Below are 121,063 nucleotides of genomic sequence, written 5' to 3'. Positions count from 1 at the left end.
TGTAACAGCTGTGAACATTATAGAGCAAGGCTACTGAAACGAAATATTTATATGGTAGTCCAAATGCCACTAAAGTTATGTTGTGACCCAAAAGCCACATCTGTTTTAGAAATATAGTAGTCTGCGAAATATTTACATTCGAAGGTAACATGTGCCAAAGTGATAACGCATTGAATGAAGTAGTTTTGGTCTTGATATTTATAAACACGAATTTTAATGAAATTACTTTTATTATAAATTTTAATGTTTGGGTTTCGTACCGACATTATTTTCAGGTAAATTTTTTGTACGATATTTTCTTTAATTTTTGTTTTTTAAATTTGTGGGTAATAACTGTAACGAACACAAAAAAAGAATTAACCAATTTGGAGCAGCCGTTCGGAAGCTATGCGCGTGCATACGTTTCAGCGATTCATTTATATTTAAATACATTTTTAAAAATAACAAAAGGTATGATTTGATTATACGTTTACGTACGTACGTACCCATATCTGTTACTGAAATACTTAATCAACGTCCACTATTTTTATAAAGTTCATAAAAATCTTTTTCGACATCTCTATGTAGAGAACTTTTTTGAAAAATGTGTTCTTTATCAATAGGTGTTGATATTTTATTAGTCAGAAAATTATACAATCAAATAAAGAATTTTGCTTTAGATAGTCAAGTAACGTGCTTCTGTAGTCACATGTGTTTAGAACAGCTTAAAACAGTCACATTACCCGTCATCCTGCTCTTTAAAACAATTCCCGGGACACGCTGTCAACTGATTATATGACTTGCACCGGTGGATATAAGGATAATTATTCATTGTGGTGACGTGAGGAAGAGGACAATTTGATATGGCCTCAAATCATTCCAATGCAATGGGGAAGGCTATCCTACGCGCCTAGATCCGGGCCACCTAACTCCGCGATTTATGTAACACATATCTGACATGCCTAGCTTCACTGCTTCAGTCACGGTCAGTGACTTGTTTTAATTGAAGTGTAAATTCAGGGTAAAAATTAAGATTTTTTTTAGAAAAACTTAATTTTAAATACAAGAACAAGTAAGTGTAAACTTCGCATCACCTAAACAAGACGAAGTTTATTTACTTAAATGTATTTATATGTTTTACTTTTTTCAATGAAGACATATTTCAATTATATAACAAAACATACAATAGATTTAAAACAAAAACTAAATAAGCTAATGCTTAAGACATTTATAACACAAACGTAATAATTTCATATCGACAAATAATAAAAAGTTTTCGGAATTATACACGTTCTTTAGGTATTAAATCAATTGAATAGAAAAATATTTTGCATCTACTATATTATTAATTAAAAACTTTGATTAAAATTAAATCATAATTTAATCAGATCTATTTTTAATCTATATCTATACAAATAAATAAAATTGAAAATCGGTTTTTCATATTAAAATAACCGCTTTTTACTTAATGCATATGGATTTATACACGGTACATATACCAAAATAACTTTTTACAATTATTTTCTGTTGTCTGACTGTCTGTTTGTTCCGCCTTATCTCTGAAACGGCTAGATTGATTTGACGGGACTTCCATGGGCAGATAGCTGATGTAATAAAGAGTAACTAACGCTACTTTTATTTAAGAAATGTATTTATTTTGTAGCTCTGCGAACTGGACAATATTTTTTTTAATTCCACGCGGACGAAGTCGCGGGAACAGTTAGTAATTAAATAAATTTGTAAACGTAGCTAATAAACACAATAGCAAAGAGCAATGATATAAAAATTTATAGGATAATTTTCAATTAGGCCATGTCAGTCACGTGACTATAATTATGTGCTTTATATATTTTCTCACCTAAAAGCTTTTTTGACTCCCTATTCTATAATTTCAACACCATAATTTTAGTAATACTCGTGGGTACACAAAGTGTCTACCTTATTAGACATGAAGGAAATTACACTCCCGTGACGAAGTGATGTAACTTGTCACGGAAAACGCAAATTTGACAAGGGACACATTAAAAGGCTATTTTATTAATTAACCGGTAATTAATTCCCTTCGTGCCTTATTAATCTGCTAATGTTAAAATTATATTTAGAGCTATAAAGACTAATTTAGTTTTACGAGGACCTACCCTAAAAAATATATACCCCAAACGTAAAGTAAATTACAATTTTTTGTTTATACGTATATCACTTGTTAGACTACTTAAAAAATTTCGCGTTACTCCTAAGAAAAGAAAGATCGTTAGGTGTGTGTAAAAATCAAACATTTTTAGGCAGTAGTTTTCATCATATTATTCAGTTTTCATTTCGTTTTATAGCCTACTAATTAATGCGATATATTAACTCATGGATTTTGTGGATTCGATCAACCAAACTGTGAATCTTAATTGTCTTAGTACAGATTATGCATTAAACATGTAAGAAAAGTTGGACATTACATCGTATAGAAAATATCTAAAGTGGTTTGTTAACTCCTCAAACACCGGAGGGTACACATCAAAAGGTGAAGGACTTGAGAATCAACTCGATTACATCCCTCTGAAAGCAGGCCGTTACAGCATCCCAAGTAAATTGTTTGCGCAAAAATATATTTTAAGGCAGTGTCTACACACAATTTTCTTCTCAAAGATTTTTCATAACACTCAAAATCAGATAGCTATCTTAGTTTCGGTACAATTTATAGGTATACGACGTGTAAATTTTTGTAGTGTTATATTAAATCTATATTTTAATACGTGAAGCAAAAACTTTGCACCTCTTTTTATGAAAATTGCATAGACGGAGGAGTATGAAATTTCGCAAACGTATAGTTTATATAGAAAAGGAATGCAGAATGCTATTTTTTTTATTATGCATAAAAAATACATTAAATTAATTAAAAAATCATTACACACACTGCCATGAATTTGACACACACATACATATTTACTCTTTTTAACCGACTTCCAAAAAAGGAGGAGGTTCTCAATTCGACTGTTTTTTTTTTTTTTTTTTTTATGTATGTTACATCAGAACTTTTGACCGGGTAGACCGATTTCGACAAATTTTGTTTTAATCGAAAGGTGGTGTGTGCCAATTGGTCCCATTTAAATTTATTTCAGATCTAACAACTACTTTTCGAGTTATATCTAATAATGCGTTTTTACTTGACGCTTTTTTCGTCGACCTACTTTGTATTATACCGCATAACTTTCTACTGGATGTACCGATTTTGATAATTCTTTTTTTGTTGGAAAGGGGATATCCCTAGTTTGGTACTGTAATAAGAAAACCAGGATCTGATGATGGGATCCCAGAGAAATCGAGGGAAACTCTCGAAAATCCGTAATAACTTTTTACTGGGTGTACCAATTTTGATAATTTTTAATTTAATCGAAAGCTGATGTTTATCATGTGGTCACATATAAATTTTATCGAGATCTGATAACTACTTTTTGAGTAATCTTTGATAACGCGTAGTTGCTTGACTATTTTTTCGTCGATCTACGTTGTATTACTTGTCGATGTAATTGAAGTCGGTTTTTTTTCGTTTGCGAGCAAACACAATTATATTCATTATTATAGTAGTATATACTCTTTTATTTATTATTATAGTAATATACAGTCTTTGACAACTTTTTAATAATGTTCAAACATATAATTCAAATTAATTGTGTTCGAATCTCGACCATTGGGTGACCATTAGTAATTATAAAATATTATTACCTGCGTTTAAACATTGACAGTAATAATGTTATTAACATGTGATCTTATATTTATAAACGAGCAATAGAGAACTATTTTTGACTTTAATTTTAAAACTTAAAAATAAATAAATAATGATCTTTAACATGTGTGTACATAATAAAGATAATTATGTGTGTGTGATATTATGATATGTCTGTTCCTAAGATAAGCAACTTAATGCTTATATTATATTCATATTTATTTATTTTTAAATATATAATATACAAATAAATAAATATGAATATGACACCCGGACAGAAGGAATAGCAAAAGTGGTAACTCCAAGTTTCCGACTGCGCAACGTAAACGTCTCCTTTCTAGGTTATGGTATTCGCATGTATAATAAAATCCCACAATTTTGGAATCGTCTCAACATAAATTTAAATTTTTTATTTTAAAAAAAAAAAGCTTATTATTCGGTGCAGGGTTACTTAGTTGATAAAGGTGTGTGGATTTAGTGACGCTATATTTCATGCAACATGTGTCTAATTTTGTACTAAAACACAGTTTATATATTTTTTTTCAAAATAGTAACTGCGGAATTTCTTTCTGATTCTTCTGTGCAGAATCTACATTCCGATCGGGGGTAGCTTTATTTTTACAAAAATAATAATTTATTTTTTAGGTTTTGATTTGTGAAATGACGATTCGAAAGTGCTCTTGGGGCCTATTTGAATAAAGCTGTTTTTGATTTTGATTTTGAATGCAGTATCGCTGAGAGTAGCACAAAACTGGTTTAAGCGTTTCCTGTCAAGAAATTTTGATGTTAAAAATGCATTTCGCTCTGATCGTCTAGTTACAGAAAAGAGTAGTTACGATATAGCTGAAAATCCGAGAATTCACCATAAAACGCTTTTTGACCTATTTGAAAAAGACAGACTAAACATAAAAGTTCGATATGTGCCACATAAACTCACTGAAAAAAAAACCTAATGGACCGTGTACTCGTTTGCGATTCTCTCTTAAAACGTAATGATATGAAACCATTTTTGAAGATATTGAGCACTGGTGACGAAAAGTAGATGACCGAGTGGATTACGATAAGAATTTACTAAAAAGATCGTACTCAAAGATCGGTCAAGCTGCACAGACTATCGCGAAACCCGGGTTGACACACAAATAAGTTGTTGTTGAGTGTATGGTAGGATTGGAAGGGCGCCATTTATTATAAGCTTTTAACGCTTGGCAAGGCCATCGATTCGGATTTCTACGGTCAATAATTGATAAGACTTGATGATGGTCAATGATGATGATGATGATGAAGTGATGAGGCAAGAAATTGAGAATAAGCGGCCAGAATGGATCAACAATAAAGGTGTGATCTTTCATCCCGACGAGGTCCGACCACATACGGCTTTACCTACTCAAGAAAAATTGAGAAAGTTTGCTTGGAAAGACTTAATGCATCCACCAATATATCCTTGATCTTGCACCCCCAGATTTCCATATTTCGACCTCCTCAGAATTTTTTAGGTAGTGTAAAGTTAACATCAAGAGAGGAATGTCAAAACTACATGTCGCCATTTTTTAATGAGAACTCTCAAAATCTGTCGCAACGGAATCCTGTCACTATATACGGGATGGCGACAAGTTATCGAACAAAATGGTAGATATATGTTATAATTATTGTAAATATTTTTTTTTTTTGTAAAATCGAACCTTGAATTTCTACATAAAATATGAAGAAACTTTTTCCCCAACCTAATATTTAATTTAAATATATCAATGATCTTTAAACAATGATACCCACCTATTTATCAAAATCTATTTCTGATAATGATTAATAATTATGTAATAGTTTAGTTTTTTATGCTTTCATACAATGATATTAAATAGAAAATCTTATTTCAAAGGATTAAAATTAAGTTTCCAACTTGAGAAACTCAAAGGATTAATATAAAACCCAAGACCACATCGTCTATTTCGAATGGTTCCAAAGTAAATATTTATGAAAAGCTCTAGTCTGTGAGGTCCCTTTTATGACTGTACTTTTAGGCAAAGCTTTAGCAGACCTTGGTCTGTAAAAGACTTTGGTTTGGAATTATAATAACGCGGTAGTGACAGTCGCGTTATTTTATTTTAGATTTTGTTTGTTTCCAAACAAGTGAGTATATCAACAGCAGAGTATTGATTCTGATTATCTTGTAAAAAAATTATAATAATATTCCTTCGTTTAATGTTTTTTATCTGGCTTTTCAGATATCTTTTTGTTTCAGCTAATTTCAAAGGGACTAATACTAAAAGATGACTTATTTCATGTAATATTAAATAACTTTTATTTTGAAAACAACTGGTTTCTGTGCATAAATTAACATCACTTACAAAAAAAAATTGTAAATTAAATTCCTCGTCCATAAAATTATAGTTCGCAGTGGACTTGCAATAAATTTTAAAGGAAACCTTTTAATAAAAGTATTTCGTTATCCATAATTATGATATATTATTTTAGTCCAAACACGACACATCGTAGCTTAATTTAAATGTAATACCGAATGTACAAATGTACCACTTCCCCAGAGACACTAAGAATTTCATGTAAATATTTAATGGTTTTTGGCGAGCTAATTTACACCTACATTTGCACAAAGCGACAGTACAACAAAAGCGCCTTAATAAAGGAAGAATAAAGCTATAATAAAACCTTACTCAAAATGGCTTCCTATTGAAACCACATTTCAGTGTTCTAGGAACTGGGGCACAGTGTGCGCTCGACATGGATAATATTAAAAAAAAGAGAAATAATTTAATTAGGTATTCTGTACTCCTCTTTAATTAGGAACTATTCTTGTCTCAATTAAAACTTTTAACAGACTTCGTATCCGATTTATAAAGATTTTTCAAAAATCAGTAAATAGATAATTTAATTTAAAATTAGTATTAAATATTATTAAAGTTAATAAGAATGTATTTTAAAAACTACACGTATAATATTATTTATTTAACGTGCTCCTGATTACGCGAAAGTTGGAAGTATTCCAAAATACAAGGAATATACTCGTATAAGAAAAAGCAAACAATTGCATTTACACGTTTTGCTCGTAGCCATCTGATATAAGGAAAAGACTAGAATACAAAGTGCAACCAACGTAAGACCGAAAGGAAAGTTAAAAATTAAATTCTTAGTAGTTAGCGCGGATGCACCTAGGCAATACGAAATTAAATTAAATGTACTAGAAAAGAAAATTAGTATTTTGCTAAACGTGTGTGCTTCGTGTCGTAACTTGATATATGAACAATCGGGGAAAAAATTATACGTTTTACAATTTCATAATAACGAATGTATGTATGTCTAAAAGTATTTATCATCTTCAGCATCTTTATTTCCGTATAGCCTGGTAGTTTTAGAGTTTCGGCGCCTTTTTTAGTTTTACTTTTCATTAAAACTTTCCAAACAAACGTCATCCGATACTATAATGTTACGCGAAAGTACATTCTTACTTTAGTACCGTATAAAATCGGCAAGCTGCCAGATGTTCATTCAGGAGTTTATAGCCAATTCTACATTGGCACTGGAAAAATGGACTTGACGTGAAATTTACTAGTAATAATAGTGACTTTGAGGCGCTTATTTATTTATTAATTTTATTACTACAAGTTTACTGTCGTCGTATAGTTGAAAAAAAGTGCGTGCGTACAAAGTACACATGACAAAAGGGAAACTTCTTTGGCAAACTAATTTTTAAGTCTTCTTTATATTTATACAAATCTAAAGCTTTAGACTTCCGTGCCAGCGCCAACGACAATAACGTTGCCGTTTCTTCAAAACGTTGCCGTTTCATCCGTAAAAATTTTACCCTCATGCGCCTAAAGAAGTTTCACTTCAAAAACTATTCGAATTAAAAACGGATCACTAAAACAATTGTGTATCAATATCTCTTCTAACTCTAATGGGTGGTTTAAGTTATAATTTGGGATATATTTTAATGTTTGCTACCCACACATGGATTCTGTAGCTTTAATAATTGAATTTGTTTTATATGTTAACACGCTTGTAGAGGGTCAATTTAATTTTTAATTCATCATTACAGCCTATACAGTCCACTGCTGGACATAGGCCTCCACAAGTTTACGCCAAAAATAACGTGAACTCATGTGTTTTGCCCATAGTCACCACGCTGGGCAGGCGGGTTGGTGACCGCAGTACTTACTGGCTTTGTCGCACCGAAGACGCTGCTGCCCGTCTTCGGCCTGTGTATTTCAAAGCCAGCAGTTGGATGGTTATCCCGCCATCGGTCGGTTTCTTAAGTTCCAAGGTGGTAGTGGAACCTTGTTATCCCTTAGTAGCCTCTTACGACACCCACGGGAAGAGAGGGGGTGGCTAAATTCTTTAGTGCCGTAGCCACACAGCATATACCAAAGAATAAGAAAAATTTATATCGTGACACGCGAATTCTATCATTGTATGAGTATTGAATTTTTAATTGACAATTGCAATTTAGCCCAAGTGAAATATGTTGTTTTTAATTACCTACATTAATTCTATAAATCCTCTTTATAGAATTTTGTTAATATCTTTCATTGCTACTTTCGTAATTAAATCTTATGTATAATTTTTAATTTTAAGCGACAGCCTTAACCCTAATACGCCGGTTAATTATTCATTGTCGTATTATCATTTAACCGATATTTCTAACAGATATAAACTGTAATATACATAATAGTTTCTTTTATCTTAAATTTTTTTATCAATTTAAAAATATACGTTTAGTTATATATTATTTCACTTATGTTTAAAATATACGTAATTCAGAAGATATCTTTAATTAAATTTATAAGGCATATTAAATACGTTTTGAGGTTAAACAAATGTTTTTTCTGTCATTGATAGCGAATACCGATGCGCACGCGTTGTGAAAGTATGATACGCGATGAGCATTATTTGTATTCGTTTATCATGAACAAGCTGTCATAGAAAATAGACTTGCCACCAACAAGAGATAATAATTTTTACAAAGAAATATTAGACATGTAATAGATAAATAAAATAGTTAACAGAAATACCGATCGAAATAATTTGTATAACATCGTTACGTTTCAAATCCTAACACGATTTGTTTTTAAGAAGCAATTCATAACGCTTATTGCTATTTATACAATAATAATACTGTAACAGAAGTGCACATAATACCTAATTATACACGAAATGTAGTACAAATTAGATGTTTAATAGATAGTGCAATCTTTGCTCACACGGTGCCGTAACAATGGCAGGGAAAGTGTTTTGTACTCCTTTGAAGTTTTAAATTTGAATCAGTCTTATTTGTTTGAAATTATATATAGTAACTTTTTGCTTGATAACATATTTTCTACAATTTAATTTAATTGTTCTGATACTACAATATCTGTAAACGAATTAGTTAGGTTTGCCAAAATTAACAATAACACTAACGGACAAGTATTTTTTCCTGTTATTCAAAACTTTCATACATATATTTGACATAAATGAAACTGGCTCATTTGGCGACCGACAAACACAAAGTTTCTGGCAGGTATTAACGCTTCTACGGCGTATCCCGGTGGCCTATTTGCTTCAAGAGCTCTCACCTACACTCGTAGTAGTTGGTGCACGGGAAACGTTGCGGGCCTATTAACATCGGCGTAGTACGCACCCATTTTATAAAATTAGCCCAGTTAAATTAATTTAGCGCCTTCAATTTCATCAAAAACTGTCAAGATTAGAAGTTTAATAATAATTATATGCAGCTATTAATAATTGGAATATAAATGAACATTGCAAATTTCATATATGAAATGCATTCAACAAAATTTAAATAGATTTGAGAGATAAACGAAGACCGCTATGATATGTGACAATAGAGAATAATAGTTGTCAACCGCAGGCATTACTTGCACCGCTTTATGCGTCGGGTTGTGATAGCGGACAGCGAGGGATGCTGCGCGCTACAGCCTCCGTCACGGGCGTAGTATGAACAAAGCGTCCCGCCCTTCCCGCTTCCGACCGGTGAAAATTCCCAACACAATAAATTAAACTCGCACTATGATTCTCGATGGAGTCAAAACGAATGCTCAGAATATAAAATGTTGTTTATATAATATATTTACTGTGAGATTATGTATTGCTATATAGTACGTGGGAGCGTATGTCGTACATGTGAAGTCGACAGCGCGGCTAGCGAGATACTGGCAGCCTCCGAGCGAGGGGGCGGGGGGCTGCGCGAAGTACGCTTTCATTAAGGACAATCGTAGCACGTAGCTACGGTCGCCGCCCCGCGCCGCCCGGCTCGCTAAGCTCAGCTTCGAGCCCCCGGGGCTATTCGGAGCACTAATGTACATCTAAAGCCTCGGTTCGTTTGTACTACATTTACTTTCATACAATATAGTACATAAATCGATGACATTATAAACTTTTAATGGTGTATTGACTTGATACGCTGAGTGATTCTTTCGTTGTTCCTAACATTTGGTACAAAACATTGATATAAACATTAACTCTGTCACAACTCCGAGTAATGAATAAGTATGTAACTAATTATGTTTATGTTTTTTTCTTTTACGTATAAACGACTTTTATTGTAAATCAACGTGTTATAAAGTCTCTCAAACACACACCAGCTGCACAATTATATCAAATCCTATTTTTTTCAATGTATACGTTTATAAAAATGGTTTTTACAAGATAATATTAAAAAATTAGAGACGTTTAGGTAAAAGCAATAATTAACATCGGCAAAATTTTATTTATAAATATTTGAAATCTTACACATAAATTAACGTTGAAATTTAAACGTAAATTGACTAATTTGATAATATTGAAACCTAATTCTAAATTCTATTTGCGGTCAACAACCAGCTTTGCTACCTTTTAAAGAATAAAAAAGTTAAGCTACACAAGTAACGGTCACACGCTTATCTACAACAACAACTAGTCCTGAAATCATTTCAGGAACGGTAACACGTTTTTAATGTATTATTTTTAAACTGTATAAAAACGATGTAAACGTACAAACAATTAGTAAATAATTGAAAATAAATAATTAAATACATGTTTAAATGTGTTTTGTACACAGTAGAATTCACTGATAGGGACTCTAAAAAGACAATTTTTATACTTAATAAGCGAAATACACAGACTGGCCCTTCTTCTTATCCTAAATTTGTCTCGATCAAAGAACATTACTAAAGTATTCTAATATCACATTGTATCTCACCTTGCTAATTCTAATAAAGCCACATACACTTCAAAACTCGGTCTGCATAGAAAGATAACAAGCGCATATAACGTCAACATGCCTAATCCACCGCAAATATCTCCATCATATTATTTCACTATTCGTGATGCGCTGCGAAGTTTCATTAGTAAACAGAGGGTCCCAAACTTTTACGCAATTTAAGCAACTTTTCGCTAAATAACATCTAATATATAAAATTCTCGTGTCATGGTGTTAAACATTGAACTCCTCCGAAACGGCTCGACCGATTTTAATAAAATTTTGTGGGCATATCGGGTAGGTCTGAGAATCGGCCAACATCTATTTTTCATACCCCTAAGTTATAAGGGGGGGGGGGATTAAGCGGGTTAATAACATATATGGCAAACAAACGTTTGCGGGGTCAGCTAGTATACCTATATAATTCTTCTGGACGTAGTTACAGATTATTTACATCCGGAACTCTAAATCGACATCGGAAAATTGTTATAATTCTGTTCTAAACTTATTGATTTCTATTATATTTCAAAAAAAAGTCTTATATTATAATAAAATAAATTCAAGTTAATAAAACGGGAATCGAAGGAATAACCCCTTGAGCAGATCGCTAAATCACTGCAAATCGCACCAATGGACAAATCAACAGAAAAACAAATCCCAAGTACGTAAGCGATAAGTTTAAAATACCTATCTAAAAAATCATTATTTATTTAAATAAATAGTATATAATTTTGGCGATGTTATTATAAACATCCAAAGTCCACTTTTGAAATATATAATAACGAAGACGTCATTTAAATAAATAAACACGAGTTGTTTTTTTTTTGTTTGTGTGGAAGAGATCACTCTTTTAGCGATAAGGCCGCATTTTGTACTTGTTTATATTTTCCTTTCGATATAAAAATTGTCTCTGTTATTGTACAATAAAGAGTATTTGTTAACCGACTTCAAAAAAGGAGGAAGTTACTCAATTCGACCGTATATATTACTGAAGTCGGTTTTTTTTCGTTTGCCAGCAAACACAATTATTGCGGTACACGACAACATAATGATTAAATTGTTTTCGTTTGCGAGCAAACATAATTATATTGTTTTGTATTGTTATCAAAAACCTTTCTCTGTTATGCGAAGAAATTTTTTAATTAGTTTGTTTTATTACTTATGTACAATTGTAGATACATATATTACTTATTAACACACTTAAATAGAAAATGTAGGTATAACATAATACCTATTCATATAATAAAATGGTAGGAAAGTCAAAACTGTACACTGAATATTTTTTTTAAAGAATACTTGGGGTGTGATCTACAATCGATACCGAAGCCAAAAATATAGTTTTTTGAATTTTTGTCTGTTTGTCTGTATGTATGTCCGGGATAAATTCAAAAAGTACTGCATGGATTTACTTCAAATTTGGCACGAATATTATTAAGAAGTCGGGTCAACGTATAGGATACATATTATCACGCTATCATCACCTACGGGGAACGAGCAGTGAACCTTTATTTCTTCAATGCAATTGTTGTTATTATGTTAATAACCATGCTATAAGCTAGTTTCACACTATAAATAAAGACGTTCTGAAGTATATTTAGTAAAAGCATTGCAACCGTGCGAAGCCGGGGCGGGTCACTAGTAAATAAATATGTAACTAATATTTAAAAGTAAAAATAATAACATAAAAGCAATTAAACAGACAACTTTAAACTAATTACTTAAGCGTAGCCATAATAGCTACGTACTTATATAAAATACGATTCATCCGTGGGGAACTGGTGACCGAGTAAGTTTTATTATGGTAATTAAAAACTATACGTACATTATGAATTGAAAAAGACAACAATATAATAACTCAATGTTATAATAACACAAACTACCTATATAACAATAACATTTGATTGAGATTTTTTAATCTTTAGACAAGTTGGCGCAGGTATCACAAAAACTTATTGTTAGAGATGTGCTAGCAGGTTCGACCTACATTATATGACAAACCTTTTGTCATACAGACGTCAGTGTTAGTCTGAACATTTGTAATTATATTGTGTACTAGCTGTGCCTGCGACTTCGTCCGCGTGGAATTTAACAAAAAAGTTATTGTTCAGTTCGTAGAGTTATAAAATAAACACATTTCTAAAATAAAAGTAGCTTAAGTTACTCTTTAAAACATCGGCTATCTGCCAGTGAAAGTCCCGTCAAAATTGGTCCAGCCATTTCAGATATTGGGGGGCGTTCATAAAATACGTGAGATGTTTAAGGGGGGGAGGGGGTCGAGTCAAATCTCATCTAACCTTACGTTGGAGAGAGGGAAGCAAATATCATGCATTTTTTTCTGATTGAAACAAAAAAAAAAATAATATTTTGGTCCATTTAATCCAGATTGTACAAGCTTAGATCATTCACTAATTCGTTCGAAAGAAAATAATTTCATTCATACTTCGACGTTATACATCTATTGAATGTCTGATATGTTTGTTGATTGTGTCTAATTACTAGTCTTAACTAGTAGTAAATAAAAGCACGAAGCATTATTTTTTCTTTTTACAATAACAGTCCAACGCGTTTACGTAAGAAACCCACATTTTGAAAAATCTCACGTGAGATTGGGGGTTGGGGGAGGGGCTTGAAAAAAAATTATGTGGTGTCATGGGACACCAGGTAGGAACGAAGTTCTTTCGGATAGTATAGAAGCAACACAATTTGAAAAAAAATGTTGAAATATATATATATTTTCTAGTTACTGTTTTTTTTTTTTTTTAATTTTGTGGATTGGTTTTTAATTAAGTACATAAAAGTGTTAAGGAAATTTAGTACTTTAGAAGATAACAAATACCGTAAAATAAAATAAATCAAACAAAATAATCATAATAATAATAATTCAAACTATAGTGTAATAAAAAAACATATGGCTTTATTTTTGTCGACAGTATAAAATTACATAAATAATTTAAAAAAACGTTTACTAGTAATATTTTAGTTTTACAAACGTCATATTATACAGTCGTGTGACTGATATTACGTCCTTTCCGTTATATATTTTTCTTACGATTTTAATATCACATTTATTTCAGTTCGCTCGCCCAGCCAAATGCCTAAGCCTGCCGTAAGGAACTTCGTTCCAATAAAATCTTACGACATCTCACCGGGAAGGACAGAAAATTTTAAAAAACACCTCACGTAATTTATGGACGCCCCCTTAGCCGGAACAAACAGACAGACAGACAGACAAAATTGTAAAAATATGTTATTTTGGTATATGTACCGTGTATACATCCATATGCATTTAGTCAAAAGCGGTTCTTTTAATATTACAGACACTCCAATTTTATTTATTTGTATAGATGTTAATGAACCCCGATACAGGATTTACATACTTTTGGGGATCATTGATTGAGAAAGAATTATTTATTATACTACTGTAGGACACAGTAGGAATTATCTTACTCAAAGTTTTGAGTAGGTATAACCCGATTGTGGAAGTGCTTACTTCAACCTTACACAAGATCACAACTAAATAACACTGCTTTCAAGTGGTTTTGTGTAAGTTGTGTTCCTTCGGTGAGTAAGATAACCTTAAAGATACTAGGCTATGTCGGGACTTAAGTCTACTCCATGTATCTCAGGCTCCAGTTACTATTAAGCGGACCATACGTTTGTACATGAAACATTTTTGAATATCATATCAAAAATTGACCGCTCCAGCAGGGATCGAACCCGCGTCTCCGACTGACCATGTCGGCGCTCTAGCCAATTAAGCTATGGAACGATGTACCCGCTAGATCGAAACTTTTGATATGATGATTGTTATATTCGGTTTAAGCGAACCGTGGTGCCGTCTATAGACAGTTATTTACAGAAACCCGTAACTATTTAAAGTTTCATATTACAATGAAAATCTTTGACAGGAGACGACACCGTGCTATTTTTAATATGTACGAATTTATTTTTGTGTTACCCACACATTAGGAATTCTAAACATTTTTTCTTCATTCTAAACAACACACCAACCATCAGAGTGGACCTGTGAGCGTATGTGTGTTGGCACGGAGGTGTGGAGGTTTGTGTGGCGCTGAGACGGCGCGGTGATGTGGGGGTCGGTTCTTCCTTCCCCCACGAGGAGGACGGGGTGGGTGGGTTCGCTCGCCCGCCCTAAAGCGTGCGAAAGCGCGCTCTGGTGCCGAAGCCGCGGTCAGCCTGTGTATGGGGGCCGTGGCCACCCTGGCCTTTGTCGACTCCGGTTGGCACTGTCCGCCCCGAGCTAGACCTGGTGCGCCCGGGCTAGGTTCGGCGTCCTTGGGGCGCGGTGCCGTAGGTCAGGGTGGGCGGGTGGGGTCTTTACTAACCGCCCGGGGTTGCCAGCTGGCGATGGGTCAGGGGAATCGTTGCCCCCATTGCACGGTCCCAAGTCGAGGAGGGCGCGCTTCGTGTTCGAGCACGCCTTTCGAGGTACTATGCACCACAGGGCAAGCGCCGGTGGGGTTTGCGGAAGCATGCTATAGCGTCCCCGCGACCCCGCCACATAGGTGCCTAGGCGGACACACGTGTAAATTATAAGTCCAGTCATAAGTTATATTATATTACAATAATTTAGAATGTCTTTGAATACCACTTTTATCGTTTGACTTTTGTGCGCTACAATTACCGAACTGCCCGCAGAGCTCGACCTCTATCAGGCTTCATAGAACTTCATAGAACCATACGAAAAACAGCCTTCCCTTAGGTCTATTTCAGCAATTTTTAGGTAATTTCAGTAATATTTATTATTTAATATCCAATCAAATTTCCAAAAATAACATTTCATGTTTCTAAATTTTTACTGCATAATAATTCCATTAACCCATTGCCTTCAAAAACTTTTTTTTTCAATTCATCCACCAAATTCGACTGTAGGTAGGAGATGTTAGAAAGATAGTAAAAAAAATAATATAATAAAATCTTTAATTGGTTTCTCATTATTGTACCACTTCCATTGAGACCACGGCGTCGGAGCCCATCACAAGTTCAGTTGTAAAGATCAAAAAATAATATGTAGCTAGGAACCAAAGACTCAGATGCAGAACTGCAGCTTCATCTAATCTAAGCCCTTGTCTTATCAAATGGGGAACGGTAGTGTTCCTTTGATACAAAACTATTTCATTCAACATCATTTGATACACTACCAAATCACACACGATTCTTTGAGGGGACGCCAACACAAATACTTCTCACAGGTTTTCCCAAATATATTTGGGAAATATTAGCGAATATGACACCGACATGAAAATGTAATGATTATCTCATCCACCCCCCTTGCTTGAGGACGATCCTGTGCCAAAAAACCTTGCAAAATTTGATTAAATAATGGTTTTGCTTCAATTTTTTTTTTTTTGGCTGCCTGTCATGCGCCTTTCACTTTATCCCTATTTCGCGACCAGCTGTAATGCGACATGCAATAGATGAACCAAAAATTTTGTGGCGATAGAATAAAAGTTTCACTTTAACATAAAATATGTTTATCGTTGGCATAATTTAAAAATGAAAAAATATATTATTAAAAATACATTTATTCAATATTGTAGCATGTAAATTAATAATATGTATTAAATATTTATTTTTTAAACTTTTAAGTTTTTCTTATTCTTATTTTTCTTGAATTTGTTTGATCCATTACTCGTTTTTGTATCCAAATTTTTGTTTTTGCCATTTAGTTGTCCAACTTGCTTCTTCTTCTTTTTGTTTTTGAGTTTTTTGGCAGCCATCATTTCGATTTTTTCTGTTATTTTCTCTTCATTCTTATTAACATTTGTATCTGTATTTTTCATAACTTGCTTATTCTTCTTTTTGTTTTTATTTTTATTTTTTCCTGGACTTTTATTTTCTACAATATCAGTAGATTTATTTAGAGACTCTTTGTTGCCTGAATTTGATACTTTTGGTTGTTGTGCAGACTTTTCTGTTTCTGCTTTTACTTTTTCTTGTTCCCCACTTATACTTTGTTGTTTAGAATTTATACTACTTTCTGAATTTTGACCACCTGCATTTTTGTTCTTTTTATTTTTCTTTTTATTCTTTCCTGGGCTCTTATTCTCTACATTGTCGCTATTTTTATTAATTGCGTCTTTTTTATCCGAATTTGATACTTTAGGTTGCTGTGTGCTATTCTCTGATTTTGCTACAACTTTTTCTTGACCTTTACTTACATTTATACTTTTTGATTGGGAAATACCACTATTTTCTGAATTTTGACCAACCGCATTTTTGTTCTTTTTATTTTTGCGCTTTTTCTTTTTATTTTGAACATTTGTTACTTGTGTAATTTGTTGTGAAACTTTTGTACTTTCATTTATTGCCTTACTTTCATTTGCTGGGATAGCTCTGAAATAAAATGAAAAAGTAAAATATTTGAAAAATAATTATTTTTAACCACAGAAATATGCATGATAAAATAACAAACGTACCCATTCACAGGTTTCGTGAATTTACTCTTCTTATTTTGTGGTTCCACTTTACTCACTTCTGCTGGCCTTTTTACTGGAGCTTTTTTTGTTGAATCTTTTTCCTCTTGTGTTGCATCACCATTTTGTTGAATCTCTTCCCCTTCCTTAACCTCTTCATCATCTTCATCTTTAAAAGGCTCAGGCTGACAAAAAAGGGATACATTATTGCAAGCTCACTATTTCTTAACATACAAATAAATAAACTTATTAGTTAATTTGTTTTATTATATTATTAGCAACCTCTCAATGGCAAATTTAAATAAGTTTTAAAACATGATTTATTGATTTTTAAAGCTATTTTATTTATACCTTTAAATAACACTCTTTTGCTAAATAATTACTGGGTAAATATTAAATATACTTACAATGACATTAGAAAACTTCTTTAATTTTGCTACAAAGAAACCATCCATATTATGTGTGTGTGGGTAGAATCTTCTAGTTAACTTCAGAGAAGGGTGGAATCTGTGATGTCTGTACTTCACAAAACCCTCAGTACCAAAATCAAGACCAGTTGGAACTAATTTTACATTTCGTCTCTTCAAAGCGTAATTAACTACCCACTCATTTTCTTCAGGTAATATAGAACAGGTAGAATAAACAATATAACCACCTGTACTTGACTTTGCATTGCAACAATCTATTGCAGCTAATAGTAGTTGCCTTTGTAAATTGAAACACCTCTGAATATCCTTTTGATCCTTACTCGTTTTCACACTAGGATCTTTTGCAATTACACCAGTACCAGTGCATGGGGCATCAACTAGAACTCTGTCAAAACCTTTAATAACTTCTGGGAATGTTCTACCATCATAATTACATATAACTGCATTGACTACACCTAGTCTGTGGAAGTTACCAACAATAGCTTTTGTTCTTTCTTTATTTGCATCGTTAGCAAAAAGTGATCCTGTATTTTTCATAATGGCAGCAATGTGTGATGCTTTACCACCTGGTGCAGCGCACATATCTAAAATCCTTTCATTTTCTTGTGGAGCTAATGCCATGACAGGCAGAAAACTAGATGCTCCCTGTAAAATATAATGGCCAGCCAAATATTCAGGTGTAGCACCAATTGGAACCGTTGAACTGTAGATCACAAGTCCCACTTTACTCCATTTGCCTACTGGATCTAAATTGACTCCCCTATTTATAAGCGCTTGAGCTAAATCACGTCTTCTAGTCTTAAGACTGTTTGTCCTTATTGTTAATGGCCGAGCTACTTCACTAGCTTCTAGGAATTCAACTAACTCTTGAACTGGAAATATTTGCATTAGCACTTCCATCAAGAATTCATTGTAACTGTAGTACACACATAAATCTTTCAACAACAAATCAGTGTATTCACAACGAGACCTGCCTTCTTCTTTCAACCGGTTGAAATCATTTAAAACCGAAACAACATCTTTTATCCTTTGGTGAATATCTTGTAGACTAGTTGGGTTTTGTAATTCTTCTTCACTAGGAAAAGCAAATACATCCTGTTTAGCAATATTCAGTTGTAGCTCTTGATCTGCTAACTTTTTGTCAAGTCTCTGTTTCCGTTTTAATTTAATATTTGCTTTCTCAATTGGTAACATATCATCATCTCCCTCATCATCATTATCATCATCATCTTTCTCACTAGAATCTGAGTGGTAAGTAATTTTGTTAGAAACACTTGTATCTTCCTCGTCATCTTGTTCTTGTTCATCATCTGTATCATTGAATAGATCATCAAGTTTGCCCACCTGCAAAAGCAATTTTATGGTTAAATAAAATAGATTAATTTGTATAAAGATAATGATATGAGTATGTCTAATGAGTATATACAATGAGTTATAGCCTATATTTAAAAATTAAACTCAAACTGGACAATGACAAAATGGATAGAGATCAAACCAGCAAGCCTTAGGAGACATTCTGAGACACTTATATTTCCGGATTTACAATGTATCAGAGAATCAAGCCAAAATTCTAGTCTATAATGTGAAAAAAATCCCTCAGACTAGCAATTGGAAACCCTACATTTGGTGTTCAATTACCACTCTCACACTCAACTCATACCTATTTATTTCAAACTAGTTTACTTAAAACACATGAGTTGAAACACAAAAATAGCGCGAACTTGGGGAGGCCTATGTCCAACAGTGGACTGTAATAGACTGAAACGATGAAGTGAGCTAAACCAATTTTTTTTTAACCATGCAAGTAAAACTAAGAGGGAAATTACCTTATACATTTCTTTGCCTGACTTCAGTGCAGACTTTTCTACTTCATCGTTATCATCATCACCATCATCAGAATCTTGGTCCTGTTCTTTTTCCGCATCAGACATGTTGTCTTCTGCATCTGACATATTTTCATCAGAACCCTCATCACTTTCATTTACACTGTCTGATTTTGATTCTTGAATCATTTTCTTGCCTTTTTGTTTCAATGTTAGCCATTCTTTATTATCATCTGTAAAACCTAAAGAAACAATTAAACTTCTTAACATCTATCATAAAATGTTTTTTATATAGCTATCATTAAGTTATAAATAAAACAGAAAGTAGTAATACTAATAAATAATAGAACAAAATTTGCAAACAATTTTTTTTATCAACACATCATTTCCTTTATTTTGTGTACCTCTTTCACCATCTGAATTTCAAATTACCTTTAGCATTTTCATCTCCTGAAATTTCATCATCAGATTCATCAATAGTCTTCTCCTGTTGTTTGGCAATATTTTTCTTTGCTTCTTTCAAGGCTTTCTTCTTTTCTATGATTTCCTTCTTCTTTTTAGCCCTACGGGCTGCTCTTTGTTTCTGTCTATGACTTAACTTTTTCTCTTCCTTGTCATCATCAACTAAAAACATAACACATATAAATATTCAAATTTTACTTCAAATATGAATAACAAAATTCTGTCAAATTTGTATGAACCGCTTATATATAATTAATGGGTGATATAGATACTGTCATAGATAAATAGTGCCAGTCAAGTTGAATGTAGAGCAGAACCCAATTTCGATTAACAACAATTAAAGTTTAAATTATGTTATAAAATTATTCTACAATTCAAATTTTAAAAGTATTACTTTACTTTCAACATTAATCAATAGCCTGCTACTTAGTTTATAATTTTTTTTATTTTTTATAATCCAAGAAATAGGCAGAACTAGGTATTTATTTTAATTTGTTATAACAGACCAAAAAATAAGAATTTATTTCTACCATTTTTTTTTAACCCCTTACTGCATGATTTTTTATTTCTTAGTAAAAAAAATATATATGGTAGAAAATATGAAATAAAAAGACACGTGTTTCAGCGTTTTAAATTTATTGAAAAAAAAATAAGAAAAATAACAGTTTTCCAGTTTGGTACGTATTTGGCACAATGAGCATAAATCACTAATAATTGTAATTTCAACTTATAAAATTCCTAATTAAAAATCGCAACAAAAATCATATTTTATGTTGTATGAAATCGCAAAAAACAATTTCTTTTGTCGTTAAGACATAGGCTGACTTTACATTTTTGGCACTCGACATGTGACCTGCCATTACAATCTGGTACCTTACAGCGCTGTCTAGTAGTCCAGATGGGCAAATGGTCTATTTTATCTAGCCTTACATCCATAGAGGGCATAATAGCAACATGCCCTCTTAGTTTTTTTGCTTCAATAGCATATTCCAGCTCATAAGACGGCCTCCCACGTCTGGCACTGGTTGTTGGCTTATTAACTTGGCATAAACCTTCAGCTACAGCGATTTTAAAATCTGCTAAGGGCAGATATGGTTCTGTTTCATCCAGCCCACGTCTATAAAGCAACCACGCATTGACTGTAACCATATCTATCATATGGAAAAATATGCGATGGTAAAACTTCTTGGACCTAATTTGGATCCTATAGTACCCAAGAAGAGCGTCCAACAAGTCCACGCTACCCATATGCCTGTTATAAGTCATCACTGCCTTTGGACATGGTAAATTTTGGTATGCTTTTTCTTTTTTATTAAAGCGACGAACCTCTGATGCCGGTGTGCTGCCAACGTACGTTGAAGCCAGGTTTACAACTCTATTGTCATACCAGGTTACGATTGAAATATCAGTATTATCCACAGTGGTTAATTTTTCAATAGTTGCACCTCTGCCCAATTTTTTCAAATCCTTTTCCGCTGGGACCTTGTAGCCCGGAATACGGTTGGCTTTGATTGTGCCTAAAGGTAAAATCGCCTTTTTATTTAAGTAAATCAAAAGCGGCAATGATGTGTACCAGTTATCAAAAAATAGCTTGTAGTTAGCTCCTTCAGGTATCGTTCTTGAAAGACGAACTACAACATCACTAGAAGTACTAATTTTCGGTAAATTACTGTCAGACTCTACACAACCTTGAGCTCCAGTATAAATTTCGAAATCGTAACTAAATCCGGAGCTGCCGCTAAGCACAAAGTTTTTGTAGCCCCATTTGTGAGGTTTTTTGGGGTTGTATTGTCGCATAGATGACCGACTCTTGGTTGGTATTATTTGTTCATCAACAGCCATGTATTCTTCTTTGGGAATTGTCAAAAACCTCTGCCTTAAGTGGTTCAAAAACGGTTGAATTTTATGGAGAGGGTTATGTCCTGTCTGGCCTTTTGGTATTTGCAAAGCATTATCATTAAAATGAATAAAGCGTTTAATTTCTTCGAAACGATTACAGGACATTACTGTACTGATCTTCGGGTGCCCCAGGTTCTCATTCCAATAACATCTCGTTGACGGTAATTGTATTATTGACATGTAAAGACATATGCCAACAAATTGTTCCAGCTCTTTTACAGAAATATTACTAATTCTTTCAGGTCGTTTTTCAGCAGCATATTTGTTAGTTTCTTCATAAATATATTTAAAAATATCATCAGTAAAAAAATATTTAAAGATTTGAAAGGGTGTCTCCAAAGCTCTAATATCTGCAGGCAAAGCCACATCTCCAGTAAACTGCAATTCGGACTCAGCTCTTTCTAAAAATCCATCCCTCCATCGCGGTCTTTCAGCCCTAGAAGCCCTCGTTGAAGATGAGGCCAATTGAGACAAAAGTATGTTATCGTCTGGATCAGAGTCAGATTCATCAGATTCTGGTATTAGTAGGGGTGGCAGGTGATGGCCTCTGTTCCTCCGAAGTTCGTCATCTGATAAATCTTCGTCCATGCTATCATCTGGGAAATCCTTAATTATTGTATGTATACTTCCGTAAAATCGACATCGGTCCATGTTATCAATCTTTCTGTAACGATATTTACACAAAAAGTCAACTAGATTTCTCTGAACTGTATAGTAACTATTATTCGATAATCTAATAAACACTTGTCGAAAGTGCATAATGGTTCAAATAAGGTACAATAGAATAAGAATATTTTTGCATATTGTGACAAATTTGATCCATACCATTAACACTACACAAATATTACTATGTCTACATAAAACAATAAAACTTACCTTATAAATATTTTTTATATGTTATTCTTTCGTATAATAAATAGTTTTTTGCAATAACACGAAGTTTTACATTTATTTTATAATTTTGAAGTTAGAGAACACACGTCGAAGCAGTCACAGCTTGATCGCCAAGTTTAGTTAACGATTTAATTCAAACAATTGCTAGTAGATGGCATTGATTTGTATATTACGAATAGTTAATGTAACCTATTTGACAAGCTATGCACAAAACGACAGAAAATATCGAATTTTCAAAAATATTACTGAAATTATGGTTTGGTACAAATATGGTACGCAATGCGGTAAAGGGTTAACATACTACAGTTGTATAGTTAATATTTGATTTGTTCTATGTGCATTATATGTTCAAATTTTGAAATGATTGTTATTTAAACTTCACCAATCTGTCTCTTTCATGTATATTCCACTCTACGTGAGATAGACAAAATTAAAATGAAGTCATGAAACCAAATAAATAAATGAGCAGTAAATTTTATGTGTATCATTTTTCAAATGTATCAACTAAATTCTTTATCAACTATACACTGTAAAAATTTCGTAAGATAGCGTTGTTAAGAATAATTGTTAAAAAAACACACGTGCGTTTATTTGCAAGTTACAAATTCGCAGTGGATTATGAACATATATGAACACGTTAATAACGCTTTATTGCAAAACTCAATTTAAAGATAACTTAAATTATGTATAACTTATTTATATACAAATTCGATAACTTACTGAGCCCCTTTTTGAACACAGGATCAGGTTGTTTCTTGGATTTTCTTCCAGGTCCCTTCTTAACTTTTTTTGTTTCATCAAACTTTGCTTTACGACCCATTTGTAAGTTTTAGGTCACTTATAATATTTACTGAACTTCGACAATACTAATAAAAGACAATTTTAATATAACCACATATAAACACGTGTGGCACCCTTAATTTGGCAATCAGCGGCACATTGACGGAATCAAGGCGCAATGTCAGTATTGTCATTTGTCAGGACGAATTTCGTCATAATTTCGTCTAAAAAAGCTAAAACTCAGTGTTAGTAACAAAAAATAAGAAAATTAAAAAATAAACGCAAAAAGAGCAAAAATTAATATTTATCACTTTTTAAATACAATTTATAGTCTATCGTTCATATAATATATATTATAAAACAATAAAAAATGTATGTTGTGTGTTAAATTTTACACATACTTTGTACTTATATAATTATTATTACGCGTCTATTGCAAAAAGTAATTTCGAACTCCAAATGAGAAACAAACTATTTACATTGTTTAACGCTTTTTAAGGTTTTTTACTTTTAAGACTTAGGTATATACTATATATTTTTATATAGACTAGCGCTTGACTGCAATCTCACCTGATGGTAAGTGAAGATACAGCCTATGATGGTGCGCGCTTGCCTAGAAGATGCCTATTCATTCTTGATAAAAAAATACCTAAGTTATAGTTTATTAGAAAAAAGGAAGCCAGACGGGCATCCCAAATTTTTGCGGTGTATATTAGGAACAAGCAAGCAAAGAGCTTAGTGCGAGATCGTGGGATTTCAACCACGTGGCGGTGCAATTACCTTGCGGTTCAGTGGTAGAAAGGTGATGGTAAATGTATATGGTATATATGGTATGGTGATATTTGATATGACTGATTATGACCAATTTAATATTTTATCAGTTTGCAGTCAACAGATTGTAAATCAATATTTTTGCAAGGGGACATCCATTAACTATATAGGCTCAGATTGGTCAGAGGGGTCCAATGAAATATCACCAAATCTCATTCCAGCCGCAGATAATCGAAAATCTCACATCAACTTCAAAAAATATAAAATATTACAGATATTTAAAAAAATGATATTGAGTGTTCTTTTTGCCCGCTAATATAAATCTCATGGCTATTAAAATTATTTAGTTTTTACTTGAATTTAATTTAATTTATATAAAATAACTATAGAATATCATTACTACATAGTATAAAACAAAGTCGCTTTCTCTGTCCCTGCACATGTATGTACGCTTAAATCTTTAAAACTACGTAACGGATTTTGATGCGGTTCTTTTTAATAGATAGATTGATTCAAGAGGAAGGTTTATATGTATAATAACATCCATTAAATAGAGGAGAAATACTGTTATTTTTGAGTTTTCTAATGTTATGTCGTAAATAATAATTATTTTTTTTCGCTTAAATTGCAAACGCAGGCTGAACCTTACGAGATTTATCAAAATAATGTATTAAGTATTGTACACATTGAAAAGGTCTACAGAAAACTCCGCGATGGTATATACCTATCTCTTATGGATATCCCACAATAACATTTTTTTGTCATTTACTTTTTACGACAAATAATGGCTAGTTTTCGAAGCGATTTTAACCAATACAGCATTAATCCTTATCCAATTAAATACCTTAAATATATTTTTTATTTAATATAGATCTATATGGCCCTTTACAGCATATGATTTAAATGTGTCAGCAATAGCACTGTCGTACGCAATTAGTAAGGAATTTATAAACAACAGATGCACATCGTTCGATATTCAACTACCCTCACTTATTATATCACTCGAGTTATTCTGACGTGTATAAAACGAACAGTGCAACCGCCGCTAAGGCAGTCTTGGCTCTGGCTTGGCACGATACACTTGTTGTATCCTGCTAGTAGCTTAACTTAGACTCGTTCGGTAATTAATTTGTGCAAACGAATTAATTGTTATCTATTACGATTAATTTGGCTAGGCGAGGCGTATAACTCGAGCAGTGAAGGTGAGCGTTGATGCGCATCTCAAAGGAGATCTCCTTAAAACTACACCTGGGTCGCAAGTCCTAGGCACTGCTCTGAGTTACTCCCTCCGCCACACGATAGACTCGATCGGAACTCCGAAAAGTGTGCACGCATACACGTGTTCGGTGTACGTTACAATTTTGTTATAATCTTTATAAGTACTACCTACATAATATTGTAAAGAGTGCGAGTGTAACCTACGCCCGCGCCCTGCAAATATAGAAAACGAGCTTCCAACAGTCGAAAGACTTCATCAGAAGTGGGATAAGATCCACCCCCACTTTCAAAATTTAACTAATTTAGTTAGTTACATTGAACGAAGAAGTGTCTCTCTTCGCTTCCGGTATGGAAGCTATTTCAGAAAATAGCTGAAGTTATAGGCCCACCCCCTGACGATACATCTGTTTTTAGCTAGTGTGCTAGTTGCAATATTAGGTGGTGATTAGTGGGTACATCGATCATCATTTTATTTTCTTTTATTAGTAGGTACATCGGTATTTTAGTTCTTTCCGTTCGTTCTGTTGTATTCTTATCGGTTAGTAAGCTGGTTAAGGGGGCCATGTACGCCCGGGGCACGTTATGTTAGGAAGGGATGAAAGGGCCTAGCACGTCCGACCCACGGTTAGTAAGCTGGTTGAAGGGGCCACGTACGCCCGGGCCATGCTATGTTAGGAAGGGATGAAGGGGCCCAGTACGCCCGACCCGCTAGTGCATTACAGTCTCAGCGTTTTGGTCAGGAATAGCCGAACAGTTATTAATGTCACTCGTTACAGTTGTATAGGTCGGGAGGAGTAACGCCGAGTTGGCGGATGCACGACATGGACGCACGAGGTCGTGCGATTGTCAGGGTTGGCCGTGTCAGCAATAGCACTGTCGTACGCAATTAGTAAGGAATTTATAAACAACAGATGCACATCGTTCGATATTCAACTACCCTCACTTATTATATCACTCGAGTTATTCTGACGTGTATAAAACGAACAGTGCAACCGCCGCTAAGGCAGTCTTGGCTCTGGCTTGGCACGATACACTTGTTGTATCCTGCTAGTAGCTTAACCTAGACTCGTTCAATAATTAATTTGTGCAAACGAATTAATTGTTATCTATTACGATTAATTTGGCTAGGCGAGGCGTATAACTCGAGCAGTGAAGGTGAGCGTTGATGCGCATCTCAAAGGAGATCTCCTTAAACCTACACCTGGGTCGCAAGTCCTAGGCACTGCTCTGAGTTACTCCCTCCGCCACACAATAGACTCGATCGGAACGCTGAAGAGCGCGCACGCACCCACGTGTTCGGTGAACGTTACAATTTTGTTATAATCTTTCTAAGTACTACCTACATAATATTGTAAAGAGTGCGAGTATAACCTACGCCCGCGTCCTGCAAATATAGAAAAGCAGCTTCCAACAGTCGAAAGACTTCAAATGAATATTTTCGAAGATATTACAGATTTAAAAATCGCAGTACGTAGCGTTTGCGGCGGTTCCGGCCGGCTTTTACTCTAAGTTAACGCGTGCGGGCCACGGGCAGTAATGAATAAATCAAAACTACTGGATCGATTTTAATCATTTTTTCAGTGAATGACATAGGCTATAATTATATTTTATACCCGTGCGAAGCCGGAGCGGGTCGCTAGTTTAATAATAATATAGAATATTTAATAAATTTAATTTATATAAAATAACTAAAATATTTACTTATTTATATGTTTTTTTTTTTCTTTAATAATTATATAAGTCAATCATATCGTAGTTTTTTATCTATTTATTATTGATTTTTCCTCCTTAATTTGTACCCACTTCTAACCGCTGCTACTGTATCGTGTCCAGTACCCAAAGGTTATCTGGAAGAAATCGCTATTTAGCGATAAGATCACCTTTGTACATCTTGTATTGTATCTTTCTTTATATATGTCTGTATTTTGGTGTACATTAAGAATAAATAAATAAAAATATAGAATACTTGAACAGTTCACTATTTTTCGTCAATCTCTATTATATTCAGCGTCATTTTCCTTACGTGGGACGATTCGCCATAATGGATGCCCACCAAGTAGATGGTGAAACATAACATGCGCATGGTATTTATTATTTTTAAAATATTGACTGCGGCGTACTTGCTTTATACTTAATAACGTCGGTGCATTATTTCAAGACATTTTTTTAAAATTAGTTGGCTGATTATTATTTTTTAAATAATTAATAGTTGTTTTAAATTATTCATTTGAATAATTCAACTTAATACATATAATGAATTACAACTGTACATTATTTACTAAACCCATGGTTCGTCTGTTCTTGATTACCTATGCTACTTTTTACTCTTTGGAGTAGGCTACTCAAATTTTAAATATAGCTGGCAACATTGTAGCATTGTTTTGTTGTTTATATCTGAATTAAAGGTTATATATTTTTTAAAACATTGTATTTTTATTAGGACATAATTATTAATTAGTTTGCAATTGTGATCTAAAAGTCAAGTAATAAACATTTAAATAGGTTTCTTAATTTTTACAAAATGCCTACATGGAACCAAATTCAGTCTCAATTGAGAAACCCAAATAATCCTGTCGTATTTTTCGATATCACCGTAGGAACAACTGTAAGTAAATAGTTGTTAAAGTAGAATTTCATGGTTAATTGAATACTTTACATGGTTAATTAAATTTTGTTGATATTTAAAACTATCTCTTTAAATTATAGGAAATAGGACGAATGATTTTTGAATTATTTGCTGATGTAGTGCCAAAAACTAGTGAAAATTTTAGAGAATTTTGCACCGGTGAATATCGGAGAGATGGTGTACCACTAGGATATAAAGGTGCTACATTTCACAGAGTAATAAAAGACTTTATGATCCAAGGTGGAGACTTTGTTAATGTAAGTAAAACGCATTATTTTTCTTTAAAATAAAAAGTACACTGATTTTCTACATAAAGCATTTTATGTAAGCACAATGTATGTAAAAAATAAAAATTTACAGTATGATATCAAGGTAATGAGTAGTTAATACTATAATTATTCACAACTAGCTTTCTACCCTGGTTTTGCACACAAATATAAATATATTTTCAGGGTGATGGCACTGGGGTAATGAGTATTTATGGAGGAAGCACTTTTGCAGACGAAAATTTTGCACTTAAACATGATTCACCAGGATTATTGTCAATGGCTAACAGTGGCAAAGACACTAATGGATGCCAATTCTTTATCACATGCGCTAAGTGTAACTTCTTAGACAATAAACATGTGGTGTTTGGAAGGGTAATTGATGGCTTACTGGTAATGAGAAAAATTGAAAATGTACCTACAGGTCCGAATAATAAACCCAAAATACCAGTAACTATCTCTCAATGTGGACAAATGTGAAGTGTTGATAATGTTAAAGTATAACTTACTTTGTAAGTTCAGTACAAACGTTTTATTTCATTTAAAGTTTTTGTTTTTGTATTCTGTTTGTTAATAACAGTTGTTATTAAAGTTGTATTTGAAGAAAAAATGAAAAAAGTTATAATTACAGACAATAATGCAGTATGAAATATCTTTATATTTCTGACGTACCAATTGTTAAATTTTATAGTTAATATGAAGCTGTGCTTCAAATTACAAATTAACATAAACATTTCCCATGGTAACAATATACAATAAATAATTTAATAACAATTAATTACACATTTCACTAGATAACGTGTCTTATGCCCTGTCAACTTTTTGCTGGACTACCATTTTGAAGAAGATTTGTAGGTGGCATTGTGGCAGGGCCATTTCTCTTCCCTACTTCCTGTATAAAAGCTCCTTCCATCTGACGTGCAACTTGGTCAAAAAATAAATTCGACAAATTTGAATGAAACGCTGAGCGAAATTCAAATGTTATTTGAAAATCGACAACACAAGACTGTTGTTCTCTTTTTAATCCTGGACTAAATCTCCATAACGTCAGCAGGTGATGAAAAAGTTTACCATCTTTACACTCTGCTCTAACCATGTATGGTTTTACAAGTGTTACATTTGAAGTATAACTTTCATTTATGGGTGGAAACCCAACAATAAGATCTGCTTTAAGGTAGTCAGGCTTCTTTTCTAAAACAATAGATTGTTTACACCAAGGGACAAATTTGTAATAATTTTCCACATCAGACACTACTTCATACATTTGTTCCATTGTGTATCTGAAAATAAATTAGAACTTTATATATGATATGGCAGTTAGTTATAGAACCACTGAGCTGTCAAAAATGAATGAGCAATTATGTTAATACTGTTTTACACCTTCAAATATGTCATATCATATTTAGTATGTGTTAATTTTATGTGATATTGGTTTAATTCACACAAGGAAACTCATGAATTTATTGATTATGTGTGTGTTAATATATATACACATATATAAAATATAATGATTACACATGTTTGAACAAACAATGTACTGTGCAACACTATGTGCACAACTGTGCAATGTTCAAATATGACTGTGTAATCATTAAATTTTATGTTCAGAGTTTTCTTATGATCCCTGTCAAAGATTTTTATAAAACATATTTACATGGCAAATTTTGATGTACTCATGTGTAACTTGTGTAAACTTATATTTAAGTAAAAATTTGTTCAACAATAATTTTGTAAGTATTCTTTAAATCAGCTAATCACATGTAATAAAAATAAAGCCCTTCTATCTACTAGTATTAACTTTATATAGATATAAAATAAATGATCTTTAAATGCAAATATTATCTTACCCAACTAACTGTCTACCACAATATTCTCGTCTCCGACTAGATTTAGGAAAATTAAAAAATGTTCGCTTTTGATGTTGCGATAAATGACAATGACACTGGACTTTATTTACGTAATGACCCTGAAAACTGAAAAAAGGTTAAAATTTAACAATTAATAACAATATTTAAAAACAATAACATATAACATCATTTTATCATATTTACCTGTTTATTTTAGGGACAAAACTTATTATTTTCGATGCGACTAAATAATGTTTCGACAAATTCATTTTGATCGTCACTATATTATCTTTACTTTTAGCTTTTAATCATTTTATTATATTTAAAATACTTTATTACCATAAAGGTAATTTAAGATAACAATCGCATATTAATTGATTTTGTGGTCTCAACAATTCAACTAAATAAACCATGAATGGACATAGCTTTATAACTTATAAGTCAATTTGCAATCGCGAACCACATTTGTGATTTGCGAAAGGTAGTTTGACACTGAAGTTGAATTGACATAACTGACATTTAAGACTTAACAGTGACTAGTGTTGCAAGGCTTATACGATAGTCTAGTTTGCATCGCGGTTACACTTTTTACGTGTATTTGGATATTCTGGATCTATGTGTTATTGTGTTATTCTGGATCTCCAAGTATTTATATAAGCATCAAGATACATTTAAATAAGTTCAGTAGTTTTCTTAAAAGAGTAATAAGCATTCATCCATCTTCACAAACCAGTGCATTATAATGTTGTAAAACTAATTCCTTCATTTTGTAAATATTTTTTTTGCCTTTTGATGCATGTCTTATCCTTTTTGCCATTCTTATGTAAATATATCTAGTAGCTGTTCTAACATATTGTATCTGCACATAGATTATCAAAATAGTTTGGCTATATTGGTTGTATTTTAAATTTTTAAGCGTTTGTGTTGTTTTAAGCTTAGGGTTAAATAAAAAATAGCCACTATTCCTACCGTCTTACATTTTCAATTGAGGATGTAACTTCAACCGCACTGATTATTTTCTATGGACTTCAACTAGAAAGAAATAATCTTGTTTGTGTATCGTCATCGGTCCTCGATAAGTCTATTAAGTTGAAATTAAATCTGACGTTTGAAGTGGGTCAAAATAAAGTCCAAAGAAGTCTGTTATAACATACAAACAAACAGCTAATAATAATTGCATTTGATCGCAAACGAAAACAAAACCGACTTCCATTACATCGACGAGTAATACAACGTAGATCGACGAAAAAAATAGTCAAGTAACTACGCGTTATCAAAGATTACTCAAAAAGTAGGTATCAGATCTCGATAAAATTTATATGTGACCACATGATAAACATCAGCTTTTGATTAAATTAAAAATTATCAAAATCGGTACACCCAGTAAAAATTTAATGCGGATTTTTGAGAGTTTCCCTCGATTTCTCTAGGACCCCATCACCAGATCCTGGTTTCCTTATCATGGTACCAAACTAGGGATATCCACTTTCCAAAAAAAAAGAATTATCAAAATCGGTACATCCAATAGAAAGTTATGCGGTATAATACAACGTAGGTCGACGAAAAAAGCGTCAAGTAAAAACGCATTATTAGATATAACTCGAAAAGTAGTTGTTAGATCTAACAATGATACACACCACCTTTCGATTAAAAGAAAATTTGTCGAAATCGCTCCACCTAGTCAAAAGTTCTGAAGTAACATACATAAATAATTGTGTTTGCTCGCAAACGAAAAAAAAAACCGACTTCGATTACATCGACAAGTAATACAACGTAGATCGACGAAAAAATAGTCAAGCAACTACGCGTTATCAAAGATTACTCAAAAAGTATTTATCAGATCTCGATAAAATTTATATGTGACCACATGATAAACATCAGCTTTCGATTAAATTAAAAATTATCAAAATCGGTACACCCAGTAGTGTTATTTATATAAGTTATTGCGGATTTTCGAGAGTTTCTCTCGATTTCTCTGGGATCTCATCATCAGATCCTGGTTTCCTTATCACGGTACCAAACTAGGGATATCCCCTTTCCGACAAAAAAAGAATTATCAAAATCGGTACATCCAGTAGAAAGTTATGCGGTATAATACAACGTAGGTCGACGAAAAAAGCGTCAAGTAAAAACGCATTATTAGATATAACTCGAAAAGTAGTTGTTAGATCTCAAATAAATTTAAATGGGACCAATTGGCACACACAACCTTTCGATTAAAACAAAATTTGTCGAAATCGGTCTACCCGGTCAAAAGTTCTGATGTAACATACATAAAAAAAAATACAGTCGAATTGAGAACCTCCTCCTTTTTTGGAAGTCGGTTAAAAAAACCGAGAACAGAGAGAGAGGTATAGCTGAAGGTTTTTTTAGTTACATAAAAAAAAACATAAAAAGAAATTGGCATGTTTTGGGCAGGTAATAGTCGACAACGAAATGCTGTTTTGGTCAATAATTATCTAAATTATGTGGTGCCATGGGACACCAGGTAGGAACGAAGTCCCTTCGGATAGTAATAGTATAGAAGCAACACAATTTGAAGAAAAAAAAAATGTTGTATTTTATATATATTTTCAATTTCTTGATTTTTTATTAATTTTGTTGATTGGTTTTTAATTAAGTACGTAAAAGTACTTAGGAAATGTAGTATTTTAGAAAATAACAAATACCGTAAAATAAAATAAATCAAACAAAATAATAATAATAATAATTCAAAATATTAAGTGAAATAAAAAAACATGTCTATTTATTTTTGTCGACAGTATAAAATTACATAAATAATTTAAAAAAAAAACTTACTAGCAATATTTTAGTTCTAAAAACGTCATATTAAACAGTCGTGTGACTGATATTACGTCACTTCCGTTATATATTTTTCTTACGTTTTTAGTACCACATTTTTTTCAGGTCGGTCGCCCAGTCAAATTTCAAGGCTGCCGTAAGGAACTTCGTTCCAAAACAAATGACTGTACGTAAATAAACACGAACGAAGCAAGAGCCCTAGCGCGATTTATGGTGTGGTGATATCGAAATTCGATATCGAATAGGTCAAATGACGTCAAAGGTGAATTAAAAACCACACTTAATAATTAAGTTATTAGTTAATTTCAATAATTTATTTATAAGTCATTTTTTGATGGAATTTCAAAAATTCTTAAGGTGATCGATTAGTTTTGATCTACATTTTAATACCATTACATTAAATATAGTATTAAAAACATCATTAAAGTTTTTCATTGGACAAACTGCATCAGACGAGGCTCTATGATGTACCTTTAAGGCTTTGACTATACCTTTGATGGGGATAAACGTATAGGTAATACATTCATTCATTCATTCATTCAAGTTAATGGCTTCTAACAGTGCCAAACTAGCACAGACAATTTCGCTAATGTTACGTAGAATGGAGAAGACACGAAGGAGATTAATCGGTGCGGTTGAGAATACGGCATCAATAGACTATTGTTTAAGTATAGTTCGCGTCATGTAAAAAGAACGCTGGCCTTGAAGCTGCGCAGAAGCGATTTATCGGTCTATTTGGTGGTACGGGGTAGGGGGACGGGAGTGTTTATCACTGTCGCATGCTTGCCGGTGTGCTATTGGTTGACAGCGGTTGACAGTTCGACGTCGACTCAAATTATTATCGCGCACAAAAGTTTTAAATTACAAAATTCTCCATTTACTATTTATTTCACTAAAAAACAATTATCAATTTATCATTTTAAACACATAAAAACCATTAAGATACGAATATCGAGAGTACAGATAATTATTATTTTTGAATACGACATTTCAATAACTAAAAAATTTGTTATTGCTTTAGTTTAAAAAAAAATTGTGATTTTGTAAAGTGATAATTATTATACTTATTTAGTCCGAATTATTCTCACTTGTATTTCTAGTATTTTTTAATGTACCTACCAATAACCATTATACGAAGCCGCGAGTGAAAGCCTAATTAAAAAATAAAACAGTAGTACTTGTGCGCGAGTATACCCATGCGCAAACGCACCCCCTCCAGTTTCTTTCAGCGTTCTTTTTACATGACGCGAACTATAATATAAATGATACCAAAAACTAATTTCATGTCACATGTCACTTAAATCTTGTATGTGTCACTGTCAAGTGTCAACTAATGAAGTTATCTCCATGGAATTTATAGTATTTTCAAGTCTATTGTTTCAGGTTGTGGTTTAACAACATAATTATGCCTGATTTTTTTTTCTGTCTGCAATAATCAATCTGTAGCTTACAATCTTAACCCAAAAAGCTTATATTTGTATAAGCTTCTTGTCTCAACTACACTGATCGTTCTCCTTCGTGTCTTTTCTATCCCACGTGACACTGGCGAAATCGACAGTGCCTTCCAAAGAGTATAACTACTACTGAAACGGAACTACTGAAAGCCATTAATCTAAAGAATAATATTATAATAGTTAAAAAGGCTATCTAAAGAAAAAGGCTATCTAAAGAAAAAGGCTATCTACTAACTGAATAGTTAAGTGTTATCCTATAACAATTTTTACTATTTCATTTTTATTTAATTGAGTACCTTTCAAAGTGTCTTGATAAAACTTCCAAATGAGCGAGTTAGACACTTTTATCGACTATTATAAGGTATTGCAATGTGAAAGAAATTCTACTGACGATGTACTGAAGAAAAGTTATCAACGTCTCGCTCTAATATACCATCCTGATAAAATAGAAGGCTATGACCACGATGAAAACTTTCATCGAATTCAACGCGCTTGGTCAGTTTTACGCGATCCTCAGAAACGAAGACAATATGACGCTATGCTTAGTTGTTATGAAAGCAGTGACTTTTTACTATACAATACAGTTACGTTGGCAGAGATGAACTTTGATTCTACTGATGGTGTTTATACATATGTGTGCAGGTGTAGTGGAGTGTATTGCTTAGCGGCTAGTGAACTTATCTCACCAAAAGTGATAATAAATTGCAACGAATGTTCATTTTCGATACTTGTCAATATACCTGAAGACAAATTCAGATGAAATTGTTTGAACGCAATAATTTAAATTTTGATGTCTCCTGGGGGGATTGGGGATTGGGTCGGCAACGCGCTTGCGATGCTTCTGGTGTTGCAGGCGTCTATAAGCTACGGTAATAACTTACCATCAGGTGAGCCGTACGCTTGTTTGCCGACCAAGTGACATAAAAAAAAATGTAATAGGAATATAAGGATATTTTAATGTTATAAGATTATATTTATGATACAATCATATAGTTATTATCTAAATACATAAATCTATGTATATTTAGTTATATTTCATTATAAAACTGATTCATTGTTTGTTGATAAATAAAAAGTTCAGATTCAAAAAATTGACATTAACATTGATTTATCATTATCATCATCGGTTCAGCCTATTGCAGTTCACTGCAAGCTGGACATAGGCCTCCCCTAGTTCACGCTGAACATCCCCGATTTACACAACCTTCATCCAGCTTACACAGCCAATCTTACGTAGATTATCGGTCCAACGGGCCGGAGGACATCCCACACTGCCTTTGCGAATACGTGGTCTCTACTCCAGGACAAGTCTGCTGGAACGGCCTTCAGTCCTGCGACACAAGTGACCAGCCCACTGCCACTAAATTGCTAATTTTGTGGGCTATGTTTGTTACTTTCGTTATTTTGCGAATAGTCTCATTTCTAATCCTATCTTTGAGAGAAACCCCAAGCATAGCCCGTTTTATTGCACGTTGAGCGATTTTAAACTTGTGGACTAGTCGTTTCGTTAGTGTCCACGTCTCAGCACCATATTTATTTCCAATTATGCCTTTCACTGGCATAATGTTTGATAATTTTAATAATTAGTGATATTGTTAAATAAATATAAAATATTTAAATTTTTAAATTTGAAAGTATGAGTGTGCAACGAAGGGCACACTCATTTTTCTTGTAAAAGCTTACAGCACATTTTCTTGATAGTTGTAGCTAATTTGAATTTTTTTTAAGTTGAAATTCTTTTGAAAACATTTTATAATCAAAATAGTCAAGGAATATATTTGGTAAAGGAAAAGGAAGTGAAATTAAGTGAAGAAATTGATTAATTCCATTTATTTTATAGTTAGGCTAGAACATACATGTATAATCATGATGAAGTAAATTTATCATAATTATAGTTAACGTGAGGATGACTAATTTTAAATGTAACGTAAAATTTTGTACAGCAATTCAATCATAACTTAAAAGGTACAATATAATTTTGATACCATAATATTATGAGAAAATAAATAATTACACTGAATGTCAATATATAAGAAGAAATTAATATTTCATTTATAATTATGTAAAAGATCTAAGCTATCACATATGTAAATAATAATTTTATAAGGACTTTTGTATTTTACAAAATACTTTGTGGCAAGAAACTAAAATAGAATATATCAATAAATTCATTTTTTAAATTCTATAGAGAGTGAAGAGAGAGTGAGAGTTACAAAATCTTAATTAGCCAAAGTAAAGACATTAAAGCAATTTGCCATACTAATGTATACTTTAATTCTTCTTGTTACCACCTCTTGCAATGTTCTTGTAACATCACAGGGTAGTAATTATTAGTCACATTGTATATGTAAAAATTTTTACATGCACTCTTTGAGATTACTTAATTTAAATTACCAATTAATGGTATATTAGAGACCACAAACAATATTGAAGTGGCATACATTAAATATTTACATGGTTGTGCACATTTTTGTACTTTAAAATAAGATTCACATAAATATGCGAATGGGTAGAATTAAGCCGGTTTCCACATTAAGAAAAACACTTATACTATGAAAGTCGCACCGCTGTCTGATCACAAACTTAGCAGTATTCGTCGAAAGCAAAATTTAAAACTACGCACAAAATACAGACGTATCTTTAGTAGTCTCAATATCGAAACTAAATGGCAGGATTCACTGAAGATCAGATACGTTATACAATGACAAACAGCGTCGCAAGCAACTTGTGTTCATAAATTATTAGCATGTGGAAATGCAGCTAAAACAGTTTATTGTTACACACTCTGTAAGCACGTCCAGTATTTACTCAACAACACATTTTATATTAACCATCAACAAAGTCTCACTTTATTCACACATCTGTCCATGAAATTTTTTTTCCTCTTTGTTTGCGTCGTAGCATCTAAGGGTGCGGATAGTGACATTCGCGCGTGTTCAAATGAATCCATAGGATGGTCGCAGACAGGACATTTCTTATCTTCGAGATTTTCTTGAACATCTTTAGTCTCTAAATTGTCACTACATTCAGATAGTCTTTCGGGAAGGCTGTATAAAGTTTTGACAGGCGAATTTGTTTTCGAGCTGCTGCTACTATTTGATGATTGATCAAAACTTTGTGATTTTGCTGAAGCTCTTTCTACTGATGACTGTCGACTTCTACGTGGTCTGCAAACAGGAAAAAAATATATGTAATCATTTATAAACTTGACTAGTCGCAGCTGACTAGCAACTAGCTGCTATTCTGGAGCGGCCCGACTCGCGAAATACCTCGACCATAGAAAAGATCACGGTTAAATAATACTGCTTTCATTGTTGTGCCCTGTGGTGATTAAGGGGGCCAGAGCTCTTACTGGTATTGGAGGTAGGGTCGGCAACCCATCGTGCGCTGGTGTCTATAAGCTACGGTAATCGCTTACCTATCTGTTACCATCAGGTGAGCCGTAGGCTTGTATGTCGACCTAGGTGTATAAAAAAGCAAAAAAGAGAAATCACTATTTAGCTAAACATACCTTACTGGTGGCAGAGTGTGTAACGTTTCTAGTCAATCTGTTTTATCACTACCTCTACTTTCGCTAGAGTGCATGCGTTGGTAGTTAGGTGGACCGCGACCTATCGCAGCCGTACCGGGCGTCTGTACGTCACGATTTCTCAATGCACCTTCCATTCTGTTAGCCAAGTTGGATTTACCACGAAGGAAACTAAAACAAAAAAAAGGAAATTTGAAATGATGTGTCTTCCACGGCATTTATATATTAATATTATTGATTGGAACTACTGATTTGAATTGAAAATTCTTCTTTGTTGGATAGCGTATTTACCGAGGCAATATAGGCTAGATAGTATTTTAGTGTGTATTTTACTCAAATTTATACAAATGAAACCACGGGGCACAACTACTTCTTGATAAATCTATCGCTTTTAAGATATAATATACCTTTCCAGTTTCTCAACACACGCATCTTGATAGTCATGTATCCACCGCACGCCGTTGAAATGGCACACTGCGCGCATATCTTCTGGCAATTCTTCAGGCTCTGGCCATTCAAAGTTGTCGATAATTGGCACAATATTGCATTGTGATTGCAACGCTGCCACTATCTCCTATAAATAATAAAAAAAGCAATTTTAATTATTATTAATTACTTAAAAAGTCTAATAAATATAAATCACACTAAATGTCCATTTTAGGCAAGGAAGGAATATTTTATTTATAAAAGTATAAAAAAGGCTTAGTAAAAAAATAAAATAAAGTATAATAAAGGCTTACCCTATGAACCCAGTCTTTTTGTTCTGTGTCTTGCTTGCATCTTTCAAGGGCATTTGGTGTAAGAACCAACAAAAAGTGCTTAGCTTGTCGTATGCTTCGAAGTAAGTTGTTATCGAATTTCCCGGCTTCCAACCTTTCTACGTCGATGAATACCGTAAAACCTCTCACTTGAAGATGAACTTTCAACAAACTCGCTAGTTGAGAACCATTTGACCTTCTATAGCTCACGAACACGTCTAACTTCTTTTCCATATTTTCTTCGCCTTTACTAAGTAAATTGCTCTCGTACGCTGTAAAATAGTAATTTTTTACTGTTTTTACATCATATTATTTTTAGAAACAAAATTTATGAGTAGTTTCGTGTGTAGGAATTTTATACGTGTGTCATAATACTAAAGTCAACGTAAACAAAGCTTGCTTTCTTAGAACAAGAATTTTTCGAAATGATTTATGGAGGGGGATTCGGTGCAAAAATAGTTGTACTCACCTCGTATTGCATTTAAAATTCGAAGTCTATGTATGCTGTTGCCTATCCGACATTCAACTTCTAATTGCTCATCACTTAAACCTCTAATAGATTCTTTATCGACACCAGCGTTTAACATTGAGTATGTGTAAATGGTGTACTCTGGACCAATGCCTTGTAGAAATTCGTTTAAGCTGCCCGTGTCCCGTGAACTGTAGTCTGCCATTTTCTTTAATTGTTGAAGTTCTCTGGTGAATCTGCAAAATTATAAAAATCATAATGTGATGTTGTAAAATAATTTGTATAAAACTGAATAACAATGAGATTTAATTTGAACAATATTTAACTACCTTTTACGTTTGATTCCATTATGTAATCCTATGTCTTCTTTGAGATTATCCTCTGTTATTTGTAGTAACAAGTCTCCATCAACTCTGCTTTCATAGAAGTTGTTCGCATATTCTGAAAAACCTATCTGCTTTACCCATTCTCGAACATCTTCTATTGACCAAAGAGGAACTTGTTGTGACAGTTTGTGAGGCACTTCCTCACCTATTAGCCTTAATGCTTGTGCAGCATATTTTGATGCTACCGCATTCGGACAGCTAGCACATTTTTTCAATGATTCTACAGCCCCTATTTCTCTAAAGATTTCAGTGTTACCTTGCTGTTTCTTAATTCCGGCTTCCATGCAAAAGTGGAATGCAGCTAGATTTCTAGCTTCTTCTCTCTTAGAGCTTAGGACAGGCACTAACCTTTGAAGCCAGTTTTTACTTTGGCCATGAGCATGTGCCAAATTAGATCTTGCAAATTCAGATGGATTGTGTGTTGTAACGAATGGTTCTACCAGATCTAGAGTACCCGATTTTAGGACAGCAGCTTCTATTTCCTTGTTTGCTACTAAAACAGCAATAGCTAAACATGCATAGTACTTAATATTGTCGTCGTTGTGGAAAGCTAGAGGGAACAACCACATTGGAACTGATCTCTTTATCATTGCTTCTTGATTCTCTGCGCCACCATATAATGAAAGATTAGCAAGCGCTGTGGCACAATGACGAAGAGTTTCTATATCATTCTTTCTGCATTCAAATAAAACAGCGTCTAAACCTCCTAGTTTAATAACATCACTACAAGTGCCTTCGCTGTGTTTGAACAAGTGTTCTAAAATTCCAGTACCAATTCTTGAGTGGTCTACAGAGTGTGCATGTTTTGTACACACGCAAGCAATATTTACGACTTTTTCTAGTCCATATTCTACAACATGATCTCTATTTTCGGTCGTAAGACACTGTTCAAGTAGTTTTGCTGAACAAAATTGTAAGTCAGGGTTATTTGATTCTATACAGTTAGCCATCAATATATCTAGTCCACCAGACGTTCGTAAAGTGTTGCATAAGGAGTAGCCCAACTCGTGTCCATACGTAGGTACTGCCCATGCTCTCCTTATCATTTCATTTAATTTGTTAAAATGTGAGCACGCATTTTTTAAATCTATTTGATTGTTTTTAATTGCAGTTATAAATGCATTCATTCGATGAGAATATTTCTGTATAGCTGATTCAACATCTTTCTGATTTGAATTTGTATCTAATTTGTCTAAGTCTTCAAACGTTAAATTCGAAAGGTCTTCATCGCCGGGTTTAACTGTTCCGTTCAATAATTGACTCATCTGAAATGCGTGTAAAGTACGGTTTGAATTTTATTAACAGTGATATCGCGAGATCACACCTACGTCACAGCAAATAATAGTTAACGTATATTTGCAACATAGCATATTTATATCCACAACCAATATCAAACTCAAATAATAATACCTAAATATTTTAAGATGAAAAGTCTATGAATTAATAAAGATTCTATGTAATACAATAATTATGTCAATTTTACAAAGATACGGAAGTATCACTCACCTGTGACGATAGTAAAGTTGATTTTGTTGTCAGGTTTTTACTCGAAATTGTCATATTAGAATGTGCCACACTAGAGTGTTCCTTGTGACTGAACATGCCACTTGAGGTTACAGTTTGTCGTGCTTGTGATGAAGCCATAGCTTTTTTTTCAGCACTAAATGCTTCCGTTTGTAAACGTGAACTTGATGAAGACATGTTGTTCGCTTCTTGTGCTAACACTTCTCCGGCTTGTAGAGAACGCTTTTCCTAAAAACACACCAGTTTTTTTACATACAGAAACGAACACTGTTATACTAAAAGTCAAAATAAAATCTGGAAAGATCTTAATGTGTGTCATCATTCTTATCACTAAATCACTTTTATTTTGGCACATTTACACTGATATGCTAAACAAATGTTTGATAATTACAGGAATTATTAGGCGTAAGTTCGGCTTGAGACGTTTTTTTGAAGACATGGTTTTAAAATTATAATTTAAATTCTGAAATCGGACGCAGTCGATATTCGCTCGTCTCGAGATTAAAACTACTTATACATTCAAAAGTATTGCGCGTCATGGCTCGGATTGTGAGCTGATTCGTTACTATTGGATATAGGCCAATCGCACGGCACTCGTGGGCTTTCGATGTAATTTTAAAGTTTGTGTATAGACGTCACGCTTAAGAAGGTCGATGAGTAAAATATTCCGGGGAAACGGGCTCTCACCGAAGGATAAAACTGCTTCGAGGGAAAGCGTGCAAGGACACCTCTGTGTACTGGCCACGGGGCCGAACCCCCACCAGAAGACATTCCGCTTCTAAATTTAAAGCAGTCTATTCGTGTAACCAAACGCGCATGCGCAATAATTAACTTCCGCGTATGCTCTCACGCACGACGGTCAAACGTTAACTGAGACAAGCATGGTGTAGTAAACATGAAGCGCTCGCAGATAAATGAGCTCACCGCTCTCGGCGATCCTCCACGCCGCAGCATCCTCGCTGTCCAAGCCACTAAACGTACGGCCATAGTCACTTGACATTGAAAGAGTCGATAGGAATTGCGTTTTTATAATTATTTATCATCGTGTGTTATCAAGGCAAGGAACCGAAATCGACTGAGCTTTGCAGCGCTTTGGTGAAACGTCACCTTAGAGTATCGATCGAGTTCAGCTAGACGAGGTCGCGTCCTTCGGACGCGCCTTATTGGCGGCAGAACGAATACACGCCGGAAGCACGTATTATTTTGTGAAAATAAAAGTGATTAACAAACATAAGTATTTTACTGCAACAGGTTATATAGAGACATATTCATAACTGAGAAAGAAAACCCTGCTAAAATATGGAAATTTCTTAAATCTATTGGAGTTCGCAAACCAATCAAGTACTTATAATATTGATTATTATCAACTAAACAAACATTTCCCACTACCCACATTTTTAACGGCATCATTAAGGCAAAAACTTTTAAAGAATTGACTGCTAAATCACTCCTCGATTTTCTTCAATAAGAAAATTGTATACTTTATGGCAATCAAGATTTATTATTAAAACACATTGCCTGATACCTAAAAGGTCTTGCAATTGCAATGTTTAAGAGAAAATTGTTTGATCTGCTGTTGCAGAAAATGTATGACGATGTTGATAACTTTTTATTACACGGAATTTAGAATACTAATTTAATGACTTTAAAGATAATTAATTAAACGTGTTAACTAGATATATAATAAAACTTTCAATAATTGTAATATTAATAGATAATTTTAGTGATTAAATTATATTTAGTTTTGCCGCTAAACGCTGTTAAAAATAGGTTGGTGGTAGAAGGGTGAACATTTTTGGTTGTATTTATTTTTCAATGCCAATTAAAATAAAAAAGAAATAAAAAATTTTGCCAAATAAATTAAATTAAATGGTTTGTGGATAGCCACCACCACCCTTATAACTTATGGATTTAAAAACACTACGACCGATCGTTAGACCTAACAAATATGCACAAAAATTATCATAAGAATCAGTCAAGTCGTTTCTGAGGAGTTTGGCCCCTAACACTCACAGTGTTACGACACGAGAATATTGTATATTAGAAGATGTATAACTAATTCAATAATAATCTATTGTTAATTATATTCAATTCATTATATTATACCTTATTAATATTTAATATTTGCACACCGTAAGGTAAAATATGTTTAGATTATACTACTTAATGTTAACTTTGTACAACTACAATACCACGTTCTTCCAAATAAATGATGATTATTATTATTATTATTATTCTACGTTTCCTTTTAGTCTATTTATTGATTGTGACTAAGAAGAAAAGCTAGCCACAGACTCTGATGCTGTTGGTTCTGATGGCATTAGTCGTAAGATGATCTTCAGTATTATCGATATTGTAATTTTTGTAATCACCCACATTTTTAACCAATTCATCGTTCGTTGTGTATATCCTGGCTCCTGGAAGTAATACCAATCCCAGAAAACTACATCCTCCATCATATGGCGACTATTGTCCTATATCTGTCTTACATTTTCTATTTTAAGTTCTTAAGCGGCTTGTCTGTAACAATTGAATGATTTTTTCAATAAAAACACTCTGTTAAACCCTTTGCAATCTGGTTTCAGTCCTGGTCATAGTACGCCGACTGATTAAATCAAAATAACTTATGACATCAAAGCAGGAATGGATAATCATTAAGTAACGGATGCTACAATGATTAGATTAAGTTTTACTTTTGGCACCGTTGACTTTGATATTCTCCTTTCTGTCCTAAGTTTTCTTAACATATCTCCAGGAGTAATAGACTCTTTTCATTGTTACTTGCAAGGGCGTCAGCAGCGTATAAAAGTACAAAATTCCTGTTCGGGTAGGTCTCCCAATACGTGCTGGCGTTCCGCAAGGTAGCGTGTTATCCCCTTCCTATTTTCTGTTTTCGTTCTAAATTCTCTCTACTATCTATATGGGGACCACCTTTAAATATACATACAATCCAAAATTCCAGATCTTCTTCACACCATTGAAATGGTTAACAACAACCTAAAATATCCTTTGGATTACAAGTTAACACTAAAAAAACTAAGATATACAATCATCGAAAGCCCTAAAATGATATCACGTATCTGTTTTAAGGGTCAACCGGCTATAAACTTTGACGGTGTTGATATACCGTTTAGTATGAAAGCTCATAATTTAGGAGTTATTTTCGATCAGCATCTCTCATGGAATCAACAACTGGGGTAATTAAAAGTGTTTGGAGTCATTGGCTCTTAATGAAGATTGCACAATTTCCTGCCCATTCCTATCAAAGTATGTTAGCACAATCAGTTACTACCAATTTTCGATTATCCTGCTATGCATTATCTCAATTTAAAGAAAGAACAACTTGATAGGCTTAAGCGTCTTCCAAATTTATCCATTTTATTCATATTTGGGGGGGTCTTCTTCAGTCGTCTTTCGAATTTTGTAAGAAGATCAAGTGGCTCACAATTCGTTTTCGCAGAAATGCTTATATTCTTCATCTTCTTTATCGTATTCTGTTTAATCCATATACTCTGTCTTATCTAAAAGAACGGTTTAAATTCTTAGGCTCTACTCATAATCCACTCTCCTCACTCTATATCCTTCTACACTAAGTTATTCACTATTTAATCCAATCGGTTATGAAATGCTTACCGAATGAAGCAAGACGCGAACAATTAATCTCTTTTCATTTAAAAAATTGTTAAAGAATAGTTATATATATATATATATATATATATATATATATATATATATATATATATATATATATATATATATATATAATAGCAGCTTTAATGCTTGTTACAGGTAACAGCCGAACGTTATAATTATTTTTTTAAATATACATAGAAATAATACATGTATAAATACAAATATTACACCCAGACTCCGGCGGGAATCGAACCCACAACCCGCAGAACAGAAAGCACTACAAACTGCGCAAATGGGCTAGTTAAAAAAAAAATAAAGTTCAAACTTTACTTACTTGGAGATAGGCCGCATTTTGCTCCGCAGTTAGTCCTTCAGCTTGTAATAGTTTGTGTGAGGCTCCAGCAGCACTACGTTCCGCATATTGCATGTCACCGTGTTGTAGCCGGCGCATCCTTGTGCTGTTAGCCTCTGACTTAGATGCACTGTATCCGTCGGTAATGACTCGTGTAGAGCTGGCGGATGTCATTCGAGCTGCACTGTATTTTAATTCATTTGCAGCGTTTGATCCCACGGATGCAGCATTACTTGCTAGTAGACACTGTTTATCAGGCGGCGGCGTGTCTGACTCAGGAAAGGTAACTAATGGGCCATCTCCAGCCAAATCGTTGATGTCATTTATGTCTCCAATATTTCCCATATCATTGAAATCTCGTATATCAGTAATATGCCGGTCTTTTATGTCATCCTGATCCACAATGTTCTCCATCGAGCTTCTTAATCTGTGACAAGTAATTTGATTATTTTTTCATATCACGAAATATCAAAACTTAATTTTGAAACTGTACTGTTTTTTTAAAATAAAATGTAACAATTTATATATGAATAGTAAAAGATTATTTGAATTGATCTCACAAAACCGTACTGTTGCTATTGTTTGTCGGCATGAAACTACATACAAACGAAGAGCGGAAAACAGCGGGGGAGTTTTGGCTTCGGGCCAAGGCCGTTCAGGTGAGCTAGAGACGGTGTTATCTTTAATAACCATTGACAGAACAATGTAAAGCTTATTGCATAAACCAAATTTCAAAAATAAGTTGTATGAGACTTACCTTTGTCCGAAATTTAAAGCAGCAGTATTGCTGAGTGTTTTCATTTCTGAAATGGAACTTTTGAGGTCTGTGAGGTCAGATTTCATGGAGCTAGCGCGTTGTGATGAGCTCTGTAACCTCTGGCTCGTGACCGCGCTACTCGAAGTTGTACTGGACACCATCTGAAATAATGAACACATTATTTGCAACTTCTACACACATTATACTGTTCAATACCCTAATTACTTCATTCTAGTTTTAAAATAAATTTTGTAATAAAAATACCTTTACTTGTACGTTTTATACTAGTTAAAATGTAATTAATTATGTATGCTTATTTTAACGGTCACGCACAAAAAAACAAAAACACTAAGTTTGATAGCACACTTCGTACACAGCCGTTATCTAGACAGGGACTGTCCAGTTCAGTGCCAATGCTACAGAAGTTCGTGCGGGCGTCACGCGTTTTGGCGCACTTGCGGGCAAATAATATACTCAGTACCCACTGTGTCAAAACAAAAATAGATTCATCCAAAAATAAAATTCTATTTATGAAAATTTAATCCAAAATCTTTCAACAGCCATTTATATTATGAGAAATTGTGATTCATCTTTATGATTTTATAATTTTATAATTTTAAAAACTATATTGCGAACACTTTTATTTTATGTTTTAATAAAATTGCCTTGACGGGTTATTAAATTGATGTAGTATTTAATCGGCTATATATTATTTACAAAAGTATCCACAACAGATAAACAATGGTTTGTGCGAAATGTATAGTCGGCCATAATTTTGGCAGGAGGCGTCTGTGTTAAGAACCAATACAATGATTCAGCAAACGTGGGTGAGATGCATTAAGGCCTTGAACCTCGTGGCTAACGAATTTGCAGAGGTGGTTGTAGCCGACGTGTCTAAAGATGTCAGTTTTTAATATTATATATATTTTTTTAACCGACGCAATTTAAGCGAGCTTTTAGAAGTATGCATATTGTATAGTTACAAATAATTATTCCGTTAAACATTATTTTAATAATTCTGTAAGGCAATCCGTAAAATCGTGGTAAACAGTCGTCGTGGTAATGTCTGTACAGTTATATATTTTTTCTCAACTTTAATTGTAATATTGGCATGTTAATATGTCATCCATCGATATTATAAGCTTTAAATAATACATCATATAATTAAGTACAGGATATGATACAGCTAAAAAACACATAATTAGCTTCGATCAATATAATTATTAGTATTATGTTAACAATGACTTAATTAAAAATACATTATTACAAAAATGACAAGGAAAGTTCTTATAAGGCTGAAACATTACAAAACGTGATATCATTGTTTCAATATAATATTAGATAGATACTAAACTGTAGAAGGGTAATTAATAATTCCATATTGTGAACTACTGGACTCTATGAAATGATACAGACAATAGATTTAAGTAAATTTGCGTAACGAGTGACGAATTATTGTGTAAACAAAAGTTATAATAATATATTAATTTAAACATTCTAAATAAATATATTTTCTAATAATTTTAACGCGCGGTTTTGATTTTCTTTGACTCAATAGACTCAAAAGAGTCCTGCTTTTGAGTCTTGCCTTTTATGTGAGCTAGTGGTAACCTTGTCAGGCTTCCGGATGAAGTCAGTCATAGTTAAGATTTTTGAATGAGTGCCCGGAAAAATAAAACGGAGTCTGGCTTTCTATTGCTTTTCAAGTTTGACCAGTCTCTCTCGCACTCCCGAAGCGCGAACACCGAGCATTGTCGTATGTCGTATTAATACTAACTACCAAGACACAAATTCCTTAATTTTTAGGGTCTCCGGCCTTTTAAACTATATGTCTGGCCAAACTGGCTAGTTTATCCGGCTAAAAGGTTTGACGACAGTATCACTATGACGACGAAGCCCCACACTTCCGTCGTCGTTGGCGAGGGTATCAGCATGGACGTTGGACTCGCTCTGCCGCTCGGCAGTTTCCTTTAGTGCCATGACCTCCTCGCAGGAGGAAGCCACGGTCGATCAGCACCTCTCACTGCGAGCATGGAGTGGACGATGCTCTACAGAATCTTCAAGCGGCTCATTCTTTAAGAGTGTGATGCGCCGTATCCATCGGTGCACCACACTTGTGGCAAGCAGGGGTTACCTTCCCTCCTAGCGATTTGATGCAGGTACTACCGAAACAGCTATGTTTGGTATGTACCTGTGTCAGTCTGAAGGCCAGCATGCAGATCCGTGCCGCATTCGAATTTCGAACTCAGCGTTGGAGGTAGGAAGGTATAACGTTCACTGTCACTTAGCTCGCCGTTGGGGTCGCAACCTGACAACTCTAGATAGAGGTATGTAGGATCAATGTTTAAGAAAGTACTAATGCGCGCTACACACATTTTCGTGTTTCTAACTTTGTCTAGGTACGTTTATGCATCTTTTTGTCGTGTTACTACTACCAACATAGCGGATCCAATTAAGTATTGTTTGTGATTTATTGACATCTTCGCATATAAATTGTTTCACTTAATATAAAAAATACATATTATTAGATGTAGTCATGGAAACGTCATATTGTCATTGAAAAATTTAGAGAATTATCAGTTAGTCATCAAATAGTTCAAGATACATCAATAGCTTTTAAGAAACAACAAATCTCGATTTTAATTTCCATGTAATTTTAAATTTCAATGATTATCTAAAACTGGCAAAATGTTAGAAAGAATGGTAGAAAATTGCTAGAAATTATAAGAGCAATTTTACGATTCTTCTAGAAAAATAATGAAATCCGTTAACAAAAATTATAATTTTCCATAGTCTATTTTTAAATTTATCTTATTTGTTTTTATTTTATTTATCTTATCTTATACATTTTATCTAAATATCGACCCTTGTCAATCTATTTTTAGATTATTGTAAATTCCTAACATGGCTAGATTGTTAGTTGCGTAGGTGATGAAAAATTTTATCGTCTCGACTCGTTGCAAATACTAATTTAAATTCCTGGTTATAATATTTAACTAAAATTCATTATTTATTTTCAAACATTACGAGAACAAATTCTAACAAGTATAGCCACTAATAAGTAGGCGCTTACTTAACACCTTTATTTTTAGTTTTATATACGTACTAGCGGACCCGACAGACTTCGTTCTGTCAAAAAGATTTGGAATGTGGCAGTTTTTTGTTCCTACCTATTTTATAGTCGGCGCAAAACAGTCTCCTAAACAAAACCGTCACCCTGATGATAGGGTGGTGTGTGAAGTTCAGCTCGGGTGACCAAAGTACCTTCGCTTCCACGAACTTTGGCCACCCTTCTGTGACCCACTTAAAAACTCCGACTGGGATGGGGTCTGCTAGAGGGCTTCAAACTAAGAGGCGAACTTAGGGTTCAAACCTGATTGGAAAATAACCTAAAGGGACAGTGGGAACCTAAAGGTGACAAATATTTAAAAATTGTGTGTCTCAATGACATAACATAGAGATAGACGGGTTATTAACCGACGTGATTTATTTAAGGCTAGGTATTCCTGCAAAAGTAGGCATTTAGCGCTGAGCCGGCCGCGCGTAATAATACTTCGCGCGGACACTGCGGCAGTGAACTCGCATTGCAAACGTGACCCCGCCGTCAGTGACACAGTGCAGAATTAAGCAGTAGGATAATTTTATTTGGCTTTAAAATAGAAAGGCATTTATTATGATCATTTTTTATAGTAGTAATAAATAATATCTAGTTTCGTAAATAAATGAAAGTAAAGGATTTTAGGGTTATTTATTTTAAAGACTGTTTGACATAAATAGAATAAAGGGTATCAAATGAAACAAATTACATTACAAAATTTAAAATATTATTATGTATCATCTCAATAAAATAGTCTGTAATTAAATTAGTTCTCCGATGTTGATGAATTTTAAAATTACTTCATCGGCATAGGCGTAAAAATATAACAGACAGACTGACTTTTGAATTTTGTAATTGTATTTACTTAAAATAAAAAATAATTGTATTTGCTCGCAAACGAAAAAAACCGACTTCAATTACATCGACAAGTAATAAAATGTAGATCGACGAAAAAATAGTCAAGTATCTACGCGTTATCAAAGATTACTCAAAAAGTAGTTATCAGATCTCAATAAAATTTACATGTGACCACATGATAAACATCAGCTTTCGATTAAATTAAAAATTATCAAAAGCGGTACACCCAATAAAAAGTTATGCGGATTTTCGAGAGTTTCCTTCGATTTCTCTAGGATCTCATCATCAGATCCTGGTTTTCTTATCATGGTATCAAACTAGGGTAGCAGTAAAAAGTTATGCAGTATAATACAACGTAGGTCGACGAAAAAAGCGTCAAGTAAAAACGCATTATTAGATATAACTCGAAAAGTAGTTGTTAGATCTCAAATAAATTTAACAAATGACATACACCACCTTTCGATTTAAAAAAATTTGTCGAAATCGGTCCACCCAGTCAAAAGTTCTGAAGTCACATACATTGCAGTCGAATTGAGAACCTCTTCCTTTTTTGGAAGTCGGTTAAAAATATAATTTAGATTATTCATTTTTAGCTGTGTACGAGTGTAAGGTTTGACATGTAGCGTTGCTTAGTTTAAACTAGTATCAAAATTATTTTAAAACTCATTAAATTTTAATTAGCGTGTGCTTTGTGCCGGCATTGAATCATCAGGGTTATCAGAGCTAGGATTAGGGGGATCTATGGCAAGCTTTTCATATTCCTTTTGACTTGATATGTCTCTAATGGGCATACTCCTTGCATTTCTACTGTCTATTATTTCAGGCAGCAAGCAATTTATATAAAATGTTAATAATTTAGGTTTCATATTAGTGTTCCAAAATACATCATCCTTTTCTATCAATTGTGTGTATATTTTTTCATTCTCGCCTGCCCATATGGCCAAAAGACACTTTTGTCGTTCTGATACGTGCAACTGACCTTGTATTTGGCGATACCAGTTAATTTTTTTATTAATTGTGGTTGTTTTAGTATTTTTATTATACTTTAAAATTCGTATCTTGTTTTCTTCTACTGCAGTAGAAAGTCCTTTTTTATATGCTGCAATTGGACACTTGACTTCGACAATAGTATCATGTCCAATTAAGCCGTCAGGCGTTGCCCCTATAAAAGGGTAATCTTTGTCAATAAATAAACCACAGGGTGCAATGATAACACCTTCCTGCTGTTGTAATTGCTGCAAAGCTTGTTGCTCATGCACGACTCCGTGTGCAACAGTCGTGACATGGGACAAATTTTTTCTGTTAAGTAAGTTTTTTACGAGAGGAGCTGTACTTGAGGTTACTTTTCTTTTGCATATAAGGCCTAAGTTTGAAGCAGTTACTAGGCTTTTTCTGATTTCAAGCCACTCGCCGCTGTCTCTCTGCAGTATCGTAGATCTTTCTACCTTGTGTCTGTCAGATGTAACAGTTTCTAAATTTTTTAGAAATTCTTTCTTTGCTGTTTCGTATTCTTTTGGCGACATATCAGGTGCTGAACAGGTTGAACCATAGTCGTTTTGCCCATTGTTTAAGTCTTTTAGCACTCTTCGTTTCTTTACTGGGTTTTCCATATTTAATTTTCGTTTTTTTGCACGTCGTTCTTCAATTTCTTTTGCTTTAATATCTAAGATTTTATTTTTGTGTTACCCACATTAGGAATTCTAAACATTTTTGAATATCTTTTGCTTTACCTCCAGAAGTGTTACCTTTTAAGTAAGTTAACAGTTTGAATTGTTGATACTGCAGCTTTCGTGTTAAACGAAACAACGGCGGCTGCACACCTTCCTTGGTAGCCACCTTTTAAAGCAAAATTTATTCTTTTGCCTCCAGTAAATTTTGCTATTACGCTGTTGAAGCACTCTACCTTATTTGTGTTCACATTTTCGACCAAAATTCGTGTTTTTGAAGCTACGTTGGACACAATTGCATTGATCCTGAACAGAAAATTGAATTTATTATTTTTAAAATTGAATATATTATTAAATATGTTTATATGCGAGCGACAAAGACAAAATATGGGGAGTCGGTGTGCGAAATTCTTCGTACTCCGCGTCCGTACTATAATAAGTGAATAGTTCCATATAATATATTTATTATTCTTCTTTTTGAACCTACTGATAAAGTTAGACTGTGGTCAGTAGGTACGGATATTGAATCCGCACTAATATTAAAAATACGAGAAATAAAACTTACCATATTTTATTCGCTATTATTATTAGTTCTATTAATCAAAATTATTATAATATGAAAATATACTTTACGCAACAGAAGGGACTCGCGCGCAAAAAATCGTCACACGTCCTATCTCGGTAACGTCCCGCTGGACATTGCGAGCGCCTCGCGCGGATCGAAAATCACTTGAAAAATCGATAAAAAATTAATAAATTTATTTAAAAAAAAACATCGGGTGTAAACCCTCCAGTTATATATGACCTTTATTCAGGTAAGTAACTCATAATATTTAATCAGTTATTTTAAAAATAAAACCGAAAATAGAACATAATATGACCCGAAAAGAGGTAACTTTGTGAATTTATTCTATCGAGCCAAATTTATCAAATCATGTTTTCATCGGATATAATCCCTAAAGTATACCCTAAACAATATTAATTAAATTTATTAGATTACAATTTCACTGTTTACTATTTCAAAAATGAATAACTAGAAACGTGTTTTGCAGAAATACCTGAAACAGCTCCCCTTAAAAGTGGCGTAAGTCTACCTCACACAACGCGCGACGCGTCGTGCCCGATCGCGCCGATTTGGCCTGATCGTGACGTGATATTAAATTAATAATTAAAAATAATAAAACCTTTTTTAACGCGATTTGTTTGACAGATGTAATGACTTGAAAACTAGTGCATTTTATGTCACGTGCCGAAACTAAAACAAAAGAAATAATATCGCGAAGCCAACCAAAATAAAAATCAGTACTAATGATCTATAGCTCTTACATTTTTTGACTATTCAATTTGGTCGGGTTCACGATATTATCACTTTTGTTGAGTTTGGGAACGCGACATTAGATCGTCCAACGCGAACACGCACACTGTTTTGATAGATATGATTGAATTTGAACTTTGTGCAGCGACAATAAAGTGCAAATTAACTCTTTGACGATAGGAACACACCTACATTGCTTAGACAACAGTGAGCGCTTGTAATTTAATATGAACTTTATTAAATAGCAATAAAGTTCAAATTGACTCTACATTTTATTTAGAAACCGTTTGTATGGAAAAAAGAAAAGGGCTGTTTTTAGGGTTTTTCCGGAAAGTATTTGAATTTTCATTGCCGAAAAACCATCCTTGGATTTCAACGAACATTAAAATAAAAGAATTGTTAAATTTGGTCCAGGCGTTGTTGAACTATGCGCTTTCTAACACATTTTACGATTCATTTTTATATTATAGATTGAAATATGCTGATGGACGACGCTGAAATGTTTCAAAATGACATATTAAAGAGAAAATTCAGCGGATCCTATGTCCTACGTTACGCCACATCAGGTTTTCGGTTTTGTGGCTCGTTGCCAACATAGATACAGCGGGTTGCGCGCAGCTATAGTAATTACTACTGAATTTATCGTAAACATGTCCGCGGCACAAATATAATTCTCTTATTTATTCGTAATGAAGCAAGAGGACACTGTATTTAACTAAAGAAATAAAATTACTTGAGAATAATAACGTTACACAAAGTAAAAATAAAGGTACATAAGCTAATTATTGGTCCTGAATTCTATCAAGATTATCGCAACGATTGACTTTCACGCTATTTCATAAGACAATAATTACAATTTAGACCAGGGTCGATTATTTTTGAAACCAAAAAAAATATAGTAAGATTCATCCGGAGAGAAGTAGAGATTTAAACGAACAAAAACTCGTATGACATTTAAAAAAAAAACTGATATTTTGACGTGAGAATTTTCGATTGAAAATTAGTTCCTTCTTCGATATTGAGGTTAAAATAAGGTGAAAAAAATATATATTATGTATATATTAAATCAAAAAAATTACAGAATATTTGGGACATAGAGATAAGTTTTCACCAAATTTCGTAAAAAAAAAGTACGTGCGTACAAAGTACACATGTCAGAACTAAAACTTCTTTGGAAAACTAATATTTGAGTCTCGTTTATATTTATACAAATCTAAAGCTTTAGATTTCCGTTCCAGCGCCATCGACAAAAACGTTGCCGTTTCATCAAAACGTTACCGTTTTATCCGTAAAAATTTTACCCTCATGCGCTTAAAGAAGTTTCACTTCAAAAATTTTGTAAAAGATGAAAATAAAAAACCAAAAACTTGGTTTTTTTAAATTTTCACATGACTTTTGAGTCTATATAAAAAAAGTGTAATACTATACTTTTTATTACCTACAACTATGCCATTTAAGTTTTTTCCATGGCACTTGTAGTTTAGCCGGAAATCGAGATAAACCGTTTTTTTTTTTTCATGAACGCTCCCGTCATATCAAATAAAACATTTTTGCTGTTTCCATGTCACTTCTCGACCTTAGATAGCCCGTAATTTATTTTTCTTTTCATTTTCGTTGTATTTTCTTCCTTTTCCAATTCGTTTATTCTACTGTAATTTTTTCACTTTTTACCATTTTCAAAGGCTTAATAAGCCCTGCAGGCCTAGCATGCGCGCCACGACAAAATTTTGTCTACCCCTTTTCTCGTATTATCTCTCTATGTCTACAGTAGCTAACATGCGTGCACGCGATACTCTTCTCGTTACGTCAAGAAGAGATAATCATTAAATTTTAGTGATCTGTGATATTTATCTCTACGGAAGCTAACATGACATCGTAATTTTGTCGAATTTTGTCGTTTTAGGAAGAGAAACTTCTCGTCTTCAATATTATCGACGAGAAAGACGATAAATAAAAAATAAATAAAACCGGGTGCCTATTTTTTGTATACCATGGCGTTTCCCTATTATAATTATATAATTTCGGTATACGAAGAGCGGGAAATGCGAAAAGTCGAGTGAAGTGTGCCATATAATGACACAAAAAACGTATTTGCGCCCTGTTGCTTCTTATTCTAAATAATAATAATAATAATACTTTATTTCAGACCAAAGTATATCTCCATATTGGGCTAGTACAACAAGACAAGACAACATTCAGAATAAAAAACAAAACAAAATTATATTAAAAAAATCAATAACTAAAAATAAAATTAAATAGAATAAAAGTAAAATCAATAATCAAAAAAAAATTCAAAAAATTTTAAAAATTAAAAAAAAAAAAAAACAATGCGTGATAGAATTACAATTATCTAATGTGCGACAAGATATAAAGCACAACACGAGCATATTGTTTTACATATATAATTAAATTCATTTACTTACGCCGTTTTATTTTCCATATTAGATTTTTTAAATCTGGGGGCACGGTAGTGCCCCCGCCAAGACGAGCCAAAAAAAAAAAAACGAAAAGCACTACCTATCTTTTCTCGAAGTGCTTCGTCGTTTTTTTGAACCCTCATAACTTGGGTTTGGATTATACTAGATAAACAAAATTCTCGGAATATAATGTCAATAGTGGACTTATTAAACATATAAAGTTTCAATTGCATAGCTCTTATACTTTAGATTTTATTGATATCTAAAAAACCCCGATTTCGTCACTCACTGATGATCATCAAAATTCTTAGAGTACTTCCTGAAGTCCCAGAAAGCTGAAATTTGGTATGTAAGCTAGTATTAGTACACAAACAAGAAAAAAATTGTAAAACTTGGAACTTTTACCCCCCAATCCCTTAAACTAGGGGATGGAACTTTGTATGACAATTCCGCCAATTTTGATGCTAGAGGTCTGAAAATTGATATAGGGACTCCTAGTTACTCCTTGTTATAAATAATAATAATAAAACACATAAAAAATAAAAATCGGTTATTAGTTTAGGTCGAAAATTTACATTGTGTAATTTTGGTATTTAAGTTTTGGCGGAGGTCCGTTAGCAAATCAGTTCAACATAAAATCAAAAACAGCGTGCTTAAACCGAATATGGTGAAGATTGGATGATATTTATGGTATAAAATGTGTCGGAGGTAAAATGCAGCTATAATATTGTCATAAGCAACTTACAAAAAGAAGTGAAATCCCACCAAAAACATTTTCATGTAAAATGTTGCCAAGACGAGATCATATGGCTCGCACTGTCAAAAAGTTATCAGATCTCATGTAGAGCCAAGCTTCTAACTCTACACGTCCTAACTCTACAAGCCCTAACTCCATAAACTCTACACCTTAGTCAAAATATGTGGCTTGGCCGTTTCTTACTACCGGCTGCCGATGTTGTAGATGACGACTTTCCTGTCTCTTTTATATATATATATTTTCTCTTTTTATTTTTATTTGTATTATATGTATATCAATTATTCTTCTTCTTTTTATTTTTTCTTTAATAGAACTATTATATAATAGAAAAGTAATAAACAGTGAATAAATTTTTCACCTTACGCCCACGTGAAGGAAGCGAAACGGCCAAGCCACATATTTTGACTAAGGTGTAGAGTTTATGGAGTTAGGGCTTGTAGAGTTAGGACGTGTAGAGTTAGAAGCTTGGCTCTACATGAGATCTGATAACTTTTTGACAGTGCGAGCCATATGATCTCGTCTTGGCAACATTTTACATGAAAATGTTTTTGGTGGGATTAGATATACACTTTTTATCTTAGCCAAAAGGCCGAGAACATTGTTAAATAAAACATGTGTCACTCGTTTGAAATTGGTCAATAACCTTGTAAATTCAACTTTACGACATAAGAAATAAGAATGATATTCAGTTGTGATTATGGTTGATAATGTTTCTCTACTCGACAAGGCGAAGTCTTCGGAAGAGAATTTTGTCTCTCGTAGTGCGCATGTTAGGGTAATCGAGAAAATACTCGATGTAGACATTATCTCTCTTTCTCGTCAAGAGATATCTCGTTGTATGCATGCTAGGCCGGCTGGTCTAATTATTTATCATAAATTATTTTGACATGCCTTTGTCAAAATCTTTATGATAATTGTGAGTATTGTCGATCTCGACGCCAATTGTTCCAAGTCGAACAATTGGTGTACGCATCCCATATTGTGTGTGTGTTGCACGGTGTTCGCGTATTTGTTTTATTTTATTTATTTTTCTCGTAACACGCGCTCGTCGAATTAAAAATAAACTGGCAATTTTATTAACCGACCGAGGCCGTAGCCGAAATAACCCAATGGCTATATTTAACCATATAATAGCACGAATATTATATAACATTATAGACTAAAGACCGCTTTAATTTGCCTTGATTACTGTTATTATAAATGTTATCTGTACATCTTTTAACAAATAAGTCTTGAGCCTTTTTGTTCATTGTCTCGTGAAATCTACTCACTACGTGCAACTAAATGCAAATTTTCGTTTTAGAAATCAATTCGTCATTTTAAGTAATGTAAGTATTTAAAGAAAGTCATATAAATACAAACATAAACACGTTTAAATTATGTATGTTTTGTGTCTAATTCACTTGAAATCTTATGGTACCGCTAGTCACTAATTTGATGTAATTCAATAACTAACGATATACTTAACTGGTTTAAAGGTTAAACATACATTTTAATATATTTCTTATTCAAATATAATATTTTTAATTTAGGGCCTTATGTTTCTATTGCTCAAAGTTTCAAGTTTGCCTTGATCTTTCAAACCTTAAAATCATTTACATTGTATAAACAGGCTTATTGCAAGATTTCACGCTTGTCTAAACTAATCAAAGCTCGGCCATAACTTATATTTTGATTACACGAGTGTATAGAATACATGTAACATTCTTAAGAGAATATTAAATTTTTACAGTTTAATTTTTATTAATATAGAAAAATCAGTCATTTTTAAGTGTCTTAGAAATACAATCGTTAAAAAATTCTAATAAATTTGGAAAGTACTTTACTACGAAAACTTGCATTTTATATATAACAAAAATGTTTGATTTGATAATAATTATAACTCCCTTAAAAATGGATTGCACTGAGTGCCTGATTTTTTGTTCTCTAAGGTTTTTGTAAAATTGATTTTGTTTAACCTCAAAATTTATGATTAAAAGTGTACATAATGCACAAATATTTTTTCTTTTCAAAAATCTTTACAATTTTTTTTTGATGGATATAAACATAGAGGCTAAAGCTTCTTTACTAATAGAAGATATCCGCTTTAAGCAAATATTTCTATTTGTTTTTTTTTTTTTTCTTGTTTATGTTTTGTTGGAAAAGAACTATCGAACTGTATATTAAAATATTTGGGTAAAGTTTCTGCATTGAGCTAAATCTGCTAAATGGATTGCCGACTGTATTGCTGCTGCTTGGATGTGGTGTAAACAATTGTGACCATGAAGACCTAACATAAAATCTTTTACTAGTTTAATCTTGATACACAGTCTTTAAGTTATTACGTTAAAAAAATGTAGTGAGATTGTAACGAAGTCGTATTATAAACACTACTGCTATAACCGAAGGACACGCTACTTGACACTAAAAAAAAAAAAATAGTTACAGTAAAACATTTAAGTTTTTAGTTAACGGATATTTTCCCAATGGAATGTCTCTAAATGAACTGTAGTGCGAATTAGGTTATACAACGATACCTATACGTATGTTAATTAATTTGATTCAGCCTATAACATAACCCTGCTGGGTATATACCTCTTTCTCCATGAAGAAGAAGGATTGGCGCTTAATTCACCATGCTGTTCCACTGCGGTTTGGTGTATATATTCTCTACCGTGATTAACGATCGCTATCTGATATTTATGATAACAACCGGGACCGACAGTTTAACGTGCTCTCTGAGACACGGTGGGGAGATCTACAAGAACAGATATCCAAACCGAAAATAAATATTTGTACAAATACAAATATCCATCCCGAGCGAGAATCGAACCGGCAAATCGTCGGTCTTTTAGGTGTCTACACGCACTACTGCACCAGAGCGGTTGTTAATTAATTATCAAATTAAATTATTATTACTTGTTTTTTCAAAGAGCCTGTGACCTGTGTGTTGAGAGTCTGATTTTGGCGAGCGAGGCTGCTCTTCTTGAGGTTCTCCATAACGGAGGCCAGGTCTTTGGCGCTTCCGTTGGATTTTAGACTGTTGTTGCCATCTAAGGTGAATTCTGGTATCTGTGAACAAAAAATTTAAATTAACTTTTTGTATGTAGTTATTAATACTACATCATAGACAATCTTTAAAGGGTTATGGTGTTACATCTTAATGTATTTCTTAGTTATAGCTATTGTCACAAAATGTTAAGACGAATAAACTTAAAAAAAAACAATTATAATATGCAAAAATAGTACTTAATTTTAGCTAATTACTGTCTAGTAGGGTTTTGCTCTTTTATTGTTATCGTCATGAATGCTTTTGTATTCAGTCCTATATCACCAGTGTTATCAAAATAAAGAATAACGTTTTATTATAGGTAGCTACGCGACAGGTATTGAGTGATAAGTATTGATTACTCCACCCCGCCAATTATTATAAATCTATACCATAAAATCATGTTGATGTGTGGTTTTCGTCGGTTTGATTTTATTATCCATTACGTTTAATACTACAATCATTTGAGCTGATATTACTCAGTACTTGCAGTTGATACAAATCATAGTTAGTATTTCAAGTTCAAGTTTACTATACTAAGTTTTGTTTACAATTTTTTCTAAGATATTGGCAGGAAACCTTCATATCTTCGGATATCTTATTGTAACTATGTATGCACTAAATTAAAATAGTAGGTAGGTACCTTACATTGTTCTCATAAAGGAGAAAATGTATGTATGGTTTCCCCTAGTAGTATTCAAAGATTGTTACAGTAGTACGATAACTTATGTATAACATTACACAATTCCACGAACCGATACAATAAATGATTATATCCAATAGATATAACCTTCAATTCCACCTATACCTAGAGACTTTATTGCATTCTGGGAATCTGTTTAGAAATCAGCGCAAGGACAATCTGCATCACTTAGTGAACTGTTTAATAGGGTCAAAGGAACCATTGGTGTAATGTATTATCTATGCATGAGTAACTGTAGACTCCAATGAGTTTTGATTACAAACGCGAATCATACGTCCGGATAAAAAATACGATTGGTCGAAAATCGAATATCGATATCGACGCCCACGACTCTACCGACACTTGAAAATACTTAGCCAACCACAGACAATGGCTCAAAATTAACCCACTAACAAATCGCAACCGTCGTGCGTAAACCATTATTCCGTTAAATAATCAATCAATGTAAGCGAATATTACGAAATATCTTTAAGTTATTTAAAGAGATACACGTAATTGTTATCGATTTTATAGCAGAGATAACGTAGTAATGTTTTAATTGGCTTATGACAACACTGTTGATTGCATGTCACGGAGAATCCGTTGAAGACGCGCGTGACGCGGCCTGACGTGGAGAGTTGATGTCATACCCGCCGGCGGTGGAACGTCATCGCTGTTCGAAATTACATACGTATAGTAAAGTAATCGAGCCGTAACAATCACGAGACGTGTATCTAAAACTTAATATTAATTGAAAACTATAAATTATGCCTACTTCATTGTATAGATGATTTTAAATGTAGGTATGTCTAAGCACGAAGTATAATAGATAAGATTAGCTTTTAATAAAATTGAAATCTTGGTTAAGAAAATATGGAAAGCTACTTTTATTTAGTAAATAATTACTAACAAAATTAATTAAAATCATTACTCATTATTTGGAAGGTAGAATAAAAGTAAACTTATATAGATAAATATTTTACACAAGACACCGGTATTTACATTAAAAGATACGCTATCATCTGTTTTATTTAGCAAGTAAATTTTCTCAATATTTCGTAAAAAATTGTTTATTCCTTTCACAAGATCCGGTGTACACTTATCGTACAGTCTGCGATTACATAATGATTTCATTGATAAAACTGTTACCCTGACTCAATTATGACTAATACACGTCGAAGTAAAAAAGATGAGATCTTTAAAAACAGGTCGAATGTTTCATGAGTCATACATCTCAGTTGTGTCGTCACAGTTCCAGAGACCTAACAGTCACGTCATAGAGCATCATATTGTGACACAACTTGTTAATGGCAATTGACATTTTACAATTAGTGATGTTTGTATCACTTTTTAAGGCACGTGTTTCTATTTAGATACAAATAATGATTCAACAATTAAGCCGAGATTGTTCGCCGGATAATACGCGAATAATAATTAAAGTTAAACAATTTCAAATCCGTGGCAAAACAAGATAATCTCATAGAGGTATGAGGCCAAAACTATGACAGAGTGGAGACGTAAAGATGACTAGCAATGAAGAAAAATATAAAAGTCTACGTGCCATACAAAAGGGCGTGTAAACATCTTAGTAAATAGAATACGATTAATACTAAAGACGACTATGAGTCTACATTTAGACTAGTAATTAAGCTAAAAATATTTTAACCAAAACGAGGTTAAATATTTACTTAATAAAAGATTTTTCATACGATACCTAAAAATTATTAGGTCTTTGAAAAATAAATCTTTACAAAATACAAACAATGGTCGCTGTTATTTACATATATATTTACATACACACATATATTATACAATAAATATTACGTATTTTGATTTTTAATTGAAATATAGATACATGATTGTAACTCAATAAAAATAATATGTACCATTTGATTGATTGCAATATGATATTACAAATTCGAGAAATTTTATAAGTAATATAAATTATTCGTCTCAATTTTCATTGCAAGTAACAACACACAACAAGTTTTACACCATATTCGCAATAATCCCAGCTGGCTCTCGACCTATATTTTTATTATTAAGTCGTTTATTTCGTATAAATTATATCGTACCGAATCGATAACGAAATAAATAAATTTAGAATTTCGTCACGTTTAATATGCGTAACCAATATTAATATTGCCTTATTTAGCTGAGACGGTAAAATGGATAGAATACGTGAATCAATACCAGATAGTCCAGATTTCGAATTAGGAATCATTGGTATAACATATTTCAAGTGTTATTTTTGTTCTCTTCTTTATTTTTTTAATTTTTACTTGTCATTACAGAAAAACTTTTTGAATTTTGTGCACTTTTCTGAAAAAATTGAGATATTTAATATATTCTTCAATCTGAAGTAAAATAGCATGGTAATAAACTTCTCTGTCATTAAATAGACCTTTATTCTGATATGGGAAATATAAATGGGTTTATACAGTAGAATGCAGTTGTTTTATAATTTTACGTTGTTTAAATTTAATAAGTTGGAAATGTTTATATTTCTTTTAAATCTATACTAACAATATAAAGCCGTAATGTACTGTGTGGCTACGGTACTAAAGAATATAGCCACCCCCTCTTCCCGTGAGTGTCGTAAGAGGCGACTAAGGGATAACACAGTTCCACTATCACCTTGGAATTAAAAAAGCCGACCGGTGGCGGGATAACCATCTAACTGCTGGCTTTAAATGCACAGGCCGAAGACGGGCAGCAGCGTCTTCGGTGCGACAAAGCCAGTACTGCGGTCACCAATTAACCCGCCTGCCCAGCGTGGTGACTATGGGTAAAGCACATGAGTTCACGTTATTTTTGGCGTAAACTTGTGGAGGCCTATGTCTAGCAGTGGATTATATAGGCTGTAATGATGATGATGATGAATATAAAACCGAAGAGTTTGTTTGTTTGTTTGTTTTAACGTGCTAATCTCAGGAACTACTGGTCCGATTTGAAAAATTCTTTCAGTGTTAGATAGGCCATTTATCGAGGAAGGCTATAGGTTATATATCATCACACTAAGACCAATAGGAGCGTAGCGACAATCAAGAATATTTTAAAATCATTTTTCTTTTTCTTTTGAGAGCTTCCGCTGTTTGCGCTGCGTAAACACTTAAAGTTTCGCAAGAATCATGTATGACCTTCTGGAAATGTCCCTTCTGTCATACCTGATTCTACGTGGACGAAGTCACGGGCAGAAGCTAGTTTATTAATATTAAAAGAATCTATAATATTTTAGTATAGAATACTCAATAAAACATTCTCAATCTATACGTTAATATTTTTGTTAAGTTTTATCAAGTGCTGGAGGACCGGTGTAAAAAATATAAAGACAAAAGATGAAAATATGTTGTTCAATTACTTATTTTACAAACACCATGCACGTGTATTAGCTTAATTTTGTTTAAATGATTGCTTTTTTTTTGAAAAAATGTCCACCCCTCAATTTTAGAACTTGTGCCAAAATTATATTTGGTTCATGGGGAGAACAACGCTCTTACACCAGAGCGTTTTCGCATTTTGAGCGCGTGTTGTGGTGCGTGAAGGCGCCTAAACAACGACGATTTGCGGGTTCGATAACCACCCGGAAGGAATATTTGTATTTATACAAATATTTGTTCCCTGTCCTGATGCCTGTGCTTGTGGGTCTCCTTACCGACCGTGCCTCGGAGAACACGTAAAGCTGTCGGTACCTGTTGTTATCATAAAAAAACTTGATAACGATCGTTACGCATAGTGGGGAATACATCTAGCAACCCGCAGTGGAGCAGTGTGGTTGATTGAGCTCCGAGCGTTCTCCTAAATGGAGAAAGAGGCTTGTGCCCAACAGTAGGATGATACAGGCTGTATCTATGTAGGTAGGCTGATCACCCTTCCAATCCATTTAGGATGTTCAGTCACAAACGATTTTCAAATTTTTATCTGTTTGTCTTTCTGCTTATCCGGGCTAATCTTCGGAACGGCTGACATTTATGAGACTTTCACTAGAACATAGAGGAGGCTGTGGAGCAACATATATGCAACATTTTATCATGTGATTCCCGCGAAATAAGGATTTACGCGGGAAAAAACGTGTTTATCGTGTCCGCGTATCTACCGCCCAGATATGAAATAATCTAACGTTTTCTATTATATACGACAATTTTTGCGAGCAAATCTATACGCATATACTGATATTCAACATAAAGCTGAAAAGCTTTTTAATTTGTTTAAACGCGCTATTCTCCGGAAATACTGGGTCGAATTGAAAAATTTATTTTGTATTGATTAGCTCATTTACCAAGAAAGGCTACAGATTATCTTTTTCTTCAAATCAACGCAGGTGAAACCACGGTGCCAGTAAGTCATAAGGCGATAAAAACAGAATATATGTACATATATACAGCAAAATATATAACATAATAAGCATATATGTACATATATACTAAAAAATATATAACATAATAGGTAGCCTACGACGGTTTCGATTAAGAAGTTTATGCAAAGCAATTGGAAATGTTTTATTCAACTTCTAATAAAATTTTATATTGTGTTATTATCTTTGAAATGGAGTTTGTCAGATGTTTGTAACAAACAGTTTTTACAGGTATTGTAATTATAAATATAAGTAGTAAGGTAATTATAAAATGCATACATAATTATTATTCATAATTTACACTCATAAATAATCAGGAAAATCGTTAAAAATATATGTACTTTTTGTTCATCTATTTGGTACTGTATTATTCCTGATTACAAATACGGGAAGTATTCAAGTACAGTGTGTTTACATCACAGATAATATTTTATTATCGATACGTACTTGTAACAACTGCATTCTTTGAAAGCTATCGTAGATAAATAAATTGTAGAGTCATTTAACAGAAATTCTTCCTTTTACCGTTAACGGTAAACAAGACTACCGAACTATAATAATTCCGCTGTCCATCAAAACATAAATAAACCAAATAGAAAATGATCTATAAGACCAATAGGACGATGCGTATTCTCCTCGTGTGGAAACTGCATATTTCTTGGCAGAGCTTTCACAGCTGTTCTCTACGAATCTATCTTCACGATTACTTACACATACCTTATGTAGTTGAAATAAAAGTTACTTTAGATTGTATTTGCGAATGCAGTAAGTATGACAATATTCTATGCTAGTGCCAGATGCACTATAGCTGTATGCAGATACATTGTTGATGGAGGTCAGTTTTGCATGCACATTCAACGAGACTGCGACGAGCGTGGCTGTTATATAATGAATTGTTAAATACAAATCGCTGTGATTTTATACACTTGTATTGTCTTATTGTTATTTGTTCTCACATATATATTGGTATAAATATTCATTTCGCAATAGAGACATGTTTATTTGAAATGTTCGTAAACAGCTTAATATGTAGATATGATATTTTGACGTAATCATAATCTTAAACTAACAGGCGAAACAGCTAACACGGACCCATTGATTTTGAACACATTAACATCTATTTTTAACCAAATTTCATAAAGGAGAAGGTGCTCAATTCGATTGTATTTTTTTGAATGTACCTATGTTACTTTATAAATTTAACGAAAGGTGTACTATACTGTATCATACCATTTAAATTCAATTGATATCCGACAAGTACTTTTCGAGTTATATCAATTTACTTGACAATTTTTTCGTCGACCTACGTTATTTTATACCGCATAACTTTTCACTGTGTAGGTATACCGATTTTGATGATTCTTATTTTACTCGCAAGCTGATGCTTGTCTTGTAGTCCCATTGAAATTGTTCGATATCTGATGACTACTTTTTGAGTAATCTTTGATAACGTGTATTTACTTGACAATTTTTTTTTCGTTGTACATGTCGATTTAATTGAAGTCTTTTTTTGCGAGCAAACACAATTATATAGCAATTTTTGTTTGTCTCTTCTAATTTTAATATTGACACATATCATACTACATACATACATATGTGACTTGAAATACTATTTAAACTACTGTGTTTTTTAATTTCTCGGACTTATTTTCAAATTCCTTATATTTTGCTATGTTGAATGAATGAAGAGTGAAACCGGCGTCAGGTTCTAAACAAACTTTTGAAAAGTTTCTATTAAACTTCGTAATAAAATGAACGCAGTTAAAATCAAAGTCCAATTCCGAGTACAGTTTATTCTCATTATACCTAAGATATTTTATCGCAAATCGCTTGCCAATTACACTTTATAAACAACATTGAATATAATCAGTTGCACATGTGATGAGGAGGGAATTTTACTCGGCAAAATGAATAATTAATTCTACCAAATATGTTTAATAACCACATTAAGTACTTGCAACGAGGATATGCAGTAGGTTAGTAAGGTCCACATCGCACAATGGTGCCAGTTTTAGAAGTATACGAGGCGAATATAATGGCTTTACCTTGCGTAGCGCCAACGATTAGATCTTTTGCAGTGAGTAAACAGTCCATTCATAACAATTCACATGATTTAATAACTATTTCTTTACAATGGTACTTGTTATCTATCGATAGCACTGTCAATCACTTATCGTCATAACATGCGAGGCGTGTCGCGTGTTTTGTCAATATGTAAAGCTAGAAACACGTATCAGCCAGACGGCGGTTGCGGCGTGACTGTCGTGCCGTTATAGTAGCCGGCCGGCCGATCGCGAACTTTAACTGGCGACCACAATGGCTAATTAGAATGGCGAGCACCGCGGGGCGAGGACTGAGGGGGGCAACACCCACGGAACTTCGCATCCGCCTCATGGACGACTCTGATGAGACACCGATCTTATCAATGCGGTCTCTTGAACTGACAAGATCAATATTGGTAGTTCGCGAGTACTCTGATTTTAAACACTAAAAAACGTCATATTGGCTTTACTTAACGACAGCTCGTGTCAAATCGTTTTTACGAACAATACATACAATTGTGTATTGTAATAAAATCATTCATTCCTCTCATATTTTGCTCTTCATTCTTCTAAGTGCTATCAGAAAGAACAAAAAAGTAAAAAGCAGTTCTTAAAATCAATAATTGGGGTATTTTAAAGTAATCTTTGATCGCTGACATTTCAATTATACATTTTTTTTTCAATATTATTTAAGTAAGTTAAAATTAATACTTAAACATTTGCGTGAGACCTAAGTGAAGGGAGAGTCGATATTAATTCCGTCGTGATGAGTCAAAGACCTTTCAATGTCATCAAGAGACGTCGTCGGATCATCGATACGTTCAATCAATTATAGAAAATTAAATACTGATTGGATTTATTTAAAGTCCAAATATATAAAATAATCTTAAAAAAAATAATTATCAACATAATAACTCTACATGATAATACCATTTTAGATGATCTTTTCCTAGAAGAGTTATGTGCAAAGGATTAAATTCCAAAGAAATGACATGGTCATTATTTAAATTCTTAATGAGGTATAACTTTCATTTTAATTTCGAAAAGATACAAGATGAACGACTACGATGAAATAACATAATCTAAAAAGCTTGATTTCTTTATAGTAAACTAGTCTTATAAAAAAATTAAATTGTATGTCGACCGAGCGTCGGCGTGTTTTATTTCTTTGCGGAAAACAACGCTTATTTACAATTTCCAGTTTATTAAAATCTTTTCGTTAGAGTGATTCATGCAGTTCTCAAATACATTAACGACTTAATTTACTTGCATTTAATATGTTACTTCTACACGTCGATTTTCTAATACAGTGAGTAAGACTAAGTATTATTCATGGAGTGGAATTACCATAATAATATTTAAATTTGTCACGCATTAACCATATCTTATTTTTAAGAGAAAACAATTTTTTTCATAACTGTTTCAAATGCAAAGATGAAAACAATCTTGAAATATTTATACATATTGAACATAACCATTTATATAATATATATATCGTTTTCTGTTTGAATGCTAATGCTGTTATTTTGATGAAGGACATAGTTCCATTTCCAAATATAAAATAGAGTTTTAATTATTGAATAGAGAGTGCAAATCTTATATGTAAGAAATACCAACCATTAAAAAAATAAACTCATTTGAATGACCATCTAAAATGTTAAATATAGAGTGGAATTCTCTATGGAATTTTACCATTTCGATTATATCTGATATATACTGCCAATCAGAAACCCACTTCAAACATTTTTATTCTTTTCCGATTTCTAGACAGATCGTCAAGATAACAATTAGATTATATTGATATCGATTCCGAGTGAGGTCGAGAATTTCTAAACAAAAACCCGTTGAAGTATTGGCTATCAACCATAAATTTGAACTAATCGGAAGAAGACAACACGCTATATCTAAGATATCACATATTTAGGTATATAGAGAGATAAGTATTGAATAGAAATGACTAAATCAAAGCAAAGTCCCGCTGTATATCTTTGAATTTGATGAGAAAAGAGAAGATCCTGAAAGAACTGAAGATTCCGACAAAGCGTAACGCAACACGAAGCTGAGAAAGGCTATTAAACAGAGTAGTGTTTGGAAGCTCAATGGTCGTTACTGTCTTGAATGATATCAAAAGATACACCACTCAACAATATTATATAAACAAACTAAAGTTCTGGCTGAGCAAGACCTATGTCTGTCTTCTCTAGAGATTAACGACACTTTCAGATGATAACAATATACTTTATCCGATAAAAATATTTACAGGCGCCAATAACTAAACTATACATACAAAAGTTTAGAATAGGTTAAGCTGGTCATATATACCTACATGACGTCTTAACTAATCTTATATATGTATTAAAAATGTAAAATAATTGTGTTTGCAGGCAAACGAAGAAAAACCGAATCGAATTCAATTATAGCGACAAGTAATACAACGTAGGTAGACTAAAAAATAGTCAAGTAAATACGCATTATCAAAGATTACTCCAAAAGTTGTAATTAGATCTCGATGAAATTTAAATGGTCGCACATGACAAACATCGGCTTTCGATTAAATTAAAAATCATCAAAATCGGTACACCCAGTAAAAAGTTATGCGGATTTTCGAGAGTTTCCCTCGATTTCTCTGGGATCCCATTATCAGATCCTGGTTTCCTTATCATTGTACCAAACTAGGGATATCTCCTTTCCAACAAAAAAAGAATTATGAAAATCGGTTCAAAAAACGACGGAGTTATCCCCGGACATACATAAAAAATATATATATATATAAGGTTGATTTAAGTTACCTCCTACTTTTTTTGAAGTCGGTTAAATATAAAGGAGCACTTATCATGAAATCTACAAAAATTTTATTTGCTCGCAAACAAAAAAAAACCGACTTCAATTACATCGACAAGTAATACGACGTAGGTAGACGAAAAAATAGTCACGTAAGTATGCGTTATCAAAGATTTCTCAAAAAGTTGTAATCAGATCTCGATGAAAATGTGACCACATGTTAAACACCAGCTTTCGATTAAATTAAAAATCATCAAAATCGGTACGCCCAGTAAAAAGTTATGCGGTATAATACAACGTAGGTCGACGAAAAAAAAGTCTAGTAAAAACGCATTATTAGATATAACTCGAAAAGTAGTTGTTAGATCTCAAATAAATTAAAATGGGATCAAAAGACACGCACTACCTTGCGATTTAATTTTTTTTGTCGAAATCGGTCCACCCTGTCAAAAGTTCTGAAGTAACATACATAAAAAAAATTGTATCGAATTGAGAAGCTCCTCCTCTTTTGGAAGTCGGTTAAAAAAAATTTTGCTAAGCGCATAACTCGAGACTGGCTCGACCAATTCGGCGTTTTTTTTTATGTTCTTCAAGGTTTTTATGACAAAAAAAATTAAAAAATTAAAGTCATCACTCGGAAAACGTTACATTTATTTTACTATTAAATAATGACAGAATGCAGTCTTTCCGAGCAGCTAGTCATGAAATAAATAAATATATATATATATATATATATATATATATATATAAACTACACTTTATCGACAACTGCTTTGTAACATAAAGAAAATGATAAGTCATTCAGATTTCAGACAAAACTTTTACATAACATATTGAAAAGATTAAAAATAAAAATAGCGTCGAGATTTTAAAATCATTCCTACGTTTCATTTTAATGCATTTAGTCACCAATTTTAATACATATGTGTAGGAAAACAAGATATGCACAATAAAAATGTCTCAATTGTATTGAGTCACCTTATGTAGCCATAACCTAAGATTCTCAGACGCCTTATGACTAAAGCGTATGAATCGGTTCATTCATGAATTCACCAAGTTCAGCGGTCACCGATGTTTACAAGCAACGTTTTATGACTATCAAATGTTGTGTCATCATATACAAGACGTATCTATTACGAAATTTACACACCATCTATTATGTTGTTAACGAAACCAACATGTTTTGTGTACACTCATGCCGATATGTATGAGCCGTTTTAATTGAAATATTGGTATATAAGAATAATTTATCTTCCATTAAGTCAATAAAAATTGTTGAATCTTTTTAGCATTAAACGTACACATATTTATGAAAGCGTATGTTTCATACGCATTGAGGTCTTTAAGGAATTTATTATGATTATCTAAAATTTTTGAAGTACATTAGATTATTTATTTTATATTGTTAAAGTCTATAATACAACAAAGTCATCTTTTTTTTTCATCTACCATAACTAACTTAAATTGCATTTATTTTTTGTAGTTGTAGGTACGTACTATCAATTCTTTTACATCACATTTTTTATTTTCTCTGTGGTCTAAAAATAGATGACCCAGTTTTCTATTCTTACTTGTTAATCCGATTAGACGACGTTGGCGTAACGGTCACAGCACTAGTTTGTGGCTGTTGCGCTGGCGGTTGCTGGTTCGTTCCCCGCACATGACAACATTTGTATTGGTCATACAGATGTTTGCAGTGGTCTGAGTGTTTGTGCAGTCTTTGTGGGTCTCCCCACGGTGCCTCGGAGAGGACGTTAAGCCGTCGGTCCCGGTCTTTATCATGTACATCTGATAGCGATCGTTATTCATATATCCGACAACCCTCTCTTAATTTTATTAAGCTCTGATCCTTCTCCTGCTTGGGGAAAGTGTTCTATGCCCCACAGTGGGATATTACAGGCTGAAGCGATTTCGGATTTGGAGCAAAATAAACAATACATATAGCTTAAACAAACCATCTTGTTGATTCTCTTATAAAGGGTACAATGACCTTTTCACCTTCTGTAAATATAACTAAATTGAGTTCCGAATCAATATCGATACTGCAAAATATTAATTTCATTAGAAATGCTAAAAGGTAATCATCGATGAGTCGCGTACTTTCCAACTCGCAAAAGGTATGCGCCATGATTCATCGTTCGTTCACGTGGTCGCTTATCAACACACAAGCATAGTACAATATTAACGAAGTGTTCAGTAGATGTTACCTGCGCGTGCGCCGACTACAACAACCATGACTCACACATCCTGTTCCACCTTCGCGGCACTTTCACGAATTTAATATTCAATTGGCTTCTGACCGATATAGATTTTATGATATTGAATAGTTATTCTTATTTTCAATTTCTTGGAAAAAGATGAAGATATTTAATTTCCATCGAAAATTTTATCCTTCAAACTTTTAAACACAATATTGAAGTACGAACTGGAACGATTACAATGCAATGAAAGTCCATATAATTAGTTTTTCCAAATGCGATAAATATTTAAATATCAATTAAATACTAGGCATCTGTTATTTCACCTGATAAAGTAATTCGGGTCAGGATTAGAAGTTTATGAGTGAAAGGGTAACAAGTATCCAGTTACTTTTTACTCGCTTTCGATTTTACTGGTATAATATTATTATTTATGGATAATATAGCTTTCTAACAGTGAAAGTTATAAATTAAAAATGATGTTATAGTTCTTTATCATAACAACTATAGATATAAAATAGACCGCCCATTACATATGTTCCATGTTCATATAACCTGTTCAATTTCTTCCATATGAGTCACGCAACTAGTTTCACGATTAAATCGTAAAAAAAGGTATTCTTATCATCTAATCGAACAAAATAGATAAATGATGAAGTCATCCAATTAAGTAACTGTTTAAATTTAAATCTTATGCAAATAATCTGACAGGATAGGATATGTCATCACTCATCATCACTTCAGCCTAATACAGTCCACTGCTGGAAATAGGCCTTCACAAGTTCGCGCCAAAAATGGCGTGAATTCATGTGTTTTGCCCATAGTCACCACGCTGGGCGGGCGGGTTGGTGACCGCAGGGCTGGCTTTATCGCACCGAAGACGCTGCTGCCCGTCTTCGGCCTGTGTATTTCAAAGCCGGCAGTTGGATGGTTATTCCGCCATCGGTCGGCGTTTTAAGTTCCAAGGTGGTAGTGGAACTGTGTTATCCTTTAGTTGCCTCTTACGACACCCACGGAAAGAGAGGGGGTGGCTATATTCTTACTGCCGTAACCACACAGCAATATACAATACAATACAAATACTCTTTATTGTATACTATCAGAGAAAAATAATATATGAAAAGTAATATATAGGATAGAATATGTAATCTGTATTAATTAACTTATAGATTTCAAGATCTGCTAAGCCGATTTTATTTATAGGTATACCTACTAGCTGTGCCCGCGACTTCGTCCGCGTGAAATTTAACAAAATAATTGTTTAGTTAGCAGTCATAAAAAAAAAAACTAAAATAAAAATAGCCTAAGTTACTCCTTATTACCTCAGCTATCTGCTAGCGAAAGTCCCGTCAAAATCGCTCCAGCCGTTTCAGAGATTAGCCGGAACAAACAGACAGACAGACAAAAATTATAAAAAATGTTATTTTGTTATATGTTGCATGTATCCATATGAATTTACTTAAAAGCGGTTTTTGTAATATTAGAAACAAACACTCCAATTTTATTTATTTTTATAGATTAATGTTGCGCTATTCCTGTTTATTTAGGAACGTTATAAGCTATAATACATCATATTAGTTATAGGGTCAAACCAGTAACCATCAGTGAACGTAACAGCGGTTGCAATGGTACGCGTCGTCTGGTTAAGCTCTTCCATAGAACCTTTTTGTTAATTGTACGATTGATATATTCGATTAATATTTACATTTGTTTAAAATAAAAACGAGTGTGCTTTAGACCACACGACTGAAGTAAAACTTTCCATCATCAATAACTTATATATCTCTCTCTCTCTCAACTTCCGTTCGCCTCACCCGATCACACTTTTCGTAACGCTCTCTTCATCCATTCACCAGCTTACTCCCCAAGGCAAGCGTGCGTAAATAAGTTTAACTTCAAAAATTCAAACATAGTCATTTCTTACTGTAATAAATATTGTAATCAATTCGGGTAAAATCTGTGGTAGGTTTCGCTAACATAAAATTACAAAACTGATAAAGACATGTTTCCTTGCTATTGTTTACTAAGTACAAATCCTATACTTTGCAGAGATTACACATCAAGAGTGACACAATGAACATCCATGGACATATTTACAGTCTTAGTAACGGATATTTTAAAGCCTAGTTAACTGATGTTTGACAGGAAAAGAACAGCAAACATTATTAAAGACACCATGATAAAAATATAATTATATTTGTGTATCACGTATTTTACTGTAAATCTTTGTTTTTATTCACTACTGAGCAAAAGTTAAAACTATTAAGAAAAGGTTAAAATTTTAATTCACGCTCCTATTTTAATTAAATTATAATTACACACTGTAAATCAGAGAAAGTGTTATTATGTTATTTCTCCACCCCCGAAAATAAATATAATTTACGTTAATAAATTTTGTATTTAATCATTAAGTCACCGACATTTAATATTAGTGAAATATAAACGCATATTGTGTAGGAAATATCAACAACAGTAGAAAATATTGAAAAAAATAATAAAATTCAAACTTTGCAGTTGTGTAACCACGAGCGATATCAGTCGGGGAAAACCAGACGTTTATCTATTTGCATAATAAATGCTCTGTACAATTTTAAACAATAGAATATTTGTATGAACGAATATGACAACTTGACTTATGCAGAAGAAAAAATATCTATTATACATGTATGTTTAGTGGCAATGGCGAATATCGTTGAATTATTATGGAAAAATATTTTGCTATTTAAAATAAAAGAGTTAAAAATGTAGGTACCTAAATATATCCTGAAATATATATATACTACTGTCCTGTTAATTTTTGTACCTTTTTATATATCGTACCTATTCTTACATTATACAATAATGTTCTAATATAAAAAATTAATCGCCAACCAAAGAAAAAAAGTAAACTAACCATGGTGAAGTATTATTTACCAACTTTTTAGTAAAATTTTCTTCGAAAAAGCCCTTAAATCAAAATGACTAGCCAAAAATAAATAGTGTGTTGTGGTTAACGGGCGCCGACAAAGCAGTTTATATGATTCACTTGTTGTTTGAACTGCTACGTAAATATTTTGCGAAACTTATCACTTATTAATATGCATTTATTTAAATTGAGACAACTTATTATTGCAAATAAATTAAATAATATTTAAAATAACATAATTATTTTACTTAAAAGGTCATACCATACAGAGAGATACTTCCATTTTATTTATATGTAAGTATACATTCTTTTAGATTCAGCCTGTAACATCCCACTGCTGGACATATATCTCTTTGTCATGTAGAAGAATGATTAATTTTTCTTAATCTACCACGATGCACCAATGCCGGTTGGCGGATATATTCCCTACTGTGAGTAACGATCGCTATCAGGTGTACATAATAACAACCGGGACCGACGGCTTAACGTGTTTTCCGAGGCACGGTGGACACGGTGTGCACGGAGACCCACAAGCACTTGGTAACAGAAAGACTAAGTTACCAGACCGGAAACAAATATTTATATAGACACAAAATCCACTGAGGACGGGAATCGAACGCCTTGTTTAGGCGCCGCCGACACAGCACACGCACCATTACACCAAAGCAGTCGATATTTAAAATAATTAAAGATAATTAAAAATAATTTAAGATTAAACCCTTACAGATTAAAAGTTTAAGTCTTTATAGTATTAATAAATCTACCCTCCACCGGAATTCAAAGTTTAAAACCATACCCATCGCGATGTTTTTGTTGTCTTTTCCGGAGTAAGCAGGGATTCTTCTGAACGTACCTAAAAACCACACATCACTAATTAAAAAATTTAAAACTGAAATATTTAAAGTATTTGTTAACATATAAAAAAAAATTAACTGGATTAAATTTATTGTAGTAATTATAACTAACGATTATCAAAACTTCAATCAACTGTTCCTGTATAAATAAATGCATAACAATAGAGCTTCTTTGACACTTCATTTACAAAAAATCCAACTCTTGCGTCGCGCGCAGTTAGTAACGATGTTCTGCGTTTAATCGCGGAAGGCGATATTGATTTATATTTTAAAATTTTATATACTATAAAAAGCGATAAAAACTTGATAAGATGTACATAAATTATGTATATATTGTTTATGTATTTTTGCACCTACAGCGATATTACTACCTAACGATATTTAGGCGGCCATATTTAAAGATAAGTAAGATAAAGGAAAATATTATGTAAATCAATAAGAATAAGGAGTTTTTTTATCAATAGGTATATAACAGCAAAAATTTTGATTCATCAATATTAACCTTATCTTGGTAATTATAAATTCGTATGTGTATCATAGATAAATTACTCTATATTTAATAATAGATAAATCTCTGTAAATACAAATGATCACGTAAGCGCTACAGTATACTCTTTGCAGAGATGATTAACGTACGTAAAAGTTTGACAATTCCTTAACACATTAGGTATCGACAAAGAAAGAGTATTCCTTCTAATAATTGAGGTAATCTTTTAACTTAGGTAGGACACAGCAGGAAATTTCCTGCTCAAATTATGGAGCAGCCCAACTAGGCACCTCGACCTTACAGAAGATCACAGCTAAATATGACTGCTTTCAAGCAGTGTTGTGTTCCTGTGGGTGAGTAAGGTGACCAGAGCTCCTGGGGGGATCGGCAACGCGCTTGCGATGCTTCTGGTGTTGCCGACGTCTATCGGCTACGATATTCGTTTACCACCAGGTGAGCCGTACGCTTGTTTGCCGACCTAGTTAGTAGTACTTATATAAAAAAACATTGAGCTAGATGCGCTTAAAAACTGTTCTCTTCCGTTATCCCCATGGATATTGATATTAAACAGAAACTAATAACCAGCTCAAATCTATCTCTATCATTATCCCATTGTCCTTTTTCACGTAATGACAATCAGCTGCAGATGTTTTTTTTTGTACTACTGTTATTTTACTATAACTAATATGTTTTAATATGTCTATGCAATAAAGTAATAAATAAATAGTAAAATTACGTCGATAGTAAGTCATGACTAATTATTATTTAATAAGATATTAACGTAATAAATAATAATGAATCACACGTTACATATGAATCCTGATGATTCAAATTAATTAAAAAGAACAAAATAATAAGAAACAAAAATCTAAACAAATATAAATATTCAAAAAACAACATTGTATTGAATGTATGAGATTGTTGTTGACATGATTTTTGAAAAACAATTTAAAAATGTTTTTATTAATTTCCACTGTAGAGTCTAAGACGTAGTATATGTAATTAAAAATTAGCAATGTATTTAGTATATATACATATTTAATATTATATTCTTTACTAGCAAAATATTACTATCATTACAGCCTATACAGTCCACTGCTGGACATAGGCCTCCACAAGTTTACGCCAAAAATAACGTGAACTCATGTGTTTTGCCCATAGTCACCACGCTGGGCAGGCGGGTTGGTGACCGCAGTACTGGCTTTGTCGCACCGAAGACGCTGCTGCCCGTCTTCGGCCTGTGTATTTCAAAGCCAGCAGTTGGATGGTTATCCCGCCATCGGTCGGCTTCATAAGTCCCAAGGTGGTTGTGGAACCTTGTTATCCCTTAGTCGCCTACGACACCCACGGGAAGAGAGGGGGTGACTAAATTCTTTGGTGACGTAGCCACACAGCACAAATATTACTATACAAATTATTAATATTTTCTACTACTATTTATACCTTCGTTTTTTAGCAAAAATGTGTTAAATAAATAATTGCAAGATAAAAATTATCAACATATTGCTTAGTGATCTTATATGTTTAGATTGCATAGAAACAATAATTATACGATTTTTTGCAGATGAAATAAATTAAACTAATATGATACTATAATAATTTTATTAATTTTAACCTATTATTTTAAAAAAAAGGTATGACAATATATTAAAGTTGAGTCACTCATGTTTATGAATGACTGACTCATAGTTCATTTACCTTTCTGTTTATAGCTAAGTAATTCTTATGCCACAGGCTATGTTTCAGTTGCATATGCAATGCAAGTATTAAATCGCTAATATATACTGCATGAAACTATCCTGCTTTAAGTTTGAAACTTTTGGAATACGGGTTTCTTCAATCATAGTTTACTGTGGAGTAGGTCATTCTATGGATGTGTTTTATCTGTCGTTATTCTCTTTTAATCCTATAATTAGTTGCCTATTAGTTACCACGACTTAAGTATTTTAAATCAATCTGTAAATGTCCTACATCTGAGCAAAGCCCTCTTCTCTTATACAGAATAAAGGCTAAGAGCTTAATCTGCCACAACACAGGTTGGCGGATTTCCTTAACGTGTGGAACGATCTTTATCACTTGCATTATGATACCAACCGGAACCGACGGCATTAAGTGGTCTCAAAGACAAACATGTATAGCATCATTCCAGCCTATTGCAGTCCACTGCTGGACATAGGCCTCCACAAGTTTGCGCCAAAAATGCGTGAACTCATGTGTGTTGCCCATAGTCACCACGCTGGGCAGACGGGTTGGTGACCGCAGGGCTGGCTTTGTATTTCAAAGTCAGCAGTTAGATGGTTATCCCGCCATCGGAAGGCTTTATAATTCCAAGGTTTTAGTGGAACTGTGTTATCTCTTAGTCACCTCTTACGACACCCACGGGAAGAGAGAGGGTGGCTATATTCTTTGGTGCCGTAGCCACACAGCTTATTATTATGTTCTTTTAAAAATATTCGGATAAATTAGTTTTTTAGATAAGTAGCAAATATTCACATTAACTCTACATCAAAAGAACATAAGCGTCGCTCTACATATATTTTAATCATCTTAAGTAAATCGTTATTCAACTTAACAAAGTTGAAATCCTTTATAAAATTTGACATCAATTGAAAGATGTTATATTAGACCATCTGTTAAAGGTTAACAAATGATATTAAGACGAACAATATAACGAGCAATTGCAACGTCAGCCCACATTCATGTCTAAAAGCGCTTTAAATCGCCGGCGGTCAATAATTTCGATTTAGTGCGAGCAATTTAATTCAGCTTAAGACGTAGCGTGGGCACATTGCATTGCTGCTCATGAGTGCGTTATAAAACTCGATAAGTGTCTCGACAGTAGGCGGCCGGAAGAGTCGAGTGGCGAGTGTTAGTGGACTTCCTACTTAGACAGCTCGCAGTTCAACGGAAACGCTATTTTTGGCGCCCATCGTCGCTTCCACCGAGGAAAGTTTGTTTAATAGAATACATTTGATACGGAAACTTTTTTTTTTGTTATCATTTTTCCTTTTAAGAAGTGTTTCACTTAATTTTATGATCTAAAACATTAACAGTTAGTACATGTAGAGATTTATGTAAAATAGAACAATTTACTTTATAATTTATTAAACGGGATTTTGTGTGGGAATCTAAAGTACGACATTCAAGTTAATTTTATTTTTTTGCTAAATTAACCCATATACGCTTATAACGGGAAACATTTACCCGCAAGATGCCCGCAAGCTTAAAAATAAACATAACTGGCATTGCTTGACGAAAAAACGCAATAAACGAATTAAATTTAAGGTTATTAAATAATTCATAAGTTTTTTTGAACTTTTGACCCATTTAGTCGAACGAAATTTGAGTTATTTGTTTAAATTAACCCCGTTGACACAGGACGAGAGAAGATTGGTTATCGCATTGCAATCTTGATTACAATTCCGAAAAACTTATTTTTTGTTTTTATTTACGACATGTGATTTTTATGAATTTTAGTACGAATAAAGAATTAATATAGAAATAAGATTATTTGACATCGACTGAACTTACATGATGACATAAGATAAATGGAGATCAAATATTGAGGTTAATAAGTTTTTACGGCGATAACATGTTGCTTGGCAAAAAATAGTGACAAAATTTAAAGATTCCAGTGTCCAGGAAGCCATCGTAAACATTCTTTAGCACATTCCTTTCGCTGAGGGTCCGGAATTCCCATCGTTGTGCCACGGGCACGTCGGGAATCCGGCGATCGCTCAACACACTGTGGTTTAAATACAGCTAAAAAATATTTGAGTGTGTCGTATAAAAGGAAGTTAAATTATCCTTAAAACTGTACATTAAATTTATAATTTGGCAGGACAAGAAGAACTTACGAAAGAAGACATTTGAGCAGCGAATCGGAAAACAGAAAATTTAATGTTATTTTATATGGGAATTTTTTGCTTAACGCACTTCAAATTACAACTAATTAATACGTCTTTAAAATAGAAGGCCAAGCATACTCATATATTACGACATGACAAGTACTTGTTACAAGGGAAATAAAGTAGAATGAATTGTGTAATGATATATTTCTGGGCATTAAAAATCGTTTTGGTTTTATCTTTTTACTGTAATGAAATTTGACTTATTGGTATAAATTAAAGTCATTGACATAAAACGAGACTGAAAGAAACGAAGAATTGACAGAAAACGATATCAAATATCCCATTTCAATCTTAACTTATTAAAACTACGTTAACATAAAAACATTTTTATTCAATTAAAATTTACAGGTGAATGTATTTTAAAATGAAATATTAATAAATGTAATTCTTAAACCTATTTTTATAATTAATTGTGTTATTAAAAAAAATCTTTTTTTTTATTTGGAGATTCATGGAAAGTTCCTCTCTTGTTCAAAACCAGTGTTGAGGAAATGACCGGGAACAGGCTTTATATGAATACCTTTATTTTATATTTATATTAATTGCTTTTTATATACGTAGTTCTTCAAAATAGCTAAATCTGTATCAAAATGTCATTATCTGTCACTTCTATACAATAAATTGTTCCAACTTGATTTTTTAGTTTTTTGCCAATCTTCACAAGGTCAACCATGGCTCGACTACGCTCTGCTAAGAAGAAAAAAACATTTCGATTTAATAAAAAATACTAAGTTCTGTAGATGTTATCTCAGTGCTATAACTTTGAATGATATAATCTTTTGTCTTTTTTTACAAAGAACTAGAATTTACTTATTATGTATGACACATACACCTGAAAGTACGAAAGTAAAACATTATCGCAATACAAACTTTGATACGAAACATTAGATCACTTTCCGAGAAACCAGTTAAATACACTATATAGGGATTGCTTGCTAAGCATTAAAGTTTTATATGAAAATACATAAAGAATAATTATTGGTATCAACCTGGAATCCTATTCTTCTAAAAAATATATTGTCATAAATAGGATGTGTTTGATACAATTTTGTATTATGACATGCTAGGTACAATAAGTGGCCTAGTTTCCTCATAATAGTTACCATAAAACTGCATTTGCTTAATGAAAATTCTTAGTAAAAGCCATAATGTAGAGTGCGCGTCTGTTATCTTAGTGCGGCGCTATCAAAGGGAATCATAATATTATTACAATAATACTCTTCAAGTCTACAATGTAAAGGTTCAAATTTACTTGCCCTTTCGTTTCCAGATGTAGGAACGGTCCTACCCTTTAACCTAATTATCGATAAATGAGTATCGCTTTTAAAATGAGGGGCTTCGGTGCAATTTGCATTTTTGCATTACTTTTATATATGTAGGTCACTTGTATTAAGAGAAATAACAGTAGCATATAATATAAGCATATAACTTCATACTGGTATTAAAGAATATTATTGTTTAAAATAAATATTAACAGTTTTATTTTATTTTATAATTTTTTGTTATTTAGTTAAGCCGAAACATCTAAATTCACTAATATTTCTTAAAATTCAGCCAAGGTTGGAAGGTGCGAATACATCTGAAGTAGGTCGTTAATGTGGGGCGACTCGATTCTGAATCATATGATACATGAAACTGACAAAATGTTCTCTACTTAGAAACAACGCTACATTACTGAAACAGTGTATTATTTGTGTTATTTTAAAGTACATATACATTGGTGGTATAATAAATATATGATAGTAGTATTTCCATTAAAATTAAAATTAATAACAGCAAAAATATATAATAAATTATTTTTTTAGACAAATTATTGCCTTTCATACTCGTATGTCGCTAGCATTAATTAGCATACTCGTAATCATTTGGCGGACACGGGATTACTATAACTTATTACTTTGTACCTTATTTGGTATCCATTCATCTTTATTTGTTTTAAAAACTTAAAAGTTTCGTAAAGTTATATAAAAAAATGCATTTACAATGTTTTTTGGGAAAACTAATACATAAATGTTACGATATATTTTAGTTAAACATTTAAAAGAACAAAAAAATATATAGAGAATACGGCGCTCAAAATGATGAGTTATCGGGCTTATTGTGTCAACTAATTACAACTCCTATTTTGCCTGGTGTAATTATCTCCTTTTATTATACCGTCTAGAAGCACACCTACATAAACATAGAACTCAATAAAATAAATAGTTGTTTTGTAGAAACCGCCTCGATGGTCGCTTGTTTATGTACATTATTTTTAAGTACGGTAATCAAAATTCATTTAACGTATCACCTTTACCTTGGTTTCTTACCTTCTTTGGAAATAGCATTTTCGGTTTTCCCGTGTAAGCGGAATATGATGCCATGTTATCGACTTTCGTAACAACCATAATTTGGTAAAGAGCACTTAATCCGACACGAGCAAACACTAGTTAAAACGAGAAATGTGTGAAGTAAAACGTTTCGAGAATTTTCGGTGATCACGTATTAAAGGTTAAAGTAACTTGTCAGTAACGTTGCGAGATTACAGTCCCTTATAGACTTCGTACAGAGATCACAAAGAAATTTCTTTTCTGTTGATTTTCGTCGCAATAAGCTTTTAAATCCTTGGACGCTTTGTGTCCACGTCAGCGACGTCGCGGCATTTTTTATACGCGCGTTTAGTATTTGTACAATTGTTTTATTCACAAGCAGTTAAATAAATAAATATTCGAGCACTCCTCAAGTTTGCAATCACATTTTAATATCGTCGAGTGTAAGATGCGAACGGCGCATACACCATACCACGCGCAACTCTCTTTCCAAACTGAATTTTTGTCGGCATCAACTGTTGCTTTTATCAATTCAAACGGCGCGTCCCTCCCTCTATGTATATCTCTCGCTTACTCTTAAGATATAGCTAGCCTGAAGAATAGAGATAGCTTAATGAACGCGCCTCGCGCCTTTCGATATAAGTACACCGATAGTGAATTCATATAGCAACATATGTATGAGGCATGTTCTGTATATTGAATGTATTTATATTTACCATAGTTAGAGCCTGTAAAGCAGACGCCAATGTCACGTATTATAATTACATTAACTTAAATGAATTATTGCCCGTTATTGTTTGTAATAGTGTTATTTATTACATTGCTTATTATATAGTATTTCCAAAGGAAACCATATCAAAAACATTCCCTATATATTTAAAGGTCTAATATTTAAAGGTAATAAAATAAAGGGTTCCCTATATATTTAAAGGTCTAATATTTAAAGGTAATGTCTTTTAATAAACAAATAGTTCTAAAATTTAACAATAAGAAGAGCCATAATGAATATTGCTAAACAGCAAAATAAAAAATATACGCCTGACTTTATTTACATACAAGGTGAATCATTATCACAAACATTTGTTGTTCACAACTAAACAAAGAGAATATCAAAATTAGAGTTTTACTAAAAAGGATGAACACCATCAAACAACGGAATCCAATTCGAAACGAATTAAATGTAAGAAAATCAACCGTTACAAATAATTTGCTCGTTCGTTGTGAATAAGGGTAGGTGGTACCTACCAGAAAGGAAAATCAAGATTCATGAGCTGATTCATAAAGAGCGAAGTTGCATTCTTGTTTTTCAACAAAACTTTACTCATGTAGGTATGTCAATGTACTTATGACATTATTCAAAGAATAATGACGATTCAATTAGATTTAACAAAACTAATTTTTTTTAATTTGAAATTTAAATTAGAAAGTGATTATAATAATGAGTTTACGGTAAGGTTAAGTTAGTTTTAGAGCCGAAAACTCAAAAGTTTCTAAGGGCCCGGTTTGACACTTGTGGCTAAAAATTATCCTGCACATAAGTTTCGAATAGATTTTAACGGCAGATAGGTAAAATCGGTGAAATAGGCGCTAAGTAACATTTTGTTAATTTTACAGTAGAGTCGATTGATTATTTTTTAAATTAAATATAAGAATTGAATATGCAAATTATTTTAAAATAAAAGTGTGAAAGAAGTAAAGTAATAAACAATACCCTTTGTTGATGACAAATGTTTACATTAACCAGATTTCTTTTGAAATTATACATATTATGTCATTGATTCTTTTGTTTTTTTTTTTTAGTATCGGGGAATGACCAAATCTGATTGGTCTCGAATTTATTATTGTCTCAAATAATAAATACGTGATTTTATTTCACATTGATTAGGAGCTAATCACCTTTTAGGGTTTTCTTTGTCTATTATTTATCAATATTGTAACAAAAAAAGAAAAATCGAAACCAGTCACGCATTGGCCGATAAAAATTGTGATAAATTAATTATAAGTAAAAGTTCCTACTGCTCAAAATAATAAAACCGAGAACAAAATTTAAATTAATAAATTCACAATATTACAAAGTATTAAATACATGTATGTTTGTACAATTATACATCTCATTCTTTGTTTTAAGTAGTTTTATGTACACCTACATATTTACAATATCATTTTAATTTTCCCTGTATAATTTTTTTTAAAGGTTAATATTAAAAATACATTACTTGCTATGACATCGAATCCAATATCGATATTTTTTTCTTAGAATATTATTCATAGTTTTTACCAGATTAGGGTAAGTAATAAATATGACATCATAAATTTTACTATCTGTAGATACGATAAGTTGCGATAGAACGTTTTCTTTCTAGTTTTCTTTAAAACATAAATAATTGTCATCGTTTACTTTTATTTAGAAGTACTTTTAAAGTAGTAGAACCTATTAACTTTATATCCTGGACTATTAAAATAGAAAGCCAGGAGCTGTGACACATAACTGTCGCGACGCCGCCGTCAACGGTGACTTGCGCCGGCGCCGAAGGGCGAAACTATTTTCAGTAATTTTGACTCAATTCTTGTTTCATAGTACAAAAATATACATATAGTTTTCGTTCTACATTAAGTATATTAATAACCCTTTAAAACAACTTTTCCAGGCTCATGCAGTTCACTCAATTCTGTTATTTTTTAGGATTGTATTATTTTAAAGTTTAGTTTATAACAATAAACCTACATAATTATTAAAACTACTTGATTTATTTTATTAAAGTCTACAAATTTTGTCGTTTTAATAAAAAATAAATAAATAGTGTATACCAATTCTAGTAAATAGAAATAAGATAGTTTGTAAGCATCTCACAACTGCGCAAATACCTCTTGTTCATATGAAAGAAGGCTTAATATTTAAGTGCCTTTAATATTATTCTACTGTTCGCTAGCATATAATTTGGTGGGCAGAGATTCAAGAATTACAATTGTATCAAGGGCTTGTATAAACAATCAGGATCAAGTTTTAGATGCTCTCCTAGTTACGGTAGAGATGCTAACAAGAACATACAATCAAACACGTAACAAACATGTATAAGATACAATTGTCCAAGAGCGACTACAATCCGCGACCATCCAACTTCATAAAACTTTCGGGCCACAAAAACCAGATATGTCAAAGTCGTAAAATGTAGAGTTTAAATTATTCCATTATTCATTGATACTATCTATGAAAATATTAGTTTCGTATTTAACACTTGAATTTAAAGACTTATTTTGTATGTATAACTAATAAACTAAAATCACCACACAATAATTAACATATGAATAGTTAGCACGCATCACCTGTCGGACGACTTTTGTCGAATACTCTATAGAAAATGCATTTCCACGTACACAACATGTCACAGTTTTCTTCAATTTCATATCACAACCGTAAAAAACAGAATCACTATAAACGTGCATGCGATGAACGTACGTCTATATCAATTAATAGTTTACTCAAGTATGCCGCTAAGTAACAAGAAAAAATAAATCCTCACTCGTACTGGAGCTAGATCAGCATAAATCACTAGCACGACCGATATTTTATGCGATGTTGCTAATTGATTGTGTTATGCAGTTTTATAATTGGCACACGATTTTTCCCTTCATAGAACTGCATAAAATCATAACGTCGTCGAATTATTTGGTGATCGTGTTATTTTGAATGAAACGTTTCATAAAAACTTCTGTTGTGTTGTAATAATATTTAGATATACACGATATTATAGAAACGGTAATTTTTATTAAAAAGTAAAAATAAGGTGTTTATTTATTTCAAGCCTAAAACTTGAGTGTATCTTAAAAATGTCCTTTTTACTTAGTCCAGAGTTAAATTTATAATAAAAATATTCATATTACTTATTGATAGAATTTGTTTATATTCAAACTTGTAGGTATCACGCGGTCATTGGCACTTAGTACACTGAACGTTACACCTTTGCGCTTGCGCACCTTTCGACACCAAACAAATTGCTCTCCCAGCAGTTTGCAGGAAAGCACGTAGGCCAATACGAACTACTACTTATTTGTATGTGACGTAGTTAAATTGATCTTTATAAAAAGCTCTACATATAAGGAATGTTTACTTTACATATCGGATATTTTTACCATATTTAAAATAAAAACAAAAAAACCAAAAAGAAACAAATATATCATAGAACTAGTCTATATTTTATTATTTTAATGTCATTATATTTTAATATATTTTAACGTCATTTTTTATTTTATATAAAAACTAAGTATTTATAATTCGTTAAAATGTTACACTCTGTTCCAGGATTTAGATCTGACTCTACATTTTTTAAAATTGATTCTTAGTGAAAATCTAACTGACAGAAAATGTATCCCTGCAATTATAGAATTAGTATTTAACTACAAAATGTATATTTTTTAATTTAAATTTGTACTATGGTAACGTGTGGTTTTAATAACAAAATCAGAATGATGTAACTGATATAAATCTATACAAATAAATAAAATTAGAGTGTCTGTTTGTAATATTAAAATAACCGGTTTTACTAAAAGCATATAGATGTATCATCATTACAGCCTATACAGTCCACTGCTGGACACAGGCCTCCACAAGTTTACTCCAAAAATAACGTGAACTCATATGTTTTGTCCATAGTCACCACGCTGGGCAGGCAGGTTGGTGCCCGCAGGGCTTGCTTTGTCGCACCGAAGACGCTGCTGCCCATCTTCGGCCTGTGTATTTCAAAGCCAGCAGTTGGATGGCTATCCCGCCACTGGTCGGCTTTTTAAGTTCCAAGGTAGTAGCGGAACTGTGTTATCCCTTAGTCGCCTCTTACGACACCCACGGGAAGAGAGGGGGTGGCTATATTCTTTAGTACCATAGCCACACAGTACATATAGATGTATACACGGTACATATACTGAAATAATATTTTTTACAATTTTTGTCTGTCTGTTTGTCTATCGGTCTGTCTGTTTGTTCCAGCTAATCTCTGAAACGACTGGACCTATTTTGACGGGACTTTCACTGGCAGATAGCTGATGTAATAAGGAGTAACTTAGGCTACTTTTATTTTAGAAATTTATTTTATAACTCTGCGAACTGAACAATAACTTTTTGTTAGATTCCACGTGGACGAAGTCGCAGGCACAGCCAGTATACAATAAATTTCGTTGACAAATATCAATACTGACATAAGCGTAGTGCCCTAACAATGTATTTTATATGACTTTATTAATTTTAATAACATTTCCTAATGGATAAACGCTGGCACGGGTAAGGGGACATTCGTGTACTAGGCGTAACTATTGCCTTGTATATGTTAATGAGCCCTTTGATGTTTGGGTCTCTGGTAAATATTTTCTTGCGTACTTGCGTCATATGATGTTAAGAATTTGTAATTATTTATTGAATGTTATTCACATAAACTTTAATTATTTATTATACATCAAAAGCGGTGCCAATTATGTTTGCTTAAGCGTGACTAAGTTGATAATGTTAATGTAATAGAATTGTCCCCTTTCGAGTGTGCTGAAAGAAATCTGTTTTAGAACCCCTCATACTTCTGTTTCGTTGACATATATCTTTTGTTTGTGTATACTTTATTTACAATATATTGTTAAATCAATCTATACAAATAAATAAAATTGGAGTGTCTGTTTGTAATATGAAAGTAACCGCTTTTTACTAAGTGAATATGTATGTATATGCGGTACATACACTAAAATGACTTTTTTTTTATAATTTTTATCTGTCTGTCTGTCTGTCTGTTTGTTCCGGCTAATCTCTGAAACGGCTGGACCTATTTTGACGGGACCGATTTCACTGGCAGATAGCTGATGTAGTAAGGAGTAACTGAGGTTACTTTTATTTTAGAAATGTATTTATTTTATAACTCTGCAAACTCAACAATAACTTTTTTGGTTAATTCCACGTGAACGAAGTCGCGAGCACAGCTAGTAAATTAATAAAATGTTACTAATTGTTTACAATCCTTAAAATATACTAAGTTTAGGCATCCTTTAATGTCCAGAACATTATAAAATATGTTAGGTCTTTAGTCAATGAACCGAAATTCGATACAAAAAGAAAGTAAGCTTTGTTTTTTAGCATTAGGTCGTGTTATGAGGCAAAGTTCACATAGGATCAATAACAATGAAATTTGAACCGAAAGTACCGAGATATTAATTTGTTCTTTAATATTTTAATAACAACATTTAATATTAATATTAGGCTTAAGTTTGTTTTTTTTTTTTGATAATAATGAGTCAGTAGGCAACTTCGAGGCAAGCTTTCATATCAAGTCTATATACTTATTTAAAAAAAAATGAATGGATCAGCGTTTGAGCTACTTTCAATGTTACCTCTAGGCTTAGGTAGACGAAAACATAGTCATGTAAATACGCGTTATCGAAGATTACTCCAAAAGTTGTAATCAGATCTCGATGAAATTTAAACGTGACCACATGATAAACATCGGCTATCGATTAAATTAAAAATATCAAAATCGGTACACTCAATAAAAAGTTATGCGGATTTTTGAGTTTCCCTCGATTTCCCTGGGATCCCATCATCAGATCCTGGTTTCCTTATCATGGTATCACACTTAGGATATTTCATTTCTAACAAAAAAAGAATAATAAATGCGCAACATTTTAAGTTGTCACAACATGCACAAAAGAGATGTAACACTAGTATTATTAAAATATTATATCTACAAATTGAAATACAGATGAGTATAATTAAAAATAGATGTAGTAAGTTAAAAAACAAACATTAAAAGTAAACACAAGAATCATTTATAAGTAATTCATCCCTCAGCAATCCCAAAACAACTTTTTTGAAGGCAATAAAATAAAAAAAATTATCATGTCATCACAATACTGTGTATGATATAATTCTGTATTCTAACGTTTTACAATGTATTACAGATACAATAAATTTAAATAATTAATAACACGTGTTTGAAATAATTTGCTCGTAAGAAACTGCGTGTTTGACGAATAAAGCGGTATCGAATGAAGAAAACAGAAAACCGAATGCAAATCATGTATCGCTGATATTCGTAATTGGATATTTCGTCGAGCCTCCAAGACGTGTGGGAAGCTTTACAAAAAAAAAAAAACTGCTACGTGAGGAAAATGTATAATAAGTTATACCTACATAATACATTAACAATCCTTTTCATAATAACTTTTCTTTGTACCTACCTATTAAATGTGATAGTACTTTTTTATAGTCAATTTGCCTATCGCTATAGTCTGAAAGCGATCTGGACACTTATTAAAAACCACTATATCATCAGTTTCACCTGGTTTAAGCACCCGTGAATTGTTAATAATCAAATTACTTGACATTTGTGGTTTTTCTCTGATCGTAGCGCGATGGATTACAGTTTTTAAGTATCCTTAATAACAGGCAATCTAACACAAAAATTAAGCCAACTTGGTAAATCTCGAGATAAGCGTACAAACAAACAGCTCATGAGCTTCATCATATTAGAACAGATTTATTGTAAAAACGAGGTCTTCCGTTTTCGTCTTACGAATAGTACACATGACATTAACTTGATTATTAATTTACATAGCATAATTTTTAAATAAAGTTTTCATAAAAATTACAAATTTAAATTTTTTGTATTAAAAAAATGCCAAGTGCGAGTCGGACTCGCGCGTCGAAGTTTCCGTACAAACAAAATTATTAAAAATATTTTTATTATATGATGTAACTAAAAATTTATGCTTTTCGCAATTTTCTTTATCTGTGCTATAAGACGTTGCTTCGTACCAAATTTCAAGATTCTGAGTTCAAGGTTCTGGCGGGAAGTACCCTGTAGGTTTTGATTCCCTTGCGAGTGTCGAAAATTTGCACGGCTGTATCTTTTGATTGCGTTGTCTTAGCAGTTTGATTTTTTCACAGCTCCAAGAGACAGTAGACTTGAGTATTTGATATGAAATTCAGCTTAATACCTTCACGTTTTCCTGAGATAAAGGGTCTTGACATACACGTACGTACAAGAGTGATCCTATAAGGGTTCCGGTTTTTTCCTTATGAGGTATTTATTTATTTATTATAATACCCAGGTTTACTACCTGGCTATTTGATCTGAATTTCAGCTTGATACCTCTACGCGTTCCTGAGAAAAAGGATCTTGACAGACAGAGAGACACTAAAGTTATCATATAAGGGTTCCATTTTTTCCTTTTGAGGTACGGAACTCTAAAAAGTGATCCTATAAGGGTTCCGTTTTTTTCCTTTTAAGGTACGGAACCCTAATAAGCAAGGTAAATCTTTTGAAACATAAAATATGACTAAATGAAACTATTATCTACATATTATAAGCTTTATTAGGTGCATGCCGTAAACGCTATTTATTTCGAAATGTAATGAAGATATTACATAAACGAAATACAACTAAAGTATAGAAATAATCTTTAACGTAAAGATTATTAACGAAATGTCTTAAACATCGTAAAATTTTGTTTTATTAGCATACACTATTGATTAAATAATTGAAAGGAATATTCTAGTAGTCTAGCTTCACTGGCTATACATTTTTTGCACTACATTTTCGTCGTGGTTTTGTATTACCTAGTTGATATATAGTAACAATCGTAGAAAGAGTAGAATTAAAGTAGAAGAGTTTGATTTTTAGCATGGAATTGAATAGCCTCTTAAATTTTTATAAGAATGTATGTAGTTTTATATACTGAAAAAAATTAAATAGACATAGTAAGTTATCGACTACAAAGTATACAATTATGATACTTTCGATGGTATTTACTTGATTAAACTCTGATTACTCTGTTTAGCACAACTGAAAGCCATTAAACGCAAGAATTTATTAATTAATAGAATAGTTTAATTTATTATTTTTAATCAGTATAATGTATGTGTGTAATATTTTTAGAAAATAAATTGTGAGCGCTTACTACATGACTATTTGTGAAAGGACGTTTCGAATGACATGTAATAGTTGTGTATGACGTTTTGAAATAAAATCGACGGGCTGGCGAAGTAGTCACAAGTGACTAGTGCACTAAGGTCGCGGTTTCGATACCCGCTTGTTACAAATTTTGTTTAATACACAATTGTTTCAGAATTTGTTTCGTTGTTTTATGTGTTTATCTAGACTTCTGACATATAATAAAATTCTACTGTGGGTCCTTGAATGTGAGGCGTTTTTTTAATATTTATTAAAATAAACGTACAATAGAGCAAACATTATTCTAATAGTACTTAATAGTACTAGAAAATAAAAAGAGTTACAAGATTTAAAATAGGTTTTTCATTACTTTATATAAACTTTTCAGGGACTGATAATTATATCAATGAATTTGGCGTTTCTTCTCGTTAATTTACACTGCGTTTTATCCAACACGTGTTCGCAAGCCCTGCTTTATCTCCAAAGCACGTGTCTATAATGTCAACAATGGGTGGTGTCGGATTTCGCCACAGACAACGCTGAGAATAACCCAACCATTATCAGCGCTAACCTAATGAAATACGATCAACGGCACGATCTATCCTTAATAATATTATTTAAAATAGATGGTAGGTTTTAGTAGGTTAATATTTTATATTGTTCTAATGCAGCCTTTGCCAAAGTGGGCGATAACGCCCCCATGTGGGCGCTGCAGGCCTAAAGGGGTAAGAGATCCAGGGAAAAAGAGGGGTGTTGTAAGAGTTAAATTGAGACCTGAGTGCCGCTGTGTACTACCTGCTACGCTCAGGTCTCAAGTTAACTCTTGAGGGTAATAGTAAAAGTCTCGTTTAGAATGAACGTTTAATCTCCGCTAATATAGCTCGCAATAACTAATTTAATTTGAAGTTATAGTGGTTTTTAATTAGGTGTAAAAATGGAGGCACAAAAAAATAATTTATTCTCAAAGTGGGCAGTAAACAAAATAGTTTGGGAACCCCTGTTCTAATGTATCTCAGAATCAGACATGAGAGAATGAGAAAAGAGAGAGACGAGATGATACCAAAATTTTGTCAAGAAGAAATATACATACTCCTAGATATCTCCTATATAGAGAAAGAGGCCTATGCCCGGCAGTGGGATGTTGATGCTACAAGCTGATTCGTTTAAAAAAGGAACCGGGTCTCAATTTCATTGTATTTATCATGTGTATGTGCTGTGTGGCTACGGCACTAAAGAATTTAGCCACCCCCTCTCTTCCCGTGGGTGTCGTAAGAGGCGACTAAGGGATAACAAGGTTCCACAACCATCTTGGAACTTAAGAAGCCGACCGATGGCGGGATAACCATCCAACTGCTGGCTTTGAAATACACAGGCCGAAGACGGGCAGCAGCGTCTTTGGTGCGACAAAGCCAGTACTGCGGTCACCAACCCGCCTGCCCAGCGTGGTGACTATGGGCAAAACACACGAGTTCACGTTATTTTTGGCGTAAACTTGTGGAGGCCTATGTCCAGCAGTGGACTGCATAGGCTGTAATGTATCATGTGTATTTACCTCATAACTTTTTACCGAGGGAACCAATTTCGATGACTCTTTTTTGAATCGAAAGGTGGTGCTTGCCATGCGGTCTCATTTCAATTTGATTAAGACTTGGTAAGTACTTTTTGAATTATCTCTGACGACGCGTATTTGCTATTATATTAAATCTATTTGTATGACTATATTTCCGTGTCCATAAGTTCTATTTTTGGTCGATGTAATTGAAGTCGTTTTTTTTTTCGTTTGCCAGCAAACACAATTATTTTACATAGAAAGAGAAGATTTCTAATATGTTTGTCAAATTTAAATATAACATATATTGTCGTGAGAACAAAGTATTATTTTGAAAAAGAAAAAAAAGTCGAAAAAAAGGATTACTTGTCAAATCTGCTTAACCTTTACCAAAACGTGGAGTTTGAATAACAAATTAAATCGCTTAAGGTGTCCTTAATGACTCCTCGTATCCATCCAACCGTTTAGCCTACAAAGTTATTAGTACTTATGAATTAATCTCTTGGGAACATACATAAATGATCCATTGTCATCAACATTGAAAGTTTTGTTTGAAATAATCAAATAACATTTCTATGAACCCTGTCCCAAACGAGATGGTAATGAAAACAAAATTAACAATCGTTCTAAATTCCCCTTGTTTATAAAACGAAGGATTAATTATGAAAACAAATTCGTTGTAATACGCTAATCAATAGTGCGAACTGTGTTTATATTTTATTAGAATAGACCTTAATGTTTACTAAACCTAATCCGTCTTCACGAGAACTCTGGCTCAATGTCATAACACATTTCATATTAGGATGAGAAAAGAAAACTGCATTATGCAATGTTATGTAGTGTACCTACTGTGAAAGATAATAGACGTATTGTGAACGTTTTGGCATTGGAATTTTAGCTGTCGTAGGTATACTGTCTAAAGCCTAAATTGTAATAACGTCCCGTCTACAAACACTGACATAGAGAACAATATTTTTAGAAAGATTTCTTTTTAAACGTTGCCGATGTAAAGTTTCAACTAGCGTTCTTGACATTGCTAATCAAATAAGTAAATACTCTTGTGACATATAACTTTCAAGAACCACTTAATTGTTAAGTGCGATTTAATAACAAACATCTTTAAGAAAATATTAAATCCAAAATGTCAAACTATTTATCAGAATAGATATATATGTCATCATGTTAACGAAACGAAAAGTAATATTTGGTGATGAAGTCAAACGAGATAAGCGCGATAATTTCGCATGACATTACGTTAACTTGCGAAATATCGACATGATATCGCAATGATAAACGTCACAATCAGCTCGATAAAAGACGTAACGTTATCAAATTACTCATTCAAAAATAACTTATGTCATATACTTACAAAACTTCGTCATTCACCGATTGTAGCAGATTATACGTATTTACCCGGAACTAAGTAAGGAGAAATGATAACATGATAAATATTGTATAGTGATTGTGTCATAAAAAGTAGATATAAAATAGTCGTGATACTTTTTAGTCAGTGTACAAGATGTAACATTGTGCGCCAATGGAACTTAGCAATCTCGCCGGCAGGACATCCCAATAGAGTCTGTATAAAGTTATTTGTTTAAGTTTAGTGCCTGCCCACGTGCCCTGCGTCAAATTAGAATATTATGGTTTTATTGTGGCTCATTCATTGACCACTTCCAGCCGTTTGACCTCCGTTTAATAGGACACTTGACACCGTCGCAATGTAACTAGTTTAAGTGAGCATTCGGTAATAGTTTGATTTAGTTTAAGAATTTAGAACATCGTGTTGATTTTAAGGATGATCTTGCATAAATAATTTAATAATTGGCCAAATCTTTTATAAATTTAATCTTTCAGGACGCCTAGATCATGACTGTACGAAGTTATTCAATTATGTGTCTTACAAATTACAAATATTACCTAAAGTTACACATGAAATTTGGTAAGAAAAGCTCTTTTACGAAAGCATGATAATAACTTTGTGAATTTTTATCAATGCTATATAATACTATAAAGCTAAAAAGTTTGTTTGTTTAAGCGCGCTAATCTTAGGAACTACTGGTTGATAGAAAAAATCATTATTAATTGGTTAGCCCAAGTTGCGTATTTTAAGTTTCAGCGCCCTGGGCTATTTTAATATAAATCGCTTGACATTTTTTTAACTTATTAAATCGCTTGACATTTTTTTAACTTATTAATTATGTAAAAATCGATTGATTTTTTACCTAGCAAGTATGCTCGACTTGCGCCGCATCTCGAGTCGGCTTGACCCGCCCCTCGCAGAATACCGCCCCAGGCCATAGCCCTTTTGCCCTAGGTATAGCCCATTAACCAGGGAACGCTATAACCTATTTTTCTCTCAAACAAAAGCGGGTGGAAGCGCGGGGCACAGTTAATTATGAATAAAAGAATACGCGTTTCAGTGTTTTTGGAATTTTATGTGATCAAATTATACGCGATATATATTTATTAAAATCAGTAAAATATTTTTATTATTTTTTGATATGATTTACTAGAAATCATCGACAAGACTTCCTTAACTCTCATATTGCTAATTGAACATGTTTTCTAATAAATATTATGAATGAATGTGTAATAACATTACTATTACTCGAAACAATAAACATTGTCTTGTCATGAATGTGATTCATTTTTTTTGGACAAGTATTCCTCGAATTAGGTAAATTTATTTGTAATAAATACTAAAGATATAGAAATAAACTATCTATGCCCGCGATTTCATCCGCCTGTAATTTACATTAAAAAAACGGTTACTTTAATATTACAAACAGACACTCCAATTTTATTTATTTGTATACATAATTATGTACAGATAATAAGCTTCCGCGATCCCGCCGGCGCGGCGTAGCAGACTCAGTACGAAGCAACCTTTCGCAACATCAGAAAATTAATAAATGATATAATCTTGACATTAGAGTATAACACATATAGAGAATAGCATTTTCTAATTTGTAGCTCATATTATCAATCTCATATAAGAAAAAGTTTGCTTAAAACATTTGTTATATTGCTGTATTACAACGTAGTTATTTATTTTATCGAGCGGTACCTAATACTTATGTCTTATATGATAGATAGGTAACATCAATTTCAAGGTACATGCTTGCGTGGGTACTTAAAACTGAATACATGTATTTTCCTTTTGATACTGCAATACTTATTTCGTGTTGATTGAGTCACAATACGGTATAGCCTACATAGAAATGATCACTCACCGTTGTCTTACAGTTTCATACACGATAACACCAACATTGTCACATAGGCAGCAAAGGCAGAATCATAAATGAGTCAACTTTTATGGCTTGAAGACCACAAAAACATTTTTACTTTTTTTGCAGCTAGAGCAGATAAATTTAATTTCGGTCAAAAAAGGTTTAACACCCTTGAAAGAGTTTCATTAACATGTACCGACATTGTTATAATTATGTTCTATTGTAAATATACTTTTATTAGATAAAAAAAATCTGCATTAAAATGGGTAACTCTTTGATGTGAAATCGTCAGATAAATTAATATTTATCTGGCAAGACTCGTACAGCTATTCCTACTTCCTGTTGTTTAACTCAAGGAAGTGCCCATAAAGGGAAAATATAATGAGTGAATTTTTATCTAGGAAGTGATCGGAAAACTATATACATGTATATAATTTTAATAATAATGCAATGAGCCTATAATTAATAATAATAATAATTTTAATTGGTTTTGTATATTACATATTTATTTCTTATTTCTTATTATTTCAAAAATTTACAAGTTGCACATAACTTGTAAATTCATTTCACATCAAAAGTGATCACGAAAATGGTCAGAGGTGCTGTGGGATGCAGACGCTATCGCGACGTGAATGCGGTCAAACATTTCAGATACTCCCGCACTCCTGCTCCTTATTTAAATATAATGAAATTAATTAAAACACATTTAAACGAATGAATTAAAATGAAATCTACACACAAAAAAAAAACAAATTTTAAATGAAGGTTACTGAAAAACTAAAACTTTGTTTCTGTAATAAGTTTTTTTTTTTTATTATAAGGAAGTTAACGAAGTTTCATAAATCTTTTTGCTTAATTTTTATTATATGCGCATATTAAATTGTAACAATAAATATTATTTAAAAATACAATTCATAACAATATAAATCGTTTGATTAAGTCTTATAACAATTCAAATAATATATTTTCTTCGTTTTCATATTATTTTGAAGTTATACTTCTTTTGGCGCGTTAGGGTAAACTGATGAGAGTAAATTTTACGATGCGCGCCATACCGTCAGGAAACTGATAGCTGAAGTTAGCTAGTCTACGAAGAAGAAGTTAGCAACGTGAAGTTAGCTAGCCAGGCAAGTATAACTTCTTACGCTCGTACACAAGTACACACACACTTTTTTTGTCATTATGTATTTATAATATATTTGTGTATTTGTGTAGATGTATTTGTATGTATATGTGTATGTATGAATATATATAATATATACTTATGTTCATGACTGATAGCACTTATTTTGCGCCCCTATCCCCACTAACAATGAATTCTAGTCCTCTGCCCAAAGGTTGCCTGGAAGAAATCGCTGCTTTAGCGATAAGGCCGCCAGCAATGCAAATTTATTTTATTTTTTAACTTAATTAAACTTATGTTACTTTTGTGTTGGTGAGCAAAAAGCGTAAATAAATAAGTAAATATAATTTAAAAAAAGTCACTAAAAAAAGTCTTAAGAAGTTAATGCAATATACGTTATGTTAGACGACACAAAGTCTACGATGTCTTTTTCGTCTACGTTCGGAGAGGATCAACATATTAAGACATCCGCAAATGTTAAGTGGATTCATTGACGGTCTAAATTTGCAGGTTTCCCAACAGGGGAAATTTCCATGCGTAAGTTTTGTGGAGCAGTGTCTCTACTCCTTTTAAGAAAAAAAACTATTGGTAAACCATTTACCTCCAAATATCTTGAAATAATTAGATAGTTATAATATTTACGATAAACTGCTTCACAACAGTTACATGAAATAGCTTAAAAAAAACGCTCGGAATGTTCATTTTTAAATATTCGAGAGCTCTGTAAAACTTTTGACTTACTTAACTGTAATTTTCGTAACGTTAGGTACTACAGAAGTATAAAAGCTGGTGATTAGAGGAGTATTTATATTGGTTTAACTTCTAAGAAAATAAGAAAATGGCTTTTAAAAAATATTTCAATTATTCAAAGATAAGTCCCTAGTTATCACCAAAAAACAGCAGTTTTTAGGGGGACTTTTTATCATCTTATACCAATGCCCGAAAGATAAAATTTGGACCGCTTTTGTGACTCACATTTAGTCAGCACTGCACTAACGCTTATAAGATAACAGTTGAAGTTACTAATCGATTAACAGAATAAGGATGAACCTTTTTTTTAGAAAAATACCTGATTTTTAGTATTAGTTCTGATAAACTGATTGTTACACATACAATACATAATAAAAAGCACTGTTATATACACTATCGTAGAACCTCCTACTTTTCGTTAGTCATCTTTTTGTTTATCGCAATATACCAAACACATTGCCAAAAAGACATATAGCCGCAGTATTAACATTTTATTTACGATACAGCAAGAGCTTGCTTTGAATAACTAAAATATATGAACTACATACAGGCTACTTCCCGTGAACTCAGAAATTTGAAATTTGGTACGAAGCAACGTCTTATAGCACAGATAAAGGAAAAATTGCGTAGAGCATACATTTTTAGTTATATCATATAATCAAAATATTTTTAATAATATTTGTACGGAACCATCGGTGCGCGAGTTCGACTCACACTTGGCCGATTTTTTTCTATATCAGTATCAAATACAACTTTAGATGTTAAGAATTTCTATTCGCATCTGTAAAACCAAAGATATATTTTATCAGTTGAGATAAAATAAGTCCTAAAGGCCTGTTTTTACCTTTGTGGGCCATCCATTAATTACGTCATACGAATTTCAAGGTTTTTTTGATCTTTTTTCCGTCCTTTTTACTGTCGCTGGTCACATTTATAAGAACCTCTGCCCAGTGTGACGTTACATATTTTGCAATTTTACACATCAGATTCGACGTTATTTTTATTTATTCGATAAAATCAACATCGATCAAACATAGGTATGAAAATCTATAAAATATTATCGAAATAAAAGATCGACTCCTAAAACTAGTACAGCGAATGTCAATTCGCCAACAAAGCAAATGAAACTTTAATTTTTTAAATTAATCGTTATAAATAAGTAGGTATGTAGTTCAATTATCGTGTTTTAATACTTAAAAATAGATATATTGTATTTTGAAATGTGATGTAATAAAATTTTGTACTCCTTGTCACACAATATCACACTTCTGAGACCTCCCCTCCCCCTCAATGACGTAATTTATGGAAGGCCCTTGACAATAGAACCTATCAGCAACTTACTCGAAAGATAAATGTTTTCAGGAACTGGTGAAACAAGCCCTATTCTGTTAAATTATACAGCTATATGTCTATTCTCTTCAACTGATAACGTTTATGGCGCACGTTATTAACATTTTTAACCGACTTCCAAAAAAGGAGGAGGTTCTCAATTCGACTGTATTTTTTTTTTTTTTTTTTTTTTTTTTTTTATGTATGTTACATCAGAACTTTTGACCGGGTAGACCGATTTCGACAAATTTTGTTTTAATCGAAAGGTGGTGTGTGCCAATTGGTCCCATTTTAATTTATTTGAGATCTAACTACTACTTTTCGAGTTATATCTAATAATGCGTTTTTACTTGACGCTTTTTTCGTCGACCAACGTTGTATTATACCGCATAACTTTTTACTGGATGTACCGATTTTGATAATTCTTTTTTGTTGGAAAGAGGATATCTCTAGCTTGGTACCATGATAAGGAAACCAGGATCTGATGATGGGATCCCAGAGAAATCGAGGGAAACTCTAGAAAATTCGCAATAACTTTTTACTGAGTGTACCGATTTTGGTAATTTTTAATTTAATCAAAAGCTGATGTTTATCATGTGGTTACATATAAATTTTATCGAGATCTGATAATTACTTTTTGAGTAATCTTTGATAACGCGTAGTTTCTTGACTATTTTTTTGTCGATCTACGTTGTATTACTCTTCGATGTAATTGAAGTCGGTTTTTTTTTTCGTTTGCGAGCAAACACAATTATATAATTATGGATCGTTTTATACAAATAGACGGTTGGTACTAATTTCATAGAAATATATCATCAAAACGTTAAAAAACAAATAGAGGCGTCTAGACTTAATTACGATAAAGTGCATACTTTATTTATCAATTTGATAATAATCTTTAAAATATACAAGCTTCTTATCTACTTCCGTTTCCATCGTAAGCTTTCTAAGAAATTTGATAATAGTGGAATTCGTAAGAATTACATGTAACTCTAGTTTAAAAAAAACAAGGCGCCGAAATGATTCACTCTTTATCAATGAATGATATAATTCATACAATGAATGACGAATATAGTATTACGTTTTGACATGAGTTACATAAAACATTTTTATTATAACACTTGACGATTTAATGACATCATTTATGAGCTTATTTCTACGTTATCGTTAAGTAAACTTTATCAGTATTGTGTTATTTGTCTATTAATTGAATAACTTTGATATCATTTACTTAGTTCCTGATATCCGTATTAAATTATCGTAATCCGTTAATGAAATCAATTTTACAAAATATGACTCATCACGAATTAATTTGTATGTGATATCGATATGATGCGTAAGTTTTGTTTAGCGACATGTTATTGTAAAAACATTACTGTTTATTGTCAATTGTCATACATAGTTACGCGTCTTGGCGGCGCCTGAGTAGCCTAACAAAGAAGACACTGTTTTATGTTTACGCACAAGGTTCGTTTTATTCTTGAATGTCAAGTTAAAATGTTTAGCGTGATAAATGTACTACTTTATCTGGAAACAGGACTTTGGATTTTATACACTAAATATTTCGCACAATTCCACTCGATGTAGATGTGTGTATAAGATGATTTTATTACGATTTATATACAGTTATTCACTCAATAAATATTGTATTAATTTTACTTTTACACGGTGTATTATGAAAAACCTTCAACCAAATTTTAATTATTTAGGATCACGACAGTAAAAACCGCATCTAAGAACAGTTTTTGACTATTTTCAACCATTGCTAAGTTGTATAATGACCAAAAGCATGTAAAATGCTAAAAGAATATTTGTGAATCTAACTACAAAAAGAATTTCCTGGAGTATGATTTTTACTAAGGAATATAATTGTAACTAACTAAAACTATTAAATGAAAAAGTTGTCATTGACATTAATATTATTATTTATTCATATTATTTATTCGATTCATAAAAATAATATTTCATTTCAAACATGAAACAGATTTTTTTACTCGTTGTTGCACGCCTGCACTTTATATGATAGCAAATTTTCTTTCTTGGAAGCTGTTGCATGTCACATTGCATTTGGCATTTTAACAATTTTAATTATACGAAAAGTTTATTGTAATTTGTAAATAATATCAAAATATAATATAATTGATATAATTTTTTTAATTTATTTAATAAACTTAATAAAAGAAACAATTTTCATCAAAGTCGGTTTCGAACAAACCTTTTCAAATAAAAACCCAGTCATGAGCATTTGTCGCACTTTTAAATACTCATTAATAATTTATATGTAAACATTTTTATACGGATAATTCTTTTTTAACAAAGCAGTTCTTTACAGATTGTATCATCATTTCAGCCTATCGCAGTCCACTACTGGACATAGGCCTCTACAAATTCGCGCCAAAAATGGCGTGAAATCATGCAGTTGGATGGTTATCCCGCCATCGGTCGGCTTTTTAAGTTCCAAGGTGATAGTGGAACTATGTTATCCCTTAGTCGCCTCTTACAACACCACAGGAAGAGAGGGGGTGGCTATATTCTTCATTGCCGTAACCACACAGCAAACAGATTGTATATCCTATGCGTAAGTATTTTATAAAAAAACCTTAAATATGGATTGTAAACATATCAAAAGAAAACAAAGAAACGATCTGCAAAACGCGATAAAATATTTTTTATTGGTATGTGAAAATAAATAAATTATATAGTCATTACAAATATTTTCCCACGTAGGTAATACTTACTTATTATTAGCATATTTTTAAATGAGGGAAGCTATCGTCACAAGCGTTGCTACCTACGTGCGTTGGTGCTGGGAAATTGAATAAAGAAGTAATGTGATAGTGTCAATTTGTCTTCTTGTACTCTCATAGGCTACTTGTCTCCGGTCAGCGGGGCAACGACCTCCGACTGTTTTCGCCGACTTTCGGCACGTTATTCGGTAAATTACAAAATGAAACCGGATTACAGTAAACGCCAAACTTTGATTCGTACTGCAGTTAAGATTCTTGTTTCTTTGTTTGTCACATATTGTTACTGCTACCTTATAATACTCGTAATCATAACGTAACGTTTTAAAGCCTATGTCTGTCTAAAATAATTTGCAGTTTAAATTGTGAAAAGGTGATTTGAGATGTTGTAGGGACGTTAATAATTCGTGACATACAATAAAATAATACAGTAAAATCTAAAAAGGTTACTTTACAATATAACTTACAATTTAATTACTCGATCGCCGTCGTTATCAAGGCGTAACGATTAGGAAGAGAAAAATTAAAAACACTTAAAAAAATAAGTAAATGAAGTTGCGAGAACAATTTAACTATTAATAGACCTAACAAAACTCCATGACAGGCGTCAAAATTTATTTTAATTACTGTAATTACAATTTATAAATGTGTATTCAGAGTAACCTCGGGCGCCATTAGTGGGTTTCATCGTGTCAAAGGTTGTTAATTTAGACGCATCGTCGTTAAGACCACACGCGTCATGTGAAAATTCAATTGCGTAATTGAGTGCTTTGAAAATAGTGCAATTACACGATAGGATACGTTATAGTATAATCTTTTATGTAGTCATTATTATTTTTATTAGATTATACGTACACTTGTTATTAATCGACTTCAAATACGGAGAAGGTTCTCAATTTCCAGTGCCACCACTTAACTTATTACTGGGTGTTCTGATTTTGATAATTCTTTTTTTTTAATTGAAAGCTGGTGCTTGTCATGTGGTCTCATTAAAATTTGATTGAGTTCTAATGAGTTCTTTTGAGTTAGTCCTAATAATGCAAATTTCATTGAATATTTATTCGACTTACCTACGAATTTGCGAACAAACAGAATTATGTAGTCAAACGATTTGTTTTACATTGTAAAATTGTTGTTAATGGATTATGATTTATGTTTATAGTAATCACGTTAAAATGAATAAAGTTGGAAATAAAAAAAATACAAAGTAACGTATTAAACTGAAGATCGTATTGGAATAGTATTCACGAAATTTATAGCTATACTAACAGTTAAAACAGAAAAGTTTATTTTTACTAGCTAATCTCGAGTTTAACATTTCCGTTCCAATTTTTTTTTGCTTTACTAACCAACTTTTCAAAATGAACAATTTCGGATGTGTTCCCAGTTTCTTTTCCCAGAATTATTGTATAGTCTGTGTTTTCAGACCAGACTTAATCCTACTGTTACTACTACTACTGCCGTTGAGGGTTAGTGGATTATTTACTTAATTGTTTTTGACAATATTTATATAGTCACACCTTCAATTTGAAACAAATAATAAAAATCATCGCAATAACAACATTTTCAAATTAGCTCCAAAGTAATTTCGTTCTGGTTGTTTTCGTAAACTAATGGTTACTCTTTGACAAATATTGTACAAATAAGTGTTGACATTGTTAAGAATTATAATTGTAACAAGCTATTCTCGTTTTTGCTTTTTGCAAGCATTGTGTAAACTCAAATTTTTGACATCAATAATGATAACATTTTCTTACTACCTCCCCAACCTATATAACCTTCAAAAGACATGCGATTAGAGACGTATCTTTGGCCTTTTTTGTTCTAAAGAGATCTGCGGCTATTGACAAGTTTCGATGGTCAGATACAATTTGTTATCTCTTGAACATCAATCAATAATACAAACATGTTTCTTTAACCTTATGTTTTATCATATTTATGTCTATTTATCTCGTAAAATGACGTGGCAGAGATATAGCTTGAGCCATTACTTTTTTAAACAACAAAGGTGGGAAACAAGCGACAACCCGAGCAACCAACTACCTACGGTCCGTCTGATGGTAAGGGGTTACGGTAGCTTATAGACGCCTGCAATACTAGGGAGCATTGAAAGCGCGTTTCTGACGCTTGCATTGACCCTCCCCAGGAACTCTGGTTAGGGTGCTTTTTGATCTTGTTAATAAAATTAAAGATAATTTCCTAGAAGGCACTCACAATTTTAATAATGTATTGTACAAATGTGAATATATATATATTCGGAGGTATTTATAATATATATATACACCTCTGATCTATAATAAAATAGCTTGCGTCTCGATTCATTCCAACACCGGCCATACTTTTAGATTGCGCTAAATTATTGGCCATCGTGTATCTCTATCTATAACTGAAATTTTCAATGTGGGCGTTTTCTTTGATATATCTAGTTTTGAAATTATAAACTTTTAATGAGTAAAATTTTAATGAAAAAAGAAATACAGCTAATGTTTATTTTAGCTTAATAGGTCCTATTTGATCTTAGGAGACATTAAACTTTTTAACTGACTTCCTAAAAGGAGTAGGTTTTCAAGTTAATTATATATATTTTATATGTATGCTACCTCAAAACTCTTGACTGGGTACCGCATAACTTTTCACTGGGTATACCGATTTTGATGATTCTTGATTTAATCGAACTCTAATACTTGTCATGTAGACCCATTTAAATTTAATCGAGACCTGATCACTACTTAATGAGTAATTTACTTAACTATTTTTTCATCTACCTACGTTTTATTACTTGTCGATGTAATTGAAGTCGGTTGTTTTTCCGTTTGCGAGCAAACCCAAGTATTAAATTATCCTCTTGTACTTTAACATAACATTTGAAAAAACTCTCAAGTATTCACTCTAAACAACAGAATTGTACTAGTACATACGCTTCCATTAACTTTGAGTTCTATGTTGTATATAATAAACAAGTACCTGGATGACCGAACTTTGCTCGGTCTTTTTTTTTTGGATAAATCGTGTTTTTCGAAAATTTTTATTTAAATACGAATTACATACTGATGAAATATAAATAATAGCTTTTGATCTTACCGACATAATAAAAAAAAGGGGAAAAAATAATCGATCTGGAGATGTGTGGAATTGAAACGTGATCTTCTCATTTTGTGACCATCCGATTCCACACCTGAGCTCTTGACTTTAGAGATAGTGGCGACATTTACCTTCATATTCTAATGATATTGTAGCAGTTTTTCATTGCCTAAAAACACGGATAAAGCGACATTTTTTAAAAATGAATCCTAGCTAGATCGATTTGTCGCCTCCTAAACCCCCGAATACTAAATTTCATGAAAATCGTTAAAGCCGTTTCAAAAATTGAACATGAAGGCGACTAAACAATATGAAATTCGGATTCCTGCTGAAAAATACTGGCTCAAAACCCACCATTACTCTACTTAAGAAGATAAAATAGTGAAAACATGAAACAAAACAAAATTCTTGAAAGAGAGGAAAAACGACTCTATTATTTATTCGTGGGTTACATTCAGTGTCTACTCAAACAGTCAAATATACATCATACATATCTTTTATTACTTTACGATTTATTGACTGTGTGTTTTAAGACTCTTCGATCCGTACTTTCAATCGTTTAGGAAAAAATAAATATATATTATAATTTTAATTTAAGACTAAGATAAGTGTTTTGTGATGTTCAACGTATATGTTGCAGTCAGAACTCTTAAGCAGTCAAAAGTACTATTGACTAGCGAAATCAGTCAAAAGTACTTTTGACTGGACAAGTTGGTCAAAAGTGGTTTTGACTGAAAATTATTGGTTATTAGTACTTTTGACTGCAAATTCGCGGTTAAAAATACTTTTGACTGACGCTTTCCGTCAAAAGTAGTTTTAACTGCAAAAAAGCGTCAGTCAAAAGCACTATTAACTCGTTAGATGTGAATAATTAACTGAGGTAGTGAGTAATTTAACTGAGGTAGGGCACAGCAGGAATTTCCTGCTCAAAATATGGAGCAGCCCGACTGGGGTAGTACCTCGACCTTACAGAAGATCACAGCAAAATAATATTGTTTTCAAGCAGTATTGTGTTCCTGTTGGTGAGTAAGGTGACCAGAGCTCCTGGGGGGATTGGGGATTGGGTCGGTAACGCGCTTGCGATGCTTCTGGTGTTGCAGGCGTCTATAAGCTACGGTAATCGCTTACCATCAGGTGAGCCGTACGCTTGTTTGCCGACTTAGTGACATAAAAAAAAAAAAAAAAAAAATTAGTCAAATGATCCTGATAAACCATAATAAATTTATGTCCGCGATCTTCTTGCGACTGCATGTCAATCAGATCGACTTGGCAGCGGCTGTTCATTTCAGTGTGCAGGATCGGTTTCTAAACCTGACCCATCCTTTTCTTGCTTTTTTTCCTTTGGCATACTTCGCACATTGATAAATATATATTAATCATTTCGTTTGTAACATTAGTTAGTCATTTATTATTTCATTCTTAAGTCTATCGCGACCACCATGCCCTATAGAAATATGAGCAGCGTCAATAATGTCGTAGATTTCCTTAGCCGGCAAAAATATTTGACAGGTTCTGTGTTTGTAACTAATTTTTTTATACCACAAACTTCAATGTGTTAAAGCGTTGTAGTCTACTGTACTATAATGGTGTTTCCTTTTCATTAAATTTCGCGTCTTCCACATCCATTGCAAACTTTTCAAATTTTTCTTTTGTCATCACATTGAAATGACTATCTTTCATATCTTCCATCGCTAAAATTCTTTGCAAAAAGCCTTCTTTCTTTTCGTAGTCGCTCATTTTTGTTCTAATATCAGACGTTCTCCACTAATAATGAGTAATATAAAAGTTTATATATGCGTTTGTCGTTATTTTTATCGACCACCTTAACTTTTTAAGAGTTTTGACTGATACAACCAGTCAAAACCACTTTTGACGGAATCATTTAGTCAAAAGTACTTTTAACCAGCTCCATTGGGCAAAAGTACTTTTAACTGTTATTTTAGTCAAAAGTATTATTGACTAAAGCAAACGGTCAAAAGTACTTCTGACTGATTTTGCTAGTCAATAGTGCTTTTGACTGGTTAAGAGTTTTGACTGCAACATATATACAGATTCGTCTTTTATGATTAAATAGTAGCTTATGGTTCATCAGTGACCAGTAGGTTTAACTCAGTACGAAAATATGTAAACTTAAATTATAAATTTAACAAATTATTATTGTGACATTAATATTTTATTAAAAATTAGTTAATTTTACGAAAAGCCAATATATAACTCTTCGAATTGTGACACGTTTTCGGTATAGAGTGACAGTTGGCCATGAAAATGAAGCAGTAAGGCTATTTAATAGTTACTTTTTGACTTGTTGCCTAAATATAGATTCTAAATGTTCACTGATTACTACTATCAGGTAATTAATATTGAATTTACTTTTCTCGTTAATTTCATTATCATCAGTGATCCTTCGTTAACTGTATTTATAAATTTCTTTTTTTTTAATGGCCTGAAGATGACAATCTAATCACTACTTACTTGTATCTGGCCAGTTGATAAGAATTTTTAATACACTTCTTCATTAAAACTAGCTACTTCGACATCGGCTATTGTCATAAATATGTCGCATTACACAACGGCAATGGACTACTTTAAAAACTATATAATCTAAAACTGTAACTTTCTTTCACAATAATAAGAGAAGAGTTCTTACATTTCGCAATTGTTGCCTTGAAATATTTTTCTTTCGTGTTAGCACTGCGACAAATTTAATAAAGCACTTTCAGAAACAGAATGAAACAGAATAAAAATTTTCTTGTAACTAACTTGACAGCGTATCAAAAAATATTACTAACTTGATTGTGATGACTCTACCATTTACTTTCATATCATATACATAAGTGATATTATTTTGTTTGGTGATATTTTAATTTTATTTTAGCAGTCAATTTTGTAATTCTGTTTAAATTTTAGAGTAAACCTTTTGCGTTCAATGTTTGAACATGCGCAGCCATTTATAATAATGATCGTCATCGCATAAAAATAGATCGAACTCTCGCATCGAACGAGAAAACATTATCAGTTAGTGTTGTTTGAACGATTACGATCGTGATTCATACCTGAACCAATACATAAAATTAACGATTAGCGTATGTGTTTGTCTTGTTAAGATGTACATAAATCCATACAAATCTATGTCAATAAAAATCATTCATCGAGTTTTTAACGCAAGATCGTCACTCTATGACACCTGTTTTAGCTTTTTCCTTGTGACAATGACGAAAAGGTTTTTGGAAGTTTTCTTTTATACGAAAACTAAATTAAAAACGGTATATTCGTTTTAAGAGTCATGCTGTAATATATTTTTCACACAGTGAAATTTCATAATTTTTATTTCATACAGATGACATATTGTATGGCCGTCTCAATTACTAAAGAGAGACGATACAAGTATGGTAATAAAGTAAGACTTTCCGTTTATTAGTAAATAGGGATCAATATGAAGTCAGACCCGATTGCTAGTCATAACCTTATTCAATTTATGGATATTATTTATATATATGTTTATATAATTCTATACATTACCACTCAATAGGCGAACAAATCACTAGATATTACATAATTATGTCTAACCTTTAAGTCGAAGCGTATTTTACGTCAGTGCATATTAAATCTGAAACAGATTCTCGAAGTTCTCAAGATTTGGGTGCGGTTACATACTTGACTTGCATCGTCAGTATAATCAATGGATTTATTTATTGTGATATGACGTCACGCGCCATTGACCCGCCGCGCCGTGCGTCGTCTAGGTCGACTCACTGTCACTATTATATTACGATTTAGCCTGTAGCATCGAACTGCTGGGCATATAGACCTCTTTCTCCAAGTAGGAAAAGGCTCGGAGCTTAATCCACCACGCAGTTCCATTGCGGGTTGGCTAATCTTATATATAAAAATGAATCGCAAAATGTGTTGCTAAGCGCAAAACTCGAGAACGGTTGGACCGATTTCGCTAATTCTTTTTTTAAGATGTTCCTTGAAGTACGAGGATGGTTCTTACGGAGAGAAAAATTCTAAAAAAAAAAATTTTAAATTTCCTGAAAAAGTCTAAAAACAACACTTTTCTATACTCCCATACAAAAGATTTGTGATAATACTTAAAAGTCAATTCGAATTTTAATACCATACGATAAAGTTTGTGTTAGGCGATACGAAGTTCACCGGGTCAGCTAGTAGTATATAAAGTGCCTACATAATTAGACTGCTTATATTTATAAACTTTATATGTGTTAGTTTTTTATATATAATTAGAGTCACAAAGAAGTGAAGGTATGCGGGTACCGTAGCCTCTAGACGCCTGCTACACCAGAAGCATCGCAAGCGTTTTGCCACCCTCTCTAAGAGCCCTAGCCAACACCGGAGGCACATTGTTTAGTTAACAAATATTGCGAAATTGATAACAGTACTAGCGATTTGATCGTCAGTACAATATAGTATATAAATTATTTTTATTATATTCTATTACGACAGAGTGATTCATGAATCAGTAATCGTTTGATTAGATCATTTTGTTTTTATAGCATAGCATTACAATACTTAATATGTATAAAAAAGGTAATTACGATATTGGTGATAGCTGACTATCTCAGAGACAACTATCTTATATTACTTTTTGTTCAAATCATTTTTTGCAATCACAGGATATAAACGGTATGAATGTCACAGATTGTTCTTCAATCATCAAAAGCGAATAAAACTGCGTGGAGAGCCTAGATACGCATATATAGTTACAAATCCATCATAATAATTGCGTAAATCATACATTAATTAATATATATTTTTAAAGTCACGATAAACATATATCTTGAATAAAATTTAATAGAACGAGAAGTATTTTATTATAAAAATAAGATTACTCTTTTGGCATTGTGTTGTGTTTTGTTAACACACACGTTATCTTCTTCCAAAATTTTCAAATAAGTATTTTGGAACAGGATAATGTTGAAATTCTGTTTAATTAAGAATATATTAAACAAAATGATGTTTGATAAATTGATGTAAACGATTTTAAAATTAACGCACATAATTAAAACGAAACATATCAATGTTTACAGGAAACATACTATATAATATATTATTATTTATTATCCGTCAAACAGTGAATCGATTAAATATGTATTATTATTATTTTATTTCATTTACGTGGAGCGGAGTTGATAGAGTCGATTTCTATGAACAATCTTTCTGTCATAATCGTTATTGCCCGACTGCCAAGGAAGGGTTATGTTTTTCGCGCGTATCTTGTATGTATGTATGTATGTTTGTATGTAATATTCTTTACTACCTCATATTTCCAGAACCACTGAACAGATTTACATAATTGAGGTATCGTTAGGTTCGTCTTAGCTGCCCAAGTGTTCTTAAATAGGTGACATTAAAAAAAAGTTAAACATGGCGGCTGCGCGAAGCCATTGTAGTTAATTAAAAAAAATTGTTTTTCTCGATTACTACAATATGGGTATCTAATTGAAGGGTACAATACAAGGATTTTAAAAAGGTATATAATGATTATTATTACCGTAATACTAATAAAGAAATACAATATTAAAGTTTAAAAAATGTGGACTTTGCTCTTTCCCACGCCTATGCCATGCCAAACTCGCCTCCTAGGCGACGATCAACTTCGGGGTGTAGCCTTTCTAATAAAATACAATGGTTAAAAAAAACATACAATTAAAATTACAAATAAAAATTAATAAATGTCACATCAATTTACAATTACATTAATAAAATCAATAACAAATACATAATACCAAATACAAACAAATAATTTTAATAATAATTTCATTATATTAAAACTAATAGTTGTTGACTTAAGCAGTCACCTATTTGCTAAAGGTCAGGCTTACGTTGCTTTGAGCAGAGTGAGATCTTTCTCCGGGCTTGCTATCAGTTCTCTTGACCCTAAAAAAATACTTAATCAACCCCATGATGTAAACTGTTTTAATGAATTGAACCGATTACGTAATTTGTCTGACTAAAAAGACATAAATAAAATAATAATATAAAAAAAAAAAAAAACAAAAAAAGCCCGCCTGCGTGAAGAACAACTAATAGAAAATCAACTGAAAAAGCTGGAACAAGATAAAAATTCAATATGCACACAAAGTCAGCGAAATAAATAAAAACAATATCAAGAACAATATCAATGAAATTGAAGGATAAGTCAAATCATTCTCTCTTTGTGCATGTCTCCGACTGCATGTTATGTACGACGTTGCATAAAGTTTCGAAGGACTACCGTATTAATATATTTTAAATGTACAGCACAAAATGTTTGATATTGTTTCTATTTATTTCGCTGACTTTGTGTGCATATTGAATTTTTATCTTGTTCCAGCTTTTTCAGTTGATTTTCTATTAGTTGTTCTTCACGCAGGCGGGTTTTTTGTTTTTTTTTTAATTATTATTTTATTTGACAATAGTTTTTGACATAAATTCTACGCGAAGTGTCATTTATTTCTTAAAAGAGAGATAATTGATGAAATAAATGTCTCACGGATCATTATAGTTAATAGGAATCGACGGTTAAACGTACCTACTGCTAACATATATAATCTATGAGACCAAGAAAGTTATTGTTATGATTAGACGCAGATAGTGTGTTGTTTACTATGATAAAAGTGTGCCATATTAAATAAATAAAAATCGACACGTATATTCACACAAGAAAAATATATAGCGGTACGATGTTCGCCGACTCAGCTAGTAATGTATAATATGAGCCTTACGTAATAGGATATAAGCAGTATAAATATCAAAGATTGTTTTTTTTTCAAAATTGCGTGAAAAGAAGGTGCACATATATAGTTACAAATCCATCATAATAATTTGTGTTAAAAAAGCGTAAATCAAAATTCTTATTCAAATTAGCACGCTAAGAGCTAAGTTTTATACGCAAGGTACTGAGTGTGCTTAGTGTGTTTATGTTATCACTTAGCACTTCGTCTGACCTTCTATCTTTGAAGAACTATGAGAATTTAGCGAGACAAGCGATCAGCTACGGCTTTGTTTGTGACGTTTTTGAATAAATTAGAAATTGTGGAATCGTATTTTAGTGAAAATGTGTAAGAATTGAATAGCTTAATTTACATGTCTATAAACAATTAACAAACAAAATTTGATTCTATACTTTAATGAGACGCGTTAAAAACGATAAAACTTTTTTAATACAAAGCTGTTAGTTGCAGTTGTTCTTTAGTGTAAGAATATTTTAAACAAATTCGTACTTAATATATACATCTATATAAATAAATAAAATTGAAGTCTGTAATATTAAAATAACTGCTTTTTACTAAATGCATATGGAATGTATACACGGTACATATACCAAAATAACATTTTTAACAATTTTTGTCTGCCTGTCTTTCTGTCTGTTTGTCTATTTGTTCCGGCTAATCTCTGAAATGGCTGGACCGATTTTGACGGGACTTTCACTGGCATATAGCTGATGTAGTAAGGAGTAACATAGACTACTTTTATTTTAGAAATTTTATTTTATGACTCTGCGGACTGAACAATAACATTTTTCTTAAATTCCACGCGGACGAAGTCGCGGGCACAGCTAGTGTAGAATAAAATATTAACTAAACAGTTAATGAACATTTAGGAGAAAGTATTAAGCTTCATATGCGACGCTACTCTACTTTGAATTAGTAGGTATAGGTACTAATATGAATGAACATTTCTTCCGATTCTAATAATGTTGTCTTTCATCGTCGAGAAAAAGATATATTCGTAAGTAAATTTAACACTTTAAAATTCAGACGAGCTTTGCCTTCAATATAAGCAAATATTTAAACAATAACTTGACGTTGCTTCCTAGAGATGCAAATAAAATTATTAACTGAGCGTCAATATCTCGTTTACCAGAACTTCGACTTATTTAAAATACTTTAAAAATATAGGCTGTAATAAAATATGACAATATAATATAAAATACATTAAGAGGTGAAACTACACGAAACACCAAGTATTAAATAATAAAAACATTCATTTTTATAAAACAGAGTAACCGACCTATCTGTGTACACATTTTTGAAACCAATAGAACACATAACAATTATTTTTCGAATCTTTTTCTGTGTATCTATAATATACTTGTGGTCGCCTAGTGGTAGAAATTCTTCCATAATCAACTTAAAATATAAGTTTGAGCTCTTTTAAGGTTCTGTTATCAAAGACTATAACTTATATCATAATAAACAAAGATTATATATTATATGCGAGTATGTGTCAAACACAGTGTTCGTAATGTATTTTTTATGTATTAGCATTCTGCACTCCTTCACTATATAAACTATGTGTCCGAAATTTCATACTCCTCCGCCTGCGCAATTTTCGTAAAAGGGGTACAAAGTTTTTGCTTCACGTTTTAATATATAGATGTCTGTTCCCGTATCACGTAAAATCTTTTGCATTAAAATGGACGATATAATATTAACCTAAAATCTGATATAAGTTTAATCTTGATCCACCACCTAGAGATTGACATATGACACTATTAATAATTAAGTAAAATCGTAACGTTTTTAAAAAAGCCTGTTATTATTTTTTTAAACACACTTGATTGAATAAAAATTCATATAGCATAGATATTTGTTTGTTTTTGTAAGTCTCACATTCAGCGTTAACATGAACGTTATTACTTATTATTGAATTGTAAAATTTAACAACGTTTTGTTAAAAAGATCTAATAACGACTACAGATTTATTTATTGTTTCCTATAAATGGTCCATAACAATGTTAAATAATGAATGATAAATGAGACTATCCGCGAGAGAACGAAAGTAACCGACATAGCCCACAGAATTAGCAAGTTGAAGTGGCAGTGGGCTGGTCGTCTGTGTCGCTGGACCGATGGCCGTTGGAGTAGACGGGTCCTAGAGTGGAGACCGCGTCTTGGCAAACGCAGTGTGGGACGTCCTCCGGCCCGTTGGACCGACGATCTACGTAAGATTGCCGGTGTAGGCTGGATGAGGATTGCGGAAGACCGGGATGTGTGGCGCGAACTTGGGGAGGCCTATGTCCAGCAGTGGACTGCGATAGGCTGAAGTGAAGTGAATGTTAAATGGTTAAGAATCCATTATCAATTATAAATATATTTATGAACTTCATATTTGTTATTTGAGTGCTTAATCCCTTAACCGGTAGTAAGACGCTTAAGATAAAATTACACAAATAAAAAGTTACTCTTTCATCTAGAATTATTTTTAATGTAACAATCTAGGAATATACTGACCCAATATTTGAGTTCATTTTAGCATTAAAAGTTTAAAATGTTGCTTTTCGAAAAAAATTCAGCCTTACCAGATGACGCTATTTTTTATCAAGTCTCGGTAGGCATATTCTTTTAAATCGTAAAAAACTTATAATTCGTACGTGTTGGTTATTTGCCAAAGAGATTGTAATCTCTTTCATAGTGTACGTACTTGTAATTATTTTCGTCACAGTTTTACGGTATTAACGTTTCAAAGTTATTCAGTATCTACACACTTTAATGCTTTGAACAACACAATACAGTTATAAATTAAATAACAAAATAACTATATATATATTGTCAATTGTTTACTTGCGAAGAAAACACTGCATAAATGGTTATTGACCACAAGCGTCAATAAAATCAAACACATAATTTGATTCGGTTTCAGTTAATCGATTTTTTGTAGCGATGAACAAGTGAAATATCTGAAGTTAGAAATATTCATAAACGGGATATTTACCATGTTTTTTATTTTCATTTTGCGGAGCTCGATATTTCGACATTAACTGCGAATGTCTTGTTCCCGAGACTGTAATTTGGTGGTAGATTTTGACGGCTTTAGCAGTGTCCATACCGGACTATCGAGTTCCGCAAAATGAAAATAAAAAACATGGTAAATATCCCGTTTATGAATAGTTTTTTAACCGGCTTCAAAAAAGGAGAAGGTTACTCAATTCGACCGTATATATTATTATTATTTTTTTTATGGATGTTCGGGGATAACTCCTTCGTTTATGAACCGATTTTGATTTTTTTTGTTTGAAAGGAGATATCCCTAGCTTGGTACCACGATAAGGAAACCAGGATATGATGATGGGATCCCAGATAAATCGAGGGAAACTCTTGAAAATCCACATAACTTTTTACGGAGTGTACCGATTTTAATGATTTTTAATTCAATCGAAAGCCGATGGTTATCATGTGGTCACATTTAAATTTCATCGAGATCTGATCACAACTTTTGGAGTAATCTTTGATAATGCGTATTTACGTTTTATTACTTGTCGTTTACGTTGTATTACTTGTCGACATAATTGAAGTCGGTTTTTCTTCGTTTGCCTGCAAACACAATTATAGTAATAGAAGTAACCATGTTAATCTAAAATCTTATGTATCGCGTATACAACCATTAGTAAAAAGCGGTTATTTTAATATTACAAACAGAAACTCCAATTTTATTTATTTGTACAGATATACGAGTAGATGTATAGATACTAGGGTAGACAAAAGCAAGACGCTAAAATGAAACCATATGTAAAAAAAGAAAGAATGAAAGACATTTATTTGAGGCGCATACACTGGCGCTTACAGACATACAACACAATGAGTGCACAAATACAATAAAAAATAAAAACAAATTACATACAAAAAAAAATAGTCAAATTACAAGTTAGAACGTTTGGATAAAGTAGCAAAGAGACTTAACAGAAATCCAATGAAATCCCGTAAACTGATATGGTGGATGCAGTTGTTTTCATTTCGCCTGGTCAGAGGTTTGTCTATCGATTTTAGTTTCCATTACAGTTGTAAACAACATACAATGTTCATCATATAGTTTAATGGAGTCCTTTTAAATTTTAATTATAATAATAAAACAACATAGCAAAATCTATAACCTTTAAATAGTTATCAACTGTAAATGTTTAAATACAAATAATTACTGTAACTATTATGTTTTTTTTTTTTTGAGAGATTAAACGAAACTACGATATTGTGATTTTATAAATATCAAATCATGTACTTTAAAAAACAATGACCATGAAATCGAGGCCACGAATCAAAGCTATGGATGCGGCGAAGCACCCAGAGCATGAAACGTTTAAACGCAACATTGCTACACTCATTCGTGTCAATGGGACAACAAAATGAAATACACGAAATCGGAACAAACACTCCCGTATAAAATAGCCCACCGACTCGTAATCGTGTTTATTTCAGGAATCGGCTGGATCTGATCCAAAACCCAGTATAATCGGAAGCCAGTCAATTTTCTCGCTGACTCAACGACTGAGTAACCCTCTCTGGTGACTTCTCTGCTCTTACGAATGTCAAAGATTCAATGCACGTTACTATTTTCGCACGACAATCCCGAACTATTTTTAATATTGCGTCGTAAATTTTCTCGGAAAGCACAATTATGCGTGGGCAGATTTAATTGATGCTAAGAAAAATTGGTTTGTAATTTGGAACGTATAAACGTAAATTTCTTTTCCTCGAACGTTTAAAAGGGAAATTAACTTTTAGTACTTTCACAAAGTATTGAATTAAGATTATTTCTACGTAAATAAATGCGTGCTTTTATGTGTTGTTCGACAGCTAGGGTTTAGTATTAATACACTAAAATAGAAGGCAAGAAATTAACTGTGTTTAATGAATTTTAAAATTAAATGTTTTTTCAAGTACCTACATATAGTTATTTACACAACAAACAACAAGCGATTTTAAATTATTTGTCTGCCTTGTATGTCTTTCTTTTTGTCCTAATCATAGCAACGGCAGAACCAATTTTTATAGGACTTTCACTTGAAGATAGAGCAGATTATGGAACATCATATTACTTTTCATCCCAGAATTCCCCCGAAATCGGGATTTACACCGGAAAACCCGTGTTTACCGCGCCCGAGTACCTACCGCCCAGATAGATATGAAATAACCAAACCTTTTCAATTAAATACGACAATTTTGGGAGCAAATCTATACATCTATAACATAAAGTTAAAAAGTTAGTTTGTTTGATAAAACGCGCTAATCTCAGGAACTACTGGGTCGAATTGAAAAATTATTTTTGTGTTGGATAGCCCATTTACCTAAGAAGACTATAGGCTATTTTTTCGTCAAATTAACGTGGGTAAAACCGCGGGGCACATCTAGTTATAAATAAGATGATTGCTGAATATTCTTTGGTCTTACATACGACTATAACTATTTCTGTCGTTTCAAAATCATTACTCTATGCCAACTGTTTTCTACGACACTGTCACGTAAAACAGTATATATGTATATACTATATACTAATATTGTTAATACGTATCTCTCAATACAGTCAACTCAATATCTAACACTTCGATTTTAAAACATATTTTTGTTTTATTAAAACTTCATTTAATGATGAGGGCTACAAAGATTTTATTCATTTACGACATACAATATTATTAAGTTGATATTTGGTTTTGTCTCTGTTTATATATTTTAGAAATGCTTATTACAGTTTCTATAGTTACAATTTTTTTTTTATTATTTTAGTGATATTTGCTAAGGTTTTAGTGTGTTTTATGCAAAAAATACCTTAGGTCCACATCAGCCACTTCCAATTTCCTTTTACAGCTTAATAATATTTATTTAGATAGTCAGTTAGTCAGTTTAGTAGATAGTCTTTCATTTTTTCTTTCAATTCTTAAAATTATTCCTTTATGCATACATGTTCTGTATAAATAACATTTTTTAAATATGTTAGGTACAACGGATTTACATCGGAATGAATCCTAAAGAGAGATCAATCAGTTTTGATAATTTGTAAATATTTCACTCAAGGATCAAGTATGATTATACAGATGCGTTCCAGAAACATTATTGTAGGTCTTGATTAAAATATCCACATTTGAAGCGATTATTCTTTAAAATAAATTTATTTAAATTCAGTGATTTAACAATAGACTAGTAACAAATATTGAAATGAGTTCAGTTTTTGTAGTTTGAATTGATATTTACAGTCTGACTCCTAACTCACTCACATGAGACGTATTGTAATATTTAAATATTCTACCACATCTCATAAATAAGTTAGCGAAAACAAAAAAGATTCTTTGTTAATTGATTTTATATAAAGGTCGGTTACTACTTTGTATTACCGTAAATTTCGTCATGTGGTTAAGAGAAGCGTTGAATTTTAACCGTCTTAACTTCAAGGTACAAAGAGAGGTCACAACGTTAGCATCCTTGACCACTAATCAAGTCACCTTAGATCACCGCGGAAAACCTGTCTAATAACTTTAAATATTTTATGTCACACGTTAACAAATACTGCTACATGACAATACATTGAAATCAACGATTACGTGCTGCCTTAAATTTGTTGAATCGATTGTTTTACATATTGTACTTGTTTATATTTACTTCCACGGCTTAACTTCGAGCTAGCTAACTATAGCACGATTAGAAGTAAACAGTACCATTCGCATATTACAAACTTCTCTATGCTTGTATCGACGTTATACAGTGTTAGCTAAATAGATATGCTAGCTAATATTGCGACTATATATTAAATACGTAACGAACATCTGTTTTATTGACGTTGGGTAAAACTCTCGAGATAAAGATACTAAACTATTTTAAAAGTTATTAACGTGAGTACCAATGTCAGATGATGTAAAACAGATCGACCCTCTGTGATAATCGGATTTGTTTTTCTATGATAAGAGCATTAATATGCTTCGAATTTTATCATCGTAACATTGTTGTGGTATGCAAGAATTTAAATTTTATGTACCTACCTGACCAAAGAAGCGTTCCCGTGCTGCGGCCATAGTTTCGTTGCGTGTTTCACTTTTAATAGAATTTGAATCAGTCGGATGCGTCATGTTTAGAGAGTCCTGAGAGTTTTTCACGGGGTTATCAGGCAGCGGCGACGCCTGCACCTGCGCCGTCTGAGACGCAGGTCTATCGGAGTTGTCTTCTGCCACCTTCGTAACTTTATTGACACTCTCGTTTATGCTACCACCTCCGACACCGTTAGTTTTTTCACTACTTTCTTTCTTCTCTTTTTTGTTTTTCTTCTTGTTCTTCGGTTTCTTAGAGGCTTTGCCTTCGAGAAGATCGCTAGCGCAGCACTGCACATTACCCATGTCGAGGTGTGAGCATGTCGCGGGTGCTCGGTCGGCGGGAGTCAGCTCGGTCGGTCGGTCGTTCGAGGCGCGTCGGCGTCGGCGCCGGCTCGCGGAATGAGCGCTTTGTGAGTCCCCGGCGTCGTGGCGCCCACCCGCCCCGGTATTTTTGACGCCAACTTTGAAATCGCGCTGACCGCCGATTACGCGGATGGCGTCCGCGAAGGATCGCACCCGAAAGCCAAAACGTTAACGCGTGCCGGCCGCGCTGGCGTCATCGCGCGTCTCGGCCCCCGCACCGCAAGGTCAAGGCGCACTCATTATTCCTCCTGGGCATCCGTCGTCACGAACCTCACCGTCAAGACGTGCTCGTGGCGAGACCTAAGCACCGTCCTCGTCAACTGGGCGCGAGTCGTTAGCCGATACTGCTATCGATCACGCAATGTTTACGTTTAGCTGCCACGGGAACGGTGATGTAACCAATAGCGACACGATATTTACGTTTTTGTGCATTTAATTAAATCGAGTGTTGTATAGAGTAATAAAGTATCTAAGTAACGTTTACGTTCAGAATAGATACTCGTATAATTACGTTACTCTACGCAAGCTATTGTATTTATTATTGTAAACATTACACGTTGCAATGTTTTGTTTTAGAGCGGTCGTGGTATAAGTTATCATTATTCGCTCTACACTGGCACTGGCTGGAACAAACCACATATTCGTAGTAGAGCGAACACGTGGTGTTGTGCAACGTGCAGTTAATTCAATAGACCATATTAATCAAACGGGAATTTATTAAGTTAAAAAATTGTATACACAAAATTAGTTTTCTAATTCGATTTTCTGATAAATTTCACGACACATATTCCAACATAATGCATTATATATATATAAATTGTGTTTGCTAGCAAAAGAAAAAAACCGATTTCAATTACATCGATAAGTAACACAACGTAAATGGACGAAAAAAATTAACAAACGCAATAGTCGCCGATTACGCAGTAGTAGTCGATTTTCAAAGGTTCCCCTCGATTTTTTCGGGATTCTATCATCAGATCCTGGTTTCCTTATCATGGTAACACCCTTGAGATATCTCTTTTCAACAACAAAAAAAAATGATCAAAATTGGTTCATGAACGACAAAGTTATCTCCGAACATACATTAAAAAAAATATATGTATATATATATATATATATACACAGTCGAATTGAGTAACCTCCTCCTTTTTTGAAGTTGGTTAATAAAGTAATGTTTCTGCTTCCTATTACTCTGTGTAATTAATTATATTTCAACTATCATGCACGTCATGCTCGCTAGTAAAATCGTAAATATTAGTCGCTATTTGATTAATTAAATATTGTTACACTACTTAAAAATTATTCCTCCATAACTTTTCTTAGAACAAGATTGTTATACACCTATTACTTTAATTTAATTTTAATGAAATTATAACATGAATATTAATTATTTCCGATTCTCGAATGTTTTGTATAATTTACAGAAGGGGTCGGACAGAGGTAACATTATTTTTATGTACATTGTATTATTATGTAGGTATTTAATTTGTAAAATGACGAATCAAAAGTGCTTTTGAATCGTCACTTTTCAACCACGAAAAATTTGTAATTTTCGACTTTTATTTAAATTGTTTAATATTTCAAAATATAATTTTTAAATTATAATTAACTAAAAATGTAATAAATAATAGAAGTTATTGATTCGCCCCCCTTGTTCATTTCCCAGACATTGATAAGCGATTAACTTGTACTTACCCTGAGAGTAATAAATTATAGTGATAAAAATGACAGTGACATAATTACATGTATTATACATGTGACATGCATGTACAATTTGTTGCTAATATGATAAAAAAGTTTGTTTGTTTGTTTTTTTTTTAAATACAGTATCCTCACTAAAGTATTTTTTTTACAGAATACCTATTTATTGGACCTGTATTACAGGTTATATAAATATACTATGTACATATAAATGAAAACAGGAAAAATTCATGTGAGATAAAACAATAAGTTAAATTAATAATAAAATCAATTATATTAAGTTAATTTTTAGAAGTAAACTAAATTGCATTATAATATTATTTAACATTATTTACGAATTAAAATAAAATAAAGTTAAATAGTAAAGAAACTTTATATACACGAAAAGTATATAAAACGTAATGACATTTTAATGTTTGTAAATACCTACACGACAAATGTGAGAACTTGCAAAAAGTAAATAATTATACTAGTAAAGAAATGTATTTTCAATTGATGTAATTTTATTACATCCGAATAAAGATCAATTCGCAATGTGTGTTTTTTACAATTGCTCGTCTTGGCATGAAACCAAGATGAGCATAAGAACATGCCCATAGAAATGACGTCTGAAAACAAATGAAACATTCAAGACACATTTAAGAGTCTAATTTTATTTATTTCCGTATAGATGTATAGGTATATGTATATGTATTTTCAATCTAATAAAATAATTTACAAACTAAGAATTAGAAAAAATCTGTACAATGTCAAAAATCAATGTAAAAGGGTGCATCTTTTAAATTCGAAAATTCAGTAAATAAAAAGCCTAGTA

General features: G+C 32.7%; 6 protein-coding genes and 2 long non-coding RNA genes across 8 annotated transcripts; 3 read left to right on the top strand and 5 right to left on the bottom strand.

Moving 5' to 3' along the window:
- Positions 1 to 16,449: 16,449 nt before the first annotated feature.
- LOC123653786 (25S rRNA (cytosine-C(5))-methyltransferase nop2) lies at positions 16,450 to 23,811 on the bottom strand. Its single transcript, XM_045589769.1, has 6 exons — positions 23,547 to 23,811; positions 20,004 to 20,195; positions 19,575 to 19,813; positions 17,728 to 19,092; positions 17,324 to 17,505; positions 16,450 to 17,240 (listed from the first exon to the last, which is right to left on the bottom strand). The coding sequence occupies exons 1-6, from the start codon at positions 23,644 to 23,646 to the stop codon at positions 16,481 to 16,483; spliced, it is 2,838 nt and encodes a 945-aa protein (XP_045445725.1). The 5' UTR covers positions 23,647 to 23,811; the 3' UTR covers positions 16,450 to 16,480.
- A 4,168-nt stretch (positions 23,812 to 27,979) lies between these two features.
- LOC123653485 (peptidyl-prolyl cis-trans isomerase H) lies at positions 27,980 to 29,137 on the top strand. Its single transcript, XM_045589482.1, has 3 exons — positions 27,980 to 28,200; positions 28,302 to 28,478; positions 28,674 to 29,137. Exons 1-3 carry the CDS (start codon positions 28,117 to 28,119, stop codon positions 28,965 to 28,967), a joined length of 555 nt encoding a protein of 184 aa, XP_045445438.1. The 5' UTR covers positions 27,980 to 28,116; the 3' UTR covers positions 28,968 to 29,137.
- On the bottom strand, positions 29,126 to 30,845 carry LOC123653484 (coenzyme Q-binding protein COQ10 homolog A, mitochondrial). The gene is made up of 3 exons (XM_045589480.1): positions 30,539 to 30,845; positions 30,335 to 30,460; positions 29,126 to 29,767 (listed from the first exon to the last, which is right to left on the bottom strand). The coding sequence occupies exons 1-3, from the start codon at positions 30,601 to 30,603 to the stop codon at positions 29,302 to 29,304; spliced, it is 657 nt and encodes a 218-aa protein (XP_045445436.1). The 5' UTR covers positions 30,604 to 30,845; the 3' UTR covers positions 29,126 to 29,301.
- Positions 30,846 to 34,915: 4,070 nt separating this feature from the next.
- On the top strand, positions 34,916 to 35,350 carry LOC123653785 (DPH4 homolog). The gene has a single exon (XM_045589768.1). The coding sequence runs from the start codon at positions 34,916 to 34,918 to the stop codon at positions 35,348 to 35,350; it is 435 nt and encodes a 144-aa protein (XP_045445724.1).
- A 1,055-nt stretch (positions 35,351 to 36,405) lies between these two features.
- LOC123653481 (NAD(+) hydrolase sarm1) lies at positions 36,406 to 118,924 on the bottom strand. Its single transcript, XM_045589477.1, has 11 exons — positions 118,138 to 118,924; positions 59,008 to 59,160; positions 45,999 to 46,159; positions 45,224 to 45,668; positions 41,239 to 41,484; positions 39,676 to 40,997; positions 39,347 to 39,582; positions 38,860 to 39,149; positions 38,527 to 38,693; positions 38,102 to 38,290; positions 36,406 to 37,757 (listed from the first exon to the last, which is right to left on the bottom strand). Exons 1-10 carry the CDS (start codon positions 118,486 to 118,488, stop codon positions 38,134 to 38,136), a joined length of 3,528 nt encoding a protein of 1,175 aa, XP_045445433.1. The 5' UTR covers positions 118,489 to 118,924; the 3' UTR covers positions 36,406 to 37,757; positions 38,102 to 38,133.
- Positions 42,031 to 42,485, top strand: LOC123653490. Its single transcript, XR_006743111.1, has 2 exons — positions 42,031 to 42,233; positions 42,314 to 42,485. It is a non-coding gene; the product is annotated as an uncharacterized LOC123653490 (long non-coding RNA).
- Positions 50,471 to 52,236, bottom strand: LOC123653482. The gene is made up of 2 exons (XM_045589478.1): positions 51,672 to 52,236; positions 50,471 to 51,601 (listed from the first exon to the last, which is right to left on the bottom strand). Exon 2 carries the CDS (start codon positions 51,561 to 51,563, stop codon positions 50,631 to 50,633), a length of 933 nt encoding a protein of 310 aa, XP_045445434.1. The 5' UTR covers positions 51,564 to 51,601; positions 51,672 to 52,236; the 3' UTR covers positions 50,471 to 50,630.
- On the bottom strand, positions 79,857 to 81,914 carry LOC123653488. Its single transcript, XR_006743110.1, has 2 exons — positions 81,661 to 81,914; positions 79,857 to 80,041 (listed from the first exon to the last, which is right to left on the bottom strand). It is a non-coding gene; the product is annotated as an uncharacterized LOC123653488 (long non-coding RNA).
- Positions 118,925 to 121,063: the final 2,139 nt, after the last annotated feature.

This window comes from Melitaea cinxia, chromosome 5, assembly GCF_905220565.1.
Source record: "Melitaea cinxia chromosome 5, ilMelCinx1.1, whole genome shotgun sequence".
Lineage (NCBI taxonomy): Eukaryota > Metazoa > Arthropoda > Insecta > Lepidoptera > Nymphalidae > Melitaea > Melitaea cinxia.
This window is presented reverse-complemented; position numbering and strand designations above follow the sequence as displayed.

Excerpts from the sequence above, each read along its gene's own strand:
- LOC123653485 (XM_045589482.1), top strand. The coding sequence starts at position 28,117 with ATGCCTACATGGAACCAAATTCAGTCTCAATTGAGAAACCCAAATAAT. Across the intron at positions 28,201-28,301 it reads ATATCACCGTAGGAACAACT|GAAATAGGACGAATGATTTT; the intron begins GTAAGTAAATAG and ends TTTAAATTATAG. Across the intron at positions 28,479-28,673 it reads AAGGTGGAGACTTTGTTAAT|GGTGATGGCACTGGGGTAAT; the intron begins GTAAGTAAAACG and ends ATATATTTTCAG.
- LOC123653785 (XM_045589768.1), top strand. The coding sequence starts at position 34,916 with ATGAGCGAGTTAGACACTTTTATCGACTATTATAAGGTATTGCAATGT.
- LOC123653484 (XM_045589480.1), bottom strand. The coding sequence starts at position 30,603 with ATGAATTTGTCGAAACATTATTTAGTCGCATCGAAAATAATAAGTTTT. Across the intron at positions 30,461-30,538 it reads TTTGTCCCTAAAATAAACAG|TTTTCAGGGTCATTACGTAA; the intron begins GTAAATATGATA and ends ACCTTTTTTCAG. Across the intron at positions 29,768-30,334 it reads TGTGGTAGACAGTTAGTTGG|ATACACAATGGAACAAATGT; the intron begins GTAAGATAATAT and ends ATTTATTTTCAG.
- LOC123653481 (XM_045589477.1), bottom strand. The coding sequence starts at position 118,488 with ATGGGTAATGTGCAGTGCTGCGCTAGCGATCTTCTCGAAGGCAAAGCC. Across the intron at positions 41,485-45,223 it reads AAAATGCGGCCTATCTCCAA|GAAAAGCGTTCTCTACAAGC; the intron begins GTAAGTAAAGTT and ends GTGTGTTTTTAG. Across the intron at positions 40,998-41,238 it reads CAACTTTACTATCGTCACAG|ATGAGTCAATTATTGAACGG; the intron begins GTGAGTGATACT and ends CACGCATTTCAG.
- LOC123653482 (XM_045589478.1), bottom strand. The coding sequence starts at position 51,563 with ATGGAAAACCCAGTAAAGAAACGAAGAGTGCTAAAAGACTTAAACAAT.
- LOC123653786 (XM_045589769.1), bottom strand. The coding sequence starts at position 23,646 with ATGGGTCGTAAAGCAAAGTTTGATGAAACAAAAAAAGTTAAGAAGGGA. Across the intron at positions 17,506-17,727 it reads AGAAGTTTTCTAATGTCATT|CCTGAGCCTTTTAAAGATGA; the intron begins GTAAGTATATTT and ends CTTTTTTGTCAG. Across the intron at positions 17,241-17,323 it reads TTCACGAAACCTGTGAATGG|AGCTATCCCAGCAAATGAAA; the intron begins GTACGTTTGTTA and ends ATTTTATTTCAG.